This window comes from Toxotes jaculatrix, chromosome 13 (assembly GCF_017976425.1).
Source record: "Toxotes jaculatrix isolate fToxJac2 chromosome 13, fToxJac2.pri, whole genome shotgun sequence".
NCBI lineage: Eukaryota > Metazoa > Chordata > Actinopteri > Toxotidae > Toxotes > Toxotes jaculatrix.
In genome coordinates this window covers 23,691,356-23,835,534 of record NC_054406.1, presented here as the reverse complement: position 1 = coordinate 23,835,534, position 144,179 = coordinate 23,691,356, and the positions used below count along the sequence as shown (strand labels likewise).

The following is a 144,179-nucleotide window of genomic DNA, read 5'->3' as shown; positions in this document are numbered from 1 at the left end:
TGCAGCAAGACAAGTACATGTGGCTTTAAGCCATGTTAGGAGTCTGTCAGAGTTCATTATTGAGAACTTGGAACAGAAGAAGATTTATTGTAACGAGCATTTTGGATGTCATTAATAACATGTGCCAGTTTCTTACAGAGGATGTTCCAAGGAGCACATCAAGTCCACATATTTTTAGAGTGTTTTGTATGAATGTGCAAAGTTTAACTCAGCATGTTGCAGATGTGGTGATGTGTACACAGCATTTGCAGCCTAACTGTATTACTGTAACAGAAACATGGCTTACTGCAGAATCCTTGCTAGATATGATCCAGATTGCTGGTTACAGTTTCAACCACTGTAGGTCACAGGTCAATTTAGTGTGCACAGTGTGTAGAATCTTTATGTACAACATAGTGTTAGTGATTGTTTATCGTCCACCATCATGTCCTCTGCCATTGTTTAAAGAGAATTTAAGGAAGTTGTTCCACCAGGGGGAGGCTGGCTCTCTCTCTCTCTCTCTCTCTATCTCTCATGTAGATTTTGGTTGGTAAGGTTTGGTTATTTTATTTTCAGTTAGTGTATTTTTACATCCAACATTTTCACACATGCAGACATTCCCTACACCACTGACATACATATTCCTATATTAAGTTTTCAATTGATTATCCACCATTCTGTTTGTGTGATCTCTCTTCTTTTTGCTGTGAACTCTGAGCCGGTTCATGACATTGATGAAGTGTCAGTCAAACCTGAGCTGATACATCAAGAATCAAGAATCAAGAATCTTTATTGTCATTATGCAAGGCACAATGACATTTTGTACAGCAGCTCTTTGGCACAAATAGTAACATAAAAGGCATATTTAAAATCTATCTAAATAAGTATAAAATAGAATAAAATATAAAATAAAATAGGGATAAAGAATATGGTGAACAGTGCAACAATATATAAAGTGACTGGTATGAATATGGATATATGGGTCAGAGTACAGCTTATTTCTGACTTATTTCTGACTAAACATACATGAACAATACATGAGTTTGACTCTGAGGAAACTTGATTTCACTTCAGCCCTGGTGGAACAACACTCTGCATTTTTAGCACATGAGGTAACTAATTGGCTGTGAGTGTGAGACTCAGAGTGAGCAGTGTTGCAATATCTATGTATCTATCTATGTCTATCTATCTATCTATCTATCTATCCATCTATCCATCTATCTATCTGCAGGTGTGTGTGTGTGTTTGTCCTTTGATGCCTTTGATGTATCAACATTCTACAGTCTGATGTCACAGGCTGCAGTAAGTGGACACACAGCCAGAGACAAGTTCAGAAGTCAAACAGGAGCAGAAACAGTTGGACTGGACAGGACTTGCTCATGATTTAGGAAGAAAGAAGCACTCAGATATTTCTGCACAATTATTGACAAGGAAGGGAGGAGCTACTGCTGTTACAAGGACAAGAGGAAACTACAGGAAAGTCCAGATCACCTCCAAGGTTTTCAGTAAGTCAGTACATGTTAGTAGTTCATGTCAGTGTGTAGTTTAGTTCATTTTGTGGGATGTTTTGTTCAGATGATATGTTTGTTAACTTGATGTGATATTTAAGCACACAAGATCAAGATGTTCAGACACACACATCTCTCCTCTCTACTTTTACTACTCTGGGTTTCAGTTACATGGAAAGTGGAGTCCAGAATATGAGGCTGATGCTCTGATTTAACAGGAATCTACTATGGCTGCTAAATGAATTTGCCATGGTCACTTGGTTTAATGAAATGTTTGACTGATAACTGAGGAAATATATGACACACATTGGTAAGAAATATTTTCAGCAGTCAGTGTGTGTCTGTTAAAGTATTTGTATCTAACACATGACTGTGAAAGAGAGAGAGAGAGACTGCAGGTGAGGCAGAGGTGGAGGGTGAGACATAATGAGAAATTACAAAGGTTCATTTGAAAATGTGTTTAAAAAAAAACGGTCTACTTTCTGAAGTCACTGTATGCGAACAAACCATATTTGAGAACGATGAGCTGAGATTATTATTCCACATGTAAAGACTTTAATGTCATGAACTTTCTTGTCTCACAGAAAAATTTTAATGAGACAAACTAAATGCTTCATTTGGTTCTGAGCTGCTTTTACTCTTTTGGATTAATGTTCATTAGAGGGCAAATGAAGTGTGGCAGGGAGATTAGAAGAAGCCCCTCCTCCAGGCATCACCACCTCCTAATAATCTGACCAAATGCTAAAGTATCTCATTAGTAAAGTGTTTACACTGATAATTAGAGCTGACACAATTAATCCGTCCATGGATTAGTCCAGGGGAGAGCCAACAGAGGATTGGTTCTAGCTGAACTCAGGCACAGGGAAAGATCTCAGGAGAGCTCGTCAGACTGCACACTGCTGGCTCATAGTTGGACACAATTAATCAGTTATTTCAATTTACAGGTTATTTCTCAAGAGAACATGTTTTCACAAAATACAAAAACATTTGCTGCTTCCAACTTGACATGAACTGCGTTGGATTGTCCAGGTGTACCTAATAAAGTGAGCACTGAGTGTAGTTCTCATGAATGTGCAGTGAAGTGTATGAAATCCACTGTTCCAGCAGTGAGCAGCAGCTGGCAGCTGTTTAGTATGAACAGGTCCAACGTAGGTCAAACGTGCTGAGTAGACCTGCGTCAGACATGTGTCTGATGTGTTTGAAGGAGTTTTGTCTCCACAGACAAGTGAAACACATTTCTGTGAAGACGTGTTAGTGTGCTACACCTTAATCTTTGTTTCCATCAACAACCAACTAAATCATCAACAACCAACTAAATCCAAAAACAACCATTCATAACACAAACCATAGAAAATGTTCCAGCTTCCTCACACATGTACAATGATGACCTTGATGAATAGTTTATTTCTCAGAAGCAATATTCAGCACTACAGTTTGTTATGAAGCTTGTTCCATTAGGTAGAATCGGGTTCAAAAACTGGACTGATATTATCCAAACACTTCATGAACCTACAGATGACTCTGTCCCATCAGGAGTATGAGAGGTATTCACCCATCTGATCATATGATACTGGAGTGTGTCTGTGCTGGGACCTGCTGAAGATTCCTGTTCAGAGGTCTGACTTGCAGCCACCAGCAGCATTTTGGGACACATTGGGACAGAACTCCTTGATCTGTCCTCTCCACTGGACAGACGGGGCAATGAGCACGAGATGATACAACATCATTTTACCAGTTAGCAATAGTTACACAACCACCCTCTGACCCACAACGTACATGTCAGGGTCAGTGGATATAGTTAATCCACTATGAGCACAGCTGCACCCACACACACCTGAGGAACAATGAGCCACAGTGAGGACCAAAGGGAAGTGGCTGCCACATGTATTCACTGTATATGAGCAGGCTGATTCATAGCACTGTCTCCTCTTAGCTGCAGAAATCAGACTGGTCCTACATCCAGTCCTCCATGGAAAACCACCTCTCTCTGCTCCACAATGCTCACAACATCTTTGTTACTCCAAAACATGGTGAGGATCACAGTGTGTGTTCCACTAGAGGATCCAAACACTACATTATCTTACCACCAATCTTTTTTCATTTTTTTTCATACAGTGTATTTGTAATTTAGCCAATAAAATTACAGCATTAGAGTTACGCTTAAATAATAAAAATACAAAAAACAGAGACAGGAAGAAAAAGTGACTTTATAACCTCTTCACTGAACAGGAGTCTTCTGCCCTCCAGTGGTCACTGTCAGTAACTACAACTCTGCACACAGCACTGACTGATACTGTGTAATGTTCACACTGACATTATTCCACATTTACTGACTTATTTTAGCTCTAATGTTCATCAGTCTGATAATGACTCTCTGTATGTGAACACACATATTATTACACTGATATAAATACTGATGTCTGCCTGAAGGACAAATAATCAGAGAGGTTACTGCCCTCCAGTGGTCACACTGACAAGTGTCCAACAGGACTCACACTGATTATTAGGATCAATATGTACCAATCAGTATTTATGACATCAGCAGGAAGATGAGGACTGGTCATAGTTTGAATAATGTTCCATGTATTATTCCATCCATGTTTTCAGTACATGCAGATACACTGTAAAAAATGTGACAACTAAAAGGATCACTGTAAAATGATAAATAGGAGATGAACTGTAAAAAATTTACATTGATTATCAGGAAATACACTGTAAAAGAATTTAATGGAGACTGTGCACTGTGTAAAATGGCAACAAAGGTGACACAGGATATATCCAATCAAAAATGATGGTCATAGATGAGCTCTGGACTAACTTACAACCAGGGGATGCACTGTAAAATATTACATCAATTCAATTCAATTTTATTCTAATAGCTCCTTCCACAATCAAAATTGTCTCAAAGCGCTTTACAGAGACCCAGAGTCTGACCCCAGAGCAAGCACTTAAGGCGACAGTGGCAAGAAAAAATTCCCTTTTAACAGGAAGAAACCTTGAGCAGAACCTGGATCAGATGAGGGACCCTCCTGCTGATGGCCGGGCTGGGTGAAAGGAGGAAAAGGAGGAAGATAGGACAGCTTGGAATGGAGGAGAGGAGGAGAAGGACATGCAGCATATAAAACATGATACAAACAGGGTTGGCAGTGAACAATGTTAGAGGGCCAGCATTCAGATTACAGAACAGTTAGTGGATACTGTGTACTCAGCAGATTACAGTTATGATAGGAAACAGAGCACAGAAGCAAAAAGCTGTCATGATTGGTAATTATTTACATTACAGTCTGTATAGAATATTAATCCAAAATGTATCTGTAGCAGAGTGGAACCCTTATCTTCATATTTACTGCTTATTAATTGTTTAGTTTGCTCAGCTGTTCATTTATTTATAACTAAGTAGTGTGGCCCAATATAAATAGTACAGGCATTGTAATGTTGTAGTTTCACCACAAGAGGGAGTGGGTGGTTTGGAGTCGCTCCTGGTCAGTGGACGTCGACACATCAATGAGTTGCTCCAATGACGCATAGACAGGAGCGCGTCATGACACGACGGTTGCTGAAAGTTTACTTTCACTTTTACTTTGACCGAAGTTTGTGGTGCAGATGATTTTCTCTGTCTGAAGGTAAATGTCAGCACTTCTAATGTTTTTCTCGTCAACACTTCCTGTAGTTACCTGGATTATCTGATGTACGGATTTGGATGTTGTAGTGTTTTTTTATACTGCGTTGTGGTGTTTAGTTGTATATACTCTGAGTTGTCAATCTAAAGTCGAGGTGAGGCAGGAAGAGGTCCGTCATTATCCGCCATGTTGTGTGGATATTTGCAGTAGAAGCGGTGGAGTCAGAGTAGAAGCAGAGTGAGCTGATGGTCAGTAGCTGAACACGGAGCCTTTGTTAGTCTGTGGCTCCACTTACTGCTGACTGAAGGCAGCTTTTCCTGCCTGAATCAGCCTGTGGAGGAGGCGGACCTGAGCCGCTGCTCTCCCGCAGTCTGAGCCGCTAAATGCGGTCTGAGCTCGGCCGGACAGCGGCTGGAGAACAGCTCTGACTTTCTCTGTCATTAGATGAACTCTACGGGACTGAGCTCAGAGGGACTGACAGGGTTTTTCAGACTCTATGTGATTTTCAGAGAGACAGTTAACACTCCATCCACAGAGTCAGAGGCCTCCTGGTCCTATCAGGACAAACTCTACCTGATGAATTAGATGATAAAGACCCAAATCCATAAATACTTTCACAATAAAGCATCTCAGCTGCTCTGATAGGTGATTATATCTCTGTGGCTGGTCACAGTACAAACAGAAAAACTGTCTGTCAGGACATATTTGCTGTTTTTATTGATGTCTATCTGTGTCTCTGCTGTTTGGTTTGGTTTAGGTTTGTTGTTGCTGCTTCATATAGTTCAGACTTTACTATGAGAAAAGGCAGGAAAGTGCCAGGGGTCCCAACTAAAAGGGCCCCTGGAATAATACTGAGGAGAAATGAACTGAGTCTCAGTTGTTTTGTGTGGAATAATCACCTGCAGCTTGTTTCATCAAGTCATTTTCTACAGAAACACTGCAGACAAACAGATTGTCAGATGAAACCAGTGGATCTCAGTCCATCTGTGTGTCAGTGAATGGAAATGGTCGTCTCTGAATCGTGTGTGAAAGATATGAAAGAGGAAAGAAGAGCCAATCAGTGGAAGAGCAGCTGATATTTCTACAGGACAAATGATGGAGAAAAGAGCAGGGACATAAAGGTCTGGACAGATGAGTCGGTGCTCTGTCTCCAGGGATGTTTTAACTGCACGGACTGGAATGTTTTCACACAGTCCTGTGGGGATTTGGACTCATTGGTGGATACAACAAACCATGATTTACCAAATCAGTCAAAGCAGGATTACAAATCAGAACTGGAAAACAAAATGGCAGCAAACATACTTGGTTCAGTCTGGTCAAGCATGAAAACTACTGCAGGCCTTCAGAGCATAGAGCTCAGTACTCGTGTCTTTTTAGATGGTTGGAACTCGGACTCAGAGCTGGATAATGCTCTGAATTGTTTTTATTAATCGTTTTGATTCCTTTGGTTTTAGCACAGAAACTCAGGAACTGAAACATAAACTTAAAGACACTATGCACTTTAACATTGAGCTGCGTGATTCTGTGCAGTAAAAGTGAACAAAGGTCACGGCCCCGATAATACACTGAATGATGTTAGAGCAGTCGCCCTGACTTCAATTTGAATGAAAACCATTGAGAAACTGGTCAGATGTGAGGTCCTGAAGCAAACTGAACATGCACTGGATCCTCTGCAGTTTGCATACAGGCCTCACAGAGGAGTGGAGGATGCTACAGTGACTCTGCTCAACATGCTTTTTAAACATCTGGATTTTAATGGGACACACTCATCTAGAATCATCCCCTAGTTATGCTGCTATAGGCCTAGGCTGCTGGGGGACATCCCATGATTTACTGCGCACTTCTTCTTCTTTCTCTTTCTCTCCTCAGACCCACTCTCAAATTTATTAGCCTTTATTACATGTCATTAACTCTGTGTCCTCTCTGTCCCGTAGTCCTGTGCTTGTTTCTCTCTGGTCTCTCTTTCTCTGTACCTTACTGCAGGTACCTCTGGCTCCGGAGCTGCATGTCCTATGGTCCTGGCTCCACCCACCTGCTGCTGTTTATTGTTTACAATGATCTATTTCTAACATGTTTAATGTTCCGTTCTGCTACAGATAAATATTTGATTAATATTCTTTGCAAACTGTAATGTAAATAATTACCAGTCATGACAGCTTTTTGCCTCCGTGCTCTGTTTCATAATTCTAATCTGCTGAGCACACATTATCAAATAACTGTTCACTAACTGTAATGTAAATACTGACCCACATTGTCTGTATTATGCTTCATGTCCTTCTCCCCCTCTCCTCCATTCCTAGCTGTCCTATCTTCCTCCTTTACCTCCTTTCACCCAGCCCGGCCATCGGCAGGAGGGTCCCCCATCTGAGCCAGGTTCTGCTCAAGGTTTCTTCCTGTTAAAAGGGAGTTTTCCTTGCCACTGTCGCCTTAAGTGCTTGCTCTGGGGTCAGGCTCTGGGTCTCTGTAAAGCGCTTTGAGACAATTTTGATTGTGGAAGGCGCTATATAAATAAAATTGAATTGAATTGAATTGAATTGAACACACAGCAGGCTTTTATTTGAGGACTTGTCTTCTGCTTTTAATACAATCCAACCTCACATTTGAATTGAAAGGCTCCTACAACAGTTTGATTTAAATAATAATGTGGTGGGTTGGATTCTGGATGTTTTAACCAACAGGACACAGAGAGTGAGGGTCAACAGTACATTGTCTGACCAAAGGTGTTCTTCCACTGTTTCTCCTCAAGGGTGTGTGTTGTCACCACTATTGTTCATGTTATACACAAACATGTGTCAGAGCAGACATGACAGCAGAAGCATCATAAAGTGCTGATGTCTCAGTTATTGTTAGTCTCCTCCAGGACAGTGAGAGCAGCCATGGACCAGTCATTGATGATTTAGTTCAGTGGTGTGAGGAATCCTACCTGCAGCTAAATGCTACAACAACCAAAGATATGCTCATTGATTTTAGGAGGAAACCCCACAGGCACCAAGTCACTTTAATTAAAGGTCAGACCATTGAGTATGTGCAGTCTTAAAAATATCTTGGGACTATCATTGACAGCAAATTGACTTTTTGAAAAAAATTGTGAAATGGTTTATAAAAAGGCTCAGAAACGTTTACACTGTTTAAGGAAACTTGCACATTTTCACATTGACTGAACCATAATGAGCATGTTTATCTCTTTTATAGAATCCATTTGATCATTTTCTTTAGTGTCATGGTTCAGTCAGACAACTTTAAAACAGAGGAAGTCCTCAGACCAAATAGCTAAGTGGTCTAGTCGTCTGCTTGGTGAGTCCCAGCCAAGTCCAGCGTCCCTGTACAATCACTTTTAAATGATGACTCCACCCTTTGCACTGCCACTTTCTTCTTCTTCCCTCCGGGCGGAGGTTTATCGTCCCAAAATGTAAAACCCAGTGATATAAAAACAGCTTTGTTCCTGCTGCTGTCACAGAGTTGAACAAACTGCAGTGATACATTGCACATACTTACTTATTTATGGATTTATTTCATATTTATGTGGGTTTAAATATTTTTATTGGGTTTTTAACTTCTTTCTCCTTTTCAACTTCTTTTAAACTAACAGTTTTTATTATTTTACCTTTTACCAGAGTTATTCTTTATTGACCCTTCTCTCTCTTTGATGTCCTGATTGGTGGAGCCATGAGCACTTTTACTTTCATCATCATGTTTATAGTCAGCTGTGTTGGTTTTGTGTTACATCTGTTTGTGTTTTGTGTATATGTGTCAAAAGGACATCATCATCTGATCATGTGACTGCAAAACAAATCTACCTACAGGTACAAATAAAGTAACATGAACCTGAGGATGATTTCAGTTGATGTGCAGATGAATGATTTGTGTTTTCTCTCCACATGAAGGTAGAAAGTGTGTGTGAGCTGATGTGGATGTGAATTCAGCATCATGAATCAGTGTGAGGACAGAGAGGAGGGAGCCCCTCCCCCTAAAAGCAGTCTGTGTGGGGACCATGAGATCCAGACCAAAGCTCAGAGGTGAGATGAGGATCTCTAACTGTCCATGACTCTTCTCCATGTCAGAGCTCAGCACTCACATCACTGCACCATCATTATTCACACTCAAAGCTCTGTGTGTGTTGTGTTGAAGGCCAGAGCAGCAGCACACACCAGACTCTGCTGGACCTGGACCTGAACATGGACCTGAGCCCAGCTGTGTGTCCATGAAGAGTGACAGGTCAAAGCGTCACTCCATTGGTTTCAAAGGACAGCCTCCCTCTGCTGCAAAGAAGTGAGCTGCAGCTGAGCTTAAAATGTATCAGACAGCTGTCCTGTATAACTGGTCTTCTATGAAAGATGAAGTGATTGTGTTTTGTCTCCAGGCTTCATGAATGACACAGTATATGAACATGATCAGGCTGAAACACAGGCTTTAGTGGCAAAGTTGATGTTTCTCTTTTCAAGAAAAGCACTTCTTATGTTCTTATATGTGTCATTCAGATCAGAACTAAAACTCCCTGTAACTCAGCACCTATCCAGTTCCAGTGTTTGTGTTAGTGTCCTGTAGCAGAGGTGAGACTTCTGTCAAACCCAGTGTGAGTCCTTAAAACTCATCATTTAAAAGGTGGACTTGTTGTGATGACTCTAGGTCATGAGGTACAGAACTGATTACTTGTTTCCTCTCATTGAGAATGTCACAGCACAGTAGTGTTTGCTTTAATCAGGACAGTCACCACAGAACATAAAAACAGCTGTTGTTTGTGTACAAAGCATAAAACGCTCACAGATGCTGCAAACATAATGTGAGCTAATTCTTCATGATTCCTCCACAGAGTGGACCAGGAGAGCTCAGAGGTTCCCAGTGCTCAGTCTGCCCAGCAGCATCAAACACACCTGGACTCCATATTTATGGTCTGTACATGGACAACAACTACTTTGACATCTGTTGTGTTGACAATAATCTCCATGCTGCACTTTTTAGAGCAGTGGATTGTCAGTGTGTCCAACATGGATCTGATGTTTGGCTCCATGGTTTTACTTTGATTGTGTCATTCATATAGTTTTCTGTTCCAGCTGCTGGAGGAGAACATTGTCACTTTTGTGAAGAAGGAGCTGAAGAAGATCCAGAAGGTTGTGAGTCCAGATTACCCAGAATCCTCAGAGAGACAGAGGGAGGATGAGGAGGTGTTGGACGGTGAGGATGAAGAGCAGAGGAGGAGCAGCAGAGAGGCTTTTGTGAAGATCACAGTGAACTTCCTGAGGAGAATGAAGCAGGAGGAGCTGGCTGACTGTCTGCACAGCAGTAAGAGGATTTCTCTAAAGATTCAACATGATGGACAAATGGGACATTTACTAACGTCTCAAGACATGGAGGGACATATGTTCATGTGTGTTCTTTAGGGGGATGAACATGTCATGTTTTCTTTATGAATCAGTCATTGATGTTGTTTCTTGTTTGTTCATTCAGGACATGTTGTTCCAGTTTGTCAACGTAAACTTAAATCTACTCTGAAGAAGAAGTTCCAGTGTGTGTTTGAGGGGATCTCTAAAGCAGGAAACCCAACCCTTCTGAATCAGATCTACACAGAGCTCTACATCACAGAGGGAGGGACTGGAGAGGTCAATGAGGAACATGAGGTCAGACAGATTGAAACAGCATCCAGGAAACCAGCCAGACCAGAAACAAGCATCAGACAAGAAGACATCTTTAAAGCCTCACCTGGAAGAGATGGACCAATCAGAACAGTGATGACAAAGGGAGTGGCTGGCATTGGGAAAACAGTCTTAGCACAGAAGTTGACTCTGGACTGGGCTGAAGACAAAGCCAACCAGGACATACACTTCACATTTCCATTCACGTTCAGAGAGCTGAATGTGCTGAAAGAGAAAAAGTTCAGCTTGGTGGAACTTGTTCATCACTTCTTTACTGAAACCAAAGAAGCAGGACTCTGCAGGTTTGAAGAGGTCCAGGTTCTGTTCATCTTTGACGGTCTGGATGAGTGTCGACTTCCTCTGGACTTCCACAACACTGAGATCCTGACTGATGTTACAGAGTCCACCTCAGTGGATGTGCTGCTGACAAACCTCATCAGGGGGAAACTGCTTCCCTCTGCTCGCCTCTGGATAACCACACGACCTGCAGCAGCCAATCAGATCCCTCCTGAGTGTGTTGACATGGTGACAGAGGTCAGAGGGTTCACTGACCCACAGAAGGAGGAGTACTTCGGGAAGAGGTTCAGAGAGGAGGAGCAGGTCAGAAGGATCATCTCCCACATCAAGACTTCACGAAGCCTCCACATCATGTGCCACATCCCGGTCTTCTGCTGGATCACTGCTACAGTTCTGGAGGATGTGTTGAAAACCAGAGAGGGAGGAGGGCTGCCCAAGACCCTGACTGAGATGTACATCCACTTCCTGGTGGTTCAGTCCAAACTGAAGAATGTTAAGTATGATGGAGGAGCTGAGACAGATCCACACTGGAGTCCAGAGACCAGGAAGATGATTGAGTCTCTGGGAAAACTGGCTTTTGAGCAGCTGCAGAAAGGAAACCTGATCTTCTATGAATCAGACCTGACAGAGTGTGGCATCGATATCAGAGCAGCCTCAGTGTACTCAGGAGTGTTCACACAGGTCTTTAAAGAGGAGAGAGGACTGTACCAGGACAAGGTGTTCTGCTTCGTCCATCTGAGTCTTCAGGAGTTTCTGGCTGCTCTTCATGTCCATCTGACCTTCATCAACTCTGGAGTCAATCTGCTGTCAGAAGGACAATCAACCTCCAACTGGTCTAAACTGTTCAGATACCAACCTGATCCAACTCAGCTCTACCAGAGGGCTGTGGACAAGGCCTTACAGAGTCCAAATGGACACCTGGACTTGTTCCTCCGCTTCCTCCTGGGTCTTTCACTGCAGACCAATCAGACTCTCCTACGAGGTCTGCTGACACAGACAGGAAGTGGCTCACAGACCAATCAGCAAACAGTCCAGTACATCAAGAAGAAGATTGAAGAGACTCCCTCTGCAGAGCAAAGCATCAACCTGTTCCACTGTCTGAATGAACTGAATGATCGTTCTCTAGTGGAGCAGATCCAACAGTCCCTGAGTTCAGGACGTCTCTCCACAGATAAACTGTCTCCTGCTCAATGGTCAGCTCTGGTCTTCATCTTACTGTCATCAGAAAAAGATCTGGACGTGTTTGACCTGAAGAAATACTCTGCTTCAGAGGAGGCTCTTCTGAAGCTGCTGCCAGTTGTCAAAGCCTCTAACAAAGCTCTGTAAGTGTATAGATAGTTGGATTTATTCATTATTATATAAAGACTCTGCTATTTTATTCAGCAGGAGGGAAAATAAATTCCTCTCTTCTTTAATTCCTTATCATCATCTCTGAGCTCTGAGCTTCATCACATTGAATCTGAATTAAAATAATGGATCCTACATTATAGAGCCAAGTCTTTTCCTTTTCATTTTCAACTGGGAGTTAAGTAACAGTAAGAATTTTCCTACGGGGATCAATAGAGTTTTTCTGATTCTGATTCTGATTCTGAATTTGAGCAGGTTGACATCAGTATAGAAAGAACTGTGTGGGAGATTCAGCCCTTTTAGTGGTTCAACAGTAGCTGGACAAATACACATGAAACAAACTCATCAGATTTAATATTTAGAGTAAAATCCTTTGCAGTCATTGACTGTAGTATCTATAATTATATTTTAAAGTGAATGTGCTGAGATCCCAAATAACATATCATGTCTAACTGTCCAAATACTTATGGCCTTGACTGTACATGTCTGTTTATTACCGATTGTATCATATTTAACTGTCATGTCTCCAACTTGTTGAGAATAAAACAGAAAGGATTTGAATCAGAGCCAATGAAAGATGATCATCAATGTAGAAACTCCTCATTGGTTAGCAGGTGGATAAAGAGCTGATATTTCTGCTTCACTCAACAAATCTGTGTTTGATGTTTGGCCCAGTTTTCAAATGCAGGTCTGTTAGTTTGCTGTGAGTTGCAGAGCAAACTGAGAGTTTTGTACCTTTGATTGTCCTTTCAACACAAATGTTATTTGACATTTTCTTCATTGTTTCCTCTTCAGACTGAGCAGCTGTAACCTCTCAGAGAGAAGCTGTGAAGCTCTGTCCTCAGTTCTCAGCTCCCAGTCCTCTAGTCTGAGACACCTGGACCTGAGCTACAACAACAAGCTGCAGGATTCAGGGGTAAAGCTTCTGTCTGCTGGACTGAAGAGTCCACACTGTAGACTGGAGACTCTGAGGTCAGTTCACTGTCTGTTACTGTTGTAGATCTTATATCTTTAATCCACAACTGAACCTGGTTTATCTTCATCCAGAACTTGAATCCATTCATCTTGAATGAATGAGAATTTGAAATAGTTGTTGTTCCATATTGTGACTTTTTCTTATCTCAGACTAAGAATTATTCCTTCAGTTTCACTTCATTTCAGTCAGTTGTCATGAATAATGTCTGTTGACTTCAATGAAACCTTCAGAACTCACACACTTGTATTTGTCACAGTCAGCAGACTAATGTTTTCTAAATGAAGTGTAGAAAATGTCCAGTGTGAGTTGTTCAAAGTCCATTTTTATCACAACAATATACAGAAGATCCTCAGAACTAATATTTGTGCCAATCAATTGAAAAACACTTGAAGTTCATTCAGTGTGTGTGTGCGTTTTGATATTTAAGACAAGTGTGTAAATTGTGGTCTTTTCTCATTGAGTTGAATTGACTTGTTAAATTGTTAAGGAGCAAAGACTTAAAGGACCACACTGTTGGTTTATAGATAGATAGATATACTTTATTCATCCCTCAGGGGGAAATTATGTTACAGCAGCAAGTAAAACAGTCACAAAAAGAAAGGAAAGGACAAGTTGACAGCTAACTGGCAGCACTTATATATATACTTATATATATATATATGACAAGAAAAATAACAATAATATTAATAATAAGATTAAAAAAATAAAATGTACAATAATATATACAATGTAAAAATATAACCTGTCAGGTGTGCAGTGTGTACATTTATCATAGAAAAATAGAGCCATGGTTCTCTAATGGTGGTATGTACAGTTGTGCAGCAGTGTATAGTTATTTACACATAATATACATATACTAGGGGTGTGTGATATGACGATATTAGATCGTGAAGGATTAGAAAGTGTTGACGATCTGCCAGAGGACAGAGATCGTATTATCGTCTATAGGACACATTCTATTAATTGCAGCTCTATGCTTGCGCACAGACGCACGAGGTTTTTTTTTTCCTTGGGCAACTAACAGCCCGCTTCACGTGAACATGACCAACCAATCATGGTGAAGTACGAGCAGTGCAGATTTTTTTTTTTTTACTAGCCTCGCTGTTTTAGTCAAGCTGTAGCGGGTAGCCATGGCTGACAACGAAAGTGAACGCTTGGAGTTGGTCCCCAAAAAGAACTCCAGTCTCAGCAAATTGTTTCGGATGCTGCTTCTTCAGGTGGTTAAAGAGGTTCGTTGTGTTTGCGCTTTGTCGTTTGGAGAAAACCCAAACCAGTTCCATACGCAGTGTTGGGGAGTAACGGAGTACATGTAACGGCGTTACGTATTCAGAATATGTAACGCCGTTTCTGTCTTGGCCAACGCATTCCTGTCCCGGCTCTGTTTTACCGGCTGCGGCTCAAGCTCTCGCTCCTGCTGCTCCTCGTCCGACTCCATTCTGTCCGACTGATCAGGCGAATAGCTCGTTTGTTTCCGTTTGTTTTCGTGGAGCTGGGGCTTCTGGGAAACGCATCGGGTTGCCTTTGTTCTTTTAGAGAATAAATATAAACTCGTGAAACAGAGAAGTATCGTCACGTAATCCATTGATTTCAACAATGTAACTGTATTCTGAATACTATCTATTTAAACTGTAACTGTAATGGAATACAGTTACTCTGAATTTGTATTCTGAATACGTAACGCCGTTACATGTATTCCGTTACTCCCCAACACTGTGTATGGAACTGGTTTGGGTTTTCTCCAAACGACAAAGCGCAAACACAACGAACCTCTTTAACCACCTGAAGAGGCAGCATCCGAAACAATTAGCTGAGAGCCAAGCAGCGAGGCCAACCACACATGAGCCAGTGGTAACGGCTAAAGACATTACACAGAAACAACCAACTATAACACAAGCCTTTGATAAAAGCACGCTGTGTGAGAGAAGTAGCAAACGGTGGAAAGAGGTGACTCTTTTATCTTTAGGGCTAAGTTTTTACATAGAGAATAGTTTGGTTCTAAATTAACTTCACTGTAAAAATGAACTGTGATAAAATCGTGATTGTGATTTTACCATTAAAAAATCGTGATGTGATATTTTTGCCATATCACCCACCCCTAACTGAAGTTAATGAGAGCTGTGTTTGACTTTTAGTATCTGACTGTTTTTAAGCTGCATCCTGTTGGTTCAGGTGTTTGGAGTTTCCATTTTCCAAACTTGTACATTCTCAACCTTCTTCAGCTCTGAACAGATGATGAAACACTCAACGCTTCCAAGCAGGAACTTTGTCTCCTAAACTCACATCTTTTATTCTTTATTCAGGTTGAGTTGGTGCAGGTTGTCAGAGATCAGCTGTGCTTCTCTGGCCTCAGCTCTGAAGTCCAACCCCTCCCATCTGAGACACCTGGAGCTGAGAGGAAACAACCTGCAGGATTCAGGAGTGAATCATCTGTGTGGTTTTCTGCAGAGTCCAGACTGTGGACTGGAGACTCTGAGGTCAGACTCCATTGTTTACTTGTGTGCTGAGATGAATATGATGTGAAAGTTGTGCTTTATTCAGTATTTATTAGGTCAAATCTCCTTCAGAATTTCTAACATTCAAAGTGTGAAATGGTTGAAAGGAAGTTGTGAAAGTGCTGACTCTGATTTTCAAAGTGATTTTTAAAGCTTTGAAAATGATTTGGATTCTGACTCTTACAGTCCACATTGACAGTGTCAGCAGTTTGACTGAGTTGAGCTTGTGTTATTCACAAAGTCTCATTGAGATCAGGATGTTTGACAAGAACTGATCTGTACAACACGTGTGAGCAGGTCTGAAGGCACAAGTGTTCATAGCTGCTCCCAATGGCCTCACTCACAGGCACAGTGAAAAGCCTGCTGTCACAGAGAGGACACGTGACCATGGTTTAAATATGGAGAGGACATTTTCACACAGTGTCTCCTGAAGACATTCATAGAGCTACACTCAGCTGCTGAGCTGAACAGGGACACAAATATTTGTGGAACCAATGAAAACAGAGCAGAGAGAGAAGTTCAAACCCTGGCTCCTTTCTCAGCTCCACACAGCCGACCAATCACTGAGCCCACTGGGTGTCAACGTCCCACTGTGTCTTTGTCACAGGGACACAAACTGTGGGACGCTGACACCCACCAGGAAGGTGGGGCCAGGAATCCCAGAATGCAATGCTGGAACAGCAGATTCAAATGTGTGAGCAGAGAGTGTTGGATGAAGCTGAACTTGCTTTGGACCAAAGACACATGACTGGAATGTGATGAAATGTCTCATTCAACACACTGCACATGTGCTGAATGTCTGCAGCTTCTCAAACTCTCAACACAAACTTCAGTCACACTCAAAACATCAAAGGCTCAAACTATTATTTCACACAATATGAAAGATTTCATTTGAAACCTTAGTGAACACTTTGAAAACTTTCTTCCAAACTGTTAAACCTGAGTGTGAATGTGGGACTTTTTGAAGGAGATTTGAGCTCAGAGATTTGATGCTGATCCACACTGAGCATCTTGTTCAGCTTCATATTTCAAACTCATTGAATGAAGATTCAAAATCCAACACTTGCTAATTGACTCTTTACTTTGGAACAATTTCATCTTCACCTTCAGTTGACTTTTATATTTCTTCACATACAAAGCAAATATTCCACATTAAGACAGAAAGAAATGTTTCTTCACTCTTTGCTTTATGATCTGTGATGTTTATAGTGACTGAAGTTAATGAGAGCTGTGTTTGACTTTTAGTATCTGACTGTTTTTAAGCTGCATCCTGTTGGTTCAGGTGTTTGGAGTTTCCATTTTCCAAACTTGTACATTCTCAACCTTCTTCAGCTCTGAACAGATGATGAAACACTCAACGCTTTCAAGCAGGAACTTTGTCTCCTAAACTCACATCTTTTATTCTTTATTCAGGTTGAGTTACTGCAGGTTGTCAGAGATCAGCTGTGCTTCTCTGGCCTCAGCTCTGAAGTCCAACCCCTCCCATCTGAGACACCTGGACCTGAGTTACAACAACCTGCAGGATTCAGGAGTGAAGCATCTGTGTGGTTTTCTGCAGAGTCCAGACTGTGGACTGGAGACTCTGAGGTCAGACTCCATTGTTTACTTGTGTGCTGAAATGAATATGATGTGAAAGTTGTGCTGACAGTAAAGTGCAGACATCACACTGATATTATACTGATCCACACTGAGGATCTTCATGGTAAAGTCTGTTTTCTTCTTCTGTGGTTTAGTCCACTGACTGTGGCAGAGCAATGTTGAGCTACAGATTTCAAAGCTTCATTTAACAAGAAAAAAGCTTCACTCTTTAAATCACATCCAAGTTTTTTCCACACTCACATCAACAAATATATATTCAGTATTTTCTTCTTCCAACACGACTAGAAAGTGATGAGACTAAAGTCAAAGTGACTCAGATACAGCTCTGGAAAAAACTGAGAGACCACTGCAAATTCTTCTGAAATCAATATCTCTACAGGTATGACAGCCATTCCATTCCTGTGTATGTTGAATTCCAACACAAGCACACCTCAGTCTACTTAATGAGGTACTGATTAGGTGATCACCTGAACCAAATCCTATTTAATGAGGAAAAGTAGAAAAACCACTGCTGTGGTCATCACTATGCTCTTGCAATAGGACTGGATGGATGGCACAAACAGTGCTGGTAGTACCTCAAAAGTAATAGCAATCAATAAAATAACTATTGACCATGGCAAAACAGTTGAAAAGAAAAGTTTTGTTTGAGGAAAAGAGAGAAAAAAGAGGAAAATTCTGGCTTTACTGGCAGAGGGATACAGAGAGTGTCAGGTTGCTTCCATCCTTTAAATTTCTAAGTTGACTGTTCATAAGGACAAGGTCAAGCAGCAGACACTGGGGACAACAAAGCTACTGAGCTGAAGTCACTATGTCTTTATTGAAGCAGCAGCATGTTGTCATTAATATTAATGAGAGCTGTGTTTGACTTTTAGTATCTGACTGTTTTTAAGCTGCATCCTGTTGGTTCAGGTGTTTGGAGTTTCCATTTTCCAAACTTGTACATTCTCAACCTTCTTCAGCTCTGAACAGATGATGAAACACTCAACGCTTCCAAGCAGGAACTTTGTCTCCTAAACTCACATCTTTTATTCTTTATTCAGGTTGAGGGGCTGCAGTTTGTCAGAGATCAGCTGTGCTTCTCTGGCCTCAGCTCTGAAGTCCAACCCCTCCCATCTGAGACACCTGGACCTGAGTGAAAACTGGAACCTGCAGGATTCAGGAGTGAAGCATCTGTGTGGTTTTCTGCAGAGTCCAGACTGTGGACTGGAGACTCTGAGGTCAGTAGAGGGTTGGAGTCAGTCCATGCTGCTTTCATCAGTATTGTACTAAACACAGTTCGTATCAAAGCAAAGATCCAGTGTCTCCTGTAAACCTCCAACATTCTCAGTGGCTGCTTTCCTCATTGAAGTTGTGAGAGGAGAATGGGGACAGGCCTCAGGATGGGACAGAAAGACAGAGACACAGAGGACAGTCAGCCAATCACAGCAGCCACAAGCTAATTGTGATCTGTTGTTGTGTTCATGTCAACAGGAAATAAAGCTGGATCACAGCTGACAGCCTCACAGGATGTGTAGAGACAGTTGTCCTCATTGGTCCAACTGTCCTTCCATCACATCTAATCTGAGACTGTTTGTTGTCTCATTTCAACACTAAAGAATTGATGAGTTTGATCTTTGTCACAGCTCTGAGATCAGTCTGACTGCAGCCTGCAAATCACTGGCTCTGATTTCAGAGAAGCATCATGACATTTTGTCAGCATGTGGTCTGATACAGAGCAGAACCTCTGCTGAAGTCCAGTGATCACATCTGTATATCTGTCCATCTGTCAGATACTTTCAGTGACAGCCTCCATGTTTATTTGTCAGCTGATATTTCAGAAGCAGATCAGATGTTCATCAACACACAGAGACTCTTTCTTTAAATGGAACATGAGTTGACATGTAACAGCAGTGAATCCATCACTAAACTGTTTGTGCAGTAATGAAGCTTGTTGACTCAGCAGTTTATTTCCACTGTGGACTTGAGTGAAATGTTCAGAGGAAACAGACTTGATGCTAAAAGTCTCTGCAGGTGTGTGAGCTTCCAGCTCAGTGTCTTCACTCCAATACGTTAACATGAGAGCTGAGAGGAAGCTGCTACACTACACAGCTGCTCCACTTCTGCTCTGAACAGGACTGAAGTCCCTGCTGCTCTTTATACTGGATGTGCTGCATCAGTGACTGACAGCTGATGAAGTGAGTCTCTGTAAACACTGATTTATCACCTCTGTTGTCTGTCTTCTTCTCTCAACAGCTGGTGGTAGTGATCTTTCTAAAGGTGAGAGTGAAGAGGACGGTGTGTGTGTTGACAGAGGACGAGCTGTGTCCTGATGATGCAGAGAGGTTGAAGCAGCAGCAGCTCTGATTGGTCCATGTTACTGGGAGGTAGAGTGGAGAGGAGAGCTTCATCCAGCAGTGACTGACAGAGGAACCAGAAGAAGTGGAGAAGACTCTCAGTGCTGCAGTCTGAACTGCTCTGAGAACAGCTCCACTGTCAAGTCCACCATCATCCCTGTGTGTTCCTCTGGATCTGAAAGAGAATCATCAGTGTATCTGGACTGCTCTGCTGCTGCTCTGTCCTTCTACACAGTCTCTGCAGACACACGGAGACTCCTCCACCTCCTCCACCCTCCATCTGGACTCTTCTTAATTAATCAGCTCCATCATGTGGTGTGATGGAGAATTGCAGCTAATTTCCACATTATTTTTTCTGTCTTGCAGATCTTGGAGGTTCATAGTTATGCAGTAAGTTGAGGCATCATTATGTGTCTGCTGTACAAAATACACAAGACATATATTATTATTCACCATACTTCTTCTTCTTTAGTCCTGATGAACGTTCTAATTAATTATGTTTCAGTCTCTTTACCTTGCTCTGACTGACAGGCATTATGTTGGACCTGTGTGATGAACAAATGTCTTTTACATTACTGTTAGCAGCTGATGTTACTTCAGTGAAAGTCTGTAGCATTGTCAGCAAAATGTTCTTTAATTATCAAAGTAAAAGTAGGTAATGTGAAGGCAGCATTTAAATATTTTATTCAGCTGCATAGAACTATTTTTACTCATTTTATAAACTGCAAGGTGTTTTGTATAAATGTTAATACTTCGTTTGTATATATCTTAATTTACTTGTAAAATACATATCAAAAGTCCTTGTGACTCAAATGTCTTCACAACAACAGTTAGCTGTTGAAAATATCTTCATTTATTTATGGATTTTATTCTGAATACTGGGACACTATGTTGTTGAAACTAACAGAGAGAAGTCACATCTGTCCCAGAATGATTTTAGATCCCAGTGCTTCCACTTTGACTTCCTGGTATCATGTTGTTGAATGTGACAGACATCACTCACCTGTACTGATATGATATGATATGATATGATATGATATGCATCAGTGTTGGAAAGAAAGAGCTACAGGTTAATGTGATAGAAACACATGTTTTTCTGTATGGTCCAGTCATTATTTGCATCTGTCACTGTAGCTTTTTTAGACCCATGGTGATAACTGACTTTTGTATGAATAAATCTGAAATAATGAGCTTACAGTGGGTATGGAAAGTATTCAGACCCCCTTAGATTTTTCACTCTTTGTTGCCATTAGCTCCAAAGCGTGCTTCTGCTAAATACTGAGCAAAGGGTCTGAATACTTATGGCCGTGTGATATTTCAGTTTTTCTTTTTTAATAAATCTGCAAAAATTTCCACAATGTTGTGTTTCTCTGTCAATATGGGGGCCTGTGTGTACATTAATGAGGGAAAAAATGATGACCATGCTAATGATTTTAGCTTTGATGATTGGCTTTTAACTCTGAGGATGCAAAAATGAAGGTTTCCAAGAAAAGATGAGAGAGAACGAATGAAACAGGAAAACAGAGTGGGTATTAACTGCAAGTCTCTGAAACTAATAGAACTATTTTCAATCATTTAAACCCACTGAGATTTAAAATCCCTTCTTTTTTTTTTTTTAGCAAGCAGAGCAATAAAGTGAACAATACAGGAAGTTACAGATGGACTGGTTGTTTATAACAAAAATAAACATACAATGTATATATGGGATATTGAATAGATTTAGGAGATCAGCTTGTGTAAAAAAATAAAAAAGTGAAATGTTGACTACACTTGATCAAACTATTGTATAAACTATTAGTAAACAAGTGAAATGAGAGACAGCAACAACAGGAAAAATACACATACAGGTAGACACCTGTGCAACAGCTTCAAAAATGATGGTACTCATTCACATTTAATGGGATGAAAGTGTTGTGGCGAAGTGGGAAGCAACCGTGTGAACCAGGAAGGACCCAAATGCAGGACTCTGAGACAATGAAGTGCAGAGTTCACTTTTATTGAGAAAATGGCGTGGTGGGGAAGTGAGGCTGCTCTCAGCTGAGGCAAGGCAAAGTCCGTTGCAGGTAGAAGGTAATGGGTGGAATGGTTGATGGAGCGGGGGGAGCAGGTGTCCGGGAATGATTATCCTGGCAGTGGAGAATGGACAGGTGATCCTACAGGAACAGAGGGAGGACAAGATGAGTACAAGAATCAGAACAGCTGTGTCAATTACTGGTTGAGAACGTGACGTCCCCACGCTCAATCCTGGCAAGAGAGCCACACACACACACACACACACACCACCACCGACCAAACGGACAAACGAGGACAAACAATACACACAAGGCAGGGGACATACAGGATACAAAAGGAAGGGGGAGGGAAACCTGAACTAGCCCTGAACAGAAAGGTGACAAATAAAAAATTTGGACTATGCTGTGTTAAAAAATGAGCCTTGTGTCCATATAGTACAAGAAAAAGAGACAAGCTGGAAACTTTCAAGGCTGAACTGCCAACCAGGCCAAGCAGGCTGCCCTATAGGTCCTCAGACCCTGAAACCCCCTTGTTTTGAAATGTGTGTCTCAGTTTTATAAATATCAAATGAAATGATGAGAGAGAGTCTCTCTATCATCTCTCTCTTTTTTGTAATGATCTTAAACTAACACACATCAAACCTGGGGCTTTGTAGTTTTCCATCATAAGATCACTAGTTGGTGTAGGACATATAGAGTGAGGTAAAGAGGACTCAGGTGGGGCCACACATCATTTTTGCCCCCACTGCCCAGAGTGACTTTATCCAGCCATGATCTCCCTTGATCTTCTTTGCAGGATAAACTTACCAGGAACATCACAGCCTCAGGTATTTAGTTTTTTAGTCAGGGTTACAGTCACTGTGCATGGTAAAGCCTTTAATGTGCCTCTGCATGAGCTGCTATGGTTGCTGTAAATTCACACAGAGTAATGGAACAAAAGTATCCTCCACAATCTGTTGTGTTACAGAAGCTCAGCATCATTTTATTGAACAAAGTCAAATCCATTGTTTTCTTTATACAAAGTTCCACACCACTTTTTTCTTTCCTTCATGTTTTAGTGCAAAAAATCATTCAACCATAATCAAAGCATAATATTCATTTCTTTTATTGAATTAAATGTAACCTTCAGACAGAAGTAACCCTGCCCAGCTGTCAACCTGCTTTTAAAGCAAACACATTCAGTGTTAGCTTGTTTAAGCTTCTTAGGGAAAAATCAGATCTTGCATATTGCACAGGTTTGCATTCATCCTCCACCTTCAGTAACTTGCTGCTTTTAAAGATACAGTAGTTTCCACTTTGAGCCGGACATTTTTCTGTAGATGAACCCACATTCATTATTTTATTGGCCAGTGTATAAGTGATGACTTTTTATGTTGTTGTTGTTTCTGTACTGTCAAGTTTTAATGTGACATTACAGCAATGAATAAAGAAATAAGCAGATAAATTAGGAAAGGAAAGAGAAAAAAAAGGGACATTTCCACACAGAGTAGAAAAATGTTTTTCTAATGAAGGGAAACATCAGTGAGCTCAGCAGGTTGAAGGGAGAAACACATTTATTGAGTGTTGAGTCAAAAATATGAGTTAAGCAGAGCTCCATCCTAAACTCTGTGTTACCGCTTCCAGATGTGTGATCTGCCTTCTCACCTCCGTGACCACAGCTGCTGGAGGAGAGAGTCCACCAGGAGCCAGATGAGCACCGGCACCAACAGGGTGAGACTCCTTTCTTTTACTGTCTGGGCAAAAATGTGGATCCTGTTAGATTTGTTATGAGCTTGTGCTGATTTGAAATAATCAGATTTTGAAGATTATCTTTAGTTTGATTTAGTGCTTTAATACCTAATGTTTTTAAATGAGCATAATTGTCATTAACCTCAGTGATTCCACTGGTTACATATAAAATGTTCATGTAAGATTGAAGGGAAACAAACACTCACGAACATGTGGCATAAAACTATAAATTGTTTTATGATTAGTTGAAAAATACAAAATAATTATTAATCATCAACCCATCAAGTTCTACACTAATACAATCACACAGTTATGACCCTCAAGAAAAGACAAAGACGTTGTGTAGACAATGGACTTGTTTTGCTGGTGTACATTATTTTCCTTTTGATTTCAAATTTGTTTCTAGTTTGATTTTAATTCAGAACAAATGGTCACTACTGAAGCTGAACTGTGAGGGATTGATGGAAAAAATAGATTTTTCCTTTATTACTATACATGAAAGAGTTTATTTGCATTTAGTTTGAATGGAGTCAGTGGAGATATTAGATAGTAAAACGTTACAGACTGGCGATGCCTCCCACCTCCAGGACTGACATCCTGTCAGTTTAACTTGGTCCTGTCCAGTGTTGCCATGGCTGCCAGTCACATCATATCCCCACGTTGCTGAGATGTGGTTTTGCCTGTAAAGTCCTGATGTGGGCCTCTGTCCCTCTGCTGGGAGCAGCAGAAATACCTGTCTTCAGTTTCTCTGGTTGTCCTGCAGACAGCCGTCCCACTGATTGTTTGTCCTCCTGATGCTGAACAGTTGTGCTGAGCGTGCATTTGGTTGGGCCTCGGTCGGTGCTTTATGCTAAGTGAACAGTAAGTTTGATGTGTGGCTGCTGTTCAGAGACCAGTGGGAGTGGTTGTATGTTGATGAAAGCTGTGGATGGTGGAAGTGTGGAGTGGAGGTGTGTGCTGGAGTGTTACGTGTGTGATTTCCTTGGCTGTTGCTGTGAATGGGGGCTTTGTGGAGTGGGCTGTAGCAGCTCATTGTTTGGCCGAGGTGGTAAACCTCACTCGGTCTAAAGGGTGTAGCTGATCCAGTCTGACCTTCCTTCTCCTCCACTCTCTGTCTCCGTAATATGATCCAGCCCAGAGTCCTCCCACAGCCTGTGGCCCACGTTCAGCAGGATGACGTCATGCACTTGTCCCTCTGGCCCGTCCCCCAGCCTGGTGCTCACTGTCCCTCTGCTTTTGATGCACTGGAGTTTCTCTCTTTTAGTATTTAAAAGTTCTTCTTTCAAACTTTCATTTTCTTCTACACTTTCCTAAAAAAAAAAGTATATATGTTTATTGCATGTTAGTACATAGATGTAGTAGTAAGTTATGACTTTTTAGTCTTTTTACTGTTTAGATAAGTTTCTAGTCTGTTTAGTGTGTAAGATACATTTTAACTCTTAATTGTATTTAATAACGCTTAATAAAAAAAGTCATGCTATTTACCCTGACTCTTTTTCCAAGTCCTTCCTTCAAACTTTGATTTTCTTCTAAAGTAAAAAAAAAAGGAAAAATGAATTAGCATTTAGCTGGTTGAAATACTTTGCTAAATGTAATAATTCTGTCGATTGAGACCAAATTGACTTCCATGACAGAGGTAAAAGGCAGTTCATATGTCAGTATAATGACAGAACATACACAACAGAAAATACTAATCAAAAATACAATTTTTTTTTTGGGATGATTTTTTATTCTTTTCTGACCTAATTTTTAGTTTATCTAAAGAATTTATTTGTTTGATAAATCTCCCATTTTCCTTTAAATTAATGTTTAAAATTCTAATGTACATTTATTAACTGATGAATAAATTCAAACGTGCATTAGGTGTGTTATGTGAGAGCACGTCACACTGACTCCAGCCACTAGAGGTCAGGAGTGCACAGATTTAAAGTGCTCTGATTATGTCAGTTTCTGAGTCTCACAGTCTGAATTAATGTGAGTGATTTACAAACCAAACCTTCACATCTCCTGAGCTCTGGAGCCTGAAACCAGAGGAACACACATTCATTTAACTGTCAGATGAATAAACAATGCAAGTGGTAACTGTAAGTGGTAACAGTTGGTCTAATGACTGTAGTGATATTTCAGTATTTCAGCAGCTTTAGCAGCAGTTCTGTTTTTTCATCCATCACTGTGCTCACTTTTTCTCTGAAGTTTCCACAGACAGTTGAACCTGTTCACCTCGTTGGAGTCTTATCTTCACCTAAACGGGGAGACTCAACTATTCGGAGCATCTGAACCTCGTAGACGGTCGGTCAGATTATCTATCACACACTCAGAGGAAAGATCCAGTGAAGCTGTTTAATTCTCTCCTGTCTCTCTTCTCAGATACACCATCACACACCAGCCTGATTCAGCATCACATGGATGTGGGGGATGCTCAGTATATTAACCACATTCCTACTGGCTGCTGGTAGGAAAGAGTCAAGATGGAAGAGCAGAGAGACGACATGTTAGAACATGGGATAGCTGAACCAGTGCTCTGCTGCGTCTGTCCATATTATTATATTTAGATTTATAGATAGATGTCAGCTGGCTGCAGTGTCATGTACTGTTTTGGTTTCCAGGTACAGTAAGGTCACATTTCCCGATGCTGCAACTGGTCAGAAACCCTGATGAACCTCATTCCACTGAGCTTCTCTTGATCTTTGATTGACTTTTTGGTGTTAATCAGTCTTTAAAGGAGCTGAGAGGAAGGTTAAGTTACCTTCAGGTATTTGTTTTCATTTCCAGGTACAGAAAGGTCCCATTTTCTTCTTTGGTGTCTTGAACAGGTGAGGAATCCCCTGAAGATGAGTTCATGCAGCTCCCACACTGTCTGTGAGAAGCAGTGTTGGAGCTGGTCTGAGGATGCACTCACTCAGCTCTCAGACTGCTTCTCACAGACAGAGTGGGAGCTCCTCAAACACGAGGACCTGGCTGAACACACAGAAGCTGTACTGAACTACATCAGCTTCTCTGTGGAACATGTGACAACAAAAAGACTCATCTGGGACTTCTCCAATCAGAAAGCATGGATGAACAGCCACATCTGGTCATTCCTCAGAGTCCGTGACTCCGCCTTCAGGTCAGGTGATAGGGCATGATACAGCGCCACTAGAGCTGACCTGAAGAAGGGGATTGATTTTTCTGGCCAGGCTGTGGACCCCACCAAGGGCCAGCTGAAGCTGAGTCCAAATCCGGCTGAGTCCCCACACCTTACTCTTTTACTCTCTCTTTTATTCTCTAAGTCTTTTTCTTCCAAAAACTTCTAAGTGTTCAAGTCTTCTGCTGAGAAAAAATTCACAAAGTCAATCAAATACAGGAGATCAAAGAACTTGAATCCAGAAATCTTTATTCCTCAAAAACAGAATTCAAAAGTGTGAGTTTCTTCTGCAGAAAAAACTGACTTTTACCATCTGTGCATCACTTTTTATATTGTAAATTGTAGGTGTGTTTCAGACCAAGGGACATGTCTGACCTTGCCCCTTTTTCCCTTTCATTAGTTATTTTTGGGATGATTCTACTTGTATCTAAAATGTAGCCCTTCCCATCATGTATGAAAAATGTACATCACGTGGCCTTTACACATGACCAGTGGCAGACTGTTGACCAGGTTCTGGGACAGGTCTGGGTGTAACTGGGCATGTCCCTTTCTATTTGCCTTTGTTTGGTTGGTGTGTTTTTACTTGTTTTAAATTCTACGTCAGATCTTTTTTTCCTGGTATTTTTCAGACCTGATCTCTAATGGAGTCTCTTCTTGTCTCACATGTACCACAGTTTCCACACTAATCCCTTTTCTAAGGTTGTATACTCAGACAAACACATGGATGTGAACATCTTTGTAATACAGCAGTTACAGACAGAGTGGCACACAAGACAGCAGCAGGTGCTGGATATGTAAATACTAATGGAATCACCCTCCTTGCTGCGGAATTACACAGATGGGTGAGGATGAGTGAGACATAGATAGATTAACACATTGCACAAAACCTGACACCACATTTCCCCCATTTCGTAATGTTTATATCACGAAATCGGTGCAGTGTCAAACACTGGTTCATAATACATGGAAGGCACAATCATCTATAGGTAAATGAACTCGATACATAAACTTGGTTCATGTCTAACCAGAATTTTTAGGCCCTGTTTGAATTTGCTACGATGGATAGATGTCTGTTACCCTTCCTGTCTAATTTAGATGAAGTTTTGCTATTTCTCACTTTAACCATTAATATTTACCCTGTGTCCTCGGCAGACTTGATAATGAGCTCACAAAGAAACTAATCTCACTTAAGGTCTCACTGTTCTGCCAGTTTACTTCTGCACTTGAGACCAAACCTCATAACTCAAAGTGAATCTCTGAGCACAGACATGTTCAAATATACACACTGCATATGAAGTTCAATAAGGAAAACATTTACAGTGACACTGAGTAAATCAATTCAAATCTTATACCAACAGCCTATAAAAGAAACAGTGTTCTCCTGTTGACTTTTTAATTAGCTGTTGAATTTAATGTTTTATTAGTGATATGATTGTCAGTTGTTAATGTGAATCATAGTATGTTGCCTCTTAAATACAGTCACAGCAGTGTTTGTCCTTCAGAGCTGTGCAGAGGCTGAACTGGGCTGTGTCTCTTTTGTCAGAGTGACGTGTAAAGGTGCTCTCATGAGTGTTTGTCTGCTGACTGCTGGTAGAAATGACTGGAAAGTGTCTTTCTGTCTCCTGTCAGTCCATAGTAAGTCCTCCTTCAATCATTTTGACTCATGTTTCTTTTAGATCTCGTTCAACTTCTCTTGTGCTGTTAGACCTCAAATCCACAGAGTCATGCTGTATGTTGGTCTCTTCTCTGCATCACACTGAGATAACAGTTACACCTGTCACCTGAATCAAGGAGGAAGCTGATGGTGAAAGTTAAAGCTGACACTATATCATCATGTTCTGGGAGTAGAAGCTGTAAAATAACCAGGCTGGATGGAAGGAGGAAGCATTTTTTTCCTCCAACATTATTTCATCATTATTTTCAGTTACTGGTATTTTCTCAGTCTGGGTCCAGAAACAAAACTTTCTTTGTTTACTACAATGACTTTAAGGTGATTCTTCATCTGTTTGTAAGTTTGTGTTTTAATTGTATTTCTTTTATTTCTCTCTCTTCTGTTGTGGGACTCCTGTCTCCTGATCTCCTTCATCCTGGATCTTCTTCTTCAGATCCTAAAACAATGACTTATTTTTATGCTGTTGTGAGAGTTTACATGCAAGTGTGTTTGTTACCTGTGAATCACATTGTGGTTAAGTTTGTGTTTGGGAGATTTCCTCCATGTGTTTATGGAAACAGATGAAGGTATCAGGTCATTCCATTATCTGATGATCTCTACCTGTTAAACCATCCAAAGCAGCTCTGCAGTGTTTCCATCTGTGTTCATGTTGCTGTTTGAGGGTTAAGACTTGGTTTCAGGGTTAGAATTGGCTTTTGGTTAGAGTTAGGGTAAGGGCTAGGGAATGCATTATGTCAGCAAGTGTCCTCACAAATACATAAGTGTGTGTGTGTGTGTGTGTGTTTGTCCTTTGATGCCTTTGATGTATCATCATCCTACAGTCTGATGTCACAGGCTGCAGTAAGTGGACACACAGCCAGAGACAAGTTCACAAGTCAAACAGGAGCAGAAACAGTTGGACTGGACAGGACTTGCTCATGATTTAGGAAGAAAGAAGCACTCAGATATTTCTGCACAATTATTGACAAGGAAGGGAGGAGCTACTGCTGTTACAAGGACAAGAGGAAACTACAGGAAAGTCCAGATCACCTCCAAGGTTTTCAGTAAGTCAGTACATGTTAGTAGTTCATGTCAGTGTCTAGTTTAGAAGTTCATTTTTTGAAATGTTTGTGAAATTGGGACGACAAGTAATCATACCCATAAGCCCAGTGGTTTGATTGTGTGCTTATCATTCATGGACAATATTGAGTTTTTTTAAATGCTGATCATGATTGTGAGAAATTTTCATGGCTGCTTAACCTCTTAGCTTTTTTTTGGTGTGATGCACTGTAGTTTGTGTTAAAGGAAAGGATTTCTAGGAAGTCTGTACTGTCTGCAACAAGATCCTTTCTAAAGAAATTCTAATGGAAATGATGGAGCATAAAATCCACAGTCCCTGTCCTGTGGAAAAGTTGACTTCCAGAGTTGAAAAGAAGCAAACATGAGGCTTCAACAGTCTGAGTAGATCAAGTTTCTATCTTCCAGGTATTTTTAGTCCAAAATTCCCCTCTTTGTGTTTCTACACGTAATGTTTCCTTGCAAAGCTGTGGTGGAGAGATGGAAACACAGAGAGGAAATTCTGCACTAAAAGACACTAAAAGGTGCTCAGAAGCTTAAGGTTGTTACAGAGGTGCCCTGAAAATTAGGATATCATGGGGTTTTTTTTCCATTAGCACATAAGCTGTGATGGCATGCATTTCCATTACAGCCTCACAGGAGTTAGCAGGGTAGCTGTGCCAAATTGCACTGTGTTGGTCCTGCTTGGTAGCAGAGCTGACCATTGCCAACCTATGACATTCTCCTCCCTTTAGCTGTGTCTGCAGTCGCTACACTCCTGTGTGTCTGTGCTGTAGACTAGAGAGAAAGCTCTATTCTTAATTCTCTCTGTTTTCAGCTCTCAAGACTTTTGCAGCTTCTACCTGAACCTCTGTGATCTGGGGTTTACTTTCACTCCTCTGTTCCAGTTTGGACTTTCAGATATCAGCCTTATTTCACTGTTTACTGATCATTTTCAGCCACATCACAGCTGTTATGTTACTACTAATGCAAAGCAAACTTTTTGCTGCTTCTTTTAAACTAGAAAAGGTTGTTAAAAAATAAAATGTTTATCAGTGAGTTAGCATCACTTTATTAGTGGTTCAGATGAACAAATCAGTTTTTAAGCCCTGTTTGAATTTGCTACCATGGATAGATCTGTTAGGTCTGTTACCAGTGATGGGAATAACTTGAGTTAAAATAAACGCCGTTACTAACGCTGTTGCTTTTTTTAGTAACGGGTAATCTAACTAATTACTTTTTCTATCGTTAGAACGCCGTTACCATTACCAACATGCCGTTACTACAAGTTACTGAAGCTACGAAGTGGTCATCCCACTTGGCTCACACAGACACAGGAGCTCCAAATGTGTGTGTGTTTTTTCCCCCCTAGTGAGGGGGGGCGGGGGATAACCGCATAAGTAATGATGATTGGAGTAAGATTTTATGTTAAGCCAACCACAGACATCAGGTGGGCGGGTGTTTGCACACAAACCCAGCACATAGAAGCACACACACACACGAACTATCAGAGATGGCGAGTCCGGAGTCACAGGGAAAGACGACATTTTCAAGGTGGAAATACAGGCACTACTTTAACTTTATCAAGGTAAAAGGTAAAAATGTACATGTTGAGTGTACATTGTGTCCCAGAGCAAAGGGTTTGTCCACGTCCTGTGTAAGCAACTCTAATTTAATGAAGCACCTCTCGACTGCACACGCTTCTACTAAACTTTTGGCCAAAAACGCTGTCGACACCGGTAATGATAGCAGGCCAGGTGTTGTTAACGTGAGCTCCACAAAAACTTGTGACACAGACGGAACTTAATAAATTGATAGGCAGATATGTTGTGGAAAACATGCTGCCGTTGTTAACAGTTGATTGAGACTCATTCAGAGCCCTCATGGGCAAAATACCGATGAGAGGAGGATCCGGTCCACCGTGTAGAAAGATATTTTCTAAATATATTGATGCAGAGTACGCTAAAATGAACATCGAGCTCAAAAAAGGATTTGAACAATTAGAACATATCTCTACAACTGCAGATATCTGGACTGCACATAACAAAAGCTATCCGGGCGTTACTGCGCATCGGATACATCCAGAAAACATGGAACTAAGTAAAGCTGCCCTGGCATGCAGACGATTCAAGGGCCGTCATACTCACAACAGTATTGCAACTGAGCTCGATAATATTCACTCATCCTATGGAATTTCCCACAAAATAACATCAACTGTCACAGATAATGGCTCTAATTTTGTCAAGGCCTTTAAAAAGTATCAGCCAGTTGAGGAAGATGACTCTGAGGATGAGGAGGATGAGGTGACTTTTATAAACATTAATGATGTCTTGCAAAACAGTGTTGGTGATGACAGTGATGATGATGTGATTACTTTGCCACCACATCAGAGATGTGCATCACACACATTAAACCTTGTTTCATGTACTGATGTTGATAAGTGGATTCTGTCAAGACCAGAAATGAAAGCAGTATACAGAAGTGCTACAGCAAAATGCACAGCCTTATGGAACAAGGCTAGTCGTTCCACAGTGGCCGCAGAGACTGTGGATGAAGTCATTGCAAGAAAGGTGATAGTCCCTTGCACTACGAGATGGAACTCTTTTTATGATACCCTTGCTCGAATCTGTGAGATCCCTATAGTCGAGCTGAACACCATATCATCCAAGTTTGGGTTAAAAGCCATTACAGAAAGAGAGCATCAGTTCCTCAGGGAGTACTGTATGACAATGAAGCCACTAACAGTAGCCCTAGACATTCTTCAGGGAGAGGACGACTGTTTCCATGGTACTCTCTTACCCACGCTGGAGACATTGGTGTTCAAGACCCTGGAGCTGAAGAGTGGCCTGCAAATTCTGGTTGACTTTCCAGAGGCAATTGTTACAGTAAGAACTATAGTATTTATTTTTAAATATGTTAAATACATCCATACATTATGTAAAAATTATAATGTAAAATGCTTTCTTAAAAAATATGCTCATAATGTGTGTGTGTGTAGATAGTTTAATATGTTCTTTGCATTATATGTCATTTCAGGCAATTAAAACAAGATTTGCAGAGGTGCTGGAAAGTGAGAATGCTATCTTGGCTGCGGTGACTCTGCCTAGGTTTAAATTACGTTGGCTGCGGACACAGGACAAGAAGGATAAGGCCAAGGCAGGTCTTCTGGCAGAATGCTGCAAAGGTGCTCGAGATGAAGACCAGCAAACAGGTACTACCAGCACACCAGCACATCCCAACTCAACCATAGAGGATGAGTTCTTTGCCTCTGATGACGAGGATGACACTTCTGCTACTGCTGAAAGTCAAGTCGCAGATTACTTTAAATCAGGAGCACAAGGGATGGACTCTCTTCATAGGTTTCCACTGATAAAGAAAAGTTCACTCAAATACAATGCAGCCACTCCATCCAGTGCTCCCGTAGAGAGACTGTTTAGCCTGGGGAAGCACATCTTTACTCCAAAGAGGAACAGGCTCTCTGACCTTAAGTTTGAAAAGCTTCTACTTTTAAGATACAATCAATGGTTTAATGGCTGAGATGGTGAGATGACTGGGTAGGCTGGGTGGATGAATGAATGCATGCGTGCATGGATGAGTGTTAGGAAGGAGGATGGATAGATGAATGAATGAATGCTAAGGAATTAAAGTTGGATTTGTTCAAGAATTTTTCAGTACTATTACAGTACAGTACTATTGCTATTACTTTCAGTACTATTACTATACAGTAGTATTTTCAGTAGCCTACTGTTTTAAAAGCAGTTCTGTTAAACTGTTTTCTTTGTAAGAACATACTTGGAGCACTGTATGTCCACCAGTTGTCTTGAGTTGTGTGAAAGTGTGATTTATTTAATTTGTTTTGCTAGAGTTTTATTTTGCTGTTTACTTTTGTGAAAAAGAAAATACTTTAAGTATAGTATGTCAGTTGTACCAGTTGTGGTCTTTTAAGGTGCAATAAATATTAAAGCCTCTGTGCAGGTACCTGTCTTTGCTGTTCTACTCTATGCACCTGGCTTGTGAAACCTGTTCTGAAAAAAAATTCAAATTCTTTGACATTTTTAAACTTTAAAAAAGTAATGAAGTAGTTACTTTCCCTGGTAACTACTTACTTTTATAGTGGAGTAACTCAGTTACTAACTCAGTTACTTTTTGGGAGAAGTAACTAGTAACTATAACTAATTACTTTTTTAAACACTGTTAACAACTGACAATCATGTCACTGATAAAACATTAAATTCAATACCTAATTAAAAAGCCAACAGGAGAACACTGTTTCTTTTACAGGCTGTTGGTATAAGATTTGAAGGAGAACATTGATTCAGTGTCACTGTAAATGTTTCCTTATTGAACTTCATATGCAGTGTGTATATTTGAACATGTCTGTGCTCAGAGATTCACTTTGAGTTCTGAGGTTTGGTCTCAACTGCAGAAGTAAACTGGCAGAACAGTGAGACCTTAAGTGAGATTAGTTTCTTTGTGAGCTCATTATCAAGTCTGTCGAGGGCACAGGATGAAGCAGGATGAACGCTTTGTATTTTTAGGTAAGAAGATTTTGGCCACAATCCCAGTTTTCATTTAAAGCACAGACTCATCACTCTGCCTCCACAAAGGCTCTAATCTAGTCACACACTGCTTCACAGTCAAGGAGAGAGAAACAAATAAATAAAACAACAAGAACAGCAGATAAAATACAAGAGAGGAGCAGATATAGAACACAAGTGTAAACATAAAATACTACGTTACCTAAAAACCTGTCTGAACAGATGGATTTGTATCTGCTTTGTGAAAGAGTCCACAGAGTCCACACACCTCAGACTTACTGGGAGATTATTCCAAAGTTTAGAGGCTGCAAACTGGAAAGCACAATCTTCCTGAGTCTTAAAACATGTCCGAGGTACATTTAGAAAGTCAGCACACTATACAGGGACAGTGATACACCTGGATGTGTTTCATCCAAAATAAAAATACTACCTTCTTCAACTAATACTGTATGTCAGCTTTCAGGGAGTCTGAAGACCCCAACCACCAACAGTGTGAGCTGCACACTGAATGTGATATTTCAGAGTTCTTTGTATTAACTTCTTCCCAGTTAAGCAGGAAAAGTTTGGTTTGCATTATCAGTAACATAACACAGCTCTGATATGGCTGTAATTGATCAGTAAACAGTGACATAAGGCTGATATCCCAAAGTACAAACAAGAGCACAGGAGTGAGACTAAACTCCAAACTGTAGAGACTGAGGGAGAAGCTGCAAAAGTCCTGAGAGCTGAAAACAGAGAGACGTTTTAGAACAGAGCTTTCTCTCTAATCTTCAGCATAGATACACAAGTTTAGCTACTGAAGACACAGCTAAGGAGAGGAGAATGTTAAGAGTTGGCAATGGCCGGCTGTGTTACCAAGCCGGGTCACAGCAGCAGTACAGCCATCCCCTACTACCCTGGAACATTGTGTTCCCAGAATGCAGGTTTACTTGTGGTTCCTAAAGTCTCCAATAGAGAGAATGGGAGGCAGAGCTCTCAGATATCAGGCTCCTCTACTGTGGAACCATCTACTAGTTTGGGTCTTGGAGGCAGACGCCCTCTCCATGTTTAAGAGGAGGCTTCAAACTTTCCCTTTTGATGAACCTTATAGTCAGAGCTGAGTAAGGCTTTCCTGAATGAGCCACTAGTTATGCTGCTATAGGTCTACACTGCTGGAAGACTTCACATGATGCACTGATTTCCTCTCTCCTCCTCTCCCTCTCCATCTGTACACATTCATATCCCATTAATGTATGTTACTAAATGCAGAGTCTGGATCTGTGGCTGCAGGCAAACTACTGTTCCACATGCAAAGCACTGGTGGTTGATCTCCAACATAAATGATAAAAAGACTTGGAGGACGCCTGTTTCAACTATATAAGTCAGACTGCTGAAGCCTCATGTTTGCTTCTTTTGAACTTTGGAAGTCCCTTTTACACAGGACATGGACTGTGGATTTTATGCTCCATCATTTAGGAGGATCCAAAGCAACAACCACAAATGATTTCAATTTACAGAAAAGCATGTGAATGTTTTTGGAGTTCAAAAGACAAACTTGAAAAATAGGCACCTTTCCTTTAACACAAACCATAATGTTTTGAAGCAAAAATGGAAACCTAAGTTGACAATAGGAAAATCTCACAGATACAATCAGCATAAATAAACTGAACATGTACTGAAACCATTGGGCTGAAGTACTTGTGTGATTAGACATCATGCCAATTTAACAAACATCCCACTGAACTGAAACACTGACATCAACTAAAAAAGGTTTTGACTTACTGAAAACCTTGGAGCTGATCTGGACTTGGACAATAACTGTGCAGAAATATCTGAGTGCTTCTTTCTTCCTAAATCATGAGCAAGTCCTGTCCAGTCCAACTGTTTCTGCTCCTGTTTGACTTCTGAACTTGTCTCTGGCTGTGTGTCCACTTACTGCAGCCTGTGACATCAGACTGTAGAATGTTGATACATCAAAGGCATCAAAGGACAAACTCTCTCTCTCTCTCTCTCTCACACACACACACAGATTCTTGTCTTAATATAGTTGTGAGGACACATGTTGCCTAACACTAACCACTAACCAAAACATAACCCATACTAATGATATTCAATCTTCTCAAAAATACCAAATGAATTACAACAATAAGCACTCAGGACCATTCAGCTGGGTTGGTGAATTCAGCACCAAGGACAGCAGCAGCTGAACTGTACACAACTACATGTACTAACACACAGCAAATTCACAAAGTACTAAAATCTGGAGTCAGGCAAAAAAGTGTGAAAGAGTTACATTTCTGGAGTTTATTTTATAACTCTGACTACAGTTTGTGTTAAGGTGTACACCCAGGCCGAGCTGAATTTTGGAGTTTATTCCCTGGTGTTCAGGATCTGGTTTTAACTCTGTCCCTGGAGTTCACGACGCATTTTATCGCGGCATGAGCAGCACAAGGAACGTCGTCACAAGGCTGGTAAGAGCATGATTTTTATCAGAAAGTACTTTAAATGCGTGATATTTTGTCATTGTTCTCACTTTATCTACTTACATAGTACCGCTAATGACTGCGAACTTGATGTTGAACGTAACCCCATTGCTTTTACTCCATTATTTAGAGCAAGTAGCTCCCGCAGCATTAGTTAGCTAACTGTCCTTAGCTGCCATTGTGGAGCTGTTAGCTTTCACTCAAACGTTAATGTCGGCCATACTGTCTGTGGCGTGTGATGTGTCTGTAAGACAGTAATGACAAACTGTTTGATAAGCTTCACAAATTAATGACGACGCGCAGCTTGAAGGTAATTAATACTGTTTTGGAAATAACCATCCAACAATGCAACCGCATGTCGGTGTTTTAAGAGTATAATTTCCGGCTCAACGGCGCAGACGCAGCTGAAAAGTCAGTTTTGGCTAGCATGCTAACAGTTGAGCTTATAAACTGTAGCCTTGGTGTTTTGAACAGCGGTGAGAAACGTGTATTTTAACAGTGTGTAGTTGGGATAAACTTTAACTTGAACATGTTATTCTCAGACATATGACATTTTCTTCCTTTATGTCAAGCCAACTTGTTGATCAAAGTACAACATGGAGGGAAGAAGAAGTACATTAAACTCGAAGAGGCTTGCTTCTCAGATTTTCTCAGTGCAGGTAAGTCAGATGTTTAGTATTAAATGAATAAAGATGTAAACATGTTGTAACGTGGAGTTGTTATGGTGAAGTCCAGCAGAAGTTTCTTATCCCAGAGACTACAACACTGAAAGTCACAGATCAACAGGGAGCAGAGGTGGATGAGGATGTTTCAAAGATCTGTGTTTCTTCATCTACAGTGATGATGGTAGGAATTTTAAAAATTCATATTTTGCTGCACTTATATTTTGAGAGATTTGTATCTTGACACAGACAAAAATATGTGATTGTGAGAAGTGGATGATAAGAATTCCAAAGTACAGTATTTCATCAGTTCATATTAAGCTGTATGTGTTGTCTGCATTTCAGACCTCCCATCTACTGAAGCATCTATGAACCTGGCTGATCGTTCAGACCTGACAGAATATGTGACCCTCACTACTTGTGGTAAGCAGAGTTATAGGTAATGGTAATGTTTTGTCTTGAGACAGGTGATATCCAGCCAGGTATGTGATATAGTTTTAATGTGCTGGACTTTAGATTTTATTTGTCTTATACTTGTGTGTGTGTGTGATCTTCAGATCTAAGTGTCCTGCAGCAAGGGTGTGAAGGCTCCTCCTCTCCAAGTCTGACAGATACACTGTCAGTCTCAAGCACTTTAAGCAGAGACACAAGTGATTCTGGATGCCAGCCTTTGATGGACAGTGTGCTTGCAAAAAATGTAATTGTTTTCCAACTTGTATACAACTAGATTTTAATCATTGTTTTCAAACATTCCTAAAAAATGCAAGTAATATGTATGTAATAGGTATTAGATGAATGTATTTACTTACAACATAGATCTAAGTGTAGTTGTAAATATGTTTATAATGTTTTTGAATGTGGAGCAAATTCAAAACCAGCAGTGATGACTGTGATTAAAGAGAATGAAGAGACTGGAAGTTTGAAATATTCCACCACACGGTTACTGGTTAATATTATTGTCGCTCACATGCATGGAAAAGAAGGGTAAGAGGCTTCAACTTAATCCTGTATCCTTTTATAAAAAAATATGTATATAAAAAAAAAATTAAAAATGGTAAGAGGCTTTTTTCTCACTTGCAGGAGAGCTGTTAGTAAAGCAACAAAAGAGTTCCATGCCCTCAGGATTGTTTCACTTTTCCCATCTTTGAAAGACCAATACTCCAAAAATGATATGTAAGTTTAACTCCCTTGTTTGCATATAAGCAACATACAGTATTTGTTCTTGAGACACCTTTTTTTTCTTTCAGGAACATTTCTATGATATTCAAAGCAACAAAGGCCCTAACCCTTTCTTGAGTGGTGCATGAAGACTGTGCAACGGAAATCCAAAAGTGGAGCTAAAAGGAGGTCCCACATCATCCAGAACATACGATGATCAGCCAATCAGAGATGAATGCATGGAAGCCATATCCCTCCTTCACCACACAGCTGATCCTGACTTAGTTTTCCAGAGGATGAGAGAAACCTTCTACTACCGTCAGCAGATTCTTCATGACCCACAGCGGTCAGCTGATGTATTACACACGTTTCTACGTTTCATGGATGTCATGGGACTGGTTAGTATTAAATATATATTTTTTAAGTAAAAATATTGGTTTATTTTAAACATTTGAAAATGTTGTTTTTCTCTTTTTATTTAGATTTTGCAAGACTTCTCACTGATGTTTGGAGCAGAGGTTGCTTCAAGGTTCCTTGAAAAATGGAACAGCAGTTTTAAAGATAAAGTTATCAAGGAGGCAGGAACCTGAAAGAGACGTCTCTCTTAAAACAACAACTGAAAGCTGCCCTGAATGAAGGATCTGACACTGCTGATTAAGCAGGTACAGTTATCATCAGAATAGTAATGCAGTTATGTGAGTCGTCCAACAGTCATCAGTTTATTGTGTTTTTATTGATTTATTTTACAAAAGCATCTCTGAGTCTAAATAGGCCACTTAAGTCTGCAGTTAAGATACAGTGTGTACACTACTTAATATATATAATGAGTGTAAAAGTACTTTTCACTCTGTCCCCAGAGTGGGACAGCAACATGGCTTCTCTTCTGCTGCTGCTTCATCTTCTCACTCCACAACCAGCTGGAAGAAAGCGTCCCACAAAGATCAGCGTCGGAGAGGCAACGGATCATCTGGTAAAATTTCAGAAGGTTTGTCAAAACTTCCAAATACTGTAGATGTTGCTGAGTTTTATAAACACATTTTTGTAAACATATTTCTCTTGTTTCAGTCCCAAAGCCTTGAGGATCATCTCCTGACCACTGAAGGAACCCATCAGCCATATCTTCTTACCACAGGAACTTCAAAGACCCAGGTTTTCACCTTTTATATTGTCTTGGACAAAAAGCTTCTGTCATGTCAGTCATGTACATCCTTTTGTGCTTTTGATGAACTGTTCAAGTCACATTTTGTTTTCGGTGTGAAGTATGATGACGCTCTCTCCAGCCTGTACACATTTTTGCAGACAGCTCTGTACAATATTGATACAACTGAAGAATCTCCCAGAGTAAAAGAGCTCAGAGCAAAGCTGTTAAACAAACCATAAGTAGCTTATTTAGCCAAAATGTTGAGATGTTTCCTCTGTAATTCATCCTTTGGTTCAGTGTTGCTTTTGTTCAGGCACCTCAAATGAATTCATGCCATGTATCCAGGTAAAAGTCTCTCTAGTTATTGTGGATTCAGGAGACATATCATTAAGATACACAGCTCCATTGATAACACAAGTGTGTCTAACCAGATCCCTTTCAACAACGACACAGAGACAGTAAACAATTCTCAGTCTGTAACTGATGAAATACTTCATCTCATTTCCAAAATACTGAAGCAGCTCCTTCAGGTTCTACTCACAACAAAGACATGTGTGCTTCAGTTATAGCCAAGCTTTTGGGGAGTGGTGAACCAAATACTGTAGTTTTCTACTTTCTACTATTGAAAATTGTTGGAATTTAATCTCTTCACCTTGATTGTGAAGCCATCGTCTGTGTCACACAGTGGCAGGGGCGGGTCCAGAGAATTTTTTGGTGGGGGGCACAGGGGGTAACAACAATTAATCTGGGGGGGCCGTCCAAAAATTAAATTCTTATAATGTTAAAAAAAAAAAGCCAACGCTATTAAAAAAAAAAAAAAAAAAATGTGAAATAGAATTAAACAAACAAAAAAAGAAAAACAGAACAAAAAGTTCAGTGTTATGTGTTTTATTAACATTAAGCAACAACATCAAAATGAAATTAGGACACTAACAACCACTCAAATTCTCTTGACAATAACAACAGCACGCAACGCTTTACATTGTGTAAACAGTTTTTTGTCCTGTATCACAATCAGATCAAGTACAACTCATTTGGGAGGTGCTGACACTTCAAAATAACTGTAAAATAACCCTAACCCTAACCCTAACATAACAGTAGCAACAATGATGATAGGCTAATCGTTGTTGACTATTAATTCAAAACACACGTCAGATGCTAACGTTAATGAAATAGTGGAGAGATGAATTAACGTTTATTCAGATGGAGAGTACTTACTAAAGTAAGAGACGTGTTGTTTAAAAGCAGTCATTCAAGCAAATTTAACAGAAGTTGGCAAATCATTTTTGTGACAGTGTTCTGTTCTTACCTTAACTCGTTACACCAGGTCCGAAAGCATCACGCGCCAAGAAAGTCCGACCGATGAAGTTAAACGCGTTCATAACCCCATAGCAACGGAACTACTTCCTTTGTGTTCTTTCGAAAATAAAAGACTTCATGAGTCGTTAACGTCGTCACACACAGGTTTAACATTTACTTCCGTTTTAACGTGCGTCGTACGTAGAGCTTTATACAATGATTGACATAACCAACAAGCCAATGACCATTGGGGGGGCACGCGGGGTGGCCAATCAGATTACAGGGGGGGCGGGTGCCCCCCCGTGCCACCATGGAAGACCCGCCTCTGCACAGTGGGTGAAATGCTGTGGAGCTGAGTATCGTGTTGGACTCTTTGTGTGCACTGGTACTGATGAAAACATGAACCATTGTTCAGTAAAATAACATCAATCATTTTACACAAAGTGTTTTGTGTTTTGATTGAGCATGAAACTTGTTTCCATGATCACTTCCATGTTTTCCAAGTGAGTGACACAAAAAGCAAAAAAATCAACAGGATGGTGTTTGGTGGTCATTTTCCCATAAAACTAAATAATATAATAATGAATAAATTTTAACTCTAAAAAGTGTAAATAAAACACATTTTGAGTGTGAGGTGTCAACACTGGAGAAGAGTTTATATCGAAATTAACTAAATTTTAGAGTTACTCTCAGTGAGGGATGAGTATTTTAACACCAGGAGGAGTTCAACTTAACTCTGTTTCAGAGTTAAAAATTCAACTCCAGGAACAGAGTTATTTTAACTCTGCCACAGAGTCTATTCGAAGGTCACACATGTTCACTCAGACTGAGTTGATTCACACACAGTTTATTCCAGAGGATAAAATTTGCTGTGTGTGCAGTATTTCCAGCTTTACACATGAACTTGTACAAAAATAAACACTTCTGTAGTGATGAAGAAAAGTGTTCATGTAACATTTAGGGCTTGACCATGGTTCCTGGCCCCTAAACAGAGGAGGAGCAGAGAAAATGTGGGCCAATAGGAGCTGTTTTAGGGTACTGAGTAAAGGTGATCATTTTGAATCTGATTTCCAGAAATGTCATCTCTATATTGTTTCCAAACCTCTTTGCACTCACCCCACCAGGGATGGCAGCTGAGATGTTCAGATAAACAGAAGTGAACCATGAAGCACGTGCTGGGTTAAACATCATCACTGGCTGACAGATGAAGTCCAGGGTAAGAAAGCTGAGAGCAGAAGAGGAACACATTCACAAAGTGTGATATTAAAGAGAGTCAACAATGAAATCTGCTCTTCACCTGAGCTTCTTTCCACTAACTGACTCTAGAAGGTGCCAAAGCTCCTGAAGTGCTGATTTGGAAATGTTTCATATTATCTCAGGAATAATATGATGGAAACTTGAAATGATTGTGATGATTGTTTACTGTATAAGTCCATGTAAGAGCTCCTTATTTGTTATTATTTACCAGAGGAAGTCAGGCTGCTTCCTGAACGGAGACAACTATTCACAAATGTACTCAGTGGTTTCACTGTGTTAGGTAATAACTAAGATTTCATGTTTCATTCTAAACTCCAGTGCCAGCCAATGGAGACAGGCCAATACTGAGTGAATACAATACTGAATACATATGAAAAACCTCAGGATCTGTACATGAGGACAGGATATTTTCAACTCTTTTTGGACTTTTGTTAAACTCTATATAGCTCCTTTTGGACTCTTGAAGAATTTTGGTTTTTGTTAAGATTCAAGATTCAAGAGTCTTTATTGTCATGCGAGCATAACGAAATTTTTTCAGAGAATCTCGGCTTAAAGGCACACATATAAATAACACAAATACTTAAAAAAGAACACTTATGAAAATATAAACACAAAGTAAGTAAAGTAGTAAAGTAATAAAGTAATAAAGTGCAGCTTAGTGCAGTCCAGTGTATGGAAGCTGTCAGTGTTGATTGTCTTCTGTGTGGTTGTCACCAGGGATGTGTATGTGTGTGTGTGTGTGTGTGTGTGTGCGTGTGCCTGTCTATCTGCCTGGGTGTGAGTGTGTGTGTGTGAGAAGGTGGATGTATGTGGCTGGAGGGGGGAGGGTGCCTGTATGAGGGTTCTGTAGGGGGGTTGAGTGTTTCACTGCGGGGGGGCTATTGTTTTAACAGCTCTGGGGAAGAAGCTGTCCCTGAGTCTGTTTGTGCTTGTTTTAATGTTCCTGTACCGCTTTCCTGATGGAAGCGGTACAAACAGTGAGTTGCCTGGGTGGGTGGGATCTGTCGCAATGCGTCTGGCCCTTTTCTGGACTCGGGCAGTGTACACTGAGTCCAGATCTGGTAGACGACAGCCTACAATGCCCTGTGCTGTCCTCACCACCCGGGCTAAGTCTTTCCTGTCCTGTGCTGTGCAGCTGCCATACTACACTGTCACACTGAGACACAGGATGCTTTCGATCGGGGCCCTGTAAAAGTTTGTGAGCAGCTGAGAAGACAGTCCAGTCCGCTTCACCTTCCTGAGAAAGAAGAGCCATTGTTGGGCCTTTTTCACCAGGTGTGAAGTGTTCACAGACCAGGAGAGGTCAGAGGAAATGTGGACGACCAGGAACTTTGTGCTGTCCACACGCTCCACCGCCTCCCCATGTATGCAGACAGGAGCGTGTTCAGTCTTCCTGGACCTCCTATAGTCCACTATGACCTCCTTGGTCTTGCTGGTGTTCAGGATGAGGTTATTCCTGTTACACCACTGTGTCAGGTTCTGGACCTCTGTAGTGGGTCTCATCATTGTTGGATATGAGACCCACCACGGTGGTGTCGTCCGCAGGGATCTAACCCACGACCCTCTGATCTCCAAAGCCACACTCTTAACGTACTGCGCTGCGCCCCCAAATTTTGATAAAGAATGTAGATATACTGATTTATGCCCCTGCCTATGTCACCTGCTTAAATACGGTCAAAGATGGCTGTCTGATTCGGAGCTGGAGGGCTCAGGCTCACGCTCAGCCGACGTTGGCTCTGGGTTCATGTTGATGTTGCATGTCGTTTCTTCTCGCTGGAATCAGGCCAGTCCACTAGCTCGTGCTGCTACCAAATGAGTACTCTGCCATCATTGGGGGTAATAGAGCCACCTGATTGGTTGGCAAATCAGAAAATGTAAACTGTGTAACTGAGAAGCAGCTGTGAGCGAGGTTACCAGTCCACTGTACATGATGACAATAAAAAAATAAATAACACTACTGAATGAACTTATTTCTTCTGATGTGCATTTTCACTTAGCACTTATCAAACACACATTCACAGATGACTACATGAATACTGCTCAAGGTTTCTTCCTGTTAAAAGGGAGTTTTCCTTGCCACTGTCGCCTTAAGTGCTTGCTCTGGGGTCAGGCTCTGGGTCTCTGTAAAGCGCTTTGAGACAATTTTGATTGTGGAAGGCGCTATATAAATAAAATTGAATTGAATTGAATTGAATACACGACTACACACAAACATGACTTTATGTGTGTACAGGTCTAGTGGGGTTTTTTTGTATTCTTTGACAGAGGCACAGGTACTGACATAGGTCTTAGATGCTAAGAGAGAGAGAGGTTAGGGCGAGGGAATGCATTATGCCAGAGAGTGTCCTCACAAAGATATAAGTACCAGTATGTGTGTGTGTGTGTGTGTGTGTGTTTGTCCTTTGATGCCTTTGATGTATCAACATTCTACAGCCTGATGTCACAGGCTGCAGTAAGTGGACACACAGCCAGAGACAAGTTCAGAAGTCAAACAGGAGCAGAAACAGTTGGACTGGACAGGACTTGCTCATGATTTAGGAAGAAAGAAGCACTCAGATATTTCTGCACAATTATTGACAAGGAAGGGAGGAGCTACTGCTGTTACAAGGACAAGAGGAAACTACAGGAAAGTCCAGATCAGCTCCAAGGTTTTCAGTAAGTCAGTACATGTTAGTTCATTTGAATGTTTTGTTCAGATGATTTGTTTGTTAACTTGATGTGATATTTAAGCACACAAGATCACGATGGTAAGCCCAAAAGTGTTTGGGCACACACACAAAAAGTAGCTGTTTTAAATATTTCCATCTTACCTGGAAAAAGGAGAACAGGGTAGAGCCTGGTTAGTACTTGGATGAGAGACCGCCTGGGAATACCAGGTGTTGTAAGCCTTTTATCTCCATCTTGATTCAGAATAATCAAAAACTATCATCCCTAAACTAGTGTGGTTCATTCACATGTCTTACTCAATGTCGGACAGAAATGGTCCTATAAGTAATCAGACGCAGTAAAATCCTTTATCAGATGATGGATAGTCAGAGAATTCTCGTCAGGTGGATAAGGTGATTATTGATTGCTTCTTGTGCTTGGATTTGTAGAGAAATCCAGATGATTATTGTCCCTATTAAACAGTGGATTTGTTAGTGGCGTTTTAACATGTATAAAGAGACTTGTTATATGGATTGGTGTTGCTTACGGCCATACCACCCTGGGCACGCCCGATCTCGTCTGATCTCGGAAGATAAGTAGAGTAGGGCCTGGTTAGAAATTGGATGGGACACCGCCTGGGAATACCAGGTGCTGTAAGCCTTTTATCTCCATTTTTGATTCAGAATAATTTGTATAGCGCCAGAGAAAAGTACACAGCAGACAGATGGGCGGAGTTGCTAAGTGGCGGCCATTGATAAGCTGGCTTACAAACGGGACACCGTGACAAGTGACGGTTGTACCAAGAGCTTGGGCCTCATCGCTTCTCGGCCTTTTGGCTAAGATCAAGTGTAATATCTGTTCTTATCAGTTTAACCCTTTCATGCATGAATTATGAACACCTCAGTTGTGATTTTTTTCCAGTGTTTTTATCCCTCTTTAGGCATGAAATAAAAATAATACAATTTTGTTTATGAACCTTTTTGTCGTGGAGTTACAAACATGTCCATTCTGCGTGAAAACTATCTTATGAAAACATTTTTAATGATACTAATCTGATGTTTTCTCACAACATTGTGTGCGCGGTGTACAAATGTTCTGTCTCCCCTCTGATTTGATATTGTCCTCTCACATAATAATGTTCTGCTCATCTATACTTCCCATCCATCTTGTATGGCAATTGGCAAAGCATCCAACATACAAGACACTGCGTGCAGACACACTTATTTTTCATGTGCATGAAGCATCATGGCATCTGTTGGCATTTTTTGCTTTGGTGCACAAGCATCCACTGTGGTGGCTGATATGAAACTATAACAGTAAAGCCCATGCATACACAAGAGAACAGCTTTTGAATACAGTAGCTGACCACTGTAGTGACCGCTATGCATGAAAGGGTTAATATCTGATATGTCCCCTGTATGGGGATAACGTATTAAAACCGCTCACTCCACACATCGACCTGGCGTTGCAGTGCCACTGGGAACGGTGCACCTTTCTCTTGCTTTGTCGAAAATAAAGCGCTGACACAAATGTTTACTTAGGAGTTAAACTTTCACAGTGGCTGAAGGAAAATTATTATATATATTATTTATAAACATTGTCTTAAAACAACAACTGTGTTGATTCTTCTGAAAAACTAACCCACCCACTCCAATTTCTGAAGTCTTATTTCCTCCTGAGGAAGGGGAGAAGTTTCCCTTCTTTTTTCATCTCATCGATCACAACCAATAACACAGGGTCATCTCCAATAACATTAGCACACTTCAGTACAAATGTCTGCAGCTTTTGCAGCCTTGAATACCCCTTCACCAGTTCCCCATACTTCTCTGGTGAGACAGTGGCCAGCTCTGGTATCTCCCTACGATGGTTATTGGTGAAATAATGTAGATGTGTTAAAAAAAAAAAAAACCTCCACAAGACAATCTGGCGACAAGTACAGAGAGGACGGGGACTTAAATACACCAGGGGTAGGAGAGACAATTACACACAGGTGAAACACATTAAGGGAGGGAGGGCAATTGGGAGGTGGAAGGAGCACACGAGGAGAGGGAAGTCAAGACACCTGAAACGAGAGGAGAACAGTGAACAACCGGAAACTCAAACATTAACTACGTAAAACCGGAAACACACAGGATTTCAAAATAAAACTGCCTGGCTCAAAGGCGGAACCTGACACATATGTCTGGGCTGTGGGGTAGGGTTGTTATGCTCAGTCTTAGAATCGGGGCAGGACTCAAAAGCAGTCAGCAAAACGTCAGCAAGAATGGTGGTGAGTGAGCTCGGGGAATAGACCGGAGGATTCTGCAGCAGAGGAGAGGACACGGAGGTTAGTATGGTCTGGAGCAAGGAAACACAAAAGGTAAGTAATCAGCAAAAGAAGATCTAATGGCGTAAGCACAGAGGTAAGTCACCACTGGAGATGACAGAACGATCTGGCGATGGTCAACAGGAAAGCCGAGCCTCTTATAGTCTGGAGTGTAGAGTAATCACGCCCAGATTGCGCACAGGTGTGAGCACTCAGGTTGAAAGTGAGGAGCTGCCCTGGAATCCACACCTGTGAACACACCCACACCGAAGAACACACCCCCACACAAACACAGAAAGAAAAGAGAACAATCCCAGGGGCAGCCGGGCTGCCTCATGACAAGGGTGGAAAGACGGAAGCCTTTTCTTATAAAAAACATCCACGCCTGGCTAAATTTCACAAAAACACACTTGAAGTCTCCCAAAAGCATGTGGGAAAATGTGTTAAGGTCTGATGAAATCAAGGTTGAACTTTTTGGCCATAATTCCAAATGGTATGTTTGGCACAAAAACAGCACTGCACATGACCAAAAGAACACCATGCCTACAGTGAAACATGGTGGTGGCAGCATCATGCTTTGGGGCTGTTTCTCTTCTGGATCTGGGACCTTAGTCAAGGTGGAGGGAATTATGAACAGTTCTAAATATCAGTCAGTGTTGGCACAAAACCTTCAGGCTTCTGTTAGAGAGCTGAAGATGCAGAGGAGCTTCATCTTTCAGCATGACAACGACCCAAAGCACACATCCAAATCAACAAAAGAATGGCTTCAGCAGAAGAAGATTAAAGTTTTGGAATGGCCCAGACAGAGCCCTGATCTGAATCCAATTGAAAATCTGTGAAGTGATCTGAAGAGGGCTGTGCACAGGAGATGCCCTCGCAGTCTGACAGATATGGAACGTTTTTGCAAAGAAGAGTGGACAAATATTCCAAAGTCAAGATGCCATGCTGATAGACTCCTACCCAAAAAGACTGCTGTAATAAAGTCAGATTTCAGTTTGTTTTTCAATTGAGTTGTACAGGTTAAAGGTCACATTAAAGGTGGAAAAAGCTCTGATTTAACTTGGGTTAATTTTTTTACATCACAAAACCCTGGCACTTTAACAGGGGTGTGTAGACTTTTTATATCCAGTGCACATAAAATATTTGATTCCATCTCCAACATTTCCATTAAAACTGAGAACTTCCTACATTTAGGATCATTTGAATTTGTCATTTCTGTTTTATGACTCTTTGTCTTTCAAACTCAGCAGATGTTTTGTATTTCACAGTTCAGTTAACACAATAATTATTACACTTTGTGATTTCATTGTGATTCATATGGTTATAGAGAATATTAGGCAGATTCACACTGAAATGAACATTTGATTGTTTTCATGCTGCTTCCACCAAGTCATGAGTAACAATAATGGTGATCTCAGTTTGACACTTATAAACAAAAACTAACAACAATAATGTGCTGAGGTCAGAGGCTGAGATGGTCCCACAGACAGATCCAGGTCCAGAAGCAAGTTCTAAACCTGTAAACAACACACACACACACACACACACACACACACACACACACACACACACACAGACTATAGACTGGGTGACTTCCTGTAAATGGAGAGGGGAGGAGCAGCTAAAACTGAAAGTGCTCAGTCAGTCAGACGCCATTTGAACTGAACAGAGCAGGAGGAGGAAAACTGAAGGCTGAGTCAGGGTGAGTGTTAATACAACATTATTATTATTTTACTGTCAAAGTCTCTGAGTCAGTTTTCAGACTCAGACTTAAAATAAATTGACCAGGTGGAGAGCTGCCTGTTTTTATTTCACTGTGGACTAGAGATAGACCGATTACCGACGCAAATCAGCATCTGCATTTGTTTTTTTAAATAAGAGATTAATTTAAAACTGGGTTTTTTTTGGCTCTGATGCAGCCGCGCCTCTCGGTCCTCAGTCACTATTCTGTCTCCAGCATTGTTCCACCCACAGCACCATCTGATTGGTTACAAGCAGAGCTGATTGGCACGGGTAACAGCCAATCAGCAGTGAAAGCTATGCATGCACGGCGCTCACACACGGCAGAGAGGAGAAAAACGTTTTGCCGAGTGGAGAAGCTCCGGAGCCAGACACGTTTCGAAGGTAAGTTAAGGCAGCAGACTCTCCCGAAACGGTAATAAACGTCCCAGTCTTCTAGAACAAACAACAACTAGTAACGTTACTGTGAGTCCAATAAAGTTATATAAACAGAGCAGCAGCTGTTCTCGCTCGCAGTCAGTCCAGACGTGTCTGTTAATCACTGGAAACAAGGATGATGGTAATATGGATATGGAAATAGTCCGTGATAGTAGAAGTATGTGTGTCTGAGTGATAGAGTAAAAACCTAATGAACTCACTTCAGGTATATTGCAGGGAATCATGTTTAGGGGATGGCTAGAGAATAGTGTGTGTGTGTGTGTGTGTATGTATGTGTATGTGTATGTGTGTGCACGCGCATGTTGGTATATATGGTATAGACGGACAATTCACCGGAATACGATCCGGCACTACGCAGACAGATAGGAGAAGGTGCAGAACATGACATATTGTTAGATGAAGTGTGTCCTGAAGCTCTGTGAGAGTTTCTGTGAGAGTTTCTGTGATAGTTTCTGTGATAGTTTCTGTGGTAGTTTCTGTGATAGTTTCTGTGGTAGTTTCTGTGATAGTTTCTTTGATAGTTTCTGTGATAGTGTCTGTGATAGTTTCTGTGATAGTTTCTTTGATAGTTTCTTGTAGAGAGGAGCAGGATGTTGCTGTTCAAGACTTAAGACATAATGTAACTGCATCATAAAGCCTACATGAACTGCATGGTGTTCAGGGATCAATAGTCTCTCCTATTGCTATTGTACTATTGTATTTTTTCAGTTATAGTAACATTAATCATTAGTAATGTAGCAGCCTAGTTTTGAATGACAGGGTCCCTGCTATTACATGTTGTTAAAATATAACATTTGCATAATAAAATCTCCTACAGGCTTCACACATGCTGTAATAAATTAAACATGATGAGTTGAACAAACGTCAGCATGTGGCCCCACTTTTAACTCTCCCTTATTGCAGACAGACAGACTTAAGTCTTCAGTGAAGTCTCTGCAATTTATGAGAGCAAGAGAAGCCGTCTGACTGGAGAGCACGCTGAACAACTCTGCTTTTTGCACTGATGTGCATTTTTCAAGCCAGGGTGTAGACCCAGCTGAGGGCCAGTTGATGCTGAGTCCAAGTCTGGCCGAGTCCCCACACCTTACTCTTTTACTCTTCATTCTTTAAGTCTTTTTCTTCCCAAAAACTTCTAAGTGTTCAACTCTTCTTTTCAAAGGAAAACACAAAGAGGCACATCTGAAGCACCAGAGACCAGAGAAGTTGAATCCATAGAGCTTTATTCTTCAATACAGAATTCAAAAGCTTGAGCCGCCCTGCAGAAAACGACTGAGTTTTACCAAATGCGCATCCATTTTTTATATTGTAAATTTTATGTGTGTTACAGACCAAGGGGCATGTCTGACCACATCCCCTTTTCCCTTATTTGTTTGTTTTTGGGATGATCCTGTTTGTGTCTTCAATTTAGCCCTTGCCACCTTGGCAATGGCAGACCGTTGACCAGGTTGAAGGACAAGTTTGAGCGTAACTGTGCATGTCCTTTGCCACTCTCCTTCATTTGCTTGGTGTGCTGTCAAATAAATTGCCCAAGACAGCCACAGGTATAAGTTAGGCTGTACTCCAATGGAGATCAGTGTGGGAAACAGAGCGGGGATGTGTGCATGAGAGACAGAGTAGAGGTGTGTGGGTGGGAGACATAGTGGAGATGTGTGTGAGAGGCAGAGCAGGGGACAGACAGAGAATCAGATGTAGGATGAGCAGAACACAAATGGATCTGCACACATTGAAGAATACACAAACAAATTGCACAAAATTTGACACTTACAGCACCACAATCTGGTGCTGCTTAGTTGGGACTACTAATTGATCTGAGAGTCACCTTTCTGTGCCAACTTTATTTAGCTTTGTTTTATTAACTTTATAAAAATTCAGGAAGCTATCTATTTATTTATTTAAATGTTCAGTTAGCTTTATAAGAGATGCCGCTGACCCTGGGAACTCCCTGCACTTTTTGTTAGAATTTTAAAACTAAGATGTCTGTTGTCTATGATAAAAAAAAAAACCTGTAGCGTGTTGGTAATCTGAAAAGCTGTTTAATAAACATATGCTTAAAAACATTTAAACCCTTAACACTCTGGCCAAATTTGCCCAAAACGCCTGTCAAAAACATTCCCAAATTAAATGCAAAGTTGTTCTTGAGCCCTTAGGAGGACATTCAAAAGTTTGGTCTCTTTGTGAAGGTAACTCTCTAATTTTTTTTATTTCAGCAGTCTGATGTAATTGTAACTGGAGTAAGAGAATATTAAACAGATTTTCTAAGAAATTAAACAGAGAAAAAAAAATGTTTTTTTCCTCGCCTGAATTTTTTTTGTAAAAATACATCTTTCTAATAACCTGGGCTTGTAGGTATGGATTAGATGATAACATGTTTCTGTAGACTGAAGTCCTACCCATTCCATGTTAAAATTTCATAATAATTGTACCAAAAATGACTGTTTTGCACAGGTTTTTCAGTGAGTATGTCCAGGTGTTCTCAAGAGCTATCCAAAATGGCCACTTTGAATAGCTCTTGGGCTCTCCAGGATAAAAAAGTGTATAACTGCTGAATGTTTCAAAACAAACATACTTCAATGAGGGCTCTAATGAAAGGTGACACTTAGAGGAATCATATTCCATATTAATATGAATATTCATATTCACAATTAGTAGTACTGAAATAAAGTTATGGAAGAAAAAACATTGAATGCTCATTATTCTACTGAAACTAAACATGCATTATAAGAAATGAGTCAGAAAAAGTGCTATGGCCAGAAATCAACACCTTTATGTGAATGAAACACACACAAACTATTCACAGCAAACTATTCATAATTTCCCAGTTTCACAAGTCATAGGTTATTCTCAGCATGCCATTCATTATAACAGTCACGGGCAGGGGTAAAGCACAGGGGCATGTCACAGCTGGAACACTTGACAGGTGTCTTTGCATGGCACTTTCTGCATTTCAGCCTGCCATGAGTACTGCTAGCACTGATGTGTATGAGCTTGTGATGTGCCGCGAGGAGCCTAGAAGGTTGTGCCGATGTGCTTCTCTGGATGCCCACCTCCGACAGCTCCACAGCAAGTGTCTCTCTGAAAGCTTTCTGGTTCATTGGCACTCCACCTTTTGCCTTACAAAGGTCCTTGTGGAGGAGGAAAGCATTCACAATGGCCATGTCGAGAAAATGATAAAAGAAAGTCCTATACCAGAGGTCACTAACAGGCGGACCGCGGTCCGGGTCCGGGTCCGGACCCAGACGTCGTCCTATGCGGACCCAGACCTACAATCAATAAATTATTGAGGGATTCATCACGACGCGGGGCTAATATTTTAACCAGCTCAGCTTTTCTAGTCTTCACGGTATCTGTTTAGCGGAGCTTACAGACCAATTGCATGCGAGATAAGCATGTCAAGTGACGCTGCTCAGCCAATCATTTTGAGAGTGAAAGCGCGACTCTGAATACACAGATGAGAGAGATGAGAGGTGAGCAACCGGTGGAAAGGGAAGTTAGCGATACAGGGAGATGACATTTATTGACAAGTGAGCCGGAGACAGGGAGAGACAATGGCTCTGACACCATTCCAGCCCAGATTTAAAGTCCTGGCAGGAAAAGTTTTAGCTCAGTTCTCTCACTGAACAACAGAAAGTGGGGGCATAAGATATAAGAAGGGAAGAAAGAGAAACTGTAAAACTGTTCAATTGTTAAGATGTGTTATATTCATTTATTGTAAAAATTTGTTGAGACAGTTTACAAAGAAAAAAGGAAACTCAAGCTGCTGGTATTTTATTTTTCTAAAATTAATCACTTTATTATTTATTTTGCATGTTTTATTCATTTTTTCTATTTTATTTTCAAATGCAGCCTTAACCCAATGAGAGAAAAACATTATTATTATCATATGTATAGTTCAATGTACACATATATACTTCACAACTTAAGAGACAATAAATATTTTTGAATTGTGCTTTGTTTAATTTAAGTTAGTTGAAGATGTTGATACAACTATGAGGCTACTTCTATAAATATAAATATAAATATATATATATATATCACTAATTCATAATATTTGACATTATGATGTTCCGGACCTTCACTTGAAGACATTTTCTCTCACTGGACCTATACCATTTTCTTGTTTTATGGAGGACTTGATAGTACCCGATGAGGGCATCAGAGAGGTCCACTCCACCCATACACCTGGGGAAATGACAGGTAGACCAATACATTAGAAACTCACAGATCACATGTCACAAATCCATCTGCATAAACTGTACTGTACTGCACTGACCGGTTGTAGTCTGTTATGGCTGGAGGAACTGGAACATCCTTGACAGTCCAGCGGCCACTGTTGTCCTTCATCTTCCTCTTCACTGTGTCCTTCCCATGTGCTGTGTGCATGGTGGAACAGAGGAACACATCTCTTGTATCCCGTCACTGCACAAAGAGGAGAGAGCCTGTGCGAATCCAACGGATGCTGCCACAGGGAGATTTTTGAGTCCAGGGCATTTTGTTTTGTTGTGGGGTACCCCACTCTGTTTGTCCTTATGGTACCACAGGCCCAGATCCTCTGCTGCAAAACATCCCGGAAGAGGGCTGGACTGGTATAGAAATTATCAACAAATAACTTATACCTTGTGCCCATCAAACTGGTGTTCATCAACCTCATTACAGAATCATAACTTAGTCCTTTGCCACTGGTTCCCTCACTCTTTCCTTCATACACAAAGAAGTCCCAAGTGTAACCATTTGATGAGTCAGCCAGAACGAAAAGCTTGAAACCCCAGCGCACAGGCTTGCTTTTCATGTATTGCTTGAAAGACACACGTGCTTTCAAAGTAAGCATTCTTTCATCAATGGAAATCTCCTGCCCTGAGTGGTAGTTCCGGCGGTAGACTTCTAGAATATCATTGTATAGTGGCTTTATCTTCCCCATACGATCAAAGGCAGCCGTGCCACGTCATGCATCATTTGCTGCATCATCTGCAGCGCTGCTTAGATGAAGAGTGTGACAGATGGTGAGAAACTTTTTTCCAGTAATCACTCTCTGTGGATATGGAAAAGAGTACAAACGACCTCCCTGCCAATAATCTGTCAGAGAGGAACACTTCACAAACCCCATGTAGATGACAGCAGGCAAGTATGAAAACAGGTCTTGCAGTGTGATATCAGTCCATGGTGTGGATGGTTTATCACAGTTGGCGCTACCATGTTCATTTGTGTTATTCACAATAGTCTGTAGAATACTACCTCTACCTCTTGCTTTTCTGGTCATCTACTGAGGGGGGTTGGGGTATACTCAGATGAGGAGCTACTGCTTGCCCGAGTTGTCCGTGACCTCTTGGCAGGAACAGTAGAAGAGGCACCTGGCTCGCTCTCTGTCTCTGAATCAGCAGACTCAGCAATTTGCCTAAAATGTAATAAATAAATAAATAAATCAGGCATTCATTCACAGAACTACTGTATCTGTATTCACTGTTTGTCTCATGTAAATCTCCCCCCACTAAGGCTTACCCCACACAGGTAAACAAAGCAAGAACAAAGGACACAACAACTTTTTCATTTACTAAGTTTGCAAAATGATTTTATGGCTAAATTGTATTTATAGTAACTGTATAAAGTATAAGATGTTACACTTACTTGTCAAGAACGACATCTCCTCCTTCTAGGAACATACCTTCTGCAACTGAGTCAACAGATGACACCAGATGAACAGATGCTTTCTGCATCGGATACGTCCGAGTTGGAAAAGTCACTTTCCCTTCTTCTACATTCCTCAGTCGCCTCCGCAACAGTGAATTTCTTCTTTTCTGTACATTTTTCCATCTCTCAACTTGCTGTAAACTCCGCAAACTGTTCCACAAAAGGTCAAGTGACTGCAGGTTTTTATACCAACCAACAGCAGCACACCAGACTTGACTCATTTAATAAGCGGATCTTGAGATTGTTGACTGTGTGCTCATTAGTTTTAATTACTTTATTGATTCCTCCTGGGGAAATTACTCTCTGCATTTTACTTGCAGCCACACGGCCCTTTGAGGAACAGTTTGGACACCTCTGAGGTTGACGCTCTCGTCTGTTTTTAGTCATGTGTCGGTCGCGACCGAAATGGCTCTTAGAGCCGGCTCTTTGAAGTGAAGGATGGGAGTTGACATATGCCTGGGAGGCGGAGCTGCTTTGGTTTGGTTTTTTTTTTTGTTCATGTGATTGGTCAACTACCTGATGTGAGGCGTGTCCGCACTGAGCAGGAGGAGGAGCGGGGGTTACAGACACAGGAGACCTGAGAGAATGAGAGAGAGAACAGCCCCTAAAGAGCCAACAGGCTGGAACTGTGAGGAAATGAGTTTATTCATTTTATACATAATTTTACATTATTTTGTTAATAAATTAATTTAAGCAACAAAAAAAATCTGCGGAGCCCCTTGGGACCAGAAAGAGCTGGCACTTTTTAGTGAGGCAAGCCATAAGAACAGTCTCACTACTGTTTTTGTGCACGTACACGTAGCTGGCATCCAGTATATTTGTTTACGCACGGTCTTGTAGCCCCTCCTCCTTCCACAACCCCAACATGTGACACATCCCTGTGACTGGAATTTCATTGGCTACACGACCATTAGATCAGATTCAGTGTAAGATATGATAGGCGCAAAACGACAACCGTAAGAGTAGGGGGTGTACTTTAACGTGATAGAGTCGCTCATTGGCTATTTCTGGCTGTGGGGGGGCATAGATCTTCCTAGATGGTCAAATGAGGTGTCAATCAAAAGCAGATGGCAGGGACTACAAACCAAGCTCCATGGGATCAACTTTCAAAACAAAACAGAGGCGACAAAACGTAGAAACGAAGGAGTAATAGTGCGCTGTATTTTCCAGTCGGAACAATTCGATTGCAACTTCTGATCATTTATGCACCTAAACATATGTTTTTGACCGCATTTTTCCACTGGACGTGATTCATTGGACATTTCCCGACAAAACAAGACCAAAGTAATAACCGACAGTTATTAGTTTGATGGTTTAGTTCTACCTAAAGTCGTTGTTTTATCTTGTAAAGTTTTATATCACTGAAAAGATAAGACTTTCAGCTTTCAAATGATGTGCTGCATGTGCACCACCTTAAATGTAGTAGTTATGTAGGTACAATAAAACACAGACGTGTCTGAGAAATAGCATGATGGCATGACGGCCTGCCGGCAGGCCGTCAAAACGTTAAGGGGTTAAATGAAGTGAAGTGTTGGAGTTTGTATTATCCAAAATTTTGATGCCAATATTTTCACTTTTACTTCAAGTGAATATTGGCTCCATATCGGTTATCGGCCTCCTTAACTACTAATAATTGGTATCGCCATTGACCCTGAAAAAAACATATCTGTCTGTCTCTACTGTAGACTGTCTGTGTGTTACTTCCTGTTCTCTCAGTCTTGCATGTGACTCTTGATCAGACTTGTGTGTCCTGATTCTTTGTGTGTCTGAGCTCACAGTCTGTTTTACTGGTTTCCTTCTCAGACTGACTGAAGTGCAGAAGATGATTGTTTGTGTGGAGGAAGAAGAGGACAGAGCAGAGTGTCCAGGATCCAGCTGTCTGTCTACGAAGAGTGACAGGTCCAAAGAGAAAGATCCTCCAAAGTTCAGTAATGAACCTGGACCCTCAGACACAAAGTAAGAGAACTGCTACAAACCTGTGAACCTCCAAACTTTGGGCTATAACAGTGTTTAGTGTGTTGAGGTCCTGCAGTTGTCGTCTCTGCCTGTAACAGCTGCCGTAGTGTCGACAGAAAATCAGTTCTTCCTGGTTCTTCTGGCTCATCAGTGTATTAATACTGACTGCTGAGGCTGCTTGTTTCTTTTGAAATGATCTGACTAAAGAACATTTTTACTTTCACTGATTTTCCACATTTTTCTTATTACCAATAAATCCCATGTGCAGAGTCAAACCCACACAGAATGTGTATCACAGCCTGATAGATCTGATTCCTCTGAGCCAGGAAATATTAAAACACATCAGTGAACTACACTGTTACACGCACACACACACACACACACACACACACACACACACACAGCACCAAATGTAGATAAATCCACAGATCAAAATAGTCCCCACTACACTTCTTTAGAGCTAATGTGAGTCATGTCATCAACACATGGAAACTGCACATATTTTATGATTAACTGACACAGCAGTGTTGTTTATGGATGCTGGTGTGTTGCCTCCATCCTTCAGTATAGTGATCAGTGCTACATGGTGACGTTGCTGCAGGACGTCAGCTGAGAGTTCCCAGAATGACTTTGTCCTCAGACAATTTATCAGTGATTGATGTGATATGAATAAAAATGTGTTTGTGTTTTCAGAGGTCAGGACCACAGACTGAGAGCAGAGTCTCCAGGATCCAGCTGTCTGTCTATGAAGAGTGACTGGTCCAAAGAGTTTAGACCTCCAGACTTCAGTAATGAACCTGGACCTTCAGACACAAAGTAAGAGAACTGCTACAAACCTGTGAACCTCCAAACTTTGGGCTATAACAGTGTTTAGTGTGTTTGTAAACACAAACACACACAGCACTAAATGTAGATAAATCCACAGATCAAAATAGTCCCCACTGCAGTTCTTTAGAGCTAATGTGAGTCAGGTCATCAACACGTGGAAACTGCACATATTTTATGATTAACTGACAAATCACGTTGTCCTCAAACAATTTATCAGTGATTGATGTGATATGAATAAAAATGTGTTTGTGTTTTCAGAGGTCAGGACCACAGACTGAGAGCAGAGTCTCCAGGATCCAGCTGTCCATCTATGAAGAGAGCAAGGTCCAAAGAGTTTAATCCTCCAGACTTCAGTAATGAACCTGGACCCTCAAACACAAAAAAGACTATTTCTAGTGTAAACTGACCTGAGGATGATTCAGTTCTCAGACATATTTGAAGGAAACAGGGAGACACCAGGGGCCAGATCCATAAAACTGTGTCCACACAAAGACAGAAATATGCACACACACTCTTTTCAGCAGATTTATAAAGCAGAGCTTTCTCATGTTACTGTTTTATCAGTCTCAGTCATTGTGAGAGTTGGTGTATGAACATGAGCCTGATTGCCACTTCCAGAGTCTGTAGACCTGTCAATGAAAAGAAGGACAAAGAAGAAACACAGTGTCTCCATGTTGGAGGTTCCACTTTAATGATTTACACGTCTGAGCCTTTAACAGCTTTTAGACATTGTGAACCAAATCTGGATATTTGTTCACAACAATCAACAGAACATTTAGTCTCAGCACAGGTTGTGCTGCTAAAATCATTTGTTGTCAGGTTTCTGGGATTTAATGAGTGTTGGAAAGGAGCAGAATGTCCTCACACTGGACTGTAGCTCCCAAAAAAGTTTGATCAGACTGAAAAAGGAAACACTTTAGGACTCAATACATCATCAAGATAAAATACATTATCAGAGCCTGAGAGAATCCCAACAATCTCAGAGTAATCCACCCAAAACATCCAAGAGTATCTCAGTAAGTTCAAATATTTGTTGAAAAATGTGTAAGATATAAAATCTGAGAGAAAGATCCAGAACAAGAGCTGGACTGCAGACAGTCAGTCAGAGCAGCACTGTACAAAGTAAGATTGTACATCTGTCTGCTCATGTCATCATCTCTGAAAACAGGACCTGTGCTTTGATACAGAGTCATTTGTTCTATCATACAGCTTTGGCATTTAAGATGATTAGAAATACCACAAAATGAAAAAAACTTTTCTTTGCTTGTCTTTAGTTTTTATGCAGCTGATGAAAGAAATGAGCAGATTCTCAGATTCTCTTTCTTTAGTCTGACATTATTTCTTCTGTGTCAGCAGATTTTCAGCAGATAGTGGTCTGCAGGAGGTTTTAGATGAACATAAGATCAGTCTGAGGAGGAGATGTGAACATGTGACTGAAGGAACTGATGGAACAGGAAGTGAAACCCTCCTCAACAGGATCTACACTGAGCTCTACATCACAGAGGGACAGAGTGAAGAGGTTAATACCCAACATGAGGTGAGGCAGCTGGAGACAGCTTCCAAGATGGAGACCCTCCATGACACTCCAATCAAGTGCCACGAAATCTTTAAAGCCTTACCTGACCAACAGAGACGCATCAGAGTCGTTCTGACGAACGGCGTCGCTGGTGTTGGAAAAACCTTCTCAGTGCAGAAGTTCACTCTGGACTGGGCAGAGGGCTCTGAAAACCAAGACGTCAGTCTGCTGGTTCTGCTTTCGTTCAGGGAGCTGAACCTGATCAAAGATGAGCAGTACAGTCTTCTCATGCTGCTCCACGTTTTCCATCCAACATTAAAGATGGTCACAGCAGAGAAGCTCGCTGTCTGTAAAGTGTTGTTCATCTTTGACGGCCTGGATGAAAGCAGACTTTCACTGGATTTCAGCAACAGGGAGGTCGTGTCTGATGTCTCACAGAAGTCATCTGTCAACGTGCTGCTGACAAACCTCATCCAGGGGAATCTGCTTCCCTCGGCTCTGGTCTGGATAACTTCCCGACCTGCAGCAGCCAATCAGATCCCTCCTGCATGTGTTGACAGGGTAACAGAAGTACGAGGCTTCACTGACGCCCAGAAGGAGGAGTACTTCAGGAGGAGATCCAGTGATGAAGAGCTGTCCAGCAGAATCATCTCACACATCAAGACATCCAGGAGCCTCCACATCATGTGTCAGATCCCAGTCTTCTGCTGGATCTCTGCTACAGTTCTGGAGCACATGTTGACCACAGAGCAGAGAGGAGAGCTGCCCAAGACCCTGACTGACCTGTACTCACACTTCCTGCTGGTTCAGACAAAGAGGAAGAAGCACAAGTATGATGAGGGACAAGAGATGAGTCCACAGGAGCTGATGAAGGCTCACAGGGAACTTCTTCTGAAGCTGGGGAGGCTGGCGTTTGAACAGCTGGAGAAAGGAAACATCATGTTCTACCAAGAAGACCTGGAGCAGTGTGGTCTTGATGTCACAGAGGCCTCGGTTTACTCAGGAGTTTGTACAGAGATCTTTAAAAGAGAGAGTGTGATCTTCCAGGAAACAGTCTACTGCTTTGTTCATCTGAGCATTCAGGAGTTTCTGGCTGCAGTCTACATGTTCCACTGTCACACAGAGAGGAAGACAAGTGAGCTGAGGACTTTCCTGAGAAAAGATGGCAAACACCAGGACTCAGACCCTTTAATCTTGAATCTCTCATTGATACATAGGGACAAATATAAGTATAGAAGCCACTCATCACTCAATGTCCTCCTCAGTGATGCCATGGAGAAATCCCTCCAAAGTAAAAATGGCCACCTGGACCTGTTTGTTCGCTTCCTTCATGGCCTGTCTCTGGAGTCCAACCAGAGACTCTTAGGAGGCCTTCTGGGTCAGACAGAGAACAGACCAGAAATCATCCAGAGAGCCATCTACAACCTGAAGAAGATGAACACAGATGATATCTCTCCTGACAGAAGCATCAACATCTTCCTCTGTCTGATGGAGATGAACGACCGCTCAGTACATCAGGAGATCCAAGAGTTCCTGAAGTCAGAGAACAGATCAGAGAAGAGACTCTCTGAGATCCACTGTTCAGCTCTGGCCTACGTTCTGCAGATGTCAGAGGAGGTTCTGGATGAGTTGGACGTGAAGAAGTACAACACATCAGAGGAGGGACGACGGAGACTGATCCCAGCTGTGGGGAACTGCAGAAAGGCTGTGTAAGTCCAGACATGATCTTTAACATTATCAGTCAGTGTAGATTGGTAGTTTAGTTTTTTTCAAATATACACAGTATGAAATTATTCTCATTATTCTTAAATAATTTTATAATCTTTAGGTCAGCTGTGTGTTTTTCTGGAGATGTTTTAAATGTTGTGTTTGTCAAACAGATTTTTCAGTTGGTTATGATTATTGCTGTTAAGTTTTTCTGTTTATTTATTAGTAACTCTTACATTCTACATTCATTTGTTAATGTATTCATGTTATTTTCAGTCTTTTTGTTTTCATGTAAACCTGATAAATCAAATTCACATTTCAGGTGATTCAACTCTACTGAAACATAATTATGAATATTATCTTCTATTTCTGCCAATAGATCCCCTAAATCAGGGGTGGGCAAACTGTTCCACAAAGGGCCGGTGTGGCTGCAGGTTTTTGTTCCAACCAATGAAGAGCACACAGTTTGACCAATCAACTGTCTGAAGACTGAAATCGGTTGATTAAATGAGTCAAGTCTGGTGTGCTGCTGCTTGGTTGGAACAAAAACCTGCAGCCACACCGGCCCTTTGTGGAACAGTTTGCCCACCCCTGGCCTAAATCCTCCACATCCTTTGCTGTACATACAACTGCAGTGCAGACAAAATGAGACAGTATTTCCTGGGTTCAGGAGAGTGAAGTTAAAAAAAAGTTGTAATAATAAATACTAAGTGTGCTGTCTTTAAAATATAAAAATAAAATCTAAAGTAAATAATTTAAAAGTGTTAAAAAGTATAAAAATGTAAAATATGTATTTTTCTTTAGTTCATAGAAATTGTATCAGAGTGAGTGTTCTGTACTTTTCTTGGTTTTTGGAAACAGCGACAGCGTGAGCGCTCTTTCCGTTAATATTCTAACTCGGATCTTTGCCGCTCCGCTCTGCTCCGTTACTTCAGTCAACAAGTTAAGTCAGTAATGATGTGGTTGCACACGCTTCAGCCTGAGAACACTACAGTCTGTAAGTATTGTGTGTGTGTGTGTGTAGTTTCCAAAGTTATATGTTTATTGTGTTGTGTTGTTAGCATTCTATGTTAGCAGCTACCATACAAACAAGCTAACTTGCGTAGAGTGTGTATGTGACTTAAGTAAAAGCAAGAAAAGTCACGCCTCGCATTCTTCATTGGAGTACAGACCTTATCTGGCTGTCTAGTTTTGTGAGGGTACGCGTGGTGAGGGCAGGACACTAAGTAAATACAAAAAAAAAAAAAAAACAAACACACTCAATCCCTGTGAACAGCCCCCTCCCCCTGACCCTCCACCTCCAAGACCCCACCCCCGACTCCCCACATACCTCCCCTTATACAGTCTATGCTCCCCAAACATACTGCAAGATGCCCATTGTGCAAGATTGTCAGTAAATGTCCACAGCAGCAGACTGTCATTAAAGTGCCAGTGCTGTCTTTTAGTTAGTAATGGTGGATATGTCTGTGATTCAGCTGTGCAGTGCTCTAACAGCTTGTGGTAGGAAGCTGTTGATGAGTCTGGACGTTCTGCCTTTTATGCTCCGAGACATAAGACCGAACCAGGTGTTTTCTCTCCTGGTGTAGAGGAGAGTAGAATCAGGAAACACACACCTTCAGCCAAGAACAGAGGTCTGAATATATCAGAGCACAATGGGAGAATTCAGTATTCTTCTACACATTTGTCTGAGTCAGACTGATGAAGCTTCATTCAGCTACAGCTGAACTCATGAAGTCATTTCTTACAGTGTAGTTGCGTTAGGAGGAGACCACTTCAGTCAGTGTGGACCACAGGAAGGACGACTGCCACCAAAGACTCTTTCAACGTGTCAACATGTGACATCTGACTGTTGGTTGAAGTCAAGAAATGTGAATTTGTCCTTTAATGTTGTTTAATGACACAAAGTTCAGGAAGAAGAAGGTCATGTAAAACCTTCAATGATGAAGAGGATTTGAGTCCAACATGTCTGATTTGATCTTTATCTTCTAATTCCAGACTTGACTGAGCTCAGCAGCATGTTATGAATCTGTGTTGACATGAATAGTTGTATGAATGTTGTGGTGACATTTGGATGATGTGTGTAGAAGGCTGACATTATGATGATCCACAATAAGAGAAGGACAAAGTCCCTCTACTCATGTTAGTGAAAGCTCATTGATTAGGACATATCTGATTGGATTAGAAATGATTTTTATCCACATGATTTATTCTTTATTCAGATTGAATTACTGCAGTTTGTCAGAGAGCAGCTGTGCTTCTCTGGCCTCAGCTCTGAAGTCCAACCCCTCCCATCTGAGACACCTGGACCTGAGGAACAATGAGCTGCAGGATTCAGGAGTGAAGCTGCTGTGTGGTTTTCTGCAGAGTCCAGACTGTGGACTGGAGACTCTGAGGTCAGACTGAGAGACAGAAAGAAATGTTTCTTCACTCTTTGCTTTATGATCTGTGATGTTTATAGTGACTGAAGTTAGGGGTGTGCGATATGATGATTTTAGATCGTGAAGACGATCTTGATGTTGACGATCTGCCAGAGGACAGAGATCGTATTATCGTCTATAGGGCACATTCTATTAATTGCAGCTCTATGCTTGCGCACAGACGCACGAGAAGTTTTTTTTCCTTGGGCAACTAACAGCCCACTTCACGTGAACATGACCAACCAATCATGGCGAAGTACGAGCAGTGCAGATTTTTTTTTTTTTTTTTTTTAACTAGCCTCGCTGTTTTAGTCAAGCTGTAGCAGGTAGCCATGGCCGACTACGAAAGGTAAAGCTTGGAGTTGGTCCCCAAAAAGAACTCCAGTCGTATGGACAGTGTTGGGGAGTAACAGAGTTCATTTAGAGAATAAATATAAACTCGTGAAACAGAGAAGTATTGTCACGTAATCCATTGATTTCAACAATGTAACTGTATTCTGAATACTATCTATTTAAACTGTAACTGTAATGGAATACAGTTACTCATAATGTGTATTCTGAATACGTAACGCCGTTACATGTATTCCGTTACTCCCCAACACTGCGTATGGAACTGGTTTGGGTTTTCTCCAAACGACAAAGCGCAAACACAACGAACCTCTTTAACCACCTGAAGAGGCAGCATCCGAAACAATTAGCTGAGAGCCAAGCAGCGAGGCCAACCACACATCAGCCAGTGGTAACGGCTAAAGACATTACACAGAAACAACCAACTATAACACAAGCCTTTGATAAAAGCACGCTGTGTGAGAGAAGTAGCAAACGGTGGAAAGAGGTGACTCTTTTATCTTTAGGGCTAAGTTTTTACATAGAGAATAGTTTGGTTCTAAATTAACTTCACTGTAAAAATGAACTGTGATAAAATCGTGATTGTGATTTTACCATTAAAAAATCGTGATGTGATATTTTTGCCATATCACCCACCCCTAACTGAAGTTAATGAGAGCTGTGTTTGACTTTTAGTATCTGACTGTTTTTAAGCTGCATCCTGTTGGTTCAGGTGTTTGGAGTTTCCATTTTCCAAACTTGTACATTCTCAACCTTCTTCAGCTCTGAACAGATGATGAAACACTCAACGCTTTCAAGCAGGAACTTTGTCTCCTAAACTCACATCTTTTATTCTTTATTCAGGTTGAGTTACTGCAGGTTGTCAGAGATCAGCTGTGCTTCTCTGGTCTCAGCTCTGAAGTCCAACCCCTCCCATCTGAGACACCTGGAGCTGAGTGAAAACTGGAACCTGCAGGATTCAGGAGTGAAGCATCTGTGTGGTTTTCTGCAGAGTCCAGACTGTGGACTGGAGACTCTGAGGTCAGACTCCATTGTTTACTTGTGTGCTGAGATGAATGTGATGTGAAAGTTGTGCTTTATTCAGTATTTATTAGGTCAAATCTCCTTCAGAATTTCTAACATTCAAATTGTGAAATGGTTGAAAGGAAGTTGTGAAAGTGCTGACTCTGATTTTCAAAGTGATTTTTAAAGCTTTGAAAATGATTTGGATTCTGACTCTTACAGTCCACATTGACAGTGTCAGCAGTTTGACTGAGTTGAGCTTGTGTTATTCACAAAGTCTCATTGAGATCAGGATGTTTGACAAGAACTGATCTGTACAACACGTGTGAGCAGGTCTGAAGGCACAAGTGTTCATAGCTGCTCCCAATGGCCTCACTCACAGGCACAGTGAAAAGCCTGCTGTCACAGAGAGGACATTTTCACACAGTGTCTCCTGAAGACATTCATAGAGCTACACTCAGCTGCTGAGCTGAACAGGGACACAAATATTTGTGGAAGCAATGAAAACAGAGCAGAGAGAGAAGTTCAAACCCTGGCTCCTTTCTCAGCTCCACACAGCCGACCAATCACTGAGCCCACTGGGTGTCAGCGTCCCACTGTGTCTTTGTCACAGGGACACAAACTGGGGGACGCTGACAGCCACCAGGAAGGTGGGGCCAGGAATCCCAGAATGCAATGCTGGAACAGCAGATTCAAATGTGTGAGCAGAGAGTGTTGGATGAAGCTGAACTTGCTTTGGACCAAAGACACATGACTGGAATGTGATGAAATGTCTCCTTCAACACACTGCACATGTGCTGAATGTCTGCAGCTTCTCAAACTCTCAACACAAACTTCAGTCACACTCAAAACATCAAAGGCTCAAACTATGATTTCACACAATATGAAAGATTTCATTTGAAACCTTAGTGAACACTTTGAAAACTTTCTTCCAAACTGTTAAACCTGAGTGTGAATGTGGGACTTTTTGAAGGAGATTTGAGCTCAGAGATTTGATGCTGATCCACACTGAGCATCTTGTTCAGCTTCATATTTCAAACTCATTGAATGAAGATTCAAAATCCAACACTTGCTAATTGACTCTTTACTTTGGAACAATTTCATCTTCACCTTCAGTTGACTTTTATATTTCTTCACATACAAAGCAAATATTCCACATTAAGACAGAAAGAAATGTTTCTTCACTCTTTGCTTTATGATCTGTGATGTTTATAGTGACTGAAGTTAATGAGAGCTGTGTTTGACTTTTAGTATCTGACTGTTTTTAAGCTGCATCCTGTTGGTTCAGGTGTTTGGAGTTTCCATTTTCCAAACTTGTACATTCTCAACCTTCTTCAGCTCTGAACAGATGATGAAACACTCAACGCTTTCAAACAGGAACTTTGTCTCCTAAACTCACATCTTTTATTCTTTATTCAGGTTGATAAACTGCAGTTTGTCAGAGATCAGCTGTGCTTCTCTGGCCTCAGCTCTGAAGTCCAACCCCTCCCATCTGAGACACCTGGAACTGTGGGGAAACAACCTGCAGGATTCAGGAGTGAAGGATCTGTCTGATCTTGTGAAGAGTCCAGACTATAGACTGCAGACTCTGAGGTCAGTAGAGGGTTGGAGTCAGTCCATGCTGCTTTCATCAGTATTGTAATAAACAGAGTTCGTATCAAAGCAAAGATCCAGTGTCTCCTGTAAACCTCCAACCTTCTCAGTGGCTGCTTTCCTCATTGAAGCTGTGAGAGGAGAACGGGGACAGGCCTCAAGATGGGACAGAAAGACAGAGACACAGAGGACAGTCAGCCAATCACAGCAGCCACAAGCTAATTGTGATCTGCTGTTGTGTTCATGTCAACAGGAAATAAAGCTGGATCACAGCTGACAGCCTCACAGGATGTGTAGAGACAGTTGTCCTCATTGGTCCAACTGTCCTACCATCACATCTAATCTGAGACTGTTTGTTGTCTCATTTCAACAGTAAAGAATTGATGAGTTTGATCTTTGTCACAGCTCTGAGATCAGTCTGACTGCAGCCTGCAAATCACTGGCTCTGATTTCAGAGAAGCATCATGACATTTTGTCAGCATGTGGTCTGATACAGAGCAGAACCTCTGCTGAAGTCCAGTGATCACATCTGTATATCTGTCCATCTGTCAGATACTTTCAGTGACAGCCTCCATGTTTATTTGTCAGCTGATATTTCAGAAGCAGATCAGATGTTCATCAACACACAGAGACTCTTTCTTTAAATGGAACATGAGTTGACATGTAACAGCAGTGAATCCATCACTAAACTGTTTGTGCAGTAATGAAGCTTCATGACTCAGCAGTTTATTTCCACTGTGGACTTGAGTGAAATGTTCAGAGTAAACAGACTTGATGCTAAAAGTCTCTGCAGGTGTGTGAGCTTCCAGCTCAGTGTCTTCACTCCAATACGTTAACATGAGAGCTGAGAGGAAGCTGCTACACTACACAGCTGCTCCACTTCTGCTCTGAACAGGACTGAAGTCCCTGCTGCTCTTTATACTGGATGTGCTGCATCAGTGACTGACAGCTGATGAAGTGAGTCTCTGTAAACACTGATTTATCACCTCTGTTGTCTGTCTTCTTCTCTCAACAGATGGTGGTAGTGATCTTTCTAAAGGAGAGAGTGAAGAGGACGGTGTGTGTGTTGATAGAGGACGAGCTGTGTCCTGATGATCCAGAGAGGTTGAAGCAGCAGCAGCTCTGATTGGTCCATGTTACTGGGAGGTAGAGTGGAGAGGAGAGCTTCATCCAGCAGTGACTGACAGAGGAACCAGAAGAAGTGGAGAAGACTCTCAGTGCTGCAGTCTGAACTGCTCTGAGAACAGCTCCACTGTCAAGTCCACCATCATCCCTGTGTGTTCCTCTGGATCTGAAAGAGAATCATCAGTGTATCTGGACTGCTCTGCTGCTGCTCTGTCCTTCTACACAGTCTCTGCAGACACACTGAGACTCCTCCACCTCCTCCACCCTCCATCTGGACTCTGTCTTTTTTTATTCATTCACAGATGCTGAACCCAAAGTGATAAATCAGATTAATCAGCTCCATCATGTGGTGTGATGGAGCAGATCTTGGAGGTTCATAGTTATGCAGTAAGTTGAGGCATCATTATGTGTCTGCTGTACAAAGTACACAACACATATATTATTATTCACCATACTTCTTCTTCTTTAGTCCTGATGAACGTTCTAATTAAATTAATTATGTTTCAGTCTCTTTACCTTGTTCTGACTGACAGGCATTATGTTGGACCTGTGTGATGAACACATGTCATGTAAACTGTCTTTTACATTACTGTTAGCAGCTGATGTTACTTCAGTGAAAGTCTGTAGCATTGTCAGCAAAATGTTCTTTAACTATCAAAGTAAAAGTAGGTAATGTGAAGGCAGCATTTAAATATTTTATTCAGCTGCATAGAACTATTTTTACTCATTTTATAAACTGCAAGGTGTTTTGTATAAATGTTAATACTTTGTTTGTATATATCTTAATTTACTTGTAAAATACATATCAAAGTCCTTGCGACTCAAATGTCTTCACAACAACAGTTAGCTGTTGAAAATATCTTCATTTATTTATGGATTTTATTCTGAACACTGGGACACTATGTTGTTGAAACTAACAGAGAGAAGTCACATCTGTCCCAGAATGATTTTAGATCCCAGTGCTTCCACTTTGACTTCCTGGTATCATGTTGCTGAACGCGACAGACATCACTCACCTGTACTGATATGATATGATATGATATATGATATGATATGATATGATATGCATCAGTGTTGGAAAGAAAGAGCTACAGGTTAATGTAATAGAAACACATGTTTTTCTGTATGGTCCAGTCATTATTTGCATCTGTCACTGTAGCTTTTTTAGACCCATGGTGATAACTGACTTTTGTATGAATAAATCTGAAATAATGAGCTTACAGTGGGTATGGAAAGTATTCAGACCCCCTTAGATTTTTCACTCTTTGTTGCCATTAGCTCAAAAGCGTGCTTCTGCTAAATACTGAGCAAAGGGTCTGAATACTTATGGCCGTGTGATATTTCAGTTTTTCTTTTTTAATAAATCTGCAAAAATTTCCACAATGTTGTGTTTCTCTGTCAATATGGGAGCCTGTGTGTACATTAATGAGGGAAAAAAATGATGACCATGCTAATGATTTTAGCAAGTGGCTGCAATTTAACAAAGAGTGAAAAATGTAAGGGGTTTTGAACACTTTCCGTACCCACTGTATGTTTTTATTGTCCTTGTTTCAGATCAGTGACTTCCAGGTGTTGGCTTTTAACTCTGAGGAAGCAAAAATGAAGGTTTCCAAGAAAAGATGAGAGAGAACGACTGAAACAGGAAAACAGAGTGGGTATTAACTGCAAGTCTCTGAAACTAATAGAACTATTTTCAATCATTTGAACCCACTGAGATTTAAAATCCCTTCTTTTTTTTTTTTTTTTTAGCAAGCAGAGCAATAAAGTGAACAATACAGGAAGTTACAGATGGACTGGTTGTTTATAACAAAAATAAACATACAATGTATATATGGGATATTGAACAGATTTAGGAGATCAGCTTGTGTAAAAAAATAAAAAAGTGAAATGTTGACTACACTTGATCAAACTATTGTATAAACTATTAGTAAACAAGTCAAATGAGAGACAGCAACAACAGGAAAAATACACATACAGGTAGACACCTGTGCAACAGCTTCAAAAATGATGGTACTCATTCACATTTAATGGGATGAAAGTGTTAACCAGGAAGGACCCAAATGCAGGACTCTGAGACAATGAAGTGCAGAGTTCACTTTTATTGAGAAAATGGCGTGGTGGGGAAGTGAGGCTGCTCTCGGCTGAGGCAAGGCAAAGTCCGTTGCAGGTAGAAGGTAATGGGTGGAATGGTTAATGGAGCGGGGGGAGCAGGTGTCCGGGAATGATTATCCTGGCAGTGGAGAATGGACAGGTGATCCTACAGGAACAGAGGGAGGACAAGATGAGTACAAGAATCAGAACAGCTGTGTCAATTACTGGTTGAGAACGTGACGTCCCCACGCTCAATCCTGGCAAGAGAGCCACACACACACACACACACACACCACCACCGACCAAACAGACAAACGAGGACAAACAATACACACAAGGCAGGGGACATACAGGATACAAAAGGAAGGAGGAGAGAAACCTGAACTAGCCCTGAACAGAAAGGTGACAAATAAAAAATTCGGACTATGAAAGAAAAAGAGACAAACTGGAAACGTTCAAGGCTGAACTGCCAACCAGGCCAAGCAGGCTGCCCTATAGGTCCTCAGACCCTGAAACCCCCTTGTTCTGAAATGTGTGTCTCAGTTTTATAAATATCAAATGAAATGATGAGAGAGAGCCTCTCTATCATCTCTCTCTTTTTTGTAATGATCTTAAACTAACACACATCAAACCTGGGGCTTTGTAGTTTTCCATCATAAGATCACTAGTTGGTGTAGGACATATAGAGTGAGGTAAAGAGGACTCAGGTGGGGCCACACATCATTTTTGCCCCCACTGCCCAGAGTGACTTTATCCAGCCATGATCTCCCTTGATCTTCTTTGCAGGATAAACTTACCAGGAACATCACAGCCTCAGGTATTTAGTTTTTTAGTCAGGGTTACAGTCACTGTGCATGGTAAAGCCTTTAATGTGCCTCTGCATGAGCTGCTATGGTTGCTGTAAATTCACACAGAGTAATGGAACAAAAGTATCCTCCACAATCTGTTGTGTTACAGAAGCTCAGCATCATTTTATTGAACAAAGTCAAATCCATTGTTTTCTTTACACAAAGCTCCACACCACTTTTTTCTTTCCTTCATGTTTTAGTGCAAATCAATAGCGTTAGATGCAAAGCAAAAAATCATTCAACCCCAATCAAAGCATAATATTCATTTCTTTTATTGAATTAAATGTAACCTTCAGACAGAAGTAACCCTGCCCAGCTGTCAACCTGCTTTTAAAGCAAACACATTCAGTGTTAGCTTGTTTAAGCTTCTTAGGGAAAAATCAGATCTTGCATATTGCACAGGTTTGCATTCATCCTCCACCTTCAGTAAATTGCTGCTTTTAAAGATACAGTAGTTTCCACTTTGAGCCGGACATTTTTCTGTAGATGAACCCTCATTCATTATTTTATTGGCCAGTGTATAAGTGATGACTTTTTATGTTGTTGTTGTTTCTGTACTGTCAAGTTTTAATGTGACATTACAGCAATGAATAAAGAAATAAGCAGATAAATTAGGAAAGGAAAGAGAAAAAAAAGGGACATTTCCACACAGAGTAGAAAAATGTTTTTCTAATGAAGGGAAACATCAGTGAGCTCAGCAGGTTGAAGGGAGAAACACATTTATTGAGTGTTGAGTCAAAAATGATGTTACAGCAGCAGTCTGAGAGGACTTTAAGTGAACTAGTTTGACCTGGTCCTTGACTTTCTCTCTGTGTCCATCTCTGTAACAGGCTGCTGTATGCAGGAGGAGACAGAAGGAGCAGGAGACCAGCTCCAGAACCCTCGGCGAGAAGACACTGTGAGACTCCTGCTGTCCTGTTGGACTGGAGCCCCAGCCCCCAGCCCTCCACCTCTGCTCCACAGGCCATACCAGACAGTGTCCCGCAGGACATCAGTGCTCTAAATGTATAGACAAGTGTTGGTTTTCACCTGCCTCCTGTCTTTGTGTTGGTCAGAAGCATTTTATCCTGGCTCAGTGGTCACCACACTCATTTGTCCCACTTTGCTGCAGCAGTCTAAAGGGTGTAGCTGATGCAGTCTGACCTTCCTTCTCCTCCACTCTCTGTCTCTGTAAAATGATCCAGCCCAGAGTCCTCCCACAGCCTGTGGCCCACGTTCAGCAGGATGACGTCATGTACACACACACACACAGTTTCAACTCTTTTTCGTATATAGATAAGTTTCTGCTCTCTTTGGTGTGTAAGATAAGTTTAACTTTGTTAAGTTTGAACTCTCAATAGTATTTAATAGCACTTTCTTTAAAAACTTTTAAAAGAGAAAAAAGTATTGGTAAGTCTTTTTTCCAACTCCTTCTTTCAAACTTTCATTTTCTTCTACAATCAAAAAAAAAAAAAGGAAAAATGAATTAGCCTTACTATGTATATAGGTTTAGTGCATCTTAGTACATAAGTCCCAAAGTGTTTAGCTCAGTATTTCAACCATTTAAAACATTTATAAATATAATAATTCTGTCGGTTGAGACTAAATTGGCATAACTTCCATGACAGAGGTGAAAGACTTTAGGAGGGTCTACAGACAATATTCCATATTCTTCCCACAGTTCATATGTCAGTATAATGACAGAAAATACACAACAGAAAATACCAATCAAAAGTACAATGTTTTTTTTTTTTTTTTATTCTGATTTTTTTTAGTTTTTTTCTGACCAAATTTTTAGTTTATCTAAAGAATTTTTTTTGCTTGATAAATTTCCCATTTTCCTTTAAATTAATGTTTTAAGTTATAACATACATTTATTAACTGATGAATAAGTTCAAACATGCATTAGAATCAGTGGTGTAGTCCAGGGTATACGCCGGTATACGGTGTATACCTACTTATTTTTCAGTCAGCATTGCGTATACCCACTTCTAAATCCCCCTGATGCGCACTATTCAATAATATCTGTGAGCCAGGTTGCCCATTTTTTCCTCAAGGATGGTGAAGTCATGACCCACCCTCCTCTGCCTCTAATTGGCTGGTACTCGCTGCTTTCACTGATTAGATTGGCTAACTTTAGACATGAGGACTGATGACCCAATCAGAGGCAGAGTAGGGTCGCTAACACCTCAGGTGCCAGTGAAAAAAAAAAAAAGCCTCAGGTGCCAGTGCCACTTGACGCTAACGGCGGACAAGGAAGTTTCCAAATGAATCATTGTTTTAAACTACTGGCAATATGACTGCACATTTAGAGGAGAAGAGACTTTGTCGCCAATAGTTAAACTGTGCGAGTCGGCTAACGTTATGAAAGGCTAACGTTATCCTAACGTTAGTCTGAAGCTAGCTAGATTGGGATAATGAGGGGAAACCGCGCCATTGTTGGTTTTCAGTAAGTGTTTAATCAACCCAGTTTGCAAGAATTTCATACCAGACTGTAATGTTAGATGAAACTATCTCAGTGTCTATGAAGCTCGTTTGTTATTGTAAAGGTCTAAATTATAACGTTAGCCAAGTTACTTAGCCCTAACTAACCTACATGATCTAGTTTAATTTTAAAGTAGCTAGGCTGGTAGTTGATTTTTAAGTAAGTTAAAAACAAGAATTGGGACAAATAGATTCGGCCTAAAACAATATTGAGGTCTAATCAGGTTGTCTAATTTTGTATAGGGATAGATAATGAAAAGAAAGGGAGACATTGCTAAAATAGTGTTCAGCTATTGAAAACCAAATCATTTATTTCAGTTTTCTGACAGTGCACTTTTAAAGATTATCTGATTGGTTTTGATGTTTGGAAGAGAATGATTTGTGTGTTTTATTTAAGATGAAATATGAACGAGGATGCATTGTCAACTTCAGATTTGAAGTATTTTATTTAAATAAATGTTCAAAAAAATAACTGAAACACCATGTTTGCCTCATGATAAATACATTTTACATTCATCCAGGCTGCTTGTGTGACCAGTAGTAACTACAAACTGCTCCTAATCAAGTCATGATCATTTTATAATAGTGTGCAAGTAGAAATGACGGATTTTTGGGTAAACTTAAGTCTTACATGTCACTGTTTCTAAAACGTTTTTTTTTTTTCTAGACTACTTTTAAAAAAAAAAAAAAAGGTGAAAATTGAGTATACCCACTTCTCCATCGACCACTACGCCACTGATTAGAATGTGTAATGTGAGAGCATGTCACACTGACTCCAGCCACTAGAGGTCAGGAGTGCACAGTTTTAAAGTGCTCTGATTATGTCAGTTTCTGAGTCTCACAGGTGGAACACACATTCATTTAGCTGTCAGATGAATAAACAATGCAACATGTATGAATATTACAATGAACATTTCAATATGAAGAGTAGGAAGAATAAGTTTGGATGGAACATTGTCAGAGGGTTTGGGTTAGGGTGGGGTAGACCCTGCTAAAGACCTGTTATATTATAAAGTGTTCAGCAGAGGTGAACATGTTACAGTAGGTACAACTCCATTCATTCATTCATCAGTAGGAGTAGTAGTAGCTTTATTTGCAGCAGCTTTAATAATACTTTGGTAGTTGTGTCAGAAACAGCAGTGCTAAATATTAAACAGGATCTATAAAACATATTAATAATCTAAATAAATAATTTATTAAATACCTTAAAAACCTGCAACAGTTATAAAGAGCTTGGGTTTTTAACAGCAGCAGCTGCTGTGACAGATGTGATCAAATTATTAACACCTCATAGATGGAGAAGTAGTTGGATTTATGTGTTTTTTAAGTTAACTTCATTTGACCAAATCCTTTTATCAGCTAAAATAATGAAGGTTTATTTTTCTAAAATGTAAAATGTATTAACAGTCTTACGGAGGCGGCATTTTTTGGCTTCTTTTTCTACATTAGTCCATATTTTTATCTCTTTCTGTGGTGAACTTGTCATAATGACTGTGTAGAAGAAGCAAAGAGCTGTAAGAGGCTCTGTAGACATTGTTCCATTGAAATCCTTTTTTTGCTACAGTTCAAACATCATTGACTTCAGAAGATGTGAAAAGTATTGTCTAAACATACAGTCTCATAATGTTAGTAAGTGATATCAGAATGATTTGGTTCTGTCTAAATATATTGAATTATGAAGAGTTGGATAGAAACACTGCAGAATGAACAATAGGAGACATGTATTTGGATGGAACACTGTCACAGGGTGAGGGAGAGCCAGAGCCTCCTAAAGCTTTTTCCTTCTGTTACACAGCTCAACACAGACCCACTCTGCCACTCTGGGATATCTTACATCGTGTATTTAGAATTGTCCATGTCCAAATGTTTGACAACAGAAACATAAAACTGTGTAAGTGGTAACAGTTGGTCTAATGATTGTAGTGATATTTCAGTATTTCAGCAGCTTTAGCAGCAGTTCTGTTTTTTCATCCATCACTGTGCTCACTTTTTCTCTGAAGTTTCCACAGACAGTTGAACCTGTTCAGCTCGTTGGAGTCTTATCTTCACCTAAACAGGAAGGCTCAACTATTCTGAGCATCTGAACCTCGTAGACGGTCGGTCAGTCAGATTATCTATCACACACTCAGAGGAAAGATCCAGTGAAGCTGTTTAATTCTCTCCTGTCTCTCTTCTCAGATACACCATCACACACCAGCCTGATTCAGCATCACATGGATGTGGGGGATGCTCAGTATATTAACCATGTTCCTACTGGCTGCTGGTAGGAAAGAGTCAACAGAGGGAAGAGTAGAGAGACGACATGTTAGAACATGGGATAGCTGAACCAGTGCTCTGCTGCGTCTGTCCATATCATATGGTAGATAAGGCTGATGTGTCAGATAGGTAGATAGATAGATAGATAGATAGACATCAGCTGGCTGCAGTGTCATGTACTAATAACCTCTTCATTGGTTTTTGTTTCCAGGTACAGAAAGGTCCCATTTTCTTCTTCTGTATCTTGAACAGGTGAGGAATCCCCTGAAGATGAGTTCATGCAGCTCCCACTCTGTCTGTGAGAAGCAGTGTTGGAGCTGGTCTGAGGAAGCACTCACTCAGCTCCAACACTGCTTCTCACAGACAGAGTGGGAGCTCTTCAAACACGAGGACCTGGCTGAACACACAGAAGCTGTACTGAACTACATCAGGTTCTCTGTGGAACATGTGAAAACAAAAAGACTCATCCAGGACTTCTCCAATCAGAAAGCCTGGATGAACACCCACATCTGGTCACTCCTCAGAGTCCCTGACTCCACCTTCAGGTCAGGTGATAGGGCATGGTACAGCGCCACTAGAGCTGACCTGAAGAGGGGGATTGATGTGGATTTTTCTGGCCAGGCTGTGGACCCCGCCAAGAGCCAGTTAAAGCTGAGTCCAAGTCTGGCCGAGTCCCCACACCTTACTCTTTTACTCTTCATTCTCTAAATCGTTTTCTTCCAAAAACTTCTAAGTATTCAAGTCTTCTGCTGAGAAAAAATTCACAAAGTCAATCAAATACAGGAGTCATTTCTTTTTCAATCATTTTTTAGGAATTATTTCAAATAATGATTAAAATCTAGTTGTATACAAGTTGGAAAACAATTGAATTTTTTGCAAGCACACTGTCCATCAAAGGCTGGCATCCAGAATCACTTGTGTCTCTGCTTAAAGTGCTTGAGACTGACAGTGTATCTGTCAGACTTGGAGAGGAGGAGCCTTCACACCTTTGCTGCAGGACACTTAGATCTGAAGATCACACACACACACAAGTATAAGGCAAATAAAATCTAAAGTCCAGCACATTAAAACTATATCACAGACCTGGCTGGATATTACCTGTCTCAAGACAAAACATTAGCATTACCTATAACTCTGCTTACCACAAGTAGTGAGGGTCACATATTCTGTCAGGTCTGAACGATCAGCCAGGTTCATAGATGCTTCAGTAGATGGGAGGTCTGAAATGCAGACAACACATACAGCTTAATATGAACTGATTAAATACTGTACTTTGGAATTCTTATCATCCACTTCTCACAATCACATATTTTTGTCTGTGTCAAGATACAAATCTCTCAAAATATAAGTGCAGCAAAATATGAATTTTTAAATGTCCTACCATCATCACTGTAGATGAAAAACACAGATCTTTGAAACATCCTCATCCTCCTCTGCTCCCTGTTGATCTGTGACTTTCAGTGTTGTAGTCTCTGGGATAAGAAACTTCTGCTGGACTATACCATAACAACTCCACGTTACAACATGTTTACATCTTTATTAATTTAATACTAAACATCTGACTGACCTGCACTGAGAAAATCTGAGAAGCAAGCCTCTTCCAGTTTAATGTCCTTCTTCTTCCCTCCATGTTGTACTTTGATCAACATGTTGGTTTGACATAAAGGAAGAAAATGTCATATGTCTGAGAATAACATGTTCAAGTTAAAGTTTATCCCAACTACACACTGTTAAAATACACGTTTCTCACCGCTGTTCAAAACAGCAAGGCTACAGTTTATAAGCTCAACTGTTAGCATGCTAGCCAAAACTGACTTTTCAGCTGCGTCTGCGCCGTTGAGCCGGAAATTATTCTCTTAAAACACCGACATGCGGTTGCATTGTTGGATGGTTATTTCCAAAACAGTATTAATTACCTTCAAGATGCGCGTCGTCATTAATTTGTGAAGCTTATCAAACAGTTTGTCATTACCGTCATACAGACACATCACACGCCACAGACAGTATGGCCGACATTAACGTTTGAGTGAAAGCTAACAGCTCCACAATGGCAGCTAAGGACAGTTAGCTTACTAATGCTGCGGGAGCTACTTGCTCTAAATAATGGAGTAAAAGCAATGGGGTTACGTTCAACATCAAGTTCGCAGTCATTAGCGGTACTATGTAAGTAGATAAAGTGAGAACAATGACAAAATATCACACATTTAAAGTACTTTCTGATAAAAATCATGCTCTTACCAGCCTTGTGACGACGTTCCTTGTGCTGCTCATGCCGCGATAAAATGCGTCGTGAACTCCAGGGACAGAGTTAAAACCAGATCCTGAACACCAGGGAATAAAGTCCAAAATTCAACTCGGCCTGGGTGTACACCTTAACACAAACTGTAGTCAGAGTTATAAAATAAACTCCAGAAATGTAACTCTTTCACACTTTTTTGCCTGACTCCAGATTTTAGTACTTTGTGAATTTGCTGTGTGTTAGTACATGTAGTTGTGTACAGTTCAGCTGCTGCTGTCCTTGGTGCTGAATTCACCAACCCAGCTGAATGGTCCTGAGTGCTTATTGTTGTAATTCATTTGGTATTTTTGAGAAGAATGAATATCATTAGTATGGGTTATGTTTTGGTTAGTGTTAGGCTTTCAGTTATGATGTGTCCTCATAACTATATTAAGACAACAATGTGTGTGTGTGTGTGTGTGTGTGTGTGAGAGAGAGAGAGAGAGAGTTTGTCCTTTGATGCCTTTGATGCCTTTGTAACTGCTGTTACAAGGACAAGAGGAAACTACAGGAAAGTCCAGATCAGCTCCAAGGTTTTCAGTAAGTCAAAACCTTTTTTTAGTTGATGTCAGTGTTTCAGTTCAGTGGGATGTGTTTGTTAAATTGGCATGATGTCTAATCACACAAGGACTTCAGCCCAAAGGTTTCAGTACATGTTCAGTTTATGCTGATTGTATCTGTGAGATTTTCCTATTGTCAATTTAGGTTTCCATGTTTTGCTTCAAAGCATTATGGTTTGTGTTAAAGGAAAGGTGGCTATTTTTTCAAGTTTGTCTTTTAAACTTCAAATGTTCAAAAACATTCACATGCTTTTATGTAAATTGAAATCATTTGTGGTTGTTGCTTTGGATCGTCCTAAATGATGAAGCATAAAATCCACAGTCCATGTCCTGTGTAAAAGGGACGTCCAAAGTTCAAAAGAAGCAAACATGAGGCTTCAGCAGTCTGACTTATATAGTTGAAACAGGCGTCCTCCAAGTATTTTTTATCATTTATGTTGAAGATCAACCACCAGTGCTTTGCATGTGGAACAGTAGTTTGTCTGCAGCCACAGATCCAGACTCTGCAGTTAGTAACATACATTAATGGGATATGAATGTGTACAGATGGAGAGGGAGAGGAGGAGAGAGGAAATCAGTGCATCATGGGAAGTCTTCCAGCAGTGTAGACCTATAGCAGCATAACTAGTGGCTCATTCAGGAAAGCCTTACTCAGCTCTGACTATAAGGTTCATCAAAAGGGAAAGTTTGAAGCCTCCTCTTAAACATGGAGAGGGCGTCTGCCTCCAAGACCCAAACTAGTAGATGGTTCCACAGTAGAGGAGCCTGATATCTGAGGGCTCTGCCTCCCATTCTCTCTATTGGAGACTTTAGGAACCACAAGTAAACCTGCATTCTGGGAACACAATGTTCCAGGGTAGTAGGGGATGGCTGCACTGCTGCTGTGACCTGGCTTGGTAACACAGCCGGCCATTGCCAACTCTTAACATTCTCCTCTCCTTAGCTGTGTCTTCAGTAGCTAAACTTGTGTATCTATGCTGAAGATTAGAGAGAAAGCTCTGTTCTAAAACGTCTCTCTGTTTTCAGCTCTCAGGACTTTTGCAGCTTCTACCTCAGTCTCTACAGTTTGGACTTTAGTCTCACTCCTGTGCTCTTGTTTGTACTTTGGGATATCAGCCTTATGTCACTGTTTACTGATCAGTTACAGCCATATCAGAGCTGTGTTATGTTACTGATAATGCAAACCAAACTTTTCCTGCTTAACTGGGGAAAAGTTAATACAAAGAACTCTGAAATATCACATTCAGTGTGCAGCTCGCACTGTTGGTGGTTGGGGTCTTCAGACTCCCTGAAAGCTGACATACAGTATTAGTTGAAGAAGGTAGTATTTTTATTTTGGATGAAACACATCCAGGTGTATCACTGTCCCTGTATAGTGTGCTGACTTTCTAAATGTACCTCGGACATGTTTTAAGACTCAGGAAGATTGTGCTTTCCAGTTTGCAGCCTCTAAACTTTGGAATAATCTCCCAGTAAGTCTGAGGTGTGTGGACTCTGTGGACTCTTTCACAAAGCAGATACAAATCCATCTGTTCAGACAGGTTTTTAGGTAACGTAGTATTTTCTGTTTACACTTGTGTTCTATATCTGCTCCTCTCTTGTATTTTATCTGCTGTTCTTATTGTTTTATTTATTTATTTGTTTCTCTCTCTTTGACTGTGAAGCAGTTTGTGACTAGATTAGAGTCTTTGTGGAGGCAGAGTGATGAGTCTGTGCTTTAAATGAAAACTGGGATTGTGGCCAAAAACTTCTTACCTAAAAATACAAACCGTTCATCCTGCTTCATCCTGTGCCCTCGACAGACTTGATCATGAGCTCACAAAGAAACTAATCTCACTTAAGGTCTCACTGTTCTGCCAGTTTACTTCTGCACTTTTTAATTAGCTATTGAATTCAATGTTTTATCAGTGATATGATTGTCAGTTGTTAATGTGAATCATAGTATGTTGCCTTTTAAATACAGTCACAGCAGTGTTTGTCCTTCAGAGCTGTGCAGAGGCTGAACTGGGCAGGGGGTAGAAATTACTGTAAAGTGTCTTTCTGTCTCCTGTCAGTCCATAGTAAGTCCTCCTTCAATCATTTTGACTCATGTTTCTTTTAGATCTCGTTCAACTTATCTTGTGCTGTTAGACCTTAAATCCACAGAGTCCTGCTGAATGTTGGTCTCTTCTCTGCATCACACTGAGATAACAGTTACACCTGTCACCTGAATCAAGTAGGAAGCTGATGGTGAAAGTTAAAGCTGACACCATATCATCATGTTCTGGGAGTAGAAGCTGTAAAATAACCAGGCTGGATGGAAGGAGGAAGCATTTTTTTCCCTCCAACATTATTTCATCATTATTTTCAGTTACTGGTATTTTCTCAGTCTGGGTCCAGAAACAAAACTTTGTTTACTACAATGACTTTAAGGTGATTCTTCATCTCTTTGTAAGTTTGTTTTAATTTCTTTTATTTCTCTCTCTTCTGTTGTGGGGCTCCTGTCTCCTGATCTCCTTCATCCTGGATCTTCTTCTTCAGATCCTAAAACAATGACTTATTTTTATGCTGGTGTGAGAGTTTACATGCAAGTGTGTTTGTTAACTGTGAATCACATTGTGGTTAAGTTTGTGTTTGGGAGATTTCCTCCATGTGTTTATGGAAACAGATGAAGGTATCAGGTCATTCCATTATCTGATGATCTCCACCTGTTAAACCATCCAAAGCAGCTCTGCAGTGTTTCCATCTGTGTTCATGTTGATGTTTGAGGGTTAAGACTTGGTTTCAGGGTTAGAATTGGGTTTTGGTTAGGGTTAGAGTAAGGGCTAGGGAAAGATATAAATACCAGTGTGTGTGTGTGTGTGTGTGAGAGAGAGAGTTTGTCCTTTGATGCCTTTGATGTATCAACATTCTACAGCCTGATGTCACAGGCTGCAGTAAGTGGACACACTGCCAGAGACAAGTTCAGAAGTCAAACAGGAGCAGAAACAGTTGGACTGGACAGGACTTGATGATTTAGGAAGAAAGAAGCACTCAGATATTTCTGCACAATTATTGAGAAGGAAGGGAGGAGCTACTGCTGTTACAAGGACAAGAGGAGACTACAGGAAAGTCCAGATCACCTCCAAGGTTTTCAGTAAGTCAGTACATGTTAGTAGTTCATGTCAGTGTCTAGTTTAGAAGTTACTGTTTTGAAATGTTTTGTCCAAATGATATGTTTGTGAAACTGTGACGGCAAGTAATTATACCTATAAGCCCGGTGGTTTGATTGTGTGCTTATCATTCATGGACAATATTGTTTTTTTTTATGCTGATCATGATTGTGAGATATTCTCATGGTTGCTCAACTTCTTAACTTTTTTTTGGTGTGATGCACTGTAGTTTGTGTTAAAGGAAAGGATTTCTAGGAAGTCTGTACTGTCTGCAACAAGATCCTTTCTAAAGAAATTCTAATGGAAATGATGGAGCATAAAATCCACAGTCCCTGTCCTGTGGAAAAGTTGACTTCCAGATTTGAAAAGAAGCAAACATGAGGCTTCAACAGTCTGAGTAGATCAAGTTTCTATCTTCCAGGTATTTTTAGTCCAAAATTCCCCTCTTTGTGTTTCTACACCTAATGTTTCCTTGCAAAGCTGTGGTGGAGAGATGGCAACACAGAGAGGAAATTCTGCACTAAAAGACAAACATTTGAAGATTCCCACTTGATTTTGTTTAACAATGCTGATGAATTTTGGAATTACTATTTGCACAGAAATAGGACTGTGGATTTTGTGGCCTATCATTTCCACAGAAATTGTTTAAAGAAGGGATCTCCTGGCAGCCAGTATGGACAGCAGGAAGAATTAGATCAAACACCAGTGCTTTGAATGTGGAAATGGGAATGTGAGTATATCTTTAAGTGATTTGGGTTTTTTATGCCTTTATTATGGACAGTAGAGAGATGACAGGAAATCAGGTGGAGGCAGAGGCATCAATGTTTCCAGTGGAAACTGAATTAGAGATGTTGTGGTAGATGTTCAGAAGCTTAAGGTTGTTACAGAGTTGCCCTGAAAAGTAGCATATTATGGGGTTTTGCGTTCATGGTGATATATATACATTGACAATTGGACGTTATTACCAATCATTGTAACTTATTTGGAACCTTTTCTGTACATACATGGGGTCATTGGTAAATCTTTGGTCTGGGCCCGCTGCTTTCCGTGGGTGTGTTTTCTGCAGAGCAGCCCACACCTCCACTGATGTCACAGAGAGCAGTGTGTCCTGTGTCCCCTCTGTGGCCACAGCTCCTCTCGGTTGGTCGGTGTTGGCACCGTCAAAGCGATCATAAAACTCGTTGAGCTCATCAGGGAGTGTGGTGTAGTTGGAGACAAGTTTTTCTCTCTGTAGTCTGCGATGAGCTGGAGTCCCTGCCACCTGCGCCGTGGGTCTGAGGTGTTGTGGTAACTTTATTTCTTCATGATGACTCTTGAAAGTTTTTGAAGAGAGAGGAGAAAATTTCTTCTGTCATTTTTGACTTTTCTTCTTACAACACTCGTTTTAAAGATTTTCATGATTCAAAGAAAAACACATTTTCTTGTTGGTCGGAGAAAATGACGAACTGTTCCATCATTTATCCAGAAGTTTCTATAGTAATGTGATCATTATTCTGTGACTGTGACAGGAGGAGTTCAGTGAATTGATGTGACTCGTCTGTGCTCTTTCACTGCTCATTTTAATGAAGTATATATTCCCTCTCTGTATTATGATATTGGATTGTAACTCAGCTTTACCACAACACTGTCATTGTACACCTGTATGTTTTGTTCACCGTGTTGATCCATCTGTCTTCCTGTATTCATTCTCTCACTCCCTCGCTCACTACAACCACATACACTAAATACACTAAACTGTAGTAAACTGTGGAAAAGCAAATCCATTATGTGTGAAACATAATGTGGCTGGATGATGTTCAGAGGAAATGAATGAATGAATGAGGTAATGAAGTTTATTAACAGCAGTGGAGGTGGGAGACTGGGGTTTGTATCCAGAGTCCACTCTGTGGTTAGGTTTGGTATTTACAGCTATTTAACAATACACACAAGCTAACTTGCATACGGCCTAATACAAATGTCACACACACACATTTCATCAGAGAGACCAGCTCTCAGAAATAAGTCCAGCAGTGGAGACAGTCCAACAGGCTCCACGTGTTTCTGTGCTGAGAGGAGACTGTACTGAAGCTGTCAGCTGTACCATCAGCCTCTGAGGCTGCTCTGCTCTCTGTGTCACACACTGCTACTGTACATGAAGACTGCTGTCAGCTCGGCTCAGCTCCACTCATCACTAACTTCATTTAGAGCAAACAGAGCTCTGCTGTAACAGGAAGCAGCAGAAAGTCAGAGGAGCGCAGACCTCTCTGTCATGTCAGGTGTTTTCAGGAAGGGACGTCACTTCACAGACCTTCACAACTCGAGTCAGCATCAGACGGACACACGCACAATAAACATCCACGGTAGCTGGAATTTCCCTCTCAGCTCCGGTGTTTCCTAGTGGAAAACGCCAGGACATGAAATGAAAAGAGTGAAACGATCCTTTGCCTTGAAATCCAAAGAGGAAAGCGACGGCGGGGATCCACACGGTGTGTATCCAGAAGTAAAGCATGGTGTCCTTTAATCAGCTGCAAAAGCTCCGCGCTCTTCCCGACGAAGCTCCGTGTCCAGCGGTTCATTTCCAGAAGAGAAAGCGCTGCAGATGAAGCCGAGCGGAGGAAGAAATCCCAGTGTGAACGCTGCTGATGAACACAAGAGCTGGAGACTCTGTCGCTGCTTCTTCTGCTGCTTTCACACGGACATTAGCGACCCCTACCGGAACTGTTATCCAGAGAGGAAGAGACTGTGTCTGTGTGAGTCCTCTGTCTCTTAGCCAGCAGTTTGTCTCTGTGTTATTCTGTCTCTGCACCGTTAAACATTCATACTGGACAGTCACAGTGGACACTGTCTAATGTCCAGAGGGGGAAATAAAGTTCTTTTATCACATATTAAAGCTGTGTGATGTTCACTGACACTGACTATGTGTAGTTTAAATACATGGTATTTTCCTTAAGACAGAAGATGAGCTGATTAATGCAGGAAACAACATCAGAGTCAGACTCAAGTATCTGCCTTTATAATTCTAAAAACATGAGCTGAGGACAAATGTGAAGACGACAGCTCAAATGGAAAATTGGCACATTAAGAAAAACTATATTATTTGTGTGAATAACATTAGTGCATATTTTCCACTTTTGATATATGATGATATTATAAAAATATGTCTTCAGTCTAAAATCCTTCTAGTGTATCTACAGGAGCTGAATAGTCCCATATATACAGTGGTGTTCCAGTATATGTCAGAGGTCAAAGTGAAGACAGTCTAGTTGGTCTCATTGGATAAAGCCAGTTATCTGTGTGCAAACAAGCGTGACAGCAGATTTATTCCACTTAGTTCTGTCAGAGCCACTGAAGCTGTTTCTTTACTTTCTATTCTTCCCTCGAGCTGCAGTGAGAACATCTACAGAAGAAACATTATTATTATTATTATTTACTGTCCAACACAGTAAAGTGTAACTGATGGACATTTACTCAACACAACTTTTTATTTACACTGTCACATAATGTCACTCCATGTTGTGGGCTTCACTTGCTCATTGGATCTTTGCCCTCACACAGAAGAGACACTGCTGCTCCCAGTTACATTTTCTATTATTATATTTGTAATTTATTGTATTTTTGTTCTCACTTTTGTTTCCATCTGTGAAGCTTCCACCCACGAGACCTTGTGGCAAAGGTGGACTGTGTTTGTAGAGTTTATTTAAATTCTCCACCTGTTTCCATCCCACTGCTCATTTGTATTTTAGGCTCAGAGGAAGAAGGAAGAAACTGTTTTCATAATAACATGCCAGCAGCAAGAGAAGCAAAGCAAAGGTTAGATGGAATCCCATCACAGCAATATGATGGGAAGTGTGGTGTCAGAGTCAGAGAAGTGAGACGGCTGATTCTCAGAGACAAGTCAGGTCTGTTTCATGTTGGTCAAACTGGTCAGGTGGAGGAAATGGAAATGATTTCTGCACACACACTGAAAGCTTTCATACATTATTGCTGTCCACATGAGACCAGATGACCAGAGACCTGATGCGGGTTAGTTAAGGCGATGCAGTTGCTGTGTGTGTTATAAGAAGCCCTCCATTCCCATGTTCCCCAGGCCTCACACTGCTTTCTCTGTTTCAAAGGTGAGACATATGATTAGGGAATTTGGGGTGTAGGGGGTTGCAATGGTAGAAAGGAAGCACCAAACTAATATATTCAAAAACAAGATTTTACTGCAGTGATGTAATATTTGGTTGCTATGGAAACGTGTGTCAATAATAGCCTGTTCCACGTCAGGTTGACACTGTGGTGCAGCTTCACCAAAGCTTTACAGTTAACGTTCATAACAAACACAAAGGATTTAATTTAGGTTCTTCCTCAAAGGTCAAAATACATCAAAGGCAGGTCAGTTGATGACATCACAGTCTGTGACATCACAGAGACACCAGGTCAGAAATATATCAGAGGACACCAGAATACATCAAAGGCACATCAAAGGCAGGTCAACTGATGACATCACAGTGACATGACAGAGACACCAAAATGTTTATAAATAAGACCTGTGGTCTTTCAGGATCAGATCTCACCCACACCTGCAGCAGACTTTACAAAGTCTAGAAAAGACTTTGCAGCTCCCCTTCGCCCACTACTGCAGACAGTGCCCACTACTACTGCTCCCCTGCAGTAGTGGGCGAAGGGGAGCTGCAAAGTCTGTTTACCGCCACCGTCGGCAGTAAGTGAAGCTTGGATTGTGTCTGTGGTCCCCTTTTAAACCCATCTTTTTTGGAAAAAGAAAATATTTAAATCTGTATCTGTAACAACTTTTCTTTTTAAAGGGTAATTTTAATCTTTCTATAGGATTATAAATAAGAACATTTTTAAAGATTTTCAATACATAATGCCCGTGCCCCACGGGTTGGTGAATTCAGCACCAAGGACAGCAGCAGCTGAACTGTACACAACTACTAACAGAAGGAGTGTGTGCAACATTCACATTAATATATCTGCTGAAATCCTGTTGGAAGCAGCATACAGTGCTGCAATTAGCCAATAATGAGCCCATTAGCCTCTATAATGAAGTTCACACATATTATTATTTGCAACACAGGATGAAGACAATTAGTTTAAAAAAAATCATTTGAAGGTTTATGAGAGTTGCTACTTTATTTTTAATCCTGTTGCTGTAGATTTTCATCAACTCCAAACAATGTGGACTGTGAAGTGAAGCATTAACAACCTCTCAGTCAGCACCATGGAAAGAGGCAGAGACAACTGCTGTTCTCTCTACAGTACAAAACAATTATCACTGTTTACACTTTTTATTTTTCTCATTTGGTTATATATATATATATACATAGCATACAGGTTTAAAAAAATGATACATGCAGTGGTATCCTCATTTTAGATGTCAAAAGGGTTTTGTGACTCCAGGTGTTTTCTCTTCCAAATGGCTCTTTGAGTATTTAAGGTTGTCGACCCCTGATCTGGCAGGAAGACTGAGGGTTGCACCTTGTTGAGTCTTATAAGTATGAAACTTATTTAAAGGCAGTGTAGTGGGGCTGTATCCCCCAAAGTATTAATACACATTTTTAATAGTTGTTGTCGCCTCTTTCGGGCCCAGATCCAGACTGCTGCTTGGCCTGAGCGGTTCTTTTATTGGCTGGCTTTATTTACTTCACATGTTGTTTTAACAGGGACTGATGTAATGATTCTGCTGCACTGACATTAGTTCCTGTGAACTCATTATTGAGTTTTTAATTATCTGTCCATATAAGTCCTTTCTTGTTCATTTTATCTGAACCAAATGATTTTGTTTTTATTTTTAGGTAGAGATCCAGCCTGTGGGGAGCAGTTTGCAGGGTACACACTCTGCATGCTGTGTGGTAATATAAATGGTGGCGGTCACATAGTCATGTCTTGAATTTTCTCATGTGCAGTGCAGTGTTTGTAGACTTGCAGTGTTTGAAGTGTCTTCTTGTGGGACCAGCACCAGGTGAGCACATGGTGTGAGTATAAGCAGGTTGTGATAGAATCTCCCCACAGTGAGGACTCTACCCTTGTTTTAAACTGTTATTGTTGTATTCAGTTGGAGCTATCTGGGTTATTTCAATACTGTAGAATAAAGGCTATCATTTGTACTTACCTGAGTACTTTTGTTCTTTCAGGCCTGTTAGTTCTCAACACTTCCTGTCTTAATTATCTAGGTTTAAATGAACTTATTTGTTTGAATGCATGTCTGCCACACTTTTTAGTTATTTGTGTCACCACTCAGTATCAGTAAGTTATATTACTTTGAGGTTTATAATTTTAACTCCTCAGACCTCTCTACACTCTCACATCAGTCAGGATCTCAGTGTTGTGGAAGTCGACACTCATCCAGACCATCAAAGATGAACAGAACCTGGACCTCTTCAAACCTGCAGAGTCCTGCTTCTTTGGTTTCAGTAAAGAACTGATGAACAAGTTCCACCAAGCTGAACTTTTTCTCTTTCAGCACATTCAGCTCTCTGAACGTGAATGGAAATGTGAAGTGAATGTCCTGGTTGGCTTTGTCTTCAGCCCAGTCCAGAGTCAACTTCTGTGTTAAGACAGTTTTCCCAATGCCAGCCACTCCCTTTGTCATCACTGTTCTGATTGGTCCGTCTCTTCCAGGTGAGGCTTTAAAGATGTCTTCTTGTCTGATGCTTGTTTCTGGTCTGGCTGGTTTCCTGGATGCTGTTTCAATCTGTCTGACCTCATGTTCATCATTGACCTCTCCAGTCCCTCCCTCTGTGATGTAGAGCTCTGTGTAGATCTGATTCAGAAGGGTTGGGTTTCCTGCTTTAGAGATCCCCTCAAACACACACTGGAACTTCTTCTTCAGAGTAGATTTAAGTTTACGTTGACAAACTGCAGCAACATGTCCTGAATGAACAAACAAGAAACAACATCAGTGACTGATTCAACAGAAAACTATATGAATGACACAATCAAAGTAAAACCATGGAGCCAAACATCAGGTCCATGTTGGACACACTGACAATCCATTGGTCTAAAAAGTGCAGCATGGAGATTATTGTCAACACAACCAATGTCAAAGTAGTTGTTGTCCATGTACAGACCATAAATATGGAGTCCAGGTGTGTTTGATGCTGCTGGGCAGACTGAGCACTGGGAACCTCTGAGCTCTCCTGGTCCACTCTGTGGAGGAATCATGAAGAATTAGCTCACATTATGTTTGCAGCATCTGTGAGCGTTTTATGCTTTGTACACAAACAACAGCTGCTTTTATGTTCTGTGGTGACTGTCCTGATTAAAGCAAACACTACTGTGCTGTGACATTCTCAATGAGAGGAAACAAGCAATCAATTCTGTACCTCATGACCGAGAGTCATCACAACAAGTCCACCTTTTAAATGATGAGTTTTAAGGGTTTGACAGAAGTCTCACCTCTGCTACAGGACACTAACACAAACACTGGAACTGGATAGGTGCTGAGTTACAGGGAGTTTTAGTTCTGATCTGAATGACACATATAAGAACATAAGAAGTGCTTTTCTTGAAAAGAGAAACATCAACTTTGCCACTAAAGCCTGTGTTTCAGCCTGATCATGTTCATATACTGTGTCATTCATGAAGCCTGGAGACAAAACACAATCACTTCATCTTTCATAGAAGACCAGTTATACAGGACAGCTGTCTGATACATTTTAAACTCAGCTGCAGCTCACTTCTTTGCAGCAGAGGGAGGCTGTCCTTTGAAATCAATGAGGTCACTCCTTGACATGTCACTCTTCATGGACACACAGCTGGGCTCAGGTCCAGGGAAGTCTGGTCTCTGATGGATCCTGGTGAACACAGAGATTAAGACCATCAGGGACATGGGGACAGGGACAACATACCTATTATTCATACAGTGTTCTCATAGTAAAGAAGAAAGCATGTAGTCAGTTGCAGCTCACTTCTTTGCAGCAGAGGGAGGCTGTCCTTTAAAAGTAATGAGACAACGCATTGACCTGTCACTCTTCATGGACACACAGCTGGGCTCAGGTCCATGTTCAGGTCCAGGTCCAGCAGAGTCTGGTGTGTGCTGCTGCTCTGGCCTTCAACACAACACACACAGAGCTTTGAGTGTGAATAATGATGGTGCAGTGATGTGAGTGCTGACCTCTGACATGGAGAAGAGTCATGGACAGTTAGAGATCCTCATCTCACCTCTGAGCTTTGGTCTGGATCTCATGGTCCCCACACAGACTGCTTTTAGGGGGAGGGGCTCCCTCCTCTCTGTCCTCACACTGATTCATGATGCTGAATTCACATCCACATCAGCTCACACACACTTTCTACCTTCATCTGGAGAGAAAACATAAATCATTCATCTGCACATCAACTGAAATCATCCTCTCCATCATTTGTTCTGTAGAAATATCAGCTGCTCCTCCTGCTCTGAGAAGGAGGCCCATGAGTCCATGTCTGTTATAGACCATATCCTGTTATTTCACAATAGTTCAATATTGTCTGAAAAGTTCATCAGGACTTTAACATTTCCACTGATCTGCCTTCTAGACCCGTCACAATTTTTTTCCTCACACACACACACACACACACACACACACACACACACGAATGTCATGAACAGACAGCCATCTTTACTCGTGTAAAATTTCCAAGCTGATATTTCAGTTTGAGACGACTGTTTCAAACCTCCTTCTGATTTAAACAAACTCCATCCAACTGTAAAACACTCATAATAAACCAGTTTCTCCATCTAAAATAACCAGAAGAACAAAATCATTAAAACTGCTGACATTTACCTTCAGATGGAGAAAATCATCTGCGCCACAAAGTTTGGTCAAAGTGAAAGTAAACTGCAAGGCTTTGCCCAGAGAGGTGTGTGTGTGTGTGTGTGCGTGTGTGTGTGTGTGTGTGTGTGTGTGTGTGTGTGTGTGTGTGTGTGTGTGTGTGTGTGTGCGTGTGTGTGTGTGTGTGTGTGGTCTCTTCATTATCCAAATATGTAGTATAACTGGTTGGACTGAGTCTCAGTCAGACTGAAGTTCACATGCTGAAGTGTTATTAAGACATGAAACCTCCTCATGACTCCCAGTGTGAACACACACACACACTCTGCTGCTGTTTGATGTTTTCATTATTATTGATTATTGATCAGCTGAATCAGCTGAACTCCAATGGAACTAAATTCTCCATTTCAACAGTGACGTCTTCAACACAAACATTCAGGCTTCACATTAATGTGGATAAATATCACTTACTATTTCAACCAGTTTCATATTTGTATCTTGAATGAAAGCAGATATGTGTGCAGATAGACCATAATGGCGCTGGGGCCCCCTGTCACTGTGACTTCAGACAAGCTTCAAGATGTATGTAAAATAATCAAGGTGCTTTTCTGTCCTGGCGTTTAAAAGGATCTGGTCAACCTGCTAGGAGGAGTACATCAAAGTATAAAACATAACAATTCCTGTTGCCAGTAAAACATGAACAGGAACTAAGTAGAAGCATGAGGAAACACAGAGGAATGAAGGAAACACAGAGACTTAAATATACAAGGGAATTATGTAACAAGTGAAACACATCAGGACAGGGCAGTCAATCACAATCAAAATAATGAATACAAACAAACTACGAAACAAAGAATCCAAACAAATAGTCACGCAAGGGACATGAGCCGCAGAGTCTTTGTGAAGCAGAGGTAGGACGAGGAGGAACTAGAATCTGAGTCTTGAGGGTAGGGGTGAGAGACATTGACATGAACTGTTGTTGCTCCTTGTGTTTGGTGAAGCTGAAGACAAATTTCCACCCCAGTGAACAATAAAGGTATATATTCATATTCATGTTCAAGACGTGTCCAGTGTGCAGATCCTAATGGGATATGGGTAAACTGTTAGTTTGCTGCAGTGTGTAGAAATGTTGTCCTTAAGAGTTCTGCAAAATCTCTGACACTGTTTTCTATCTGATGATCAGAGAAATCTCACACTGTGATCTGATGAATCTGATTAGATATTACATCATTAATCTTTCACATTATCCAAGTGGATTGAATAATGATAATCATCACATTAGGGGGGAAATTGCTGAACTGGATCAAATTCTCATTAATGTCCTTGTGCACGTTTCCCTTCACAGCTGTCATCATGGTAATGAGTGGAGTGGGGTGTGTGACTGTAATCTAAGTGTTTCACACTTTCTTGCTCCCTAACACACCCAGAGTATCCGCTCTTCTTTGTCTGTTTACCCCTTTTCCCTTGATGTTTGCTTCCAAACAGAAATGCAACATGAAATTATTTTGAGTGGAGCCACTGAATCAGTCTATTTACCAGAATTACTGCCTGAAAAGCAGAAGCGAGAATGTTTGTTCTCACTGAAAGACCTGCACTTATGTATGAAAACAAACACTGCTTGATGTACTGATTCAGAGGTAAATGTGCTCCTACAGACATGTTATACAACAGCTTTGCTGAATGTGTTTCTGAGTGTTATTGGTGAATGAAGACTAATAAAATGTCTCAATCTTGAGTGAAACTCCTTGTTTGCAGTGTGTTTCATCCACAAATGTCTGCATGTATGATGAAAAGATCAAATTTCCACAGATGGTTGATGTGTGAGTGATCTCATGCTGAGCAGGATACCAGAAGGACAGCAGAACAATATTACAAAATAAATGTTAGTGATCACAGCACAGTCACACACCCCAACCCTGGGACTCTAAGAGAGACTCAGATCCCAAACAGCAGCTTGTCATTCTAAAGATTTAAAGTGGGCATGTAGATCCCTATAAATCAGAGTAATGGCCGTTCCAGGCAGCTACTTTCTGTGGTTACTTTTGGTTTAGACTCAGAGACAAGTGTTTAAAATGATTCATGTAAAAATAAAAATTAGTCATGTTTATTTGAAAAGTGAAAGGAAGTGTGTCTGGTGATGAGTGCAAAGTTAGCATAACACATAAAAGGGAATAGTCACATATAAGGCAAATATGTCGGGTTGAAATAAACTGCAATTATCCTTTAAACCTCCATCACTGTCTGTGCCAGTCTTGTATCTCACTAAATCTTGTCTCTGTTAACCTCTTTGTGAAGCCTCTCGTGACTGTGGCCAAACCCACAACACAGCCAGCATCACCCTCATCATCACAACAGAGCTGTGCTGAACACTGATCATTATTCACAACCTCACTTCATGATGCATCTGCTTCATTGATCTGATGTATTTCTCTGTGAGTCACATTGTACTATAATCTGTGCAGATGTTCCAACTAACATTCAGTATCTTCATCCACAGAAACTCCTCCACTGGCTCACAGAAGACACAGAGACAAAAAGGTGAAGCTCCCATTCACCTGGACACTGAGACACTGATTCACTTCTTCTCCTCAGAGCTGCTGAACTGCACATGGTGTTTAAATCAACTGTCAAACAGCTTTATTTAGCAGACAAATCAGAGCCATAGTGGAGCCGTCTGTAGCAGTTAGTCTGAAGAGTCCTACAGCTCAGCAGCCTGAGGAGCTCAGAGGGAAGAAAGAGAGGCAGAGGAGGAGTTCAGCTGCTTGCTGAAGATGCTTTGACTCCACTAGTAGTTTATAATGGGGTCAAAGGTCATTCTGGAGGGCAGTGACCCTTCAATATGAGACTCAAAAAACCATAGATAGTTTGTTAAATCATCAGACAGATGAAAAAAGGCTCCAGCTTTGCTGCTGTCAGGTGGTGAAATGCTTCAAGGTAACTCAGCCTTCCCACAAAATTGGTTTCACGTTGCAGAGAGATTCTTTAAACCAATGTTAAAAAAATCAACACATAATATTGACACCAGCAGCCCTTTGATAAACAGCTATTATGTCCAATGGAGCCTCCATATTCAATCTGTTCTTCACCTGAAAGAAAATAATTCTGATCATGGTATAATTCTTCATCATTCTTTCATCATCTTTTGTCACAACAACATAGGTGCAAAGTAGATGTCATTCATTTATCATTCTGCTCTCAGGTGTATAACCACAGATGGTTATTATACAAACAATCAGTTGGCCTCATTCATTGATCCTCTCTGAGGGAGCTACTGCTTTGTTTTTCCTCCACACACCCTCCACAGTGTGTTCCTCTCAAATCAGGAAATGTAAACTGTGTAACTGAGAAGCAGCTGTGAGCGAGGTTACCAGTCCACTGTACATGATGACAATAAAAAAGAAAAAACACTACTGAATGAACTTATTTCTTCAATATGACAGATGATGCTTGAAAAATATACAGTTGTAGGAAGCAAAGGAAACAAGAGAAGAAGCTTTTACAAAAACGAGGTTCATGCTGCATTTTCACTTTGCATTCATCAAACACACATTCACAGATGACTACATGAATACATGACTTTATGTGTGTACAGGTCTTTGACAGAGGCACAGGTACTGACAGGTCTGAGATGCTAAGAGAGAGAGAGGTTAGGGCGAGGGAATGCATTATGCCAGAGAGTGTCCTCACAAAGATATAAGTACCAGTATGTGTGTGTGAGTGTGTGTGTGTTTGTCCTTTGATGCCTTTGATGTATCAACATTCTACAGTCTGATGTCACAGGCTGCAGTAAGTGGACACACAGCCAGAGACAAGTTCAGAAGTCAAACAGGAGCAGAAACAGTTGGACTGGACAGGACTTGCTCATGATTTAGGAAGAAAGAAGCACTCAGATATTTCTGCACAATTATTGACAAGGAAGGGAGGAGCTACTGCTGTTACAAGGACAAGAGGAAACTACAGGAAAGTCCAGATCAGCTCCAAGGTTTTCAGTAAGTCAGTACATGTTAGTAGTTCATGTTAGTGTTTAGTTCATTTAGTGAAATGTTTTGTTCAGATGATTTGTTTGTTAACTTGATGTGATATTTAAGCACACAAGAACATGATGTTCAGCCCAAAAGTGTTTGGGCACACACACAAAAAGTAGCTGCTTTAAATATTTCCATCTTACATCTTACTCAATGTTGGACAGGAATGGACCTATAAGTAATCAGATGCAGTAAAATCCTTTATCAGATGATGGATAGTCAGAGAATTCTCGTCAGGTGGATAAGGTGATTTTTGATTGCTTCTTGTGCTTGGATTTGTAGAGAAATCCAGATGATTATTGTCCCTATTAAACATTGGATTTGTTAGTGACGTTTTAACATGTATAAAGAGACTTGTTATATGGATTGGTGTTGCTTACGGCCATACCACCCTGGGCACGCCCGATCTCGCCTGATCTCGGAAGATAAGTAGAGTAGGGCCTGGTTATAAATTGGATGGGACACCACCTGGGAATACTAGGTGCTATAAGCCTTTTATCTCCATTTCTGATTCAGAATAAACAAAAAACATCATCCCTAAACTAGTGTGGTTCATCAGACAGATGGGGGGTGGAGTTGCTAAGTGGCGGCAATTGATAAGCTGGCTGACAAACGGGACACCGCGACAAGTGACGGTTGTACTGATGTGGATTTTTCAGGCCAGACAACAGACCCAGTCAACTGCCAGTTGAAGCTGGGTCCTGGTCCGGCTGAGTCCCCACACCTTAATCTTATCTCTCTTAAGTTTTTATCTTCTCGAAAAATTCTGAGTGTTCAAATCTTCTTTAGAGAAAAATGCACAGAGTCAATCAGGTGCCGGAGATCAGAGAGACTGAGTCCAGAAAGCTTTATTCTACAAACACATAGTCTACAAGCATGAGAAGTCCTGCAGGAGCATCTGAAAATCTCAAAAGATACATCATATTATACACATATTATCTCAAGGACCCATCTCAAGGACACTACTGGGCGTGAATTGGCATGTCTTTTTTCATTTTCCCTTTGTCTGGTTGGTGCATTTTTGCCAGCCTCAAATTCTACGTCAAATTTGTCTTTTTTTCCTAGAATTTGGCTTCGACTCTCGTGGTGTCATTGCTTATCTGGTGTATCATTTTTAACACGCTTCACATGCATTTTATTTTTAATGGGATCTGAATTTCTGTTGTTTGCTTTTTTAAAAACTTTTGAGACTACCTCAAAATTAGCAACAGGTATGGTAGGAGTGAGTATGACATGAGTACAGCACATTCACAGGAGCATACACAGATGAGTAAAATAATGGGGAGTCAAAAGGGGAGCAACAGGAGCATGGTCATCTGTATATGGGGAACAGTAGTGAAACAATGTACGGGACAGAGGGACTTACACCTTTGAGGTTTAGTGTGGTGTCAAGGACAACCACAGGTGCAAGATGGGCTGTGCTCTGATGGAGAGCTTCGTGAGAGACAGAGTAAGGGAGCGTGCATGCGTGTGTGTGTGTGTGTGTGTGTGTGTGTGTGTGTGTGGGAGAGCAGCATGGGGAACGGTGCAGGAGTGTGCATGTGGCAGAGTAAAGGTGTGTGTGTGTGTAGGAGATAGTGGAGCTGTGTCAGTGTGTGAGGGATAGAGTTGGGAGTGGGTGAGTGAGATGCAGAAGCAAACAAAGCAAAGTCTAGGGTAAGCAGAACACAAAAACAGAACACAATAGGATTTGCACACTTAGGAAAAATATACAAACATACTGCACAAAATCTGTGGCCAAACTGTTCCACAAAGGGCCAGTGTGGCTGCAGGTTTTTGTTCCAACCAAGCAGCAGCACAGCAGACTTGACTCATTTAATCAACTGATCTCAGTCTTCAGACAGTTGATTGGTCAAACTGCGTGCTCTTCATTGGTTGGAACAAAAACCTGCAGCCACACCGTCCCTTTGTGGAACAGTTTGCCCACCCCTGTGTTATCCTGATAATTCTCTGTCTGACCCTTGACAGACAGTTTTCTTTATGTGGAAGTGTTACAGGTCTCAGGCTGAGAACCCATAAACAGATAAGGTTCCTGTAGAAAACAGGAGAAAAGAACGAGACAGACGACAGGTACTTCAGTTCAATGCCGCTTCGCTCTGTTGAATTTATTTGCCAACATGCAAAATTCTCACTGTATTGTCTTTTTTTCTATCTTTATGACTTTATCCATACAAAAATTCACAATATCAAAAATAAAACAAAGTACCTAACCTGGTTACAATCCTCTTTTTCCTCTACTTTAAAGTAAATCACAGTCTTCCCTTACAATAACAAAACTACTGTTAATGTGTCCTTATTCAGCATTGCCAAGAAGCCATAATTAACCCCTACAGCTCACATTCAAGTGTTTTCTTCACAGAAATAATACACCCAAATTAAAATCACGAATAAAAAAAATTATTTTGTATACACTATAGAGAATAAGGGTACACCCTTATGTCAAAAGAATGATTTATGACCCCTGATTTATGACCCCCCCAACCCCCCACCACGTGGCGTAACCCTTTATGATGTCATTCTCAATCCCGCCCATCGACCCCCCCCACACCCCTGTATGACATCACTTCCTAGACCCTCCCACTGTATCCCCCACCCCTTTTCTGACATCACTTCCTTCATCCTACCCCCTTCATTGTTTTTCATGCCCTTCAAGACAACATGAAATAAATATAAATAAATTGAGGGTGTTTGATGTGAACATTTGGGTGTGCTTGATGTGAACATTGGTTGTAGCTCCTTTCTCCTTGTGCTGTGGTCACATGGAAAGGAGTGCTAAGTGACAGAGTTTCAGATCAAAGGGTCAGTATGCAATGTTGTAGACTCTAAGGCGTCTCGTGACGAGGCAATTGTTGATTCGAGCTTCTCACAAAGATGAGAAATAATGTCTCCTTCCTCTGTTTGCTACAACTCGCCCCCCCCCCCCAATTTGCTTCCGACGCTCCTATCCCTGGGAAAACCCCTCCCCGCATAATCACACCTCTCCAGCAATTTTCTGCAGGAAATATAAATATATAAATAGAAGCGTTTATACAAGTTCTGAAAATACAAAGTTGCAAAATAAAATAAAATTGAGGAGCGACAAAAGTCCTTTTCCCGTTCTTCCATGGTCCTTACTCTCTGCAGAATGTCTGAAGGTCCGGATCTGCAGAAAGTATCACGCTTAACACGGCGGAGTCTCAGACGCTTTTAGACAGACGGACAGCCGGCACAAAATCCTCGTCCCCGCTGTCTCGTCCGCACACTCCGGCAGACGTATCCGATCCCAAATCACCGCTCAGCCCGCTCTACTAAATCTGACGTTTAAATGAATAGCTGTTCTGAGGAGACTTACCGGTAGACAAGTTTTCACGCAGAGGAGAGTGTATTTCAGCGCAAGCTGTAACCTCTAAGAAAAAAACAAAATGTTTTATTTGCTTTTTTGTATTTTTTAAAAGCCGTAGGATCGAGCTGATAAATTCGTATTCCTACCACGAGTCATCTTGCCGGTGTAGTCCGATCCCTATGTACCGACGTTACTTTCTCACTTGCACATTTATATCTTTCTTTGATGCACCCTAAACAACAAATGCTTTGTCATGACACGCCTTAGAGTCTACAACATTGCATATTGACCCTTTGATATGAAACTCTGTGTGATTTATGTGACTTTCTGCAGATCCAGACCTTCAGACATTCTGCAGAGTAAGGACCATGGAAGAACGGGAAAAGGACTTTGCCGCTCCTCAATTTTATTTTTTTTTGCAACTTTGAAAGTTTGTATTTTGAGAACTTGTAAACGCTTTTATTTATATATTTATATTTCCTGCAGAAAATTGATGGAGAGGTGTGATGATGTGGGGAGGGGTTTCCCAGGGATAGGAGCGTTGGAAGCAAATGGGGGTGGGGGGGGGGGGGGTGGAAGCGAGTTGTAGCAAACGGAGGAAGGAGACATTATTTCTCACCTTTGTGACACGCTCGAATCAACAAATGCCTCGTCACGAGATGCCTTAGAGTCTAGGGGTTAAGAAGTGACGTCATAAAGGGGCGGACTTACGACACGTGGTGGGGGGTTGGGGGGGTCATAAATGACCCTTTTGACATAAGGGTGTACCCTTATTCTCTCTCACTATAAAAAAAATAGAAACAAAATTACAGAAAATATGACCATACATCTTGTGTGCGTCACATTCAGAAACATTTGAACTAAAATAATGGAGACTACAGTAAGGTGCCAAGTCTCAGCTTTAATTTGAGTTGTCACAATAGAAAGAACTGTGGAGGAGATAAAGCCCTTTTTAACACATAGTGCCCACATTGAAAAGGTTGAAAAGTAATTGGACTCTGGGCTTTTAAATGTTTCTTGGGCAGCTGTGTGTCGTTTCAGCACTAAAGCAGATGCACAAAAGAGATCACACACGGCTCAGAGGTGACTGAAAGTTGAGAGGTGCCACTGAGGTTGATGTATCTGTCAATATGAGGATACCATGCAAGTGAATAATATAATGTGGATTGAAAAAAGAAAAAAACATCTATCTGAAATGTCAAAGGTAGTTGGTTTGCAGAAATCAGCAGTTGGCTGGTGTGTGTGTCTTGTCTGTGTTTGGACAGTTGGACAGAGTGTGGAGACGTCAAACCTTCCCTCCAACTCACCTGTGCACCTGCTGTGGATCAGACCATCACTCCACCTTCTCTCTGTGAATACTTACGTTGACCAACTGTACTGAGAAAATGTTTAGCTTGCTTGTTTAAATAGAGACCTGCGTTGTTGTTTGTGAGCCTGACCTGCATCTGTTTTCTCCCTGTACCCTCAGGATCACCAGCCTCCTTACCTCAGTTCACTCATGTTTCCTGGAACACCTGTCCTCCCCAGACTCTCAGACCTCCATGCTCTGTCCTGCAACCCCCTCCAACCTGTGAACCCACCTGGACCTGTCTCCCACACTCACCTGGATCCTGTTCAGCCTGTTTACTCACCTGCCTCTGACTATCTAGCAGATTTCCTGTGGAATAGACACTTGAACTATTGCCTGTCTCTGAGTTCCGATTTCAACATACAACATCTTATCAATACCAATGCTGCCATCATCGAAGACCTGCCGACTGTGTGGCTGAGTCATGTTTCAACAGCACAGCTACACGTGACTTCACAGTCTGATATCCATGAACAGAAACAGGATTACACAATACATACATGTAATCAATTATCCTGGTGTGACTTATCACTTCCTGTTTAGCAGTAGCAGTATTCAAACAGATGTACAGCGAGCCAGAGTTTACACAGGATAAGTGTGTCTGTTAACTCCCTCTGGAGTTTATCAGTTAACCCAGAGGAATGTCCATAGTCTGAAACAAGTCTGTTCTGAGTCTCGTATGAGGATAAGAACAGAGCGATGTGTGGGATAAAACTATAGGAACAGCTGTTGTTTCACTTTGAATTTCTTGAGCTGTGTTTGTGAGTTTTAGTGTTGGTCGTGTTGTTGTACCTGATGGATTTTGGATGTATTAAGCAGGAGGCTGTTGTGGTGGCACTAATGCTCCCACTGACAGTTCTGCTTGTTACTTGATGAGACCTATTATGGTGTCATCAGTGAACTGAAGGATGGTAACTGAACTGTAATGGGATGTGAAAGTGTTTGTGTAAAGAGAAAAGAGTCAGGGTAACAGGACACAGCCCTGGGGGAATCTTGTGCTGAGGGTCAGAGGCTGAAAGGTTGTTCACCTTAATCCACTGTCACCTGTTCCACAGACAGATCCAGATCCACTGGATCAGCTGGGATCTTCTCTCTCATTATCTTCTATAATAATGATAACAAACGTCATTTATATAGTTTATTTTATAGTAAGTCTGTAAAAACATAAATTACAACAAAGTGAAACAAGTTCTAAACCTGTAAACAACACACGCACGCATGCGCACACACACACACACACACACACACACACACACACACACACACAGGTAGATTGTGTGACTTCCTGTAAATGGAGAGGGGAGGAGCAGGTAAAACTGAAAGTATCCAGTCAGTTCAGATTCCATTTGAACTAAACAGAGCAGGAGGAGGAAAACTGAAGGCTGAGGCAGGGTGAGTGTTAATACATCATTATTATTATTTTACTGTCAAAGTCTCTGTCAGTTTTGTCCCTTTGGACTGTAGAGGGAAGAAGAGTCAGGATGAAAAGGAGGAAAGAATATTGAGTGTGGTTCTTCATGTTCTCCTAGTCAGAATGAACAGTCACTATAGAAAGAACTGTGAAGGAGATAAAGCCCTTTTTAACACATAGTGCCCACATTGAAAAGGTTGAAAAGTAATTGGACTCTGGGCTTTTAAATGTTTCTTGGGTGGCTGTGTGTCGTTTCAACATTCAAGTAGACGCACAAAAGAGACCCCTGTTCTCTCAGTCTTGCATGTGACTCTTGATCAGACTTGTTTGTCCTGATTCTTTGTGTGTCTGAGCTCACAGTCTGTTTTACTGGTTTCCTTCTCAGACTGACTGAAGTGCAGAAGATGAGTGTTTGTGTGGAGGAAAAGGAGGACAGAGCAGCGTGTCCAGGATCCAGCTGTCTGTCTATGAAGAGTGACTCGTCCATAGACTTAAATCCTCCAAAGTTTAGTAATGAACCTGGAACCTCAGACACAAAGTAAGAGAACTGCTACAAACCTGTGAACCTCCAAACTGTGGGCTGTAACAGTGTTTAGTGTGTTGAGGTCTTCCAGTTGTCGTCACTACTTGTAACTGTTGTGCGACACTACTGTACAGAAAAGCAAAATAATAGAAAAAATCAAGTGAAGTGTGAAAAACCATAAGAAAATGTTGAGAGAAAAGGAGTTGAAGCAAGTAAAACCAAAAATCTATGCAGGATATTAAAAGGGGGAAAAAAAGATAAAATAGTAAAAGAGAGGTGATGTATCAAAGTGAGTACAACCAGAAATTCCAAAAGTGAAAATGAAAGGATAAACCAAATGGTTAAATCATCACCATACATTTCTATAATATGCAAATCTGTGTCTCCTGCTACTGAACTGTGAGTATATGAAAAGTTACACATTTGTTCAGACACATTCAATTTGAACTAAAATAATTGAGACTACATTAAAGTGCCAAGTCTCAGCTTTAATTTGAGTCGTCACTATAGAAAGAACTGTGAAGGAGATAAAGCCCTTTTTAACACATAGTGCCCACATTGGTTAAAAAGCAATTGGACTCTGGGCTTTAAAATGTTTCTTGGGCGGCTGTGTGTCGTTTCAACATTCAAGTAGACGCACAAAAGAGATCCCTGTTCTCTCAGTCTTCCATGTGACTCTTGATCAGACTTGTTTGTCCTGATTCTTTGTGTGTGTGAGCTCACAGTCTGTTTTACTGGTTTCCTTCTCAGACTGACTGAAGTCCAGAAGATGAGTGTTTATGTGGAGGAAGAGGAGGACAGAGCAGAGTGTCCAGGATTCAGCTGTCTGTCTATGAAGAGTGACTGGTCTAAAGACTTAAATCCTCCAAAGTTCAGTAATGAATCTGGACCCTCAGACACAAAGTGAGAGAACTGCTACAAACCTGTGAACCTCCAAACTGTTGGCTGTAACAGTGTTTAATGCTGCACCCTCACCTGGCTTTTTAAAGGCAGGCATATCTATCCCCACTCATTCCTGGGTGGAGTTACAAACCTAAACCAGGCCTCTAGGCCTAACTCAACCCTGACAAGAAGAAACTAGATCAATACAGGATAAGTCAAAACCAAAACTCAAGAGACCAGAACCAAAGTGAAATTATTTTAAAAATAAAACAGTAAAGTACTACCAACACTTAAGAAACTGAACAAAAGTCATCAAGAGTACAAGGCCTATAAAGAGTTTAACCAAAAGTCCAAAAGAGTTCAAAAACAGCTGTCAAGACGTCCAGAACAGTCCTCTTAGGGGCTGATTGTCACAGTAACAGCTGCTGTAGAGTCGGCAGAAAGTTCTGTCAGGTTCTGTTGACACATCATATAGCACCAAATGTGGATCAATCTGCTGATCAAAATAGTCCCCAAGAAATCTGACACTTCTAATTTCTGGTTTGTCTGATAAAAAATACAGACAACAGGTGGCTTAGGAAATTTTTTAAAGAAAACTTTTTAAAGTATAAAGATTTTCATCTTCAGTATGAACATTTAATAATTAACTGACAGATATGTGTTGTTTATGGATGCTGGTGTGTTGCCTCCATCCTTCAGTATAGTGTTCAGTGCTACATGGTGATGTTGCTGCAGGACGTCAGCTGAGAGTTCCCAGAATGACTTTGTCCTCAGACAATTTATCAGTGATTGATGTGATATGAATAAAAATGTGTTTGTGTTTTCAGAGGTCAGGACCACAGACTGAGAGCAGAGTCTGCAGGATCCAGCTGTCTGTCTGTGAAGGGGGACTGGCCCACAGACTTAAATCGTCTAGACATCAGTAATGAACCTGGACCCTCAGACACAAAGTAAGAAACTGTTTCTAGTGTAAACTGACCTGAGGATGATTCAGTTCTCAGACATATTTGAAGGAAACAGGGGGACACCAGGGGCCAGATCCATAAAACTCTGTGTCCACACAAAGACAGAAATATGCACACACACTCTTTTCACCAGATGTATAAAGCAGAGCTTTCTCATGTTACTGTTTTATCAGTCTCAGTCATTGTGAGAGTTGGTGTATGAACACGAGCCTGAGCCACTTCCAGAGTCTGTAGACCTGTCAATGAAAAGAAGGACAAAGAAGAAACACAGTGTCTCCACGTTGGAGGTTCCACTTTAATGATTTACACATCTGAGCCTTTAACAGCTTCTAGACATTGTGAACTAAATCTGGATATTTGTTCACAACAATAAACAGAACATTTAGTCTCAGCACAGGTCGTGCTGCTAAAATCATTTGTTGTCAGGTTTCTGGGATTTAATGACTGTTGGAAAGGAGCAGAATGTCCTCACACTGGACTGTAGCTCCCAAAAAAGTTTGATTAGACTGAAAAAGGAAAAACTTGAATTAAATGGCCAACATGACAACGAGCTAATAGGACTCAATACATCATCAAGATAAAATACATTATCAGAGCCTGAAAGAATCCCAACAATCTCACAGTAATCCACCCAAAACATTCAAGAGTATCTCAGTAAGTTCAAATATTTGTTGGAAAATGTATAAGATATAAAATCTGAGAGAAAGATCCAGAACAAGAGCTGGACTGCAGACAGTCAGTCAGAGCAGCACTGTACAAAGTAAGACTGTACATCTGTCTGCTCATGGGAAGGAGTTTTTCCTTGCCACTGTCGCCTTAAGTGCTTGCTCTGGGGTCAGGCTCTGGGTCTCTGTAAAGTGCTTTGAGACAATTTTGATTGTGGAAGGCGCTATATAAATAAAATTGAATTGAACTGAATTGAATCATGTCATCATCTCTGAAAACAGGACCTGTGCTTTGATACAGAGTCATTTGTTCTATCATACAGCTTTGACATTTAAGATGATTAGAAATACCACAAAATGAAAAAGCTTTTCTTTGCTTGTCTTTAGTTTTTATGCAGCTGATGAAAGAAATGAGCAGATTCTCAGATTCTCTTTCTTTACTCTGACATTATTTCTTCTGTGTCAGCAGATTTTCAGCAGATAGTGGTCTGCAGGAGGTTTTAGATGAACATAAGATCAGTCTGAGGAGGAGATGTGAACGTGTGACTGAAGGAACTGATGGAGCAGGAAGTGAAACCCTCCTCAACAGGATCTACACTGAGCTCTACATCACAGAGGGACAGAGCGAAGAGGTTAATTCCCAACATGAGGTGAGGCAGCTGGAGACAGCTTCCAAGATGAAGACCCTCCATGACGCTCCAATCAAGTGTCACAATATCTTTAAAGCCTTACCTGACCAACAGAGACACATCAGAGTCGTTCTGACGAACGGCGTCGCTGGCGTTGGAAAAACCTTCTCAGTGCAGAAGTTCACTCTGGACTGGGCAGAGGGCTCTGAAAACCAAGACGTCAGTCTGCTGGTTCTGCTTTCATTCAGGGAGCTGAACCTGATCAAAGATGAGCAGTACAGTCTTCTCATGCTGCTCCACGTTTTCCATCCAACATTAAAGAAGGTCACAGCAGAGAAGCTCGCTGTCTGTAAAGTGTTGTTCATCTTTGACGGCCTGGATGAAAGCAGACTTTCACTGGATTTCAGCAACAGGGAGGTCGTATCTGATGTCTCACAGAAGTCATCTGTCAATGTGCTGCTGACAAACCTCATCCAAGGGAATCTGCTTCCCTCTGCTCTGGTTTGGATAACTTCCCGACCTGCAGCAGCCAATCAGATCCCTCCTGAATGTGTTGACAGGGTAACAGAAGTACGAGGCTTCACTGACACCCAGAAGGAGGAGTACTTCAGGAGAAGATTCAGTGATGAAGAGCTGTCCAGAAGAATCATCTCACACATCAAGACATCCAGGAGCCTCCACATCATGTGTCAGATCCCAGTCTTCTGCTGGATCTCTGCTACAGTTCTGGAGCACATGTTGACCAAAGAACAGGGAGGAGAGCTGCCCAAGACCCTGACTGACCTGTACTCACACTTCCTGCTGGTTCAGACAAAGAGGAAGAAGCACAAGTATGATGAGGGACATGAGGCAAGTCCACAGGAGCTGATGAAGTCTGACAGGGAAGTTCTTCTGAAGCTGGGGAGGCTGGCGTTTGAACATCTGGAGAAAGGAAACATCATGTTCTACCAAGAAGACCTGGAGCAGTGTGGTCTTGATGTCACAGAGGCCTTGGTTTACTCAGGAGTTTGTACAGAGATTTTTAAAAGAGAGAGTGTGATCTTCCAGAAAACAGTCTACTGCTTTGTTCATCTGAGCATTCAGGAGTTTCTGGCTGCAGTCTACATGTTCCACTGTCACACCGAGAGGAAGACAAGAGAGCTGAGGACTTTCCTGGGACAAGACGACAAACACTTTTTAATCCTGAGACACCAGTTGAGACATGTGGACAAAAAGTATAGCAGCCACTCATCACTCGATGTCCTCCTGGGTGGTGCCATGGAGAAATCCCTCCAAAGTAAAAATGGCCACCTGGACCTGTTTGTTCGCTTCCTTCATGGCCTGTCTCTGGAGTCCAACCAGAGACTCTTAGGAGGCCTTCTGGGTCAGACAGAGAACAGACCACAAATCATCCAGAGAGCCATCAACAACCTGAAGAAGATGAACAGAGATGATATCTCTCCTGACAGAAGCATCAACATCTTCCACTGTCTGATGGAGATGAACGACCGCTCAGAACATCAGGAGATCCAAGAGTTCCTGAAGTCAGAGAACAGATCAGAGAGGGAACTCTCTGAGATCCACTGTTCAGCTCTGGCCTACGTTCTGCAGATGTCAGAGGAGGTTCTGGATGAGTTGGACCTAAACAAGTACAACACATCAGTGGAGGGACGACGGAGACTGATCCCAGCTGTGGGGAACTGCAGAAAGGCTGTGTAAGTCCAGACAGGATCTTTATCATTATCAGTCAGTGTAGATTAGTAGTTTAGTTTTTTTCAAATATACACAGTATGAAATTATTCTCATTATTCTTAAATAATTTTATAATCTTTAGGTCAGCTGTGTGTTTTTCTGGAGCTGTTTTAAATGTTGTGTTTGTCAAACGTAGATTTTTCAGTTGGTTGTGATTATTGCTGTTAAGTTTTTCTGTTAATTTATTAGTAACTGTTACATTGTACATTCATTTGTTAATGTATTCATGTTATTTTCAGTCTTTTTGTTTTCATGTAAACCTGATAAATCAAATTCACATTTCAGGTGATTCAACTCTACTGAAAACATAATTATGAATATTATCTTCCATTTCTGCCAATAGATCCCCCTGAATCCTCCACACTGCTCCTTTAAAGTCTTTCTATATTTTGTGTTAAATCAAATCAAATCAGGTTTTATTGTCACTTTGCTGTACATACAACTGTAGTGCAGACAAAATGAGACAGTGTTTCCTGGGTTCAGGAGAGTGAAGTTAAAAAAAAAAAAAAAGTTGTAATAATAAATACTAAGTGTGCTGTCTTTAAAATATAAAAATAAAATCTAAAGTAAATAATTTAAAAGTGTTAAAAAGTATAGAAATGGAAAATATGTATTCTTCTTTAGTTCATAGAAATTGTATCAGAGTGAGTGTTCTGTACTTTTCTTGGTTTTTGGAAACAGCGACAGAGTGAGCGCTCTTTCCGTTAATATTCTAACTCGGATCTTTGCCGCTCCGCTCTGCTCCGTTACTTCAGTCAACAAGTTAAGTCAGGAATGATGTGGTTGCACACGTTTCAGCCTGGGAACACAACAGTCTGTAAGTATTGCGTGTGTGTGTAGTTTCCAAAGTGATATGTTTATTGTGTTGTGTTGTTAGCATTCTATGTTAGCAGCAACCATACAAACAAGCTAACTTGCGTAGAGTGTGTATGTGACTTAAGTAAAAGCAAGAAAAGTCACGCCTCGCATTCTTCATTGGAGTACAGACCTTATCTGACTGTCTAGTTTTGTAAGGGTACGTGTGGTGAGGGCAGTACACTAAGTAAATACAAAAGAAAAAAACAAACACTCAATCCCTGCAAACAGCCCCCTCCCCCTGACCCTCCACCTCCAAGACCCCATCCCCCACTCCCCACATATGTCCCCAAACATACTGCAAGATGCCCATTGTGAGAGATTGTCAGTAAATGTCCACAGCAGCAGACTGTCATTAAAGTGCCAGTGCTGAGCATTAAAGAGGCCAGTGCTGTCTTTGGGTTAGTAATGGTGGATATGTCTGTGATTCAGCTGTTCAGTGCTCTAACAGCTTGTGGTAGGAAGCTGTTGATGAGTCTGGACGTTCTGCCTTTTATGCTCCGAGACATAAGACAGAAGCAGGTGTTTTCTCTCCTGGTGTAGAGGAGAGTAGAATCAGGAATCAGAGGTCTGAATATATCAGAGCAGAATGGGAGAATTCAGTATTCTTCTACACATTTGTCTGAGTCAGACTGATGAAGCTTCATTCAGCTACAGCTGAACTCATGAAGTCATTTCTTACAGTGTAGTTGTGTTAGGAGGAGACCACTTCAGTCAGTGTGGACCACAGGAAGGACGACTGCCACCAAAGACTCTGTAAATCAAAGTGTGACATCTGACTTTTGGTTGAAGTCAAGAAATGTGAATTTGTCCTTTAATGTTGTTTAATTCCACAAAGTTCAGGAAGAAGAAGGTCATGTAAAACCTTCAATGATGAAGAGGATTTGAGTCCAACATGTCTGATTTGATCTTTATCTTCTAATTCCAGACTTGACTGAGCTCAGCAGCATGTTATGAATCTGTGTTGACATGAATAGTTGTATGAATGTTGTGGTGACATTTGGATGATGTGTGTAGAAGGCTGACATTATGATGATCCACAATAAGAGAAGGACAAAGTCCCTCTACTCATGTTAGTGAAAGCTCATTGATTAGGTGTGGGGTCATAGGAAGGCTAAGTTGTTGATTGTCTGACCAGTTATATTAGGTCATGCAAGGTTGACCTGCAAATGGTGTCATAAACTGTAAAAGGGTCTGGTAAAACAGTTGTAAAGTAATTGAACTCAGGGGGTCAGATTCTTGGTATGCAAAGGGGGGGTTACTTACGATTACTTACGGGCTTCTTCTGAACTGTTTCTTTAGATCTGTGACAGAAGGTACAGTGTGCGTGTCACAGGTCTCCAGATATCTGCATCTGAATTACCCATATATACTTTGTATGAATAAAGTGTATTTTAAATTGGAGAATTTGAGGTTCAATGATGCCTTCTTCTTAATCAAGTCGGGAAGGAGAGAGACAGCAGTTCCCCATATTATTGGATTAGAAATGATTTTTATGCACATGATTTATTCTTTATTCAGGTTGAGTTCCTGCAGTTTGTCAGAGATCAGCTGTGCTTCTCTGGCCTCAGCTCTGAAGTCCAACCCCTCCAATCTGAGACACCTGGACCTGAGCTACAACAACGAGCTGCAGGATTCAGGAGTGAAGCTGCTGTGTGGTTTTCTGGAGAGTCCACACTGTAGACTGGAGACTCTGAGGTCAGACTGAGAGAAAGAAAGAAATGTTTCTTCACTCTTTGCTTTATGATCTGTGATGTTTATAGTGACTGAAGTTAGGGGTGTGCAATATGACGATATTAGATCGTGAAGACGATCTTGATGTTGACGATCTGCCAGAGGACAGAGATCGTATTATCGTCTATAGGGCACATTCTATTAATTGCAGCTCTATGCTTGCGCACAGAAGCACGAAAAGTTTTTTTTTTCCTTGGGCAACTAACAGCCCACTTCACGTGAACATGACCAACCAATCATGGCGAAGTATGAGCAGTGCTGATTTTTTTTTTTTTTTTTACTAGCCTCGCTGTTTTAGTCAAGGTGTAGCGGGTAGCCATGGCCGACTACGAAAGGTAAAGCTTGGAGTTGGTCCCCAAAAAGAACTCCACTGCAGTCGTATGGACAGTGTTGGGGAGTAACATCGTTCATTTAGAGAATAAATATAAACTCGTGAAACAGAGAAGTATCGTCACGTAATCCATTGATTTCAACAATGTAACTGTATTCTGAATACTATCTATTTAAACTGTAACTGTAATGGAATACAGTTACTCAGAATTTGTATTCTGAATACTATCTATTTAAACTGTAACTGTAATGGAATACAGTTACTCTGAATTTGTACTCTGAATACGTAACGCCGTTACATGTATTCCGTTACTCCCCAACACTGCGTATGGAACTGGTTTGGGTTTTCTCCAAACGACAAAGCGCAAACACAACGAACCTCTTTAACCACCTGAAGAGGCAGCATCCGAAACAATTAGCTGAGAGCCAAGCAGCGAGGCCAACCACACATCAGCCAGTGGTAACGGCTAAAGACATTACACAGAAACAACCAACTATAACACAAGCCTTTGATAAAAGCAGCCATATGAGAGAAGCAGCAAACGGTGGAAAGAGGTGACTCTTTTATCTTTAGGGCTAAGTTTTTACATAGAGAATAGTTTGGTTCTAAATTAACTTCACTGTAAAAATGAACTGTGATAAAATCGTGATTGTGATTTTACCATTAAAAAATCGTGATGTGATATTTTTGCCATATCACCCACCCCTAACTGAAGTTAATGAGAGCTGTGTTTGACTTTTAGTATCTGACTGTTTTTAAGCTGCATCCTGTTGGTTCAGGTGTTTGGAGTTTCCATTTTCCAAACTTGTACATTCTCAACCTTCTTCAGCTCTGAACAGATGATGAAACACTCAACGCTTTCAAGCAGGAACTTTGTCTCCTAAACTCACATCTTTTATTCAGGTTGAGGGGCTGCAGTTTGTCAGAGATCAGCTGTGCTTCTCTGGCCTCAGCTCTGAAGTCCAACCCCTCCCATCTGAGACACCTGGACCTGAGTGCAAACAGGGACCTGCAGGATTCAGGAGTGAAGCATCTGTGTGGTTTTCTGCAGAGTCCAGACTATGGACTGGAGACTCTGAGGTCAGACTCCATTGTTTACTTGTGTGCTGAGATGAATATGATGTGAAAGTTGTGCTGACAGTAAAGTGCAGACATCACACTGATATTATACTGATCCACACTGAGGATCTTCATGGTAAAGTCTGTTTTCTTCTTCTGTGGTTTAGTCCACTGACTGTGGCAGAGCAATGTTGAGCTACAGATTTCAAAGCTTCATTTAACAAGAAAAAAGCTTCACTCTTTAAATCACATCCAAGTTTTTTCCACACTCACATCAACAAATATATATTCAGTATTTTCTTCTTCCAACACGACTAGAAAGTGATGAGACTAAAGTCAAAGTGACTCAGAAACAGCTCTGGACAAAATTGAGAGACCACTGCAAATTCTTCTGAAATCAATATCTCTACAGTTATGACAGCCATTCCATTCCTGTGTATGTTGAATTCCAACACAAGCACACCTCAGTCTACTTAATGAGGTACTGATTAGGTGATCACCTGAACCAAATCCTATTTAATGAGGAAAAGTATAAAAACCACTGCTGTGGTCATCACTATGCTCTTGCAATAGGACTGGATGGATGGCACAAACAGTGCTGGTAGTACCTCAAAAGTAATAGCAATCAAAAAAATAACTATTGACCATGGCAAAACAGTTGAAAAGAAAAGTTTTGTTTGAGGAAAAGAGAGAGAAAAAGAGGAAAATTCTGGCTTTACTGGCAGAGGGATACAGTGAGCGTCAGGTTGCTTCCATCCTTTAAATTTCCAAGTTGACTGTTCATAAGGACAAGGTCAAGCAGCAGACACTGGGGACAACAAAGCTACAGGCTGGCAGAGGGCGAAACGACTCTCCACTGACCAGGATGACCGTCAACTCATTCCAATGTCACTCAGCAACCGTAGGATGACATCAAGTAACCTACAAAAAGAATGGCAAATGGCAGCTGGGGTGAAGTGCACGGTGAGAACGGCTCGAAACAAGCTTCTAGGGGCAGGGCTCAAGTCGTGTAAAGCTAGAAATAAGCTCTTCATCTATGAGAAGCAAAGAAGAGCCAGGCTGAAGTTTGCAAAAGACCATAAGGATTGGACCATAGAGGACTGGAGTAAGTTCATCTTCTCTGATGAGTCCAATTTTCAGCTTTGCCCAACACCTGGTCATCTAATGGTTAGACGGAGACCTGGAGAGGCCTACAAGCCACAGTGTCTCACACCCACTGTGAAATTTGGTGGAGGATGGGTGATGTGCTTCAGCAAGGCTGTAATCAGGCAGATTTGTCTTTGCAAAGGACGCATGAATCAAGCTACGTACAAGGTTATCTTGGAAGAAAACTTGCTTCCTTCTGCTCTGACAATGTTCCCCAACTCTGAGGATTGTTTTTTCCAGCTGGACAATGCTCCATGCCACACAGCTTGGTCAATCAAGGTGTGGATGAAGGACCAGCCCAATCTCCAGACCTGAACCCAACTGAAAACCTCTGGAATGTGATCAAGAGGAGGATGGATGGTCACAAGCCATCAAATATACCTGAGCTGCTTGAATTTTTGCATCAGGAGCGGCATAAAGTCACACAACAGCAACATGAAAGACTGGTGGAGAGCATGGCAAGATGCTTGAAAGATGTGATTGAAAATCGGGATTATTCCACCAAATATTGATTTCTGAACTCTTCCTAACTTAAAACATTAGTATTGTGTTGTTTAAAAATGAATATGAACTTGTTTTCTTTGCATTATGTGAGGTTTGAGAACACTGCATCTTTTTTGTTATTTTGACCATTTGTCATTTTCTGCAAATAAATGCTCTAAATGATCATATTTTTATTTGGAATTTGGGAGAAATGTCAGTAGTTTATAAAATAAAACAAAAATGTTCTTTTTACTCAAACACATACCTATAAATAGTAACAACGGAGAAACTGATCATTTTGCAGTGGTCTCTTATTTTTTTCCAGAGCTGACTCAGCATGTTTGTTAAATGTCGTCACCGTTACATGAAGTGAAAATCTTTTCCATTTTGTCTCAATCATTTGTTGACTTTCCTCCAAACTTTAGCCTGACATGTTTGTTCTCTGTCAAAACTTTAGGATCTTTAGTAGAATCTGAAACAAATGTCAACAACATGAGTTTGTATAGATGGAGCCACTGGTGGAGCTGGAAGAGTTTAAGAGCTGAAGTCACTATGTCTTTATTGAAGCAGCAGCATGTTGTCATTAATATTAATGAGAGCTGTGTTTGACTTTTAGTATCTGACTGTTTTTAAGCTGCATCCTGTTGGTTCAGGTGTTTGGAGTTTCCATTTTCCAAACTTGTACATTCTCAACCTTCTTCAGCTCTGAACAGATGATGAAACACTCAACGCTTCCAAGCAGGAACTTTGTCTCCTAAACTCACATCTTTTATTCTTTATTCAGGTTGAGTTACTGCAGGTTGTCAGAGATCAGCTGTGCTTCTCTGGCCTCAGCTCTGAAGTCCAACCCCTCCCATCTGAGACACCTGGACCTGAGTGGAAACGACCTGCAGGATTCAGGAGTGAAGGATCTGTGTGGTTTTCTGCAGAGTCCAGACTGTGGACTGGAGACTCTGAGGTCAGACTCCATTGTTTACTTGTGTGCTGAGATGAATATGATGTGAAAGTTGTGCTTTATTCAGTATTTATTAGGTCAAATCTCCTTCAGAATTTCTAACATTCAAAGTGTGAAATGGTTGAAAGGAAGTTGTGAAAGTGCTGACTCTGATTTTCAAAGTGATTTTTAAAGCTTTGAAAATGATTTGGATTCTGACTCTTACAGTCCACATTGACAGTGTCAGCAGTTTGACTGAGTTGAGCTTGTGTTATTCACAAAGTCTCATTGAGATCAGGATGTTTGACAAGAACTGATCTGTACAACACGTGTGAGCAGGTCTGAAGGCACAAGTGTTCATAGCTGCTCCCAATGGCCTCACTCACAGGCACAGTGAAAAGCCTGCTGTCACAGAGAGGACATTTTCACACAGTGTCTCCTGAAGACATTCATAGAGCTACACTCAGCTGCTGAGCTGAACAGGGACACAAATATTTGTGGAAGCAATGAAAACAGAGCAGAGAGAGAAGTTCAAACCCTGGCTCCTTTCTCAGCTCCACACAGCCGACCAATCACTGAGCCCACTGGGTGTCAACGTCCCACTGTGTCTTTGTCACAGGGACACAAACTGTGGGATACAGACCCCCCTTAAGCTGACACCCACCAGGAAGGTGGGGCCAGGAATCCCAGAATGCAATGCTGGAACAGCAGATTCAAATGTGTGAGCAGAGAGTGTTGGATGAAGCTGAACTTGCTTTGGACCAAAGACACATGACTGGAATGTGATGAAATGTCTCATTCAACACACTGCACATGTGCTGAATGTCTGCAGCTTCTCAAACTCTCAACACAAACTTCAGTCACACTCAAAACATCAAAGGCTCAAACTATGATTTCACACAATATGAAAGATTTGATTTGAAACCTTAGTGAACACTTTGAAAACTTTCTTCCAAACTGTTAAACCTGAGTGTGAATGTGGGACTTTTTGAAGGAGATTTGAGCTCAGAGATTTGATGCTGATCCACACTGAGCATCTTGTTCAGCTTCATATTTCAAACTCATTGAATGAAGATTCAAAATCCAACACTTGCTAATTGACTCTTTACTTTGGAACAATTTCATCTTCACCTTCAGTTGACTTTTATATTTCTTCACATACAAAGCAAATATTCCACATTAAGACAGAAAGAAATGTTTCTTCACTCTTTGCTTTATGATCTGTGATGTTTATAGTGACTGAAGTTAATGAGAGCTGTGTTTGACTTTTAGTATCTGACTGTTTTTAAGCTGCATCCTGTTGGTTCAGGTGTTTGGAGTTTCCATTTTCCAAACTTGTACATTCTCAACCTTCTTCAGCTCTGAACAGATGATGAAACACTCAACGCTTTCAAGCAGGAACTTTGTCTCCTAAACTCACATCTTTTATTCTTTATTCAGGTTGAGGGGCTGCAGGTTGTCAGAGGTCAGCTGTGCTTCTCTGGCCTCAGCTCTGAAGTCCAACCCCTCCCATCTGAGACACCTGGACCTGAGTGAAAACAACCTGCAGGATTCAGGACTGAAGGATCTGTGTGGTTTTCTGCAGAGTCCAGACTGTGGACTGGAGACTCTGAGGTCAGACTCCATTGTTTACTTGTGTGCTGAGATGAATATGATGTGAAAGTTGTGCTTTATTCAGTATTTATTAGGTCAAATCTCCTTCAGAATTTCTAACATTCAAAGTGTGAAATGGTTGAAAGGAAGTTGTGAAAGTGCTGACTCTGATTTTCAAAGTGATTTTTAAAGCTTTGAAAATGATTTGGATTCTGACTCTTACAGTCCACATTGACAGTGTCAGCAGTTTGACTGAGTTGAGCTTGTGTTATTCACAAAGTCTCATTGAGATCAGGATGTTTGACAAGAACTGATCTGTACAACACGTGTGAGCAGGTCTGAAGGCACAAGTGTTCATAGCTGCTCCCAATGGCCTCACTCACAGGCACAGTGAAAAGCCTGCTGTCACAGAGAGGACACGTCACCATGGTTTAAATACGGAGAGGACATTTTCACACAGTGTCTCCTGAAGACATTCATAGAGCTACACTCAGCTGCTGAGCTGAACAGGGACACAAATATTTGTGGAAGCAATGAAAACAGAGCAGAGAGAGAAGTTCAAACCCTGGCTCCTTTCTCAGCTCCACACAGCCGACCAATCACTGAGCCCACTGGGTGTCAACGTCCCACTGTGTCTTTGTCACAGGGACACAAACTGTGGGACCCCCCCCCTAAGCTGACAGCCACCAGGAAGGTGGGGCCAGGAATCCCAGAATGCAATGCTGGAACAGCAGATTCAAATGTGTGAGCAGAGAGTGTTGGATGAAGCTGAACTTGCTTTGGACCAAAGACACATGACTGGAATGTGATGGAATGTCTCATTCAACACACTGCACATGTGCTGAATGTCTGCAGCTTCTCAAACTCTCAACACAAACTTCAGTCACACTCAAAACATCAAAGGCTCAAACTATGATTTCACACAATATGAAAGATTTCATTTGAAACCTTAGTGAACACTTTGAAAACTTTCTTCCAAACTGTTAAACCTGAGTGTGAATGTGGGACTTTTTGAAGGAGATTTGAGCTCAGAGATTTGATGCTGATCCACACTGAGCATTTTGTTCAGCTTCATATTTCAAACTCATTGAATGAAGATTGAAAATCCAACACTTGCTAATTGACTCTTTACTTTGGAACAATTTCATCTTCACCTTCAGTTGACTTTTATATTTCTTCACATACAAAGCAAATATTCCACATTAAGACAGAAAGAAATGTTTCTTCACTCTTTGCTTTATGATCTGTGATGTTTATAGTGACTGAAGTTAATGAGAGCTGTGTTTGACTTTTAGTATCTGACTGTTTTTAAGCTGCATCCTGTTGGTTCAGGTGTTTGGAGTTTCCATTTTCCAAACTTGTACATTCTCAACCTTCTTCAGCTCTGAACAGATGATGAAACACTCAACGCTTTCAAGCAGGAACTTTGTCTCCTACACTCACATCTTTTATTCTTTATTCAGGTTGATCAACTGCAGGTTGTCAGAGATCAGCTGTGCTTCTCTGGCCTCAGCTCTGAAGTCCAACCCCTCCCATCTGAGACACCTGGACCTGAGTTACAACAACCTGCAGGATTCAGGACTGAAGCATCTGTGTGGTTTTCTGCAGAGTCCAGACTATGGACTGGAGACTCTGAGGTCAGACTCCATTGTTTACTTGTGTGCTGAGATGAATATGATGTGAAAGTTGTGCTGACAGTAAAGTGCAGACATCACACTGATATTATACTGATCCACACTGAGGATCTTCATGGTAAAGTCTGTTTTCTTCTTCTGTGGTTTAGTCCACTGACTGTGGCAGAGCAATGTTGAGCTACAGATTTCAAAGCTTCATTTAACAAGAAAAAAGCTTCACTCTTTAAATCACATCCAAGTTTTTTCCACACTCACATCAACAAATATATATTCAGTATTTTCTTCTTCCAACACGTCTAGAAAGTGATGAGACTAAAGTCAAAGTGACTCAGAAACAGCTCTGGACAAAATTGAGAGACCACTGCAAATTCTTCTGAAATCAATATCTCTACAGGTATGACAGCCATTCCATTCCTGTGTATGTTGAATTCCAACACAAGCACACCTCAGTCTACTTAATGAGGTACTGATTAGGTGATCACCTGAACCAAATCCTATTTAATGAGGAAAAGTATAAAAACCACTGCTGTGGTCATCACTATGCTCTTGCAATAGGACTGGATGGATGGCACAAACAGTGCTGGTAGTACCTCAAAAGTAATAGCAATCAATAAAATAACTATTGACCATGGCAAAACAGTTGAAAAGAAAAGTTTTGTTTGAGGAAAAGAGAGAAAAAAAGAAAATTCTGGCTTTACTGGCAGAGGGATACAGAGAGCGTCAGGTTGCTTCCATCCTTTAAATTTCTCAGTTGACTGTTCATAAGGACAAGGTCAAGCAGCAGACACTGGGGACAACAAAGCTACCGAGCTGAAGTCACTATGTCTTTATTGAAGCAGCAGCATGTTGTCATTAATATTAATGAGAGCTGTGTTTGACTTTTAGTATCTGACTGTTTTTAAGCTGCATCCTGTTGGTTCAGGTGTTTGGAGTTTCCATTTTCCAAACTTGTACATTCTCAACCTTCTTCAGCTCTGAACAGATGATGAAACACTCAACGCTTTCAAGCAGGAACTTTGTCTCCTAAACACACATCTTTTATTCTTTATTCAGGTTGAGGGGCTGCAGTTTGTCAGAGATCAGCTGTGCTTCTCTGGCCTCAGCTCTGAAGTCCAACCCCTCCCATCTGAGACACCTGGACCTGAGTGGAAACAACCTGCAGGTTTCAGGAGTGAATCATCTGTCTGATCTTGTGGAGAGTCCAGACTGTGGACTGGAGACTCTGAGGTCAGTAGAGGGTTGGAGTCAGTCCATGCTGCTTTCATCAGTATTGTACTAAACACAGTTTGTACCAAAGCAAAGATCCAGTGTCTCCTGTAAACCTCCAACCTTCTCAGTGGCTGCTTTCCTCATTGAAGCTGTGAGAGGAGAACGGGGACAGGCCTCAAGATGGGACAGAAAGACAGAGACACAGAGGACAGTCAGCCAATCACAGCAGCCACAAGCTAATTGTGATCTGTTGTTGTTGTGTTCATGTCAACAGGAAATAAAGCTGGATCACAGCTGACAGCCTCACAGGATGTTTAGAGACAGTTGTCCTCATTGGTCCAACTGTCCTACCATCACATCTAATCTGAGACTGTTTGTTGTCTCATTTCAACACTAAAGAATTGATGAGTTTGATCTTTGTCACAGCTCTGAGATCAGTCTGACTGCAGCCTGCAAATCACTGGCTCTGATTTCAGAGAAGCATCATGACATTTTGTCAGCATGTGGTCTGATACAGAGCAGAACCTCTGCTGAAGTCCAGTGATCACATCTGTATATCTGTCCATCTGTCAGATACTTTCAGTGACAGCCTCCATGTTTATTTGTCAGCTGATATTTCAGAAGCAGATCAGATGTTCATCAACACACAGAGACTCTTTCTTTAAATGGAACATGAGTTGACATGTAACAGCAGTGAATCCATCACTAAACTGTTTGTGCAGTAATGAAGCTTCATGACTCAGCAGTTTATTTCCACTGTGGACTTGAGTGAAATGTTCAGAGTAAACAGACTTGATGCTAAAAGTCTCTGCAGGTGTGTGAGCTTCCAGCTCAGTGTCTTCACTCCAATACGTTAACATGAGAGCTGAGAGGAAGCTGCTACACTACACAGCTGCTCCACTTCTGCTCTGAACAGGACTGAAGTCCCTGCTGCTCTTTATACTGGATGTGCTGCATCAGTGACTGACAGCTGATGAAGTGAGTCTCTGTAAACACTGATTTATCACCTCTGTTGTCTGTCTTCTTCTCTCAACAGATGGAGGCTGTTATCTTTCTAAAGGACAGAGTGAAGAGGACAGTGTGTGTGTTGAGAGAGGACGAGCTGTGTCCTGATGATCCAGAGAGGTTGAAGCAGCAGCAGCTCTGATTGGTCCATGTTACTGGGAGGTAGAGTGGAGAGGAGAGCTTCATCCAGCAGTGACTGACAGAGGAACCAGAAGAAGTGGAGAAGACTCTCAGTGCTGCAGTCTGAACTGCTCTGAGAACAGCTCCACTGTCAAGTCCACCATCATCCCTGTGTGTTCCTCTGGATCTGAAAGAGAATCATCAGTGTATCTGGACTGCTCTGCTGCTGCTCTGTCCTTCTACACAGTCTCTGCAGACACACTGAGACTCCTCCACCTCCTCCACCCTCCATCTGGACTCTTCTTAATTAATCAGCTCCATCATGTGGTGTGATGGAGAATTGCAGCTAATTTCCACATTATTTTTTTCTGTCTTGCAGATCTTGGAGGTTCATAGTTATGCAGTAAGTTGAAGCATCATTATGTGTCTGCTGTACAAAGTACACAAGACATATATTATTATTCACCATACTTCTTCTTCTTTAGTCCTGATGAACGTTCTAATTAAATATGTTTCAGTCTCTTTACCTTGCTCTGACTGACAGGCATTATGTTGGACCTGTGTGATGAACACATGTCATGTAAACTGTCTTTTACATTACTGTTAGCAGCTGATGTTACTTCAGTGAAAGTCTGTAGCATTGTCAGCAAAATGTTCTTTAATTATCAAAGTAAAAGTAGGTAATGTGAAGGCTGCATTTAAATATTTTATTCAGCTGCATAGAACTATTTTTACTCATTTTATAAACTGCACTGTGTTTTGTATAAATGTTAAAACTTCGTTTGTATATATCTTAATTTACTTGTAAAATACATATCAAAGTCCTTGCGACTCAAATGTCTTCACAACAACAGTTAGCTGTTGAAAATGTCTTCATTTATTTATGGATTTTATTCTGAATACTGGGACATTATGTTGTTGAAACTAACAGAGAGAAGTCACATCTGTCCCAGAATGATTTTAGATCCCAGTGCTTCCACTTTGACTTCCTGGTATCATGTTGCTGAACGCAACAGACATCACTCACCTATACTGATATGATATGATATGATATGATATGATATATGATATATGATATGCATCAGTGTTGGAAAGAAAGAGCTGCAGGTTAATGTGATAGAAACACATGTTTTTCTGTATGGTCCACTCATTATTTGCATGTGTCACTGTAGCTTTTTTAGACCCATGGTGATAACTGACTTTTGTATGAATAAATCTGAAATAATGAGCTTACAGTGGGTATGGAAAGTATTCAGACCCCCTTAGATGTTTCACTCTTTGTTGCCATTAGCTCAAAAACGTGCTTCTGCTAAATACTGAGCAAAGGGTCTGAATACTTATGGCCGTGTGATATTTCAGTTTTTCTTTTTTAATAAATCTGCAAAAATTTCCACAATGTTGTGTTTCTCTGTCAATATGGGGGCCTGTGTGTACATTAATGAGGGAAAAAAATGATGACCATGCTAATGATTTTAGCAAGTGGCTGCAATTTAACAAAGAGTGAAAAATGTAAGGGGTTTTGAACACTTTCCGTACCCACTGTATGTTTTTATTGTCCTTGTTTCAGATCAGTGACTTCCAGGTGTTGGCTTTTAACTCTGAGGAAGCAAAAATGAAGGTTTCCAAGAAAAGATGAGAGAGAACAACTGAAACAGGAAAACAGAGTGGGTATTAACTGCAAGTCTCTGAAACTAATAGAACTATTTTCAATCATTTGAACCCACTGAGATTTAAAATCCCCTCTTTTTTTTCTTTTTTTTAGCAAGCAGAGCAATACACCTGCACAGACACCTGTGCAACAGCTTCAAAAATGATGGTACTCATTCACATTTAATGGGATGAAAGTGTTAACCAGGAAGGACCCAAATGCAGGACTCTGAGACAATGAAGTGCAGAGTTCACTTTTATTGAGAAAATGGCGTGGTGGGGAAGTGAGGCTGCTCTCGGCTGAGGCAAGGCAAAGTCCGTTGCAGGTAGAAGGTAATGGGTGGAATGGTTGATGGAGCGGGGGGAGCAGGTGTCCGGGAATGATTATCCTGGCAGTGGAGAATGGACAGGTGATCCTACAGGAACAGAGGGAGGACAAGATGAGTACAAGAATCAGAACAGCTGTGTCAATTACTGGTTGAGAACGTGACGTCCCCACGCTCAATCCTGGCAAGAGAGCCACACACACACACACACACACACCACCACCGACCAAACAGACAAACGAGGACAAACAATACACACAAGGCAGGGGACATACAGGATACAAAAGGAAGGAGGAGGGAAACCTGAACTAGCCCTGAACAGAAAGGTGACAAATAAAAAATTCGGACTATGCTGTGTTAAAAAATGAGCCTTGTGTCCATATAGTACAAGAAAAAGAGACAAGCTGGAAACTTTCAAGGCTGAACTGCCAACCAGGCCAAGCAGGCTGCCCTATAGGTCCTCAGACCCTGAAACCCCCTTGTTTTGAAATGTGTGTCTCAGTTTTATAAATATCAAATGAAATGATGAGAGAGAGTCTCTCTATCATCTCTCTCTTTTTTGTAATGATCTTAAACTAACACACATCAAACCTGGGGCTTTGTAGTTTTCCATCATAAGATCACTAGTTGGTGTAGGACATATAGAGTGAGGTAAAGAGGACTCAGGTGGGGCCACACATCATTTTTGCCCCCACTGCCCAGAGTGACTTTATCCAGCCATGATCTCCCTTGATCTTCTTTGCAGGATAAACTTACCAGGAACATCACAGCCTCAGGTATTTAGTTTTTTAGTCAGGGTTACAGTCACTGTGCATGGTAAAGCCTTTAATGTGCCTCTGCATGAGCTGCTATGGTTGCTGTAAATTCACACAGAGTAATGGAACAAAAGTATCCTCCACAATCTGTTGTGTTACAGAAGCTCAGCATCATTTTATTGAACAAAGTCAAATCCATTGTTTTCTTTACACAAAGTTCCACACCACTTTTTTCTTTCCTTCATGTTTTAGTGCAAATCAATAGCGTTAGATGCAAAGCAAAAAAATCATTCAACCCCAATCAAAGCATAATATTCATTTATTTTATTGAATTAAATGTAACCTTCAGACAGAAGTAACCCTGCCCAGCTGTCAACCTGCTTTTAAAGCAAACACATTCAGTGTTAGCTTGTTTAAGCTTCTTAGGGAAAAATCAGATCTTGCATATTGCACAGGTTTGCATTCATCCTCCACCTTCAGTAAATTGCTGCTTTTAAAGATACAGTAGTTTCCACTTTGAGCCGGACATTTTTCTGTAGATGAGCCCACATTCATTATTTTATTGGCCAGTGTATAAGTGATGACTTTTAATGTTGTTGTTGTTTCTGTACTGTCAAGTTTTAATGTGACATTACAGCAATGAATAAAGAAATAAGCAGATAAATTAGGAAAGGAAAGAGAAAAAAAAAGGGACATTTCCACACAGAGTAGAAAAATGTTTTTCTAATGAAGGGAAACATCAGTGAGCTCAGCAGGTTGAAGGGAGAAACACATTTATTGAGTGTTGAGTCAAAAATATGAGTTAAGCAGAGCCCCATCCTAAACTCTGTGTTAATGCTTCCAGATGTGTGATCTGCCTTCTCACCTCTGTGACCACAGCTACTGGAGGAGAGAGTCCACCAGGAGCCAGATGAGCACCGGCACCAACAGGGTGAGACTCCTTTCTTTTACTGTTAGATTTGTTATGAGCTTGTGCTGATTTGAAATAATCAGATTTTGAAGATTATCTTTAGTTTGATTTAGTGCTTTAATACCTAATGTTTTTAAATGAGCATAATTGTCATTAACCTCAGTGATTCCACTGGTTACATATTATAAAATGTTCATGTAAGATTGAAGGGAAACCAACACTCACGAGCACAAGTGGCATAAAACTGTAAATAGTTTTATGATTAGTTGAAAAATACAAAATAATTATTAATCATCAACCCATCAAGTTCTACACTAATACAATCACACAGTTATGACCCTCAAGAAAAGATAAAGATGTGTAGACAATGGACTTGTTTTGCTGGTGTACATTATTTTCCTTTTGATTTCAAATTTGTTTCTAGTTTGATTTTAATTCTGAACAAATGGTCACTACTGAAGCTGAACTGTGAGAGATTAATGGAAAAAATAGATTTTTCCTTTATTACTATACATGAAAGAGTTTATTTGCATTTAGTTTGAAGGGAGTCAGTGGAGATATCAGATAGTAAAACGTTACAGACTGGCGATGCCTCCCACCTCCAGGACTGACATCCTGTCAGTTTAACTTGGTCCTGTCCAGTGTTGCCATGGCTGCCAGTCACATCATATCCCCAAGTTGCTGAGATGTGGTTTTGCCTGTAAAGTCCTGATGTGGGCCTCTGTCCCTCTGCTGGGAGCAGCAGAAACACCTGTCTTCAGTTTCTCTGGTTGTCCTGCAGACAGCCGTCCCACTGATTGTTTGTCCTCCTGATGCTGAACGGTTGTGCTGAGCGTGCATTTGGTTGGGCCTCGGTCGGTGCTTTATGCTAAGTGAACAGTAAGTTTGATGAGTGGCTGCTGTTCAGAGACCAGTGGGAGTGGTTGTATGTTGATGAGAGCTGTGGATGGTGGAAGTGTGGAGTGGAGGTGTGTGCTGGAGTGTTACATATGTGATTTCCGTGGCTGTTGCTGTGAATGGGGGCTTTGTGGAGTGGGCTGTAGCAGGTCATTGTTTGGCCGAGGTGGTAAACCTCACTCAGTCTCATCTGGCGATCAAGCGAGTCAGTATTTGTCGTCCTGAGCAGCATCCACACTTGTTAAATATGTGGCGTTTGCTGTGTGTAACAGCACCTCTGCTCTGTTTCCTCAGAGCCTCGTGTTGAATCCACAGATGTTACAGCAGCAGTCTGAGAGGACTTTAAGTCAACTAGTTTGACCTGGTCCTTGACTTTCTCTCTGTGTCCATCTCTGTAACAGGCTGCTGTATGCAGGAGGAGACCAAGGGAGCAGGAGACCAGCTCCAGGACCCTCGGCAAGAAGACACTTTGAGACTCCTGCTGTCCTGTTGGACGGGAGCCACAGCACCCAGCCCTCCACCTCTGCTCCACAGACCATACCAGACAGTGTCCCGCAGGACGTCAGTGCTCTAAATGTATAGACAAGTGTTGGTTTTCACCTGCCTCCTGTCTTTGTGTTGGTCAGAAGCATTTTATCCTGGCTCAGTGGTCACCACACACATTTGTCCCACTGTACTGCAGCAGTCTAAAGGGTGTAGCTGATCCAGTCTGACCTTCCTTCTCCTCCACTCTCATGTCGACACTTTCATGTCCTGGATATCTGACTCTCCATACAACCCAGAGATGTGAGCCTCCAGCAAGAAACAGGCAAGAGAGTACCACACACGTAGATAACTTTTTACTCTCTTTAGTATTTAGATAAGTTTTTACTCATTTTAGTATATAGATAAGTTTCTGCTCTCTTTAGTGGGTGAGATAAGTTTAACTGTTTGTAGTATTTATATAAGATTGAACTCTCAATAGTATTTAATAACACTTTCTTTAAAAACTTTTAAAAGAGAAAAAAAGTATTGGTAAGTCTTTTTTCCAACTCCTTCCTTCAAACTTTCATTTTCTTCTACAGTCAAAAAAAAAAAAGAACTATCCTTACTATGTATCTGGGTTTAGAGCAGCAGTACATAAGTCCCATAGTATTTAGCTCAGTATTTCAACCATTTAAAACATTTATAAATTTAATGATTCTGTCTATTGAGACTAAAATGGCATAACTTCCATGACAGAGGTAAAAGGCTTTAGGAGGGTCTACAGACAATATTCCATCCCAACATGTTCTTCCCACAGTTCATATGTCAGTATAATGACAGAAAATACCGATCAAAAGTACAATGTTTTCTTGAATGATTTTTTTAGTCTTTTCTGACCTAATTTTTAGTTTATCTACAGAATTTTTTTGTTTGATAAATTTCCCATTTTCCTTTGAATTAATTTTTAAAATTATAACGTACATTTATTAACTGATGAATAAGTTCAAACATGCATTAGAAGGTGTATGTTAGAGCATGTCACACTGACTCCAGCCACTAGAGGTCAGGAGTGCACAGGTTTAAAGTGCTCTGATTATGTCAGTTTCTGAGTCTCACAGTCTGAATTAATGTGAGTGATTTACAACCCAAACCTTCACATCTCCTGAGCTCTGGAGCCTGAAACCAGTGGAACACACATTCATTTAGCTGTCAGATGAATGAACAATGCAACATGTATGAATATTACAATGAACATTTCAATATGAAGAAATGGCTCTGTAGATATTGTATTTCTAGATGAGAATATAGTTGTGTGGAAAAATGCAAAGAAACTGCAGATTATTTATCTCAGGATCAGTGATCTTTTGCAAGATGGCGGCGCTCTGCTCAGCAGCGGCTGTACCGGCTTTTTCTGCTCTTTTCACATCATCGTCAGAGACAACTCACACCCACATCACAGACTGTTCTCGCTTCTGGCCTCTGGAAAGAGGTACCGCAGCATCAGAAGCAGAACAACCAGGTTCCACAACTCCTTCATTCCACAGGCCATCAGACTCCTGAATGTTCTGTAGCCTTCCAACAGGACACTGACCCACACTTTTCACTCTTCATATTGAAATTCTTTTTTCTGGTACAGCTGCTGCATTACATGTGAAATAGTTTGCTCAGGGACCATATTTCTTATGTATATTTATTTATCCCACCCTGGACATGTGCAATTACTATAATAATCACTATAATATGTATATATATATAGTACTCTGCACTTTCTGTATATACTGTATACCATGTATACCATAACCATGGCTATTTTTTTTACACTTTTATACTTATTAAAAAAACAACAACAACAATAATAATAATAATAACATTACTATTAATATTAGTTGTATGTATATATAAATATAAATAAATATATTTAAAAATGTATATATTTGGAAAGATATAGATATATCTGTGTATATATATGTGTATATTCTTACCTTCCTCAACCTCCACTATGCACAATCTCACTGAAAATACTTACTTTATTTGTAAATACTTTGTGTCTTTTTTTAATGTTATTTTTATCCTTATTTTTATGGTAATTTATTTTCTGTACCTTTCTACTGCGATCTTCTGAGCTGGTGCAATGTAATCTCGTTCCGAATACGTACCTGAACGTAGAAGGAATGACAATAAAGTTCTCTGAATCTGAAATTATATTTCAGCTTTGTGTTTCCACACTATGCTTTGTGATTTGCTTTTTGTTTTTCCAAGATAGTTTCAGTGAAGAATAGACTCCTATGTTCATGTTAAGCTTTGTAGAAGTTGCCACCCTAAGAGATGCATAGCAGACTATTTATAGGTAATTTCAAGCTGAGTTCAGGCAAACTGTATAACATCCTGATAGACATATAAATGTCTGACTGCACCATCTCTGAGTGTGTTTGACCACTTAACCTTTGTAATGTTTGTTTCAGTGCAAACAGAGGACCTGACTGAACGCTCCATTGAAAGAGGCTGGGGGACAAGTTGGCAGAGAACACACAAGGCACTGACACAGTGGAAGATTTACATTTAGCATGACCAAAAAGCATATAAAAAACTATTGTTATTTTTCTATAATATTCTAAGGCAAGGCCGGGCAAGGTTTATTTCTATAGCACCATTCGTACACAAGGTAATTCATAGTGCAGGTTGTAGGTGGGTAAAGTTAAGTAACCCTAAAAAAAGAGACCCTTTCAGAAACTAAAAACTTTGGAGTAAACTTTTTAGTGTACAGCAAATCTACTGTTTTTCTCATTTGAAGAGGCTGGTTATGTGTCTTTACTGTGTCTCAGATGAGTCACATGAATAATATCAATACGAAAGCAAACCATAAGCACTTAAACCTCTCTCTGCACTCTTTACAGTATGAAGTCATAGTAGTGTTATCTGTCAGCTCGGGTCCTGCAGGTTAGAAATGAGCTATAAACAACACTGACAGAGTTCGAAGATGCTTGTAACTGAACAAAAAAAAAATCCCAAATTGTAAATATAATATCTTTACATTTACATACTTTGTAAACATTAGTGGAAAAAATGTCTAATTTAAGCTGAAGATATATAAAAGGAGAATATTCACACTGAGTCCTTCCATTCAGACATCAGCATGTTTGCATCATTCATAAAATAGCGAAGCATGAAAGCTTTAAATTGCCTGTTTTTCCACCTCATCAGCTCATAACCAATATTGGGAGGAAACTGTCAGTGAGGAAGCTGTGGTGTGGGAAGAGACCATATATCAAAGATACACAGAAACCTGCTGCACTGTTGCATTGTCTTCTACATAATACGAGCTGTTGTCTGTCCCACAATCTGTTCCACAGTTTATGATTTAACTTAGTTTTATGAAAAGATAATGAAAGTCATCAAAGAGTATTGTTGTCTTTGTAAATGAAAAGGATTTGTTGATTTGTTTTCTAATAATCAAACATCAAATCAAATCAATAGTTCTCTTATACAAAGTGTGATTTATTTATTTAATTGATTCTTTCCTACACTCATACTTTACTTTGCATGTCAAGAACAGATTTGACTATTTTTGAAAATGGGGCAAAAATATTTCTCAAGATCTTCCACTTGAGGGAGCTGCTGGTACACGTGTCCAGTACTGAATGTGTTTTCCATTCATCCAACTGGGTCCTTACTATCATCATGTCTGCACTTTGATGTAGTCGTCTCTGGTGGCAAAGCAGAAAGACTCATATTTCTGAGGAACTGTGTGTGATGACTTGAATCTAAGGGATAATGTGTGTCAATAAACACAATCCCACTGCTCCTGTAGTACAAAAAATGCACAGCTGTACTGTGGAGGAAATATACCATAGACATAAATAAAAACAAATACCTTTTGGGATTAATCTGCTTTTCTGCTACTGAACAAACACTGCAGAAGTTCCTTTTGTGTAAAACTATGAAGAGCTATGATGGACGAAATTGTTTATGGACAATAACTTTTACATGCTAACCTGTTTTTTTTTGTGATCAAATTTTTATTATTCAAATTTTGAGAAGACAACATACAATAATAACCAATACAACAAGCAACAGATAAAAAATAAAAATAACAACAGCATAAAAACCAGGACAAAGAATGAAAGAAAGAAGAAAAAAAAACAATACAAGATAAAATCCCACTCCCTCCCACCACTCCAGGGCACCTCAGAATCAAATGCTCCAAACAGGCTCGATGGCTAGATCCACTCCTTTAGTTCTCCCACTGCCGATGTGGTGACAGGGTCTTAAGTTGTTTGTTGCAAACTTGTCTATGCTTTACCTATCTATACTTTGTTTCACTGTGTGTGCACTGAAATATGGGGATTTACGGGGATTTCCGCAGGGTGTTTACCAGGTCAGACACCAGCTGTCTGTGTATCACTCCCTGCCAGGTCAGACACCTGCTGTTCGTGTATCACTCTTTGTCTAGCACTACTGAACTTTGAAGGAACTATTATTAAAAGTTGCAGGAGTAAGACTGAGATGAGATTGGCTTGGACAATTTTTAAAAAATGAACAAGGAAACTCCCTGACACCATTAGATAACGACTTAGGGTCAAGGCCGGGTTAACAGGTGGCATCTGTGCGGGGTAGAGAGGACACCTGTAAAAATCCGCCCTGGAGTGTATTTGAAGAGGCAAAAGTAGATGTGATAACTCCTGACTCCAATAAAAACTGGCTGACCTTGATCAATGAGAATGGAATTGGACATGCCCAAACATAAAAATACGCTCAGCCATGTCCTTCAAAACAGGTGCAGCCCGCCGTATAAAAGCTGATGAAATTCAGATGCTCCTGCAGGACTTCTCATGCTTGTAGATTATGTGTTTGTAGAATAAAGCTTTCTGGACTCAACCTCTCTGATATCTGGCACCTGATTGACTCTGTGCATTTTTCTCTGAAGAAGATTTGAACACTTAGAATTTTTTCAGAAGACAAAAACTTAAGAGAGATAAGATTAAGGTGTGGGGACTCAGCCGGACCTGGACCCAGCTTCAACTGGCCCTTGACGGGGTTCATCCATCCAGCCTGAACGATCCACATCACTACATCACAAAACTGGTGCAATGTCAAACACTGGTTCATAATACATGTAAGGATCCAAAGCATTAAAATTTGAGCAGCATGTTGAAAAGAAACTAGGAAGATTAAAGAACAGGATAAAGAATAAGGAACGGAATAAAGGACTTAACCATAAAATAGAGGAGAACATTGCCATTGTTACTTGGACTGAACAATAAGAAAACAAACGTAACTAGTAACTCTACCAAGTAAATATAAACTTGTCAACTATATGTTGAAACACTTCAAACAAAGCTAACAAGGTGAACTAATCATGCAAATATAAACTTGTCAACTATATGGTGAAACACTTCAAACAAAGCTAACAAGGTGAATTAATCATGCAAATATAAACTTGTCAACTATATGGTGAAACTATGGAGACGTCACACATGTGAGGGAATATTAATGCACACACAAGTAAAATATAATAATAATCATATTGCATGAAATGTGAGTTGTGCCCATGATAAGATATGTAGTGTGAGTATATGTTGTTTCGTGAGTCCAGAGATGAAAACAGTCTATTCAAGAGAAGAAACTGTCCAATCCTGGGAAGCAGGTTATATATATTAAATGCACTAGTGATCTCCAGCCGGAGATCACGGTGATGGGCAAAACACATCTTACATCTTTGCCCTGTACTTCTGCGGGTGTTGAGGATTTCCCAAGCAGATGGCAAAGCGGGTTTCCACCCTACCAAGAATAGCTTGTAGTGCACCGGCTGTTGGCACACTCTTCATCTTCTGCAGCTCTCCGCGGAGGTGCCTTAAGCCTCCGCGAATCACCTGAATGAGAATTTGATTCTCAGGTGAGAGGCTATCATGAATACGGATATATTCTGCTGTGGAGAGGTCTCCCACCTCCTGTAAGGTGAGGCATTGATGACCCTCTGGACATAGCGCTGGGAATGGCAGCTGAGGGGCCGTGAGGACCTTCAGATCGGATGGGCTGCATGGGGTTGGCCAAGGAGAAGGCCATGGGCTACCAGGGGTCTCCTGTGAGGTGGGGCTGCCAGAGGTCCCATTTGTCTCAGCTCTTGACGGAGGTGGCTCCGGTGACTCCAGGGGCTGCTGCCAAGGCCGGAACTGGTCCCATTGTGGTTGGCGATGTGGAGGAGATGGCTGTGGGTTTGGCCATGATGTTGGCAGTTGCGGGCTGATGCCTTGGACCGGTTGACTGGGACCAGGTTGGGGTTCTTCTTCACACTTTGTGGGGGGCATATATTGAGAGCTGAGCCACCAATCAGCCATGTTTTGCCTACTTGCACTTGAAGGGCGGTTGGGGTTGCTAGAGTAACCTTAAAAGGACCTTCACGTCTGGGTTGGTCCCACTTTCTTTTGAACACCTTGACGTATACCCAGTCACCAGGCGTCACCTTTTGCAGTTGTGGCTGGATCTCTGCTTCTCGATCTTCTGTTACAGCTTTATTCTGTTGAAACACAACTTTATGTATTCAGGTTAAATGTTGCAAATAGGCCACCAATTCTCTTTCATATTGTTCTAGGGGTGGCCCATGATAAGGTCCTCTAAGATATGACACAGGCATAGGTCTTCCAGTCATCATTTCATACGGTGTTAGGTGTGTTAGTTGGTTAGTTTGTGACCTCAAAGGCCTTAAAGCAAGTGGCAAAGCATCCATCCAATTAAGCTTATAATCACTATCTGCTATTATTTTTTGCTAACTTGGCTTTCAGTGTCCCATTAGCTCATTCTCCTACACCCTGTGACTGTGGGTGATAGACACATCCAAACTTCTGCTTGATCCCTAGCATTGTTAATGCTATCCTCATTATATTTGCTCCAAATGCAGGACCATTATTTGAACTGATGGTGTTTGGGAAACCAAATCTTGGGAAAACTTCTTTACATAAAAACTTAGCTGCTGAATTAGCATCTGGACCTTTTGTAGGAACAGCTTCTATCCACCTGCTAAATCTGTCAATTACCACAAGAACATATCTGTAGCCTCTTATATGCTCTGTCATATCTATGTGGTCCATCATTAGGTGTCTAAAAGGACCATTTGGTGGCGGTATATGGGCTATAGGTGCTGAAAAAGCCTTTCCTACATTATGTTGTGCACATACGGTGCAGTCATTCAAAGTTTTATCTACTGTGGCTGCTAAAAATGGTGACCACCAAACAGCTCTAAGACGTTTCAAGATCTGGCCCCCTGCACAATGGTCAGGACCATGCACATTAAGAACAGCTGTTTTTAGCAGTGATGTGGGTAACTCAAAATGATGTTGCGGACTACACCACAAATCTTTATTTGGTCCAGCTTGCATACATTTAATAGTCCCTTGTTTAAGCCAAACAATATACTCACAGACGCTAGCCTGATGCTGTGCTTCCATCAATGAAGCTAAAGTAGTGAGAGGTTCACAGTCCTCTGCTACCAGTGAGGGACCTATACATGTTTCAGTAGCCGCTCGCTTAGCCGCCTCATCGTCTTCACTGTTCCCCTTAGCTATGAAGGACTCATTTTTCTGATGTGCTGGACATTTAATGATAGCTAAGGCGGATGGAAGGTGAACAGCATCTAATAGTTCTGAGGTAGCGGCACCATGAGTGACTGGCATATCATCTGCTCTGTTGAAGCCTCTCTGTTGCCAAATTTTGCCATTGATGTGAAATACACCATATGCATGTGCTGAATCAGTATAAACATTCAGACGCTTGCCTTCAGCTAATTGGCAGGCTGTTGTCAATGCTTTGATTTCTGCCAATTGTGCAGAACAAGGCTGAGGCACTTTCATTGCTTGTACCTCTGTAAATGTGTCATCAGAATTCATTTGTATCACAGCATATCCTGCATGATTTCCTGTTGCATCTCTGAAACATGAACCATCAACAAAATAAGTTAAAGCTGCTGGTATTGCTTGATTATGTATATCTTCTCTTGGTTTCATGAAAGCCTTTGTTTGTTGGACACAGTCATGAGGAGTGCCCTCTTCAGGTAATACCATGCGTGTTGCTACATTAACTGTGTTGCAGTGTTGGATAGTTCTGGCACAGAGAGAATTACCTCATAGCCAGTTTTTCTTGCTTGTGTTAAAACAAAACGGGGACTTGCCAGTAATGCATGTAATTGATGGGATGTGTATGAAGTTACTGGATGTCCCATGGTAACAGAAGATGCTTTTTGAAATGCAAAGACTGCTGCAGCAGGTACCCTGCTCCTTGGTAGCAGGGCGATAACCCTACTTCAGTATTCTCCAATTTGGTGCTATAATATGCTGATGGTTGCTTACCAACTGGAGTGTCTTGCATCAATACTGCACATGCATAGCCCGATCTTTCTGCAACATACAGATAAAATGCTTTACTATAATCAGGGTTTCCTAGTGCAGAAGCAGTCTGCAGATTATGTTTGAGTGCTTGAAAATTTTGTTCAGCAACATCAGTCCACTGCAGTGTGGCTGAGCTGTCTGTTTGTCCTATAGCACGAATCAGTGATCTCAGAGGTGCAGCTTTGATAGCATAATCACAAATCCAAGCTCTACTGTATCCAGCCATGCCCAGAAAAATTGCATCTGCAATAGAGAAGTGGTGTGGAGTACTTTGTGATGTAGGTGCATTTCGCACATTTTGAATTGTTGAGCTGCCTCTTATTTTTTCAGCTGTAGCACGATATTTTTCCATTTTTTGTTTTTCTTCAAGCTCAATTCATTCCAGCATGTACTACAGCTCTTTTTCTCTTTCCCTCTCTTGCTGACTTTTTTCCTCAATCTCTGTGTATTCCTTTCTATCAGCTTGTGCTCCAGGGGTCTGGCTCCTAATCCATTGCCTCATATTAAGGAATCTCTGATCCTCCATATTTACACTGCTTCTTTCACTCCTCACACTACTGGGGACAATACATACACTATTTCTCCCTCTTCTTCTGGCAGTGTTTCCATCTTTACCTGTACATTTTCCTGATAGCGCTCCTTTAATCTCTCCCTGAAGCTGATCTTTTACCTGCACTAGAGGATATAGCCCTGACAGTGGCGTTGCTGTATTAGATGCATATGGGGGAGGCTTATCATGCCACTGTGGGGCTGAAGGCCGTTTCTGTTCTTTCTTTTCTGTTTCTGCCTGTGTGTGTCTCTCTGCTGTTTTCACTTTTATTGGCGCCTGCTTCTCCTCCACTATTGGCAGTTGTGTTACATTTAGCACTTGTCTTCGCTCTTTCTAGCTAGCTTCCACCTCATCACAACAGGCCTCCATGAAGATTCCCTCCTTAGGTCATTGTAGCCGTCCAGTGGTTCTTTTGTGCCACTTCTTCATGCAGAGTCTAATCTGCTTTTCATGGTCTGGCTGCTGTCTTATCACCAACTCCAGCGGCGTCGATGCACCAATTCCTTTTATCACCTTTGTCCCCATGTATGCTTGTCTGGCTTCACTGGGTGTGGGTCTAGAAACTTCTTTGGTTTTTATTAATACAATAATTTTATCTGCAGTAAGGCAGGGTTTTAATTTTCTGTTTTGTCTGTAATCAAACCTCAGGCCCTCCTCTCTGTCTTCACCTGGAACTTTGACCAGCCAGCCAAATTTTCTTATTTCCCACTGCAGTCTCCTGGGCACCACTGAAACAGAAAGTCTTGGATTCTCCGAACCTGTGTTTAACCCCACTAGGGATGTGTTTTCAGGAATTCTCATGAGTGGTTTTAAAGCCACAGTTACTATTGCACTAGGATCATCACAGAGTTGTTCGAATAGAGGAGCCAATAAGACCGGGGTCCACAGCCTGTGCAGTATATGAGTCCAGTCTACAGCTGGAAATTCTCTTATTGTTGCAGACAGATTAACAAACTTTATGTTCCACAATTTTAGGCTGATTAATGAATTATCTTGCCACTGTTGTCTCTGGATTTCCTTCCTGCACAGAATGGTCTAAAGACACTATTTCGTCCTCACCACTGCTTTCATCTTCCATCCACCTCTTTTAATTCATTTATAAACTTTTAAAACTTTTCTTTATTATTTGTTAGTTTTATTCAATATTCTTACATGTTTGCTATATTATTTAATATATTTATTATTCTTATTTGTTTATGTTATTATATTGAATCCATTCACATAACTTACTATTATTTTATTTTTACTACTTCAGCTGATCACTGTATTTTAGCTGATATCTTCGATCACTCTCCATTCAACTCCACTAAAGAACAATAAGAAAGCCACTAATGCTATTATTCCACAAATTATATGTCCAATGGGAAACTGTTCACTCCGATTATCAACACTATTTACACAATTTATTTTATTTACACTATCTCCTCTCTACAGCACGTCTCAAACACACTCACAATTATAATAAACACAAATTACACACATACACTTTATATACAACTGCTGCAGACAACTGGACACATACAACAATTATCTGTGCAGTCTCATATGTACACTTTAAACAACTGGCCAGTATTGCCCTCAGCAAAATTCGTCAGCCTTGACGTTACTTACAAGTGATCACCATCCCAAGATGACCCTTCCTGTTTTCTCACTAAAACAGGGCACAGCAGAACAATACTCTTTTACCTGTGCAAACCTCTCATCCTGTATTTTAGGATATTTGAGAGCCGTATCTGTAAAAGGTATGTTTTCTCAAAACATTTCTACCCATACAGACCTCTCAACACCAAAAGTGGTATCTGCAGAGGATCCTTCAAAACACCCCTGTACTGCTCAGACTTCATGAGACATTACTCAGAATTTACTCTCCCCTGTGTTGCTAACCAAATCATTCCCCCTGCAAACACCAAGCACGCAGTTAACCAAACTACAACAGCAACATTAAGCAACAATTCCTCCATTCACACGCAGTTACTCATTCACACTCATCCGCACCACGGAGGCTTTATCAGATGCTAGACTTACACTTAAACAAACAACATGCAACTGAATTCAACCTGTCTGGTCTCCTGTGCGCTGTTATCTTACTTCATTATGTACGTTAATAAGCTTTTAGTGTCAAATTTTATTCAGACCAACAAGCAGATTTACTAGGTTCCTAAATAATGAAGTTTGTGCCTATGATTGGGTTTATGCCAGGTTCTTTAGGGGTGAGTCATATAGATCTGTACCTCGTCCGGGCGAGATTCCAGCACTGCATCCAGACACACATAAATCATGCAGATAAAAGGCTCTGCTTACCTTAGTTTTGGTGCGCTTGTGGTCTGAATGGCAGATGCCGATCAGCGTCCCGGTCTAGGTCAGGTCCTGTTGACAGGCGCCCCTCCTGGCTGGCTCGCCGGTTTTGATGTAGACCCAGCTGTGGGCCAGTTGAAGCTGAGTCAAAGTCCGACTGAGTCCCCTCACCATACTCTTTTACTCTATTGGTTCCCTTCTCCAAAAAAATATCGAAGTGTTCAACTTTTTTCTTCAAAGGAAAAAACACAGAGTCAAAGTCAAGTGCTGGAGAGCAGAGAAGTTGAGTTCATAGAGCTTTATTCTCCAATACAGAATTCAAAAGCTCGAGCTTTCTCTGCAGAAAAAAACTGAAACATATCCTCTGTACATCATTTTTTATATTGTAGGTTGTGCCCAGGTTCATGACATGTCTGGGTGTAACTGGGCATGTCCCTTTCTCATCTCCCTGTGTCTGGTTGGTGTGTTTTTTGCTTACGTCAAAACTTGTGTCCAACCTATCCCTCTCCCCGCTCCCAGCTGGCCCGATCTCCACTGATGTCTCCCCCCATCTCATGCCAACCACCATCCACTCCTATTACCCACACTCTGTTTGTAATGGAATCTGGGGTGTTGTTGACTAATTTTCATTAAAAACTTTCCAGACTATTCTTTTCTAATTTTACATACACTTTTCTTTTTCTAGTGTTACATTCACTGACATCGTTCTCCACACATCTCCTCATAACAGTGCCATCGGTGCGCCAGAGCTATGTGGTGTGTGTGTGTGGGAGACAGAGCGGAGATGTGTGGGAGACAGAGTAGAGGTATGTGTGTGTGGGAGACAGAGCGGAGATGTGTGTGGGAGACAGAGTAGAGGTATGTGTGAGTGGGAGACAGAGCGGGGGACAGACAGAGGATCAGGTGTAGAATAAGCAGAACACAAATGGATTTGCACACATTGAAGAATACATTATATACATTGCACAAATCTGACACCACAAGAAAATGGTGTAAGTCATAGTTCAGATGAAATGGAGATCACAAAAGTATTTGCTATGACAATTTGTGTAGAGTACACACTTGTGGTGTCCGGTTTTGTGCAATATGTTAAGAATCCATGCTTCACCCCTCCTCACCCTTCTGTGCTTCACCCATCTGTGTGTACTTCAGTGAGGGAAATTCCATTGGTGGTTGCTCTTGCAGCACTTGTTGCTGCCTTGTGTGCCTCTGCCTGCTATTGCTGCATCGCAAAGGATAATCACCCATGCTTTGCATGCATGTGTTGGGAGCTTTAGAGGCACTGGAAAGTTTTTTTTTTTTTAAAAACCCAATCGAAAGAAGCCCAGATTACATTAAAAAACAAAGTGTGTTTAAAGAGTGGTTGTTAGGAGGGTGTTGTGGTGCACGTGAGATGAGAAAAAACTCCATTAGAGATCAGGCCTGCAAAATACCAGGAAAAAAAAAGATAGACGCACACCAATCAAATGGAGGGAATTAGAAAGGGATATACCCAGTTACGCCCAGACCTGTCCTTGAACCTGGTCAACAGTCTGCCACTGGTCATGTGTAAAGGCCACGTGCTGTACTTTTTTGATATGAAGGGCTATGGGAAGGGCTAAATTTTAGATATGAGTAGAATCATCCCAAAAATAACCAATGAAAGGGATAAAGGGATGTGGTCAGACATGTCCCTTGGTCTATAACACACCTACAATTTACAATATAAAAAAATGATGCACAGATGGTAAAGATCAGTCATTTTCTGCAGGGCGGCTCAAGCTTTTGACTTCTGTATTGAAGAATAAAGCTCTATGGATTCAACTTCCCTGGTCTCCAGTGCTTAAGATGTGCCTCTTTGTGTTTTCTTTTAAAAAGAAGAGTTGAACACTTAGAAGTTTTTTTGGAAGAAAAAGACTTAGAGAATTAAGAGTAAAAGAGTACGGTGTGGGGACTCAGCCGGACTTGGACTCAGTTTCAACTGGCCCTCAGCTGGGTCTACAGCCTGGTCTGAAAAATCCACACCACGCTCTTGAATGAAAGTAAATAATGTATACTAAGGTAGAGCGAGACAGAGAGGATTGCTTTGGATTATGAAGGTTGGAGAGTGAATGTAAGATGGGGAAACCTACAGAAAAAAACACAGGTTACAATGCATGTAGATAAATCGTCCGAACACCTGTTGAACACCGTTCTCAAGACCTGCTGAGAACGGTGAAGGGGCTGTCAGTTTGAGGAGATGTCGAAGCTACTCCATGCATCTACAGGGGATGACGAGCATCCATAGGCCTGTTCTTGTAACGATCAACCAAACCAGTCATCCACACATCTGATGTTGTGACATCTCCAGATGCTGCCTTTTGCCTTAGGACAGTAATAGGTAAACTCATTTTAACAATATTTTCTCCAGTTGGAACAAAAACTATAAAAAATAAAAGCCTCATTTGCCCCTCAGATTTAGATATGTGCAAGATTATATATACAACCCATGCATATGCATCTACAACATATTATCTAAATTGGCATTCCAACACTTAAGGAGTGATTTGCTATATTGGTTTATCCAAACTGCATTGATGTCACATTTTAATATCACCTTCGTCTTTTTAGCAAGATGCTGATATGCTTCCTCAAACATTTCTTGTGTGATGCGTAATGTTTTAAGTAAATGCGCAAAATTATCATAAGTTGCGTCCTCATCTAACATAGCTTTTTTAAAGGCTGTTAGTATAGTGTGTGCATCCTCTTATTTCCATGAGTTTTGGCTGGCTAAGTGGCAAACGTACAGTCTCACTTTTTCTTAGTAGGGTTAACTACAAGTGCATGACTCATTATTAACTTCAAGTGCTGGTGGACGACATATAAACGTGCATGAAGAATCCTGCTATTAAAGTATCTTGATCGAGTTATATGATGTTACTAGTATGAAATGTATTACTTCCATTGGGAAATAGAACAGGGAAGCATTTAGCTTCATTATCATGGTCGGATAACATTCTAACAGGATTATTCCCTTCTGCAGGAGCCACATTCAGTACAGAATCATAATACTGGTCCAAAGCTTCCTGTCCAGTATCAACAGGCATAAGACATGTGTTCTGAAACATGCAATGTTGCTGACGATCATGTAATAATTCATCTTCAACAACAAGTTCCACTTTAGGAGAATCATTCTCAACATTTGTTGGAGAACAAAACTGGTTCACCCAGTCCTCATTAAACATCACTTCTTTGTTCACATGGTTTTGCTGTTTTAAACACATCAATGTGTTTCTGATTTGTGAGGTGTTAATGAATTGATATTCATAATGCCCTTTATATGTAAGCTTAGGTTTTAACTTCACTGGCAATAAAGACCCTCCATATTGGATCAAGGTAACAGGGTATTTGTTTGCACTGTGTTTGCAGGAACACACGTTACAACACGTACATGCTCTGTATGCAGGTTGGAAATGGAAAGCTATATATTTGTAGTAAAATTGGTAAGAATGACACATTTCTTACTTGCTAAGAAAAGCGTGTTTTGTTTCCACACATATCACTCTCACAATATAATAAAATACAAACTTTACATGATGCAACTTTTTATACTAACATGAATGAACTCTCTTTACCTAAATTCTCTGCCTCCCATGCATATCACCTCTTTAACAACTCTCAGTACATCCACACAAAGCAACCATCTGAACTCTCCTTACCTTACAACAACATTGCTGACATCTTGGATCACATCCCTGAATTAAACAGAATCAGATGCATATCACCTCTTTAACAACTCTCAGTACATCCACTGGATTACTTTCATTTCCATTTGTATAACTTTGCCCATCCCTGACAAACAGCTCAACTACACACTGAAAAGGCCTGACAGATAACAGACACACCTGGCTGAACTGTCCTTATCAAAAGGGCCTGGCTAAAACAAAACTCCAGACATACTTGCTACATACTTGCTGCCTCAATTCACATTTATATCACCTCTTGATCAGATGACAATACACCCACACATAAGACACCATCAGCACAGCTTACATTTCCATTTGTTTGCCTTTGACCATCACTCTCAAATAGCTCATGTAAAACACAAAAGCCCAAAAAAACTACAGCCACACATCAAACTTCACTCTTTATACTAATTTATTTTTTTTCATACATTCCTAACCACAGCTCTTACACGTTTCATATTCTTTTTTTATTTACTCTGACATTGGTCTTATTAAAACATTCTAATGCCAGGCTGGAGTGTTTGTGTGTGTGTGTGTTCTTTTCTTTCCTGGTTTTCCTTCTCTCTGCTCCTGGTTTTTCTCTCCTCCCCTGTTTGCTCTCTAGGTGCTGCCTTAGTGATTAGTTTTCACCTGTGACTGGCTGCCTTCATCCAGGACCCTAGAATAAAAGGACCAGGCTCGCAGAGTATCGTTCTCTTTCTTTTCTCCTTGCTGCCTGCATGCCACAGCAGAAAGCTTTGATTTAGTGTCAGTTAAAAAGAAGTATGTGGAGGGAGGTTGAGAACAATAGGTGAGTTGGGGTACCCTATACACTGTTTCACACATCTAGTTTCCTTTGTTAGACACACCAGGTTAGTGGTTGGTGCCACCCCCTGTATTGGTTTTGGTTAAATCCCCTTTTATTTAGAGAAGCTAATTTGCCCTTTTGTTTGATTTGGTTGTCAGAGGTAGAGGTAGTGAGGTCTGGTTTTGTTTTATTGGTTTCATTTATTTGGCACAACCTCCTCCTTATCATCCTCCCCCACATTGTTGTAACCCTCTGTGATGTGAGAGCAACTAGGATTAAATAATTTTGTATTGTCCACTGCTCTGCCTCTCTCTCAGTTTTCTTTGTTGAACTGTGGCTATCCTATTACCCCTAGGGGATGTAACACCTTAAAAACCAACTATGTTTCAGTAATTGGGAATATGAGCACAAACTGCCCTGTGAATCAAAAGGGCAATAGCTCAACAGGTTGCAAGAATGACTGGAATGTCAAAGACTGTGAGTTCAAAGCCAGGTGGTGATGCCATATGTTCTTTATGACCATGCACTCCATGTTATCATACATTATTACTTTTTATTCTGGTTATCACTAGTTATTCCAAACATACTCATTTTATTCATTATGTACTATATGAACACTTGGTCTATTTTTTTTCTCTGTCTATAACCAAACATATGACTTTTATTGATGCATACTCTGTAATACAAGTTGCCATAATCATCCCCTTAACATTAATGGGGAAACAACATATTTCTTTCATAAACCACATATGGTGAAACTCACTCATACTCTCACATACCAAATCCTGCCTGACTTAACTTTAACATGTGACATGTTTAATATGTGATTAAAAGAGTGCCTGCTCTGTCTACAAACATGTGGACACACTCCTAACGCAACTCAGTCAACCTATTGTCTATGCAGTTTGAATACTTGCCAGACAAAATACACATCTCTACATGTAAATTCACTCACACAAACACTTCACCTTCACACAAGATAACCACCGACCTGTAACTTTCACTTATTCAAATACTTTCTCATCAGACCCTGACCTGACCCATTTCCTCTCACATTCTCTCCTCTGACCAAACTCTGCATTTTCACACACTAAAAACAAACACCATGAAGGGGAGGAGCCACTCCATGTTTAAAATCCCCTCGACCAAAAACTGCCACTTAGAACACTTCTGCCTACAGTCAGGTTTCTACACATCAAGTGGACTTCATTGCTTACTCTTGGAAAAACAGTAAGTACATTTTTAATACTAAATAATTTACTGCATGCACACATGCTAAACCTTACTTTATCTATACTGCATTGTTTTTCCATGTTCTTCACAGACATGGCATTTTCTTCACCCTCAAAATTGCCATCAATGAACCACCCACATGTACAGGAAATCCGACAGGCTCTGCAGCTACTATATGTAAGTGCTTTCCTGTTTCTGCAGACTGATAAACTAGAACTATGACCCTTTCCTTGACACTTCTTGTAACTATTTCTTTGCTTCCAGGACACTGCATGTGACCCCCAGGTCTTTCAGCTTGAACTACAGAACAACATATACCAAACCTCAACTGATGTCATGAACAGCACAATCAGGCAGGCACAACTATTCACAGCACTAAAACAAAAGCTAGAATTCCAACAAAAACAACTTGAAAAGACAAAAGAACAACTAAAGCGCAGGTACTGAAAATTCACAGATAAGAATCTTTACATTTACAAACCAATACAAAACTGTTTCACGTGTCCTGCTTTGAATTTTCTCAAACTAATTATCTTTTCTATTCCTTTAGAAATGGAAGAAGACACACCAATGGACACGCCACATGCTGGAGAAAATGCCACTCTTCCACTGCAACAACCCACAGAAGGTAGAGTGGACTTGTACTTTCTCCATTAAGATTAACATTAACATAAAGAAAAGACTGTCACTCCAAACTCATAACCAACATCTCATCTGTCTAATTTTCCTTATAACCCACATCCTGAAATACACACACACACTCATTCTGTCCACTTTGCAAAGAATGCAATCATATTTTTTTTATCTAATTCTTTAGAAACTGTAGACAAGAAAGTTGTGGACACAGACCATCCAGGCTATGATGTCAAGGATCCTGAATAGCAGCATGCAACTGATCAGGCAACACAAGGTAAAAGCACTACAACATATGTAGCAATATCTTAACATGACCAAACAAGATATTTAACTGTATCAAAACATCCTGTTATAAACACTAATCATACCTCTCCATTTTTTTTTTATCAGATATTGGACAAAAGACCACTCCTCCAAAGAGTAAAAGATGCCAGCTGCAAGAAAAATAGAGGCTGGACCCACAAAACAAAGCCTTTCATTACAGTGGCTGTGTAATATTTACATATAAAAAATGTGCATACTTGAGTGTGTTTAGACTTGTTTGGTTTTCATTGTTGACAGAACCACTGTAAAAGAAAGGTGTTTGTATAGATGTTCATATTTATTTTCTAATAAAAACAGTTTGTCACAAACTCAACCGTGCTTTTTGCAAATCATACAAAAAATTCACTGAGATCCATTACAGTAAAACTGATACTTGTTAATTGTGTATCAATAACTGACTGCTTTCATCATTCCTATTTTTTTAACTTTAACCGACACCAAACAGCAAATGACGTTAATTTAATGGCTCTCAACTCTGACAAAGGAAAACTAAATATAATCTAAGCACTAATAAACTCTCATATCAGGGTGAATATAATGGATTAATATAACCTGACTTTCAAAAGCTAAGTGTCTGCTCCTCAGTCTACAGGCCAGGAACAATCTCTCCATCAGACAACATCCAATGGAACTGATTTGATTGCTGCTGAATAGAAAGGACACGAGATGTGATGAAATGTCTTTGATGTTTTAGTTTGTCCTGTTGAGCCACTTTCAAGTATGAAACAGATTTTATTAGTGACATGATTGTCAGTTGTTAATGTGAATCACAGTATGTTGCCTCTTAAATACAGTCACAGCAGTGTTTGTCCTTCTGAGCTGTGCAGAGGCTGAACTGGGCTGTGTCTCTTTTGTCAGAGTGAGGTGTAAAGGTGCTCTCATGAGTGTTTGTCTGCTGACTGCTGGTAGAAATGACTGGAAAGTCCAGGACTGGTTTCAGAGTGTTCTTCATCTCTCTCTGCTCTCTGTGCTTTGCACCACCTACATTCCAACTTTGAGAAGAGTTTTTGTCCATCAGATCTTCATCAATACAGTAATGTGCTCTTTCCTCACACTCTGGTTTTCCTGTGACTTTGCAGTAGACATTATTTTCTGTGTTCACCTCTTTATTGAAAGTGAGGAGTGATATTCACTATCTCTCCATTGCCACAGACAGTTTTAGTTATTGTTTCTGCAACAGATCAGCTGCTGCACAGAGAATCATTTTGACTCATGTTTAGATCTCATTCAACTTCTCTTGTGTTGTTAGACCTTAAATCCACAGAGTCCTGCTGTATGTTGGTCTCTTCTCTGCATCACACTGAGATAACAGTTACACCTGTCACCTGAATCAAGTATGAAGCTGATGGTGAAAGTTAAATGACTTATTTTTATGCTGGTGTGAGTTTACATGCAAGTGTGTTTGTTAACTGTGAATCACATTGTGGTTAAGTTTGTGTTTGGGAGATTTCTGATAGTTGGAAAAATTCCTATCATTTTTTATATTCACCATGAGCATCACAAGTTGTCAGTAAAGACACAGATGTATTTTATACGTCCCTACTCTTTATGGTGTACGAGCTGTCACAGTTTAAATACTCCCATCATCTCTGTTCATGACAGAGCTCACTTTAATGTGGCAGTCTATGGGAGCTTTGGTCAGTATGGAGGGGATTTACTTAAACACTGTGGGTCATGTCACAAAGAGAGTAACACTGGGTGAGAGAGGGCAACTTTCTATACATATATAGTTTGTCCCTGAAGGTTGGTAATTGTGAGAATTAAGAAGTTGAAAGAAGCTTTTATTGAAAATTTTAATAGATGGCAGACAGAGTGTGGGTGATGTCAGTCACTGCAGCTCTGAACATTTCATACAATACACACCCATTATAAAATCTGACAGTGAAAAAAAGAGAAAGAAAAAATATAAAACTTAAACTGTGATTTCATAAAAACCATAAAAGGTAAAAAACAAACAAAAAAAACTGATATATTGATATACTGATTTAACTCAAAATAATTTGAAGTCTTGTGACTTATTTCAGGTTTCAACCATGTTTTTATGTGAAATGTGTATATATATATATAAGGTTTATCTTATCTTATCTTAACATATATAGACATATATAACAAAGCAATATTGCTGTCAAACTGTTCCTTTCGATGTAGTTTGCCTGTTTTTTCCCAAAGCTGTAGAAAGCTAGAATCTGTACAGAAGAAGTGGAATAAGCAGAATAAGACGTATGGTGAATAATAACATATGTCTTGCCAGGTTCTGCGCTAAGAAAGAAAAAAATAATGTGGAAGTTAGCTGCAATTCTCCATCACACCACATGATGGAGCTGATTAATTGATTTATCACTTTGGGTTCAGCCTCTGTGAATGAATAAAAAAAGACCAAATAAAGTCCAGGTGGAGGGTGGAGGAGGTGGAGGAGTCTCAGTGTGTCTGCAGAGACTGTGACAGGGATGTCAAAGTCAAATACACAGACACAAACAAACAAAACAAATTTGCTACAAGCCAAGGGCCGGGCTGATTCAATGTTTTTTAAAACATATTGAAATGATTACACATAGCCTATTGAACCAATACCTAACAAGGTGTATACTATTTAGGCTAATGTTTAAATGAATAATCCAGTATTTTTCCAGTGAAAACATTTTCAACAGGCACATAGACAAAAACAAACTTCCTTTAAAGAGAAGTCACATGTCCTGTACATTAAATGAATAAAGCAATATTGTCTTATGGCTCTGTTAGTAATTTCAAGCGTCCACCTTCCGTTTAGCCATTTTTTAGGGAGGGGGGTAGCTGAAAGTCCACATCTGCTCTGACTGCTGATGGATAATTAAAACGATGCCCGCTTGCTGCACTGCAATAGCGCGAAGAGTTTTGGTAGTCATGACAACCAGGCTAGCACTGCAGTGAGTCTGTTCGCTACCGTTGCATTGTGGGTAATGTGGTAAAACGGCAGCGGGCGGCTACGGCCAGCGGGCCGGTTCTAATACTAATCAAATATCATCCCGGGGGCCATAGAAAATTCTTTTGCGGGCCGGATGTGGCCCACGGGCCTTGACTTTGACATATAGGGTGTAGAAGGACAGAGCAGCAGCAGAGCAGTCCAGATACACTGATGATTCTCTTTCAGATCCAGAGGAACACACAGGGATGATGGTGGACTTGACAGTGGAGCTGTTCTCAGAGCAGTTCAGACTGCAGCACTGAGAGTCTTCTCCACTTCTTCTGGTTCCTCTGTCATTCACTGCTGGATGAAGCTCTCCTCTCCACTCTACCTCCCAGTAACATGGACCAATCAGAGCTGCTGCTGCTTCAACCTCTCTGGATCATCAGGACACAGCTCGTCCTCTCTCAACACACACACCGTCCTCTTCACTCTCTCCTTTAGAATAATAGCTCCCTCCAGCTGTTGAGAGAAGAAGACAGACAACAGAGGTGATAAATCAGTGTTTACAGAGACTCACTTCATCAGCTGTCAGTCACTGATGCAGCACATCCAGTATAAAGAGCAGCAGGGACTTCAGTCCTGTTCAGAGCAGAAGTGGAGCAGCTGTGTAGTGTAGCAGCTTCCTCTCAGCTCTCATGTTAACGTATTGGAGTGAAGACACTGAGCTGGAAGCTCACACACCTGCAGAGACTTTTAGCATCAAGTCTGTTTACTCTGAACATTTCACTCAAGTCCACAGTGGAAATAAACTGCTGAGTCATGAAGCTTCATTACTGCACAAACAGTTTAGTGATGGATTCACTGCTGTTACATGTCAACTCATGTTCCATTTAAAGAAAGAGTCTCTGTGTGTTGATGAACATCTGATCTGCTTCTGAAATATCAGCTGACAAATAAACATGGAGGCTGTCACTGAAAGTATCTGACAGATGGACAGATATACAGATGTGATCACTGGACTTCAGCAGAGGTTCTGCTCTGTATCAGACCACATGCTGACAAAATGTCATGATGCTTCTCTGAAATCAGAGCCAGTGATTTGCAGGCTGCAGTCAGACTGATCTCAGAGCTGTGACAAAGATCAAACTCATCAATTCTTTAATGTTGAAATGAGAGAACAAACAGTTTCAGATCAGATTTGATGCTATGACACTTTGATGAATGAGGAACACTGTCTCTACACATCTTGTGAGGCT

The 144,179-nt window shown here is 40.9% G+C and overlaps 3 protein-coding genes, 1 long non-coding RNA gene and 3 pseudogenes across 4 annotated transcripts; 6 read left to right on the top strand and 1 right to left on the bottom strand.

Moving 5' to 3' along the window:
• The first annotated feature begins 45,056 nt into the window (after window positions 1–45,056).
• LOC121192541 lies at window positions 45,057–45,175 on the top strand (annotated as a pseudogene).
• A 156-nt stretch (window positions 45,176–45,331) lies between these two features.
• On the top strand, window positions 45,332–45,496 carry LOC121192521 (annotated as a pseudogene).
• A 2,979-nt stretch (window positions 45,497–48,475) lies between these two features.
• On the top strand, window positions 48,476–57,385 carry LOC121191821. Its single transcript, XR_005895140.1, has 4 exons — window positions 48,476–48,522; window positions 48,760–48,944; window positions 56,484–56,636; window positions 57,330–57,385. It is a non-coding gene; the product is annotated as an uncharacterized LOC121191821 (long non-coding RNA).
• Window positions 57,386–59,001: 1,616 nt separating this feature from the next.
• LOC121191819 (protein NLRC3-like) lies at window positions 59,002–60,681 on the top strand (the record flags this gene model as incomplete). The annotated part of the gene is made up of 1 exon (XM_041053256.1): window positions 59,002–60,681. A coding segment is annotated over one exon (1,680 nt), but the record flags the coding sequence as incomplete, so codon positions are not given.
• Window positions 60,682–93,927: 33,246 nt separating this feature from the next.
• LOC121192515 lies at window positions 93,928–94,046 on the top strand (annotated as a pseudogene).
• A 5,552-nt stretch (window positions 94,047–99,598) lies between these two features.
• Window positions 99,599–114,778, top strand: LOC121191816 (NACHT, LRR and PYD domains-containing protein 14-like; the record flags this gene model as incomplete). The annotated part of the gene is made up of 9 exons (XM_041053253.1): window positions 99,599–99,615; window positions 100,908–101,060; window positions 101,867–101,989; window positions 103,139–104,992; window positions 107,406–107,582; window positions 108,853–109,029; window positions 111,422–111,595; window positions 113,012–113,185; window positions 114,628–114,778. Coding segments are annotated over exons 2-9 (2,964 nt in total), but the record flags the coding sequence as incomplete, so codon positions are not given.
• Window positions 114,779–127,946: 13,168 nt separating this feature from the next.
• On the bottom strand, window positions 127,947–133,911 carry LOC121191502. Its single transcript, XM_041052669.1, has 3 exons — window positions 133,834–133,911; window positions 133,362–133,415; window positions 127,947–128,646 (listed from the first exon to the last, which is right to left on the bottom strand). Exons 1-3 carry the CDS (start codon window positions 133,909–133,911, stop codon window positions 128,152–128,154), a joined length of 627 nt encoding a protein of 208 aa, XP_040908603.1. The 3' UTR covers window positions 127,947–128,151.
• Window positions 133,912–144,179: the final 10,268 nt, after the last annotated feature.

Excerpts from the sequence above, each read along its gene's own strand:
- LOC121191502 (XM_041052669.1), bottom strand. The coding sequence starts at position 133,911 with ATGAGATGGGGGGAGACATCAGTGGAGATCGGGCCAGCTGGGAGCGGG. Across the intron at positions 133,416-133,833 it reads GGTTGGACACAAGTTTTGAC|ACCGGGACGCTGATCGGCAT; the intron begins GTAAGCAAAAAA and ends GACCTGACCTAG. Across the intron at positions 128,647-133,361 it reads ACAAGCGCACCAAAACTAAG|AATAAAGCTGTAACAGAAGA; the intron begins GTAAGCAGAGCC and ends GTGTTTCAACAG.